Source organism: Schistocerca piceifrons, chromosome 3 (genome assembly GCF_021461385.2).
Source record: "Schistocerca piceifrons isolate TAMUIC-IGC-003096 chromosome 3, iqSchPice1.1, whole genome shotgun sequence".
NCBI lineage: Eukaryota > Metazoa > Arthropoda > Insecta > Orthoptera > Acrididae > Schistocerca > Schistocerca piceifrons.
The window spans coordinates 455,342,894-455,487,072 of NC_060140.1; positions in this window are offsets into that span (position 1 = coordinate 455,342,894).

Genomic DNA, 144,179 nt, shown 5'->3' on the forward strand with positions numbered 1-144,179 from the left:
GAAATCCTTGGGAACTGAAGAAATATTGAATATAATTGATTAAAGGAGAAAACATAAAAATGCAGTAAACGAAGTAGGCAAAAAGGGATTCAAACGTCTCAAAAATGTGATTGACAGGAAGCGCAAAATGGCTAAGCAGGGATGGCTAGAGGACAAATGTAAGGATGTAGAGGCATATATCACTAGGGGTAAGATGGATACTGCCTACAGAAGAATCAAAGAGACCTTTGGAGAAAAGACAACAACTTGTATGAATATCAAGACCCCAGAGGTAAACCCAGTTCTAAGCAAAGAAAGGAGAGCATACAGGTGGAAGGAGTAAATAGAGCAGGGCTTCACAACATACGTGCTCGCAGAGCAAGCTGTGAGCAGCAAGGCGTGAGCACGGAGCAGCGCGAGCACACTACCCTCACTACCGGACCAGAGCGGAGAGTGGGGAGAGTCAATGTAAATCCGCGGCCACCTGCAGGGATATCACTCACGAATTATTACTGCGACAAATGAAACAAATAAAGGAGAATGTACACGTGCCACATAATTTTATTAGCTTAGTGTATGCCTCTACATTCGTATTAATTTGTGAACTGTTACACAATAAAAGGTGCCACTGAAATGTGGGACTCTCGGTTATCTTGTACTTTTTGCCCTTTACAATTGCGTCTATGTTCGGAGTAATTGTTCTTGTGCATTGTAGGCGATGCGTGCAGTTTAAATTTCGATCAGACAATGCGTTTCTCAGGCGCGTCTTGTTACATTTCATTGCAGAGGACAGTTGTTCACAAACATACGTGGAACCGAACATTGATATTATTGTAGCCGCCAGTTTGTGCAAAAGAGGAAATCTATCCTCAGGGAAGTGTCTGTAGAATCCAAAATGTTTTTCTTGTTCTGAAATTTGTCCCTGTATTCTCTGTCACACTGCAGGTCAATTATTTCTAGTTGCAGCTCAGGACGAATCTCTTCTATATTCGCTGAATATGGAGAGGAGAACCGATCAAAATCACTGTCTAGTGCTGTCAGATCTTGAAAGCGTTGATCACTTTCTTCCTTAAGGGCAACTAAACTATTTGAATAACGTTCACAGTCTTTGTGAACATCATGGTAATTTAGGAAAATGAGCTAGATTTCCTGTTTCCAGCTGACTCACCCAAAAATCAATTTCATGTTAAAAGCTCGTATTAGATCTATGAAATGAGTAATTAGCAGATCATTACCTTGTAGTGAAATGTTCAACGCATTCAGATGGCTAGTTAAATCTGCTAAGAACGCGAGATCAAATTTCCATGAAGGCTCTTTGAATTCAGGAACACACATGTTATTTATTTCCATGAACATATGTATCTCATCTAATAGGCAAAAAAATCAATTTAATAATTCGCCACAACTATGCCAGCGGACCTCGCTGCAATAAGGCAGGCTACCATACTGGCTTTCTACATCCTCAAGAAAGCTTTTAAATTGCCTGTGTTGTAGCCCATTCTTCCTTATATAATTGGATGTACGAACAACAACAATCTTCACATTTTTTAGACTGGTACTCTTTGCGCATACGTTTTCCTGGTGGATCGCGCAGTGAACGCCCCTTATTTCATTCGGCACGGTCAGTTTTTGCATTTTCTCCTTCAACAGCGCAACTAAACCTGATTTTTTCCCTGTCATCGCTGGTGCACCGTCTGTAGACTCTGAAACTAAAGAATTTCACGACAATCCTATATTTTCAACACTTTCTTCAACACTACATAAAATATCACCTCCGGTTGTAGTGTTCTTCATGGCTACTACATCGAGGAGCCTCACCTGAAGATCTCTACTAAAACCTCTAATAAATGTGGCAAGCTACGCTGTTCCATTGGTATCAACACTTTCGTCCAGAGCTAGAGAATACGCCATAAAATCTTTATAGAGATTTGCAAGCTGGCTCTGGAAGTCGTTTGCCATGTCCTGTATGCGACGTGTAATGGTCATGTTAGATAATGGCACAATCCGAAACTGTTCAACTTGAGATGGACACAAATGTTCCGCTGCAACTAAAAAACATCGCCATCAGTGAAGGGCTGCAGGGATTTTGCAAAAAGGAAAGCAATTTTGTAACTCACCCTGAGAGTTGCCTCAGTTGATTTTTCTTCGTCGTCCAGATCTTCGAATAGCTTCTTTTTAAGTTTAATAACTTCCTGTGCACGTTCTGGTCCATCACATTTTCCACTTCAGTAGTCTTTCGCGTGGTACGACATATTATGTCGCTGCAAATTAAATTTCCTAAAAGAATTCAGCGTTTAGTGACATACTAAACATTTAGCAACACCAACTTCTTCTCTAAACAGATACAATTCCTCCCAATGGGGTTGAACTGCGAAAGCATGGTTGGGGTTACACAACGGCGACTTGACATGATTCTTAAGCAGCGAAGTGACTGTTAGAGCTGATCGTAGTATTTTAAACGTTACACAGTCGGCGCGAATTCAATAGGCACTTTGCGGCCCTATTCCCCTCCCTCCCCTCCCTCCCTACTCTGGGTCCTTGCACCTGCTCGCGAGCACGTGCCTGAGCAGACGCGAGTACTCGCGCTCAAAACCCGCTAGTTGTTAAGCCCTGATATAGAGGGTCTATGCAAGGGCGATGTACTTGAGGACAATATTATGGAAATGGAAGAGCTTGTAGATGAAGATGAAATAGGAGATATCATACTGCGTGAAGAGTCTGACAGAACACTGAAAGATCTAAGTCGAAGAAAAGGCCCCAAAAGTGTTCCATTGGAACTACTGATAAACTAGGGAGAGCCTGCCCTGACAAAACTCTACCATCTGGTGAGGGAGATATATGAGACAGGCGAAATATCCTCAGACCTCAAGATGAATATACACTACTGGCCATTAATATTCCTACACCAAGAAGAAATGCAGATGATAATCGGGTATTCATTGGACAAATATATTATACTAGAACTGACAAGTGATTGCGTTTTCACGCAACTTGGGGGCATAGATCCTGAGACATCAGTACCCAAAACAACCACCTCTGGCCATAATAACGGAGTTGATACGCCTGGGCATTGAGTCAAACAGAGCTTGGATGGCATGTACAGGTACAGCTGCCCATGCAGCTTCAACACGATACCACAGTTCATCAAGAGTAGTGAGTGGCGTATTGTGACGAACCAGTTGCTTGACCATCATTGATCAAATGTTTTCAATTGGTGAGAGATCTGGAGAATGTGCTGGCCAGGGCAGCAGTCGAACATTTTCTGTATCCAGAAAGGCCTGTACAGGACCTGCAACATGCGGTCGTGCATTATCCTGCTGCAATGTAGGATTTCGCAGGGATCGAAGGAAGGGTAGGGCCAAGGGTCGTAACACATCTGAAATGTAACGTCCACTGTTCAAAGTGCCGTCAATGCGAACAAGAGGTGACCGAGACTTGTAACCAGTGGCACCCTATATCATCACGCCGAGTAATACGCCAGTATCGCGAGGACGAATAATGCTTCCAATGAGCGTTCACCCCGATGTCGCCAAACACGAATGCGTCCATCATGATGCTGTAAACAGAACCTGGATTCTTCCGAAAAAATGAAGTTCTGCCATTCGTGCACCCAGGTTCGTCGTTGAGTACACCATCGCAGGCGCTCATATCTGTGTTGCTGCGTCAAGGGTAACTGCAGCCATTGTCTCCGAGCTGATAGTCTATGCTGCTGCAAACGTCGTCGAACCGTCCGTGCAGATGGTTGTTGTCTTGCAAACGTCTCCATCTGTTGGCTCAGGGATCGAGACGTGGCTGCGCGATCCGTTAAAGCCATGCGGATAAGATGCGTGTCATCTCGACTACTAGTGATACAAGGCAGTTGGGATCTAGCACTGCGTCCCATACTACCTTCCTGAATCCACCGATCCCATATTCTGCTAACAGTCATTGGATATCGACCAACGCGAGCAGCAATGTCGCTATATGGTAAACCGCAATCGCAATAGGCTACAATGTGACCTTTATCAAAGTCGGAAACGTGATGGTACTCATTTCTCCTCCTTACACGAGGTATCACAACAAGGTTTCACAGGCAACGCCGGTCAACTAATGTTTGTGTATGAGAAATCGGTTGGAAACTTTCCTCATGTCATCACGTTGTAGGTGTCACCACCGGCGCCAACCTTGTGTGAATGCTCTGAAAAGCTAATCAAATGCATATCACAGCATCTTCTTCCTGTCGTTTAAATTTCGCGTCCGTAGCAATTTTAATGGGCAGTAGTGTAATAATCCCAATGTCAAAGAAAGCAGGTGTTGACAGATGTGAAAATTACCGAACTATCAGTTTAATAAGTCACGGCTGAAAATACTAATACGAATTCTTTACAGACGAATGGAAAAACTGGTAGAAGTCGACGTCGGGGAAGATCAGTCTGGATTCCGTAGAAATGTTGGAACACGTGAGGCAATACTGACCTTACGACTTATCTTAGAAGGTAGATTAAGGAAAGGCAAACCTACGTTTCTAGCATTTGTAGACTTAGAGAAACCATTTGACAATGTTGACTGGAATACTCTCTTTCAAATTCTGAAGGTGGCAGGCGTCAAATACAGGTAGCGAAAGGCTATTTAAAATTTGAACAGAAACCAGACGGCAGCTATAAGAGTCGAGGGGCATGAAAGGGAAGCAGTGGTTAGGTAGGGAGTGAGACAGGGTTGTAGCCTATCCCCGATGTTATTCAATCTGTGTATTGAGCAAGCAGTAAAGGAAACAAAAGAAAAAATCGGAGTAGGAATTACAATCCATGGAGAAGAAATAAAACTTTGAGGTTCGCCGATGACATTGTAAGTCTATCAATGACAGAAAATGACTTGGAAGAGCTGTTGAACGGAATGCACAGTGTCTTGAAAGGAGGCTATAAGATGAACATCAAGAAAAGCAAAACGAGGGTAATGGAATGTAGTCGAATTATATCGGGTTATCCTGAGGGAATTAGATTCAAAAATGAGACACTTGAAGTAGTAAATGAATTTTGCTATTTTGGGAGCAAAATAACTGATGATGGTGGAAGTACAGAGGATATAAAATATAGACTGGCAATGGCAAGTTAAGCATTTCTGAAGAAGAGAATTTTGTTAACATCGAGTATAGATTTAAATGTCAGGAAGTCGTTTCTGAAAGTATTTGTGTGGAGTGTTGCCAAGTATGGTAGTGAAACATGGAAGATAAATAGTTTAGACAAGAAGAGAATAGAAGCTTTCGAAATGTGGTGCTACAGAAGAAGCTTAAGATTAAATGGGTAGACCACATAACTAATGAGGAGGTATTGAACAGAATTGGGGAAAAGAGAGATTTGTGGCTCAACTTGACTACAGGTAGGACATGTTCTGAGGCGTGGAGGGTAAATATCGTAGAGGGGGACCAAGAGATGAATAGACTAAGCAGATTCAGAAGGATGTAGGTTGCAGTAGGTACTCGGAAATAAAGAAGCTTGCACAGGATAGAGCAGCATGGAGAGATGCATGAAACCAATCTCTGGACTGAAGACTACAACGACAACAAACATCTCTTCAAGTTCGGGATCGACACTATCCTGGTCAGTGGATTGCTCAAGGAGGAATTTATGAGTGATCTGATGCCTCCCGAATTTTTCCTTTGGGGATCGCTAAATATTACATTTATATACCAAAATGTCCTGCAAACATGTGGCAGCGAATTATCACTGAAAAGGCAAACATTAGCGATTGGACACTTGGAGGCGTAGGACAGTCTTTCAGAAATAGGACAGCAATGTGTACTACAGCGGACGGGCAACGTTTCGAGCATTAGCTTCAGTAAAACGTGAAAATTAGTGAGAGGCAAGGGGACATATTTAAGACTAGAATTCCTATTGTAAGAGGCAAGAAGCCTTACCTAAAACGAGCATCCCGGCAGTGGGAGGCAAAAGGACTCACTCTGAAAAAGCACCTAGATGGGAACTATACACTACTACGTACTCGCCGTTGATCCTGGGTAACGCTAAACGTATTTGTTACTACACTGACAAAAAACTAACGACATGTTCCACCCGCTTTCCACTACGGCGCCATCTGTGAAGGCAATTGCGTCAAAAACGTGGGAACCGTAATGTTTGCTATAAAACACAGGCGTGGCGTTGCAGTCTGTAGGAATATCGCCCTTGTACCTTCTTGGGGTCCTAATGTGTTGGGTAATTTGCTCACATACTGCCATGTTTCGACGGATTGTAACCAATTTTGATTTGAGTCGTTGTAATGCCATCTATTAGGCAAACATAAAACATTTTCGTACAAAATTTACGTACATTTTCCACAAAATCCGAATTCTTAGTGAAAATTGGGACGTCCCTATTGAAGATGTCAAAGATGATTCACCTCACACCCTCCTTCCAAGTGTATGGCAGGGGGTCGAGTGTAGTGGCACTGGATGTCCTCCTTCGACATGAACAACTCACGTTCCAATCCTTTTTGTAATCCGATGTGTGGTTTTTCATATAATTCCCAAAACAGTTTTAACCGCCCCACACTGTATAAAAGGAAATTTTTTGGCTGACTGGCTCATCATCTCCCACTCCAAAGTACTAAGGACAGGAACTTGAAATTTGGAGAGGAAGCTAATTTTATAGGCGTTGATTCTATACTGTAGCCATCGTTTAAGAAGGGATTCTTCGAAGATACGCCCTTATGGGGATAAAATAAAGGATGAAAGATTTTTTGAAGGTATGTCGCTATTAAGGTGATTTTGAAACTATGACTATGAAAATTGGTATTTGGTTTTGTCAGTGAGAAATAAGGAAATGTGCTTCCCGCATTATTGAAAATTTGACCCATATGGGGTTGAAACAGTGGGTGAAAGGCTTTTTTAAATAAATTCTTATTAAAGATCTATTAAGGCTTTTTTAAAGCCATATCTACGAAAATTTGCATTGATTCCTCGGCTGGAAATAAAAAATAAAAAAAATACGTGTTACAGTGTTTGTGTAAAGTGAACTCCTAGGGGATTAAATAGAAAATGAAGTTTTTTTATAAAATAATTCATTATAAAAGGAGTTTTAGAATCAAATCTATGAAAATTTGAAATTGGCTCCTCAGTTGAAATAAATATTAGGTGTGTCAGTATATTTGGAAATTCAAATCCTAAGGAGGTAAAATAGGAGATGACGGTTTCATAAAAAGATTTCATTATGAAAATTTGTATCTGCCTTCTCGGTTACAAACTTAAAAAAAGAAAAATAATATTTTGAATGTTTTTAGATGGGGAAACGGGGGAGGAAAACTATGAAATTATTTCGTTATATTAAAATATTTTTAAAGTTAAATAAATGAAAATTTGTATTTGACCTCTAAAGAAACATGTGTGAGAGGACCAAAGTTTCTCTAGAAATATCACCACAGAAACTTAAAAGGCAGGATTAACAAAGACCTCCGACTCCAGCTACCAGAATCGATTTTGGTCAGAAGTACATTCTGAGAAAGTGATGCTTCTGTGGACTTAATTAGAATGAAAAGTTTAGAAGATGTTGCAGTTTGTGAACGACATAAATATACGATTAAAGAAAAACAAAAATGTTTGCAGATCATACAACTTTACGGGTCAAGCACCTGGCACTAAGCTACTCTTTAATATTTCGCACAATTGAAGGTTAATGCAACTGAGTATGATGATTGTATGATACTAAACTGCTTGGGAAATTACAGTGTGTATTTTACTAAAGTTGCTGTCATTAACGTGAATCTATTTTTCAATGTCTTGCACTATATATTTAATTTAATTTATTATTATTTCATTTCCAACCACATATGAATGTTTTGAGGCTTCATTATTTCACTTTTTTAAATTAATTAAGTTACTCTTACGATGTTGGAAGCTGTAGAGAGTTTACTAATTTTTATTGGTTTTTAATTGCCATCAAAGATATATTTCTGAGATTCTGATACCTCCGGCTGTAGATTGACAGCTGTTGTAGTGAATCGTTATGCTGCCTTCTCACAAAACTGAGATAGCAGCGAAAATTGCGGTGCGTCCAGTTCGTGCATACTAACTCGACTACTCTGAATGTGGATACAATAAAGACACGACTCTAAGCAATTGTTCAATGCACATTAAACGTTTTGAATAGGCAATGGAAAACTTCAGGATTTGTTTGAATGAGTTACTGTAGTAAAAACAATAAAGATTTATCTTCTAACAGTAAGTACCTGCAGTATTCTCAGGCAAAATACACGTTTATTTAGCATGAACACTTTTAGCACAGACAGTGTATACGGTGCCTTTACAGGTAATAAAGACAATTGTATTTTGTCTGCCGGTTAGGTAACTCGACGTCATAGTCAGTCATTCATGTACGCAGGTCTTTCATTTGCCACTGCCTGTCTGCGTGACGCAATCAATGTATGGCTTCCACTTTGCTGGCAAAATTTTATTTGTGATTACACTTGTCGTTATAGCCTTCATTTACTTTCTCGTCCAAAGTTATCATTCAGAGTCCTAATAGCTACCCAAAATTCTACCAGTTCGAAATAGCTGACGTCCGCCATTAAAAATATTATTGATATTTCTTCTCTTCTCTCTTGGAATTCTTCATCAGAAGAATTACTCCGATCTTTCCTCCGTCTTTCAATCGGCTTCTCTTCTTTCTTGATATTCCTCCACAGTCTTTGAATAATTTACATCGTAATAGTCCAACGAAAATGTCCATCTGTGCATTCTACCACCACATCAATACACAAAAAACACTCTTTGTTATACTCACAGCTTGTCCATAAAACATTACTTCTGCATCTTCCCATTGCAATATTGCTTCAGCACTCTCCTCGGTACTTCACATTCAAAACCATGTCTCAAAATATTCCTGTTTCTGCTCGTTACATAAATCGTTCAGCTCTAACATACTTCCACGTTCCCACTCTCCTCTTCTGCCTCGATTGCCGTATGGAGATAACTGGCATAATATTTCATTACATACATTCAGTATGTTTTCATTACGCTTAGCTGCAAAATAGGAATACGTTTAAAAATAAAGTTTCACACTGTCGGTTATATTCATTGCCAGTTTTATGTTCGTATTAACTAAAATCGGTAAGTAAATTATACTGTAAAAAAAACAGACAATTTGCAAAACAGATTGAAATTATATAAGACCAAACTCTCCGTCACATATCGTCTGCTGACCCTATGATGGTCCGAAGAGTAGTGGCCTGCAAGATAGTGGTGTATCCGTATGTGCTGCACCTCCACAAATTTCCAAACAAAGGCGTCTACCAACAGGACATCCAAGTCGAGGGAGTAACTGGGCACAACTGCACACACGAATCACTCGACGCCGTCTCTATATGCGCCGACGACGTACTGGGTAACGGCGGAGTACCCGCCGCCTCGTCATCGTACAACGCAGATATCGACGGCGACGGCGATACATCATTTTTGCTGTTCGTAATGATAATTCCAGCTTGGGTCGTGGGCACCAACTACGCGCAATCTTCTATCAAATGCACTATCAGCTGTATCATAAGAATTCGATACACGTATGATAGGTCCATTAAACTTCATCATATGATGTGACTCAAATTTCTCATTAATAGCGAATCACTGCACGAGAATACCGGTCACTGATCAATGAACTTCCAAAGCAGTTCTGCTGATGCCGATCGCGGTCCTGTCTCAAAGCTACACTTCGGCTAGTTACGCAGGGTATGAAAAACTGTTAAGTATGCAGATTAGGGGAAGGGGTGCGGGGCGAATTAAAGCTGTGAGTGTCGTTTTTGATTTGTGATGGATAGCTCGATCAGTACAATATTTTCCCTGGAAATTCTTAGGTCTCATGTTCGAGTCCTAGTCCGATACACAGTTTTACTCTGCCAGGATGTTTCAGATCAGTACACACACTGCTACTAAATGCAGATTCATTCTATAGATTCTGTTACTGTTTAGAAAATAGTTTTTGAAGTGCAGGCTTGATGTAGAAACCAATTAATGCACTTATTTAATGTGCCAGTAAGATGATTTAAGGACGGAGGAAACTTATCTTTAAGTTAGTGTCCGCCCTTAAATTCTCTCAATATATACACAGCTGTATTGGAGAGGATTGTCTAAATAACTCTGTACAATCACTCCAATGTGAAACTATTCTCCTTTGCCATACTAGACTGTAAAATGTCATGGGACAAAACTGGATTAATGCTGTATGTGAGGGGAGTACAAATGATCTTCTCGAGTGCAAGCAGACATCTAAGGGTACATGTTGCAGATGAAAAGACCTGGTGTTCAGGCTATATACCGTAACAGAGAGATGAGAAGAAATTTTACAATGTAGCTACCAAGGAGAATTTTTTAACTCCATGTTGCTATCAGGTCGTTCGATTAAGGAAATACGCCAATTTGACAGAGAAAAAGAAGAAGGTAAGTTGTGGAGACAAAGTATGTTCAGTGCTGCATCAAAGGTGAGAAGAATTCAGAAAGTTTTATTATTTGGTATTGGTGGAAGAATAAATTTTGAATGCTTGTCACTCTAAACGGTAACGTGAGCGAAGATAGGAATTCATGATTTATACTTCTAGACATCGACTATTGATAGAACATGCTGTAGATGAATTTGTAATGACTATTTCAAATCTCTTCCTCTCATTTTGACGCAAACTGAAGCTCACATTAACGAGAACTTTCTCTCGGTCAGACGCAAACCGAAGAACACATCAATGAGATACTATTGATTATTTTCCCGGTACCAGTACAACAAGCAAAATTACTATGTCTAATTACGTGTTTGACGAAAATGAAATCTGTAGTTTTTCACACAGCTTATTTTCCTCATGAGGCTTTGGTCAGACATTTTTATATGTATGTAAAGATTCAAAGCCCTATGCTTCCTACGGATGTCGTAAAAACAACATCCCAGTATTAAAGAATTCTTGGAACTTACCATCATTCAAAAGAGCATCGTCTCAGTATCTTTTTCTCGATGATAACGACGTCTTCTTAGAGGAACTTAAGAATCTGTTTACTGACTAGGGGATTACTGATAATGCATTTCTTGGCAATGTCTTTCAATAATAATTGTGTCAAAATGGAATGAAAGTAGATAAAAATGTCGAACGACTTGTTTCGTTGTTGCATGTCTTACGTTGTTACTTATAAAAACTTGACATGTCATGGAAGTGTAAACATACTGTTCACGAAATCTAAAGATCCTCATTTCTCTTTCAGACAGTGGAACTAACCGTACGTGACGATGTCTTTTTCTTTCCCTCAGTCTTTTTTGCATGAACAATGTGTGGACATCGATACACATGATCATAAAACTGAAGCCTCAAGTCGATACTAGCAGAGAAGGACGTACTGAAAGAGTTATTGCACCGTGCTTTCCACCAGGCTCGCCATAACAAGGAATCCTTTTAGCAAGGCCTCCTTCACATGAGCTATGCCAACACAGGTGAGACGCAGTGCGGCGATATAATATTTCCATACATAGTGCTTGGTCGGCGAAGTGGCGTGTTTCTCCTCAAAGACGTAGGCAGAGTATCCTCTGAGTTCATGTTGAGTGAGGGAACGCCGTCCATTCCAGATACGAGTAAGCTGAGAACGTGATATACACTCTTCCCTATACTACCATGCCATAAACTGTAGTGGATAACTGTTGTTTATCTGCCACGGATGCTAAAGCGGTTATTCAAAATTTTCTGTTGCTGGAATATTTGCCTCTTATACGTATTGGAAGTCTGTGGCAACAACAGGCTTTCTTGTATGACAAGTAACGTATGGTCTCCGATAAACGAAAACATAATGCACTGGCGTTTCATTGAAATAATTTATAAATATTAGACCAGTACTCTCACAGGGTTTCATCTTGTCTATTTGTCAACAATAAAAGCAAATTCCTGGTATGAATAATTCATGAATAAAACCGTCTAGATCGCTAAATGAAGTGTCTTCATTTATTGTGACGTTTGAATTTATTCCATCATGAAATATATTCAGTTAAGATGAAAGGAACAGAAAGGAGAGTTTTTTTCTATATAACAACAAGCTCCTAAAGTTTTAAGAGTTAAAAAATGTTTTAAAAGGGCCACTCAGCAGATTCTCTCAACTTACGAAAAAAGGTTCGGTGTCTGTATTAAACTCTATATCTAATCGAGGAATAAACTAAAAACATCTTTAGAAATTATGAAAATATGTTATACCCACTAGCCGACACGTGGAGTTAGTGCGTGGGACTTAGTGTTCGAATTTTACTTTTTCTTGTTCTTCTATTTTCTCCCTTTTTTTATAATTATAAAAAGACAGACGCACTTTAATTTACAAATACGCGCAATCAAATTAAAAACATGACAAAAATTAGTAAAGCTGCATGTTGTATAACAGACGCCTGTAGCTATTTTCTGTTCATTTCATGTCAGTTGCAAATGTCAGATGACTAAACGATGTAATAAATAAAGACATTTTATTTAGAGATCTACTCGGTTATATTCATAAAATAGTACTTAGCGTAGTGCGACCATCTACACACTCTGATAAAACATATCCACACACCTTCTACTAGACTTATCAGCCAAATTCTGACCACTTATCTAATAGCCGTTATGTCCACCTTTGGCACGGATAACAACGGCGACACGTCATCGCATGGAAGCAATGAACCTTGGTGGTTCACTAGAGGGAGTTGGCACCACATCTACACACTCGGGTTACCTAATTCTCGTAAATTCCTAGGAGGGGGACAATGAGCTCTGACGCCATGTTCAATCACGTCCCAGATGTGTTCGATAGGGTTCAGATCTGGCAAGTTTGTGGGGGAGGGGGGGCTGCACATAAACCGAAACATTCTAACATTCTCCCTGTGTTTCTCGAACCAGGCCAATGCATACCTGGTCTTGTGACACGGTGCATTGTCTTGTTGAAAAATGCCACTGCCATTGGGAAACATGATAGTCATGGACGGGTTACGCGGTCTGCAACCAGTATATGATACTTTTTGACAGACAAGATGTTTTGTCCAAACTCCACTAGACTCATGATTATACACGTGAATGTTCCACAGAGCATAATGGATCCGCCACCAGCTTGTCTCCGCCCCACAGTAGAAGTATCAAGGAACTGCTCCCCTGGATGACGACGGATTCGCACCCTCCTTTCGATGTGGTGAAAAAGGTATTAGGATTCATCAGACGATACAAAGCTCTGCAACTGCTTCAGTGTCCAGTTCCGATGGTGACGTGTCCATTTCAGCCGTAGCTGTCGATGGCGTGATGTTAACACTGGCGCATGCATAAGTCGTCGGCTGCAGAGCCCGATCGTTAGGAGTGATCAGTGCAACGTGTGTTCAGACACAGTTGTAGTCTGCCCAGCATTAAAGTCTGAAGTTAGTTCCGCCACAGTTCGCCGCCTGTCTGTTTTATCGCTCTACCCCCCTGCGACTTCCGACATCTGTAGTGAGGGGTGGCCGCCTAACCCTACGACGTCTGAACGTGGTTTCACCTTGGTTTCGGCACGTGCTGAAGACACCCACTACAACACTAGTCGAACATCCGATAAGTCGTGCAGTTTCCGGAAGCTCGTTCCGGGTCTCTGTGCCATCACAATCTTCCCTCAGTCAAACTCAGATAAATCGTGGACATTTCCCATTCTATACACAGATAGCACACTCACTGATACTACATGCACCGTGCTTGTGTCTAACTAGCAGTCATTCCTTTCCACGTGACGCTGCTTTCTCCTGGACGGGTTTATGTCAGTAGTAGGTCGGTGGTCATAATTTCCTGGCTGATCAGTGTATATATGTATTAGAACCAGCTCACCGAAAAGTGTAACTTGCAGCTGTTTTTACATTCACCTGATCCTGCTACTCTCTACTCAGTTGTAGAATTTAGGTACACATTCTTGCACAGTAGGAGGCGAAGCATACTACACACATAGGGTTAACCATGTACTAACGACCTATACCTGCTATGCATGAGTAGCAGTAAGTATCCATGGCTGGGTGGACTTGTCTAGCGTGGACTTGTCTAGCGCGGACTTGTCTAGCGTGGACTTCTCTAGCGTGGACTTGTCTAGCGTGGACTTGTCTAGCGTGGACTTGTCTAGCGTGGACTTGTCTAGCGTGGACTTGTCTAGCATAGACTTGTCTAGCGTAGAGGAAAATTTGTTTATCGGCCACTGTATAGAGTTATGATTAAAATTGCGGCAATGAAGTCAAGTACCAGTCCCATATTTTCCGTACTAATTTTTCCCGCATTTCTCAACGCAATGTCAGAAGCAAACACTCTCTGCCACATCACTTTTCTATGAGGAACTGCCTGCCACAAACAATTTGTATGAAGCCCCCTCTGACACGCAACGTGAGTACAAATTATTCTTGACCACAGTACGTTGATATGGACAAATTTTGTCACAAAGCATCGTTACCAGAGCAACTTCTGTCACGTAGGAATGGTAAGAAGCTCTCTTCGCAACGTAACATAGTTGAAGGGCAACCTCCGCCAGGAAATATAAACACAGAAAAAAAAGTTTTGGATCACCCCGGAACTCCTGAAGATAGACGTTGACTGTGGATATTGTACTACAGACACAGTCCCTCTGACTGTTCAGAAATGTCACTTAACACGCCCCGCTTTTACGAGTAGTACGTGACCATATAGAATCGCTGCTGCTTTCCGGAGGCAGGCCGTCACTCTATTTACCTCTTATCAATTTTCCGTTTATTCGGCATTTTTAACAAAGAAGCCGTTCTAGACAGTTTCCATAGGCCGAAGTTGCTTCATAATTAGACGTCTCATGATGACTCCTCCCTGTCTCCGGAAGGTGCTCACGGGCAACTTAAGTATGGTCACTAGCCAAAACCGATCATTACTGTACTAAAAATCTTTGAATGGTTTTGGTTGCCTGATGTTTTTTTCTCAATTAAACGGAAATTGAGGAAGGTACTCTTACAAAAACGAGCAAAAATTGCATACTCGAGAAGAGCTTATCAGCCACGAGTCACAGGTGAAGATAAATCATTTCTGCTTGAAAATGGTGCACCAAATTTACATTTTACTAGCCTGCAGAGTGCTAAAAAGAATAACAAGAGTGTCACCTGATTCTTCTCTTACTGAATAAATATATTAAAAGCGGTAGGGCGAATGATTTACGATTGTTTTCTCAATAAGGTGGTATATCTAGGTAAATCAGATTATGAAAATTACCAGTCCAGCACTACTCTACGTCATTTCCAGCATGAGGAAACATTTCTGACACTCTATGATAATCATTTCCATGATGCGACGGAAATGTGCTATTGGTGTTCCTCTATCTCTGTAGATCATCCGAATGAAAGTTATGCTTTCTGTCAACTGTTAGAAGCACCAGCAAACGTCATAATGACGGGAATATAATTATTAACTTTCTTTAATATATAAGTAGTGGAAAAAACATTCAGCAGAGCTCTCAATATGTAAGTAAATGTCTATTACATGGATAAGACATTACTGAACAGCCTTGGCCACAAAAAAACTTACTTGAAGATGCTTACATTTTTTACTCCTCGTAAAAGTTCACAGACGTGCACAATTATCATCTAAAGCACTTCCAACAGACATTTTATTACTATGTCTTCACAGATTATGATTATGTACTGATCCCTTTTGTGTTACCAGCTGACTCATATGAAATTTTAATAAACCTATAGACCATTATTTTACAAATGAGAGCTCTTAAATACTTCTGTAGTCTTTTCCCTACTAGACAAAGTGGCCGATTATTTGCCTCTAAGGTTGAAAGCATTACATCATCTGATAGTAATTCGCATGTAACCTGTTGGAAACCTACTGGAGGAGGGTTATTGGACTCTGGAACAAGGAAGGAAGGAAGGAAGATAATGTTTAACTTCCCATCGACATAGAACTCATTAGGAACGGAATGGTGCCAAGGATGGACCAGCAAATCGGCCATTCTATTGAAAAGGAACCATCTCAGCATATACCTGGAGCAATTTAGGGAAATCACGGAAAACCTAAACGAGATAGACGGACATGGGTTTGAACCGTCGTCCTCCCGAATGCAAGGCCAGTGTGTGAACAGCTGCACGAGCTCCAGCGGTTATTGAGCTCTGACTGCGCTTCAGCTTCTGAGCCTATCCTGTCATCGATGCGTTATTATTATATTTCTCAAGAACTGAAATTTATGTTTGATATTGTCGACAGGTCGTCTGAATTACAGGAACCAAACCTCCCAGATATGTTAAGTACTGTGTTATTCGAATGGTCTATGAAAGAAACCATAATCATGGAAGAAAATTAAATTACCAATCCGTTATGGATATTTGTTATATAATTAACGCTGTGTAATGTACACATGTTGTGAATTAATGGATAGTATTATGATAGATATGCATGGAATATAATCGTAGCATTTCGTAGGAGGAACACCAATCTGTAACTAAACAACAGACTAAATCTAGATGTTAGCTTCTGAAGATGTACCCTTTACCGTCTTCTAGAGGACACGTCTGTAAGCAATTCATTCTGTGCGAGTCATAAACTCGTGTCGGAGCCTCGTTTACTGGCAATAAAACCAAGCAATTTGTGGAAGTCAACGTTTGTGGCTGTAATTTACTTTTTGGCAGTTGTTCCTCCTATATTGTATGTATCTGTATGAAATGTATGATTAATAAATCAATTACATGTGTGAATCCACCAGATCTGTTATGTAATGAATATTCCTACTGATAAATAACATATATTTCTTCCATTATAAGGGTCTAGGTGCGAATCCACTCAAATAATAAAAATTTAAACACACTTGGGGGAGTTAATTAAACAAATGAAAAAATGTTCCAATCACTTCACAAAAAAGCGAATAAGGTCCTCTTGAAAAGACTCTGACAGAAACGCTGGGAACCTGCTGTCTAAACTTTTATTTCTCCTTTTTCGCCAAAAATTTTTGCATGCAAACATACTTGCACTCATATAACACACAACATTCTAAATCGTTTTACCAGTCCTCTTTGCAGTTAATCCTTCATGATCAACGTTACCCTCTCACTGCCAGTGTCTCCGTTTTTCTCTACTGATTTACAGTGGGCTAAATCCCACTGCCACTCTCCCTCACTTACTCTTTCTCCTATTGTCTCCCTTTCCCACTGCCGCTGTCTTCACCACACCACGGAAACTCAAATATTCTGGGATGGGGGATGGGACGATGTCCCTTTTATTTTTCTTTTATACCCTCGTGTTTAAATTTCGGACCAGAATGCGCCCTGCCGCGCGGGATTAGCCGTACAGTCTGGGGCGCTGCAGTCATGGATTGTGCGGCTGGTCCTGGGGGAGGTTCGAGTCCTCCCTCGGGCATGGATGTGTGTGTTTGTCCTTTGGATAATTTAGTTTCCATTCCTATTATTTTCATTCACCTCTCTTCCTCTTTCACTGCGACTTTTTCTCTTCCCCAATCACTGTCTCTCTTTCTCCCCAAGTGGCACTGCCACGTACCTCTTCCACCGTCACTGTCTCTCTATGAGGTAGCCTTTTCCCCACTTTTTTGTTACAGTCGTTTCAAGAGGAACATACTGGCCTTTTCGAGCCACGCATATAAAACGCGTTCTATAGGTCGGTCAAGTTTGGTACTTTATTTATATACTTAGACACATTTACATAATCTGACGTATATAGAAACAAGAAAGTATACGTAATATAAGGTTAAAACAAATCGTATGCATCACATTTTTTTCTGGATACTTTTCTCATCGATTCCAATTCATCAAAAACACCCACCTAGTGATTTGTATCTTAAAAGAGTAACAATGTTATTAGAAATATTTTACTTAATTTGCAGTCTTTCGAGTTTTACATAGTTATTGGAAGGTATTTTAAGCTATTTACAGGCATGTTAAGACACCTTTTAGCCAATTTCTGACACTGAAATTGCATTTGAGCATAACAGTAAAGACGTGAAGTGCTCATTACACAGTGACAGAGCATTGTGAAGTACTGGTGAAAAACATGCCAATCAAAAAAGTGGCCTAGTGACCTCATAATCCTTGTGACGATCCTAGAAATCCTTCCATGTGTTCCCGACGGAAGTTAAAACTGCTCTTACGCCTCGGACCGGACATTACATCTGTACTTTACCTGTATAAGTACGGTGGATTTCCTCCGCTGGATTTCGGCAACGTGCAATGATACCGAAAAAAAGATGCAACATTCCCAAGAACGACATATTAAGAATATATGGTAAAACTTTGGGCGCTTTGTCATAAATAGAAGTTATAGAAATCACTATCTCCACAAGTAACACTTTTGGTACCCTAAAATCACGCTTTTCTGGGTTTATCTTGATAACGGATACAGATTTTCTGAATCGGGGATGAATGTCTAGAGAAATATTTGAACCATTTGCTGTTAGTTTTTTAAATAATTGTGGTCTACGCTGCAAAAACGGCTAAAAACTTTTTGCCATTTCCTTCATTAGTACAGTCTTTTCAAATCTCTGGATTTCGGTAAACAATAATAATGTCGAAAAGAATTTCGAAGATACTCGAGAACATCATCTTAAGAACATATCATAAACATTTCGACGATCTACCATGAATAGAAATTATAAAAGAGGCCGTCTCAACAAAATCATGGTTTTTCGAAGTTTTGTGAGAAACCGCCCACGAACAAGTAGGGCTTTTTCAAGCCGCCTATAGTCCATCGTAGACCATACCAGTACATAACGCAAAATAGCCGACCGCTTTTGGTCAGTCTGTCTGTGCTGGAAGGAAGTGTACAATGTTTGAATTTTGACTCTGTGCAGTAGGATAGCTACATTATGCCAGTTCTTGCGATACCTGTACGAGGCCGAGGACTATCCAGAACACTTGATCACTTATCTCTGTGAAACAGAACCCGAGATATGACACCCTGATAAATATCATTTTAGGGCGCGGCTTTTTTGGGACAGACCGGTAACGTTCACTTTCATGCACGCACTGATATACACTCATGTAAGACCGTCCGTTTGATGAGTAGTCGACTGGATTTGAATCTGAACGTGGTATCAAGAGGAATACGACTTGAAAAGTCAGAAACGTTAGTATTATAAATGATTTTTTATTTTTATTTTTTTCGTAAATAATACCGAAGGATCTGAAAAATAAATTCATATTATTTGTTGAAGCAATAGTCTTTCTAAATACATTAATTTCTTGAAGTAAAAAAATATTGTTTATTTCGTTATATTGTCAACGATAATTTGTGTCAACTTGATGAATTACCATAAGAAGTCTGCTACCTTACTTGTAGAAGTGAAGCAGTGGGTAACTAAATTTCAATTTCAATTACCGTAACAAGTCCCCTACTTTACTTTGAGAAGTGAAGCAGTGGGCAACTGAATTGAAATGTAACCGTTCACCACCTGAATCTGATTCACGAAAGTGACATCCAGAATTTGTAACCACCGATGAAACCGTATACAAAATGGTACTGGACGACAGATGACTAAAAAAAGTTTAACTGCCGACGATGCGGAGAAATCTAGTTCAAAGTTTACGATACATTCTCCGCGAAAAATCAACTGAGAGAAATATTTGTGGTATTATTTGGATCTGAGGAGAGTTTTAATTCAATGCACCAAATTTTACAGTTATCTAAGCCGTTGCGCAATAAGTCACAACTACCTTCAAGTAAACTGCTTCATCAGTCAGTCGTCTCAAATCTGTGGCGAATCGAATTGTGATAAATAGTTCACGTATTGTGAGCACCATAAAGATCATTTGAGAAGTAATTTAAATTCCATTATGATTTATTACATTCAATTGAAGATTCTTTGAATCTATTATAAAGGTGTGTACTTTTACTTACAGTCGACAACTCCGTACAGTCTAAGACCGAATCATTCTGGCTTCTGATTACTACTTACTGACTGCACATTAACTGTGCACTGCGCTTTTAAACTTTTGAGTAGCCAATGGTTGAAATCAGGTTCGATTGTAATTCTATTTATAAATTATTATTGGAATGTTTACTTCTTAAAAATTATGTTATATCTCTTTCAAATATTTCGCTGTTCTTTGCATGCCACATTCTACCAATAAAAATGTAGAGAAATGGTTACGAGATTGAATTTACGTTGAAATGTTCAACAACAATTTCATTTCTTTCACTTTGTGCTCGGAACGTCGTATACTGAGGCTGGAATTTATGGAATTCATCTGAATACGTTTGTGCAATGGAAGCCAAATAGTTTTCCGATAACCTCGCATAGAGATACACATTGAAACTACATTGAAACACTTTTTCCCTGTTTGAGGTAACGGACGAGTTGCGGCGCCCTGGAAATATTCTAACTTCAGAGTGGGCGGCCACCGCTCCGGCCGCTGGGCAAGCCGCAGCTCGTTAGCAACCGCGTGATGCCGCACAACGGCCGGACCACGTGGTCCATCGGTCGTGTGGCTGGAAATTCCATAGTGACTGTGTCGGTGAAGGAGACACGCCGGGGGTGCCAAAGATGGCGGACTATGTGAAACTTTAATGGCAGACATTTCACAGTTCGTACAGAAATTAATAGTAGCCAGCTGAATCATGATACCTCAAAAAGAAACGTGTACTTCACTATTATTTGCACGACTATTTTGATGGTGTAATCAGATTTTCAATATCCTTATTAGATTAAAGTTTATTATCTGACAATAAATTATACAAATAACACCCAGTAACGAATTTCCGAAATACAAACGCTTCATCCGATCTTGTCGATCGCCATGTCTTTAGAAAACTACTTGTGTAAACCTAAATTGGTATGAATTACAGACATGTAACGTAAATAGCACGTTCGATATTGGAGGTCAAACTGGCCGATTACTATCGATCGCGTCAGGCCATAAGTACTCCACAGTTACACGAAAAAACTGTGACAGCATGCTTATAAATATATTTATTCATCTATTTCTCTGTTTATATCCGATATGTACTATTCATGAAGAAATTGGTTAAATATTTATTGTGTCCCCCCATGAACCATGGACCTTGCCGTTGGTGGGGAGGCTTGCGTGCCTCAGCGATACAGATAGCCGTACCGTAGGTGCAACCACAACGGAGGGGTATCTGTTGAGAGGCCAGACAAACGTGTGGTTCCTGAAGAGGGGCAGCAGCCTTTTCAGTAGTTGCAAGGGCAACAGTCTGGATGATTGACTGATCTGGCCTTGTAACAATAACCAAAACGGCCTTGCTGTGCTGGTACTGCGAACGGCTGAAAGCAAGGGGAAACTACAGCCGTAATTTTTCCCGAGGGCATGCAGCTTTACTGTATGATTACATGATGATGGCGTCCTCTTGGGTAAAATATTCCGGAGGTAAAATAGTCCCCCATTCGGATCTCCGGGCGGGGACTACTCAAGAGGATGTCGTTATCAGGAGAAAGAAAACTGGCGTTCTACGGATCGGAGCGTGGAATGTCAGATCCCGTAATCCGGCAGGTAGGTTAGAAAATTTAAAAAGGGAAATGGATAGGTTGAAGTTAGATATAGTGGGAATTAGTGAAGTTCGGTGGCAGGAGGAACAAGACTTCTGGTCAGGTGACTACAGGGTTATAAACACAAAATCAAATAGGGGTAATGCAGGAGTAGGTTTAATAATGAATAGGAAAATAGGAATGCGGGTAAGCTACTACAAACAGCATAGTGAACGCATTATTGTGGCCAAGATAGATACGAAGCCCACACCTACTACAGTAGTACAAGTTTATATGCCAACTAGCTCTGCAGATGACGAAGAAATTGAAGAAATGTATGATGAAATAAAAGAAATTATTCAGATTGTGAAGGGAGACGAAAATTTAATAGTCATGGGTGACTGGAATTCGAGTGTAGGAAAAGGAGGAGAAGGAAACATAGTAGGTGAATATGGATTGGGGGACAGAAATGAAAGAGGAAGCCGCCTGGTAGAATTTTGCACAGAGCACAACATAATCATAACTAACACTTGGTTTAAGAATCATGAAAGAAGGTTGTATACATGGAAGAACCCTCGAGATACTAAAAGGTATCAGATAGATTATATAATGGTAAGACAGAGATTTAGGAACCAGGTTTAAAATTGTAAGACATTTCCAGGGGCAGATGTGGACTCTGACCACAATCTATTGGTTATGACCTGTAGATTAAAACTAAAGAAACTGCAAAAAGGTGGGAATTTAAGGAGATGGGACCTGGATAAAATAAAAGAACCAGAGGTTGTACACAGATTTAGGGAGAGCATAAGGGAACAATTGACTGGAATGGGGGAAATAAATACAGTAGAAGAAGAATGGGTAGCTTTGAGGGATGAAGTAGTGAAGGCAGCAGAGGATCGAGTAGGTAAAAAGACGAGGGCTAGTAGAAATCCTTGGGTAACAGAAGAAATATTGAATTTAATTGATGAAAGGAGAAAATATAAAAATGCAGTAAGTGAAACAGGCAAAAAGGAATACAAACGTCTCAAAAATGAGATCGACAGGAAGTGCAAAATGGCTAAGCAGCGATGGCTAGAGGACAAATGTAAGGATGTTGAGGCCTATCTCACTAGGGATAAGATAGATACCGCCTACAGGAAAATTAAAGAGACCTTTGGAGATAAGAGAACGACTTGTATGAATATCAGGAACTCAGATGGAAACCCAGTTCTAAGCAAAGAAAGGAAAGCAGAAAGGTGGAAGGAGTATATAGAGGGTCTATACAAGGGTGATGTACTTGAGGACAATATTATGGAAATGGAAGAGGATGTAGATGAAGATGAAATGGGAGATACGATACTGCGTGAAGAGTTTGACAGAGCACTGAAAGACCTGAGTCGAAACAAGGCCCCCGGAGTAGACAATATTCCATTGGAACTACTGACGGCCGTGGGAGAGCCAGTCCTGACAAAACTCTACCATCTGGTGAGCAAGATGTATGAAACAGGCGAAATACCCTCAGACTTCAAGCAGAATATAATAATTCCAATCCCAAAGAAAGCAGGTGTTGACAGATGTGAAAATTACCGAACTATCAGCTTAATAAGTCACAGCTGCAAAATACTAACACGAATTCTTTACAGACGAATGGAAAAACTAGTAGAAGCCAACCTCGGGGAAGATCAGTTTGGATTCCGTAGAAACACTGGAACACGTGAGGCAATACTGACCTTACGACCTATCTTAGAAGAAAGATTAAGAAAAGGCAAACCTACGTTTCTAGCATTTGTAGACTTAGAGAAAGCTTTTGAGAATGTTGGCTGGAATACTCTCTTTCAAATTCTAAAGGTGGCAGGGGTAAAATACAGGGAGCGAAAGGCTATTTACAATTTGTACAGAAACCAGATAGCAGTTATAAAAGTCGAGGGACATGAAAGGGAAGCAGTGGTTGGGAAGGGAGTAAGACAGGGTTGTAGCCTCTCCCCGATGTTGTTCAATCTGTATATTGAGCAAGCAGTAAAGGAAACAAAAGAAAAATTCGGAGTAGGTATTAAAATTCATGGAGAAGAAATAAAAACTTTGAGGTTCGCCGATGACATTGTAATTCTGTCAGAGACAGCAAAGGACTTGGAAGAGCAGTTGAATGGACTGGACAGTGTCTTGAAAGGAGGATATAAGATGAACATCAACAAAAGCAAAACAAGGGTAATGGAATGTAGTCTAATTAAGTCGGGTAATGCTGAGGGAATTAGATTAGGAAATGAGGCACTTAAAGTAGTAAAGGAGTTTTGCTATTTGGGGAGCAAAATAACTGATGATGGTCGAAGTAGAGAGGATATAAAATGTAGACTGGCAATGGCAAGGAAAGCGTTTCTGAAGAAGAGAAATTTGTTAACATCCAGTATTGATTTAAGTGTGAGGAAGTCATTTCTGAAAGTATTCGTATGGAGTGTAGCCATGTATGGAAGTGAAACATGGACGATAAATAGTTTGGACAAGAAGAGAATAGTAGCTTTCGAAATGTGGTGCTACAGAAGAATGCAGAAGATTAGATGGGTAGATCACATAACTAATGAGGAAGTATTGAATAGGATTGGGGAGAAGAGAAGTTTGTGGCAGAACTTGACCAGAAGAAGGGATCGGTTGGTAGGACATGTTCTGAGGCATCAAGGGATCACCAATTTAGTATTGGAGGGCAGCGTTGAGGGTAAAAATCGTAGAGGGAGACCAAGAGATGAATACACTAAGCAGATTCAGAAGGATGTAGGTTGCAGTAGGTACTGGGAGATGAAAAAGCTTGCACAGGATAGAGTAGCATGGAGAGCTGCATCAAACCAGTCTCAGGACTGAAGACCACAACAACAACAACATTTATTGTGTTCATAAAGTGCAGGGACATTAGGCTACTGGCCTACCTTTTGCACTATTCCTTTGATATATCTTTATTTAATTTGTTTATGTATCTAATAATGTGTGTTAAAGCGTGTTTATGGTCCAACTGTAGGAATATTTATTTAATTTCAAGTATTTATATATAACTCCAGTATTTCGCATGTGCTTAAATATGTATGTGGGTGCGTTGGCGCGAGCGCTCTAGCCAATCACAGCGCTTGTGAATGGGGAGACTGGATAGAAGCATGGTTTCTGGAGAGGACACGAGCTAGTTTGGAACGGTGCGGCGCGAGGGACAGTCTCCCAGGACACGAAAAGTGCTGGATGCAAGAGTCGCGAGAGGCACTTCGAGTGTGGTGGCGGCAGATAGAAAAACTTCAAAGTGCCGACTTGTGCACTTGTGATATTTCCGTGGTTTTCACAGTGAAGACGTAGTATGTGTTCAGAAGTGAATATCTTGCGAGCTATGTTGTTGTTCATGACTAATTACGTGCTGTAGGAATCTATTGTTCCCTGTTATTCAACTTATATTTTATTTAATTGCTGGACCATCGACATCAGTAAGTGTTTTGCAGAAATATTCCGCATTCTCAAAAGTACTTCTGCTATCGAACTCATCATTTAGAGTAGATAAGATAGTACTTGCAGATTTTATTTAATTACAATCTTTCATTGATAAATTTATATGTTCCATTCACAATTCGCAACTGCCGAGTGATAGAAACCTTCGACCATTCGATTCATGTATGTATTCTTATCGTATACTCTAGACTCAACAGTATTTCGCCTGTAATGTGGCAACTACGTGTCCCCGCCGTACACAACGAAAACAGCCAAAACTTTTAATATCGCAACTCTGAGTCGGGGGGTACGTAGTTGAGGGCCTCCTCATTTCATTCTCATTATTATTTGAAAGCCCGTACCTGGAACCAGCGCTGTTTGTGTGCTGTAATATGCGATGCCACCATCCGAATGTACTGTAATCTTTTAAGACCATGTGGCATCGGACGTCTGGAAAGCGGCTATCGCGTGTAATAAGCCTGAATAGCTTTGCTATGTAGTTCAGACTACTACACGGAATTACGGAATAAATATTGGCGATGGCGTACAAGAAATCGAATGTTAAATGAATTCTGATTTTCATTAACAAAAATAACCTCTTTGAAGTGACTGAAGAGAATGCGCTAAGTGGTGTACGTTAACCACGTCTAGCAGGCGAACAACATTTACGTAATACTATGATAAACACTTGAACTTGCTGTAAGTTAGTTTGATCTACACCAACTGTCAGTAATGATTTTAATGTTACTGAATTTGCATTGTACTGAAGGTACAATGAGTACTGTGGTGGCAATAAATTCTTTAATTGAATAATCAATGTATACTATAGAACTGATGGTTACTAGAGATGTTTAAAACATTACTTTAGAATCATTTTGTTCAAATGAAACTGAATGAGTTTTTACGTTGATAATGTACTGAAAAGCCACCACATCGAGTTGAACTGTAATTAATGTGGCACAGTACCTGGCGTCTTCTGTCAGTTGTATGATTCGGCGTTTGTTGGAAATTTTCGGCGTTAACTCCGATTATATCCTCTTGTTGCATTAATACGCCGATACTCACGTAATATAGCCTTTTTATTGGTATTGCTGCACACACAGTGATGGATTTGGGATAATAATGAATTATTTTCTGTAAATAATTGACGACACTCGTGGAATGCATTTTAAATCACTAACTTATTATTTCGCTCAGACTTTACACTGTAGAGAACTTGACTTGATAAATATATAAACTGATTCACTAAGTATAAATGTACTTGTTATGGCGGCGGTATAAAATGCACTCTTCATAAAAACACTGTCGTACGATAACTACTAGTTCGTTGCTTGTGCTGGCGTGAGCTCATCAATGGATCTCATATGGTAGTAAGATCATATTGCAACATTAGCTGCAGACACTAGTCACTTCATACCTTGTTGCTGGTCGCTGCAGTCCGTCGTAAATTACGCAGACTTCCACACGGCGTGCCATGTACTTTTTGAGCGGGAACAGCCACCATGTCGCTCACAAGCCGTCTCCGTCGAAATGTTGCATCCTGCAAGCCTTATTGTCCATTTGACTTGCTGACACACCATAAACCCAGTTCGTGTTTGTTGTAAGCTCACTTTTAACTGCCTATAATCAACGTTACCGTACCGTACTTAACCCGTCACTTTCGCACCACGTAATCTCGGTTCTGCATCTGAACAGTTCCAGAACACATCTCTCTGTACTGCCAAATTCACGCGCCAACCTGCATTGTCGACGTTCTCGGGGATTTCCCTCACATTTAAACATTAATTTACACTATGCCAAGTTCTTTATTTACAAATGCACATACCACACCATTACCATATTCAATTACAGTAATATATTAATATATATTAAACTAATATCAAATTAATAAATTTCACTAGACGTAATAATATTATCCTAGTTTAATGCTTCTTTATTTCGTTATCTGAGTGCAGCACTATTCAGATACTGTCTTACTCGTTGCGCTATTTCATTTGACTGCCGCCAGGCAGAAGCAGCTGTGCTTTTGTTTGTGCAACTATCCGACAGATGGCATGAGCGTTCACTTATTCAACTGCTGTGCCTTGGCTATGCTTCGTTGTGGCATTACAAATATAACTAGGGCCTATAACCTACGTTTGTTGTTACATTCAGTTCTTCTATTGCCTTTTTCATAGTGGTTGTAATCAAACAATGATGTGTTAGTAAAAAATATTAATCTGGAGACCAGGCCGTCAGCAATAATATTAATTTTCCAAAAATAGGAACTCCTGTGTAGTCTGAGGTATCTGAGTGTACTCTTCTTTTAAGTTAACGATCCGTGAAGTTGAAAGAAACCACTCAGAAAAGTGTAGAAGCCATAAATAACCGAATCTGCATCTCTCGCACCACCCCAGCACTGATCTCAAGTAATACGAAAATATACAGGACGTTTAATTGTAGTTGGGCCGATGGACATAACATCATTGCCTCTCCAAGTATGAGTCTTATCAGGGAAACAGTGCACTATCCCGGTCAGCAGACAAAATAAACATTTAGTACCTCCAATCCCTTCGACCCGCTCTAATGATCGCTTGGATGGTGACTGTCTCTTTTTGAACTTCTCGTGAAACTAATATTCTTCTTATTTCTCCACATTATCTTACATGTACAAGCTCATACACTCAACTAACGAAGAGTCCTCAGCTGAGACCATTCAAATCTTAACAAGTATTTCCCCATATTTTTAACAATTAATGTATTTAATGCAGTCCTTGAGTTGAAAAATTTTAACTGCAGTAAAAGGACGGCTTTTTAAATATGAAATATAACACGTTATTTTGCTCGAGTATTTTAATAAAATGATAGAATTTGTGAAAATCGAATTAGGAAATGGGTATAGTTTTTTCTCATTGAGCTTTGGACCAATTATCATTACTGATTGTAATGGACATTCTTCCTACACCATCTCATATGCATTTGGAAAGCAATGATTTCAAAATAAAATTGAGTCCTGACGTTTTTACCATTTACGAGCCGTAGTAAACGAATACCATCGTCAGTTCCGTGTGATCTGTATCTGAAAGAAGCGAGAGCAGCAGATTCACATTTCGGAGAGATTTACCAGATCGTACTTAATATGTGCTTCCTCAAAATGATAACAAGTCACTGTTACAGTTCTCACAAATAATCTCAGGGACGTGCTCTCCCTATAGCAGAATTAAATCAATGACTGAAAGCGAACTGTATTCGGGGCATTGCTTTAAACTGTTGAAGTTACAGTTCCAGCTAGCTATTCATAAACAAATATTACAAAAATTATAAATCATGTACGTTTCCTTCTAATTGAAATATAATTATAACCAGTTTTTAACATATTTAATCATGATGTTGTTTCTTGTTGTGGTCTTCAGTCCAGAGACTGGTTTGATGCAGCTCTCCATGCTACTTTATCCTGTGCAAGCTTCTTCATCTCCCAGTACCTACTGGAACCTACATCCTACTGAATCTGTTTAGTGTATTCAGCTATTGGTCTCCCTCTACGACTTTTACCCTCCACGCTGCCCTCCAGTACTAAATTGGTGATCCCTTGATGTCTCACGATATGCCGTAGCAACTGATCCCCTCTTCTAGTCAAGTTTTGACACAAATTTCTCTTCTCTACAATTCTATTCAATACCTCCACATTAGCTATGTGATCTACCCATCTAATCTTCAGCATTCTTCTGTAACACCACATTTCGAAAGCTTCTATTCTCTTCTTGTCTAAACTATTTATCGTCCATGTTTCACTCCCATACATGGCTACATTCCATACAAATACATTCAGAAACGACTTCCTGACACGTAAATCTATACTCGATGTTAACAAATTTCTCTTCTTCAGAAACGCTTTCCTTGCCATTGCCAGTCTACATTTTATATCTTCTCTACTTCGACCATCATCCATGATACTCCTTATACACATATTAAACATAATTTTTCTGGTTGTAATTGCAGTTGATTGAGAAGTTAGTAATTGTAGCCAACATGTCGTTTTCTATTGTAAGGGATCCCTTAGTCAGAAATACAGCTGAAAGTTTCGTGTTAAACTGCACTATCATTTTTGCACACAGGTTTTGATTTTCTTTAAATGAAGATATAGATATTGTGACAATCAGTGATCTACTTACATTTGTCTTGTAAACGCTTTTAGTTACCTGTAATGTGTCCCATGGGTCTTCTGTCACTTTAAGACGTTTGTGATTCTATGGACCATGAGATCAAGTGCACTGGTTTTCGTTGGGTGGCCTGCGGAGTATAAATGTAAATGTAGATGTAGAACTACAATGTCAACTCGTCAATACGATGCATCTGGACCATGGAGGCCTCAACTCATCTCTTAGGTAACTGTGACCAACTGCCGTACATCATCATAAAATAGTATTTTCGTCGCTCTCCCTCAGAAACAAATTTTGTTTCTTCATTTTGTATGACTTCCGTGATAGCTTTCAGTGAGGTCGACTTCAGCGATTTTGCTGTGGTTGCTTATGGACAATTCTTACATCCTTTCAGTGGTGTGATACAAATGAGATACCTCTTTTGCAATGATTCCTGGTGCAGAAATTCTAATGAATTGCGACGTGACTTAGTATTCAGGCGTGTGGCATCACAAACTTTTTTCGTAATACTGAAGCTGATTACGGTATAAGGTCGTGCTCATTCCATCCGTAGCACTACTCACACAATTTCATCATGCTCTACTGCATTAAGATTAGTTTCTTGCTTTACTGGGAGGCACATACAGAACACAGTCTCAGGGTTTTTACTAAATCCTCGATTCATCCTACGTTTACTGAGAATCGATGTGATTTGGATTTAAAAAGTCTGATCAATTTTAGAAGAATATAGTTACAATATTTAGTATTCCTACAAATTACTTTGTCTTGCTACGCCATTCCCTGTTGTAAGTAATACAGATTAACGCTAAATGTCTTACTTTGCCAACTCCTGTTGCTAAGGTCTCTCTTGGCCCCATCAGTGTTAAATCTTTGTGAAAATGATCTAATCATTCCAACATACATAGCTCTTTAGCTTCGTTAATTGTTAATACCCTGCCCTATGGATGAGTAATTATAGGTGCATAAAGATAAGGTAAAGCTGTACCGGATTGTTGATTGCTGTGATAGAGTATGCAGTGTGTATTTTTAGGTAATGACAATAGATTTTCTTAACCAAATTATAGCAATGCTTCACTCCATTTTGAATAGTATGTGCAGCTTTTGTCTTTGAGGTACTTTGTGATTGTGTTGACTTGACGATGTACTCCAATGATAAATTTTTTCGAGTTTAAATCTGGTTATTACTGCAGTCACGAGGAAATATCCTCATTGCACTACGTTTGACTACGAACTGGAAGTTTCTACGTTATATAACTTTCGAAGGACTTTATGAGTGATTACATACTGTTATGTAATCAAGTACATATCTATAGAAGTTTCGTTTACCGTTGCGCAAATTTATGTAAATGTGTGTGGGTGGGTGTCTTTGACAAAATTCTTGAACTGGGTGTGGTTCAAAAATGGCTCTGAGCACTATGGGGCTCAACTGCTGAGGTCATTAGTCCCCTAGAGCTTAGAACTAGTTAAACCTAACTAACCTAAGGACATCACAAACATCCATGCCCGAGGCAGTATTCGAACCTGCGACCGTAGCGGTCTTGCGGTTCCAGACTGCAGCGCCTTTAACCGCAGGGCCACTTCGGCCGGCCTGGGTGTGGTCTAGTTGCGTTTTCGATCTAATAGTGCGTCATCAACAGTCACATAGTAAACATATCATTTACACATTTGGTGGTCTCGTTGCCGCCACACACCGTTGGGTGGCTTGCGGAGTATAAATGTAAATGTAGATGTAGAACTACAATGTCAACTCGTCAATACGATGCATCTGGACCATGGAGGCCTCAACTCATCTCTTAGGTAACTGTGACCAACTGCCGTACATCATCATAAAATAGTATTTTCGTCGCTCTCCCTCAGAAAAAAGTTATGTTTCTTCATTTTGTATGACTTCCGTGATAGCTTTGACTGACCGAGCGTTGTGTCTTGGTCCCGTAATAATTTTATCATATACAAGCACTTTTGCTGTTTATGTGCCTTTTCATTTTGTTCTTTACTATAAACTTCATTGCTAATTTTTTGTGCCTCTTTATGAAACTACAGACACAGTTCAGATCTAAGGTATCCAGATACCTACTAGTGCACATTAATTTGAGGTGTTCAGGTCGGGACTCAGGCCGGGCTATGCTATTTCAGGAAATTTAAGTGACCGCAAACCATTGCTTCACAAAAGCTGCTTTACCATAGGGCTCATTGTCATGCCAATACAGCCATCTTCTCAGAATTGTTCCTTACCGTACACAATACATAATTCTGTAAAATGTGTGCATGTCATAAGACATTTGGCGTTTTCTTAAGCACAAGGGGGAGACCAAAACGTAATAACGAATAAAGTGCCAATACCGTAATACCACCTTCTCCATAGATCTTTGTTACCAATACACATGGTGGCAGGCAACGTTCTCCAGGTATTCGGCAAACACAGACCCTTCCATCGGATTTCCACATGATACAGAATGACTAATCACTCCCAGACACTTGGTTTCAGTGTCTACCCTCTGCTGGCGTCGCTGTGTAGACCGCCTCAAAGCGTCGCGCAGCATGGACTGCAGGAGTGTGTGGCGCATGAGGAGCTAGCTGCTCAACCATCGTAAGCAGTTCTTTTTAACCCCTTATACACAGTCGATGTGCTAGCTGGACTACTGGTTGCACTCTGGAATACACGTGTTATTCCTTTTGCTGTTTCCATGCGATTTTTTACTGCCACCTTCAGCAACGGTCGAAGGACCGTACCTGTCAATAAAGGGGACCTGCCTGGCCTTAGTTTGGCGGTGACTGTTTCTTCGCGTTTCCCTCTCTCAATCCTACCACCAACAGTCGAGCAACCGTAGAAGAGTTGAAATGTCCCTGATGGATTTGTTACTAAGGTGACATCCAATGACTAGGTCACTGAGCTCTCCCACCCACTGTGCTGTTACTGCTCCTCTACTGAAAACGCAGTACTTCTGCCTTCTTTTATAATGGCGTGCCCAGCACATCTATTCCTCAATTTCAAAGTACCTTGGGATTACCCGATAATTTTAATCAGGATGTGTATTTAACTGAGTCTGCAGTCAACATTTCAGCACAGCAGTGCAACACGCTTATGTCATTAACCTATCATCACACCTGCTCTGTTCCACTACACGAAGAAAAGGATGCATCACACCTGTAGTAAGAAATGAATTCGACGTTTTAGGCACGGTGAGGGCAGAGAGTAAGGTATAGGGCGCTCGTTTGCATGCCATACTGTTTTAGAGATCTCATCACCAACTGAAAACCAGTTGTTCAGGACTCTCAGTCAAGTAACATGTGATCGTGTCATGAAATTAGGCACTGGTTCGGAATCCGTGAGCCTCTGAGCGTACCCACACGCTTGATAAATAAAAGGCCAGAAGACGTCATCCGTTGTATTCCAGGCTGCCAGTAAGTTTAGGCAACAGTGTTAGCTGACCCTACACCAGTCAGTACGTTGGTGCACATGAACTCGGTATTGTCAATGCCAAGTAATGTGCTGCAGCATTAAGGCAATGAACTTGCTTTCGGGAGGATGGGGGCTGCCTCTTAAACTGCTGAAACTCGACATATATCTAATTGAGCATGCTACACGTTCGACAGTGGTATCCTGTATTGAAATTACTGGAAACGGTACCAACAACGCCTTGTGGCTGCCTGCCAATAGCGGACCGATCCTACGACGGCGATCTGTACGACGAGTTTTCAGCTTAATTATACTCACCAGGTACTGCGCGCTGCGTTCCACACTCCTCCACATCAAAAACGCCTGGAATGGGCACGCAAATCGAAACTGGAACATCCCTTTTTATGAGGTAGGGACGATAAATCAGTTGACCAGAGGTAATCTCAGGAAAATCAAGGGTAGGGTTCGTACACAGACTACAAAGGGACAATGAAAACTCATCAGGTGAGATAATATACGCATAGGTGGTGCAAATCTTATTACGAAAGCCGGACTATCAGTTAATACTTGACGTATAGTCTATGTCGAGGTCATTATGGAGAAACTCTAAGCCAGACGGTCAAGATAATGAAGGCAATAGCTTATAGTCTTCTCAAAGAGAAAACGTTAGGGAAACTACAGAAAACGTCTACTTCATAGAAAGTCCTTAATTATATTTCTCTTGTGCCATACTGCGTGGTTCAATTTTCGATATCATTATATTTGAGGTGCAGGGAACGGCGGGAGTGGAAAGTGGATGGGAGTTATATCGGCGTAAAGTCTTAATCAAATGTTAATCGATTTTATTAACCACTTTAAAGCAATATAATAACTCTTAGATCCTGTAGCCGAGAGGGGAGAAATCAGTAATAGCGATCAATTTATCAAGAGGCCCTTGATACCTAGAATAATAAAATAACTATAAAACTCTTGCTCCCTGGAATAATCAGCTCTTCAAAAGGGGCACGGATAAATATATAAAAAGAAGGAAACACTAACCTAATACACAACACCAAATATCAGTACTAAGCACCTCTGAGATAAAAATTTTATAAAAATACGGAAAGAGTTATCATACGTAAATAACAACACACTTTCCAGTAGGAGAACACTAGGATGTCTAATCATTAAATGCGCACAACCAAACCCGAAACTTCGATCTAACACTAGGAAGACAACACAAATGGACGCAATAAATAATGTGACAATTTTCATAAATACACTGCATCAAGAAAAATAAAGCATACAACAGCAATAATCAGTAAAATTCTGTCTAGAATACATTTCAATGAAACCCAGTTACGTTCTACAACTCCAGGTCGATTACGTACAATATGTTCGATGGGATTCATGTCAGGTGATCTGGGTGGCCAAAAAGTTACCTAGAATTGTCCAAAATATTCAAAAGCCTCTGAGCACTATGGGACTTAACATCTGAGGTCATCAGTCCCCTGTAACTTAGAATTACTTAAACCCAGCTAACTTAAGGACATCACACACATCCATGCTCGAGGCAGGATTCGAACCTGCGACCGTAGCAGTAAAACGTTTCCGGACTGAAGCGCCTAGAACCGCTCGGCCACCGCGGCCGGCTCCAAAATATTCTTCAGATCAATCACGAACAACTGTGGCCCGATGATATGGCATCATTGTTTCGGAACAAGAATATTAATGGCTGCAAACGGCCTACACCTACCAAAGCATGACCAATTCTAGTCCATGTTCGGTTCAGTTGGACATCAGGACACATTCCATTCCATTGCGGAGCCACCACAAGCTTGCTCAACGCCTTTTTGACAACTTGGGTACCTGGCTACGTGGGGTCTGCGTCACACTCGAACCCAACCATCCGCTCTTACTAATTGAAATCAGGACTCATGTAACCAGGCCACGGGTTTTCAGTCGTGTAAGGCACAACCAATACTGTGACGAGCACGGAGAGGCGTACAGGAGATGTCGTCCTGTTGTCAAAGGCACTCGCGTCGGTAATCTGCTGCCATAGCCCATCAAAGCCTCATTTCGCAGCACTGTCCAAACGGATACGTTTGACGTACATCGCAAATTGCTTCCTGTAGTAAGTTCGCGCATTGTTGCTTGTCTGTTAGCACTGGAAACCCTACGCAAACGCCACTGTTCTCAGTCGTTATGTGAAGGCAGTCTGCCAGTGTGTTGTCCGAGTGAGAGGTAAAACCTGAAAATAGGAAATTTGGTACTCTCGGCATACTCTTGATACTGCTGAACACAGAATTTTAAATTCCCTAACGACTTCCGAAATGGAATGTCCCATGCTTCTAACTCCAACAACCGTTCCGCGTTCAAAGTCTGTTAATTCTCGTCGTGCGGCCATAAAGAGTTCGTAAACTTTTCGCATTACCCACCTGAGTATGAATGACACCTCGGCCAAAACACTGCCCTTTGATGCCTTGTGTATGCGATACTACCCCCATTGGTGTATGTACAGTCATGCTCAAAAGTATCCGAACGACCTGAATTGCATTTTGCCTGATTCTTATGCACCCCACTTATCGCAGCTGTCTAGCAGGTCCTCTAATCGCTCCTTGGTACAGTCGTTTGACTATTGAAAATGGTCACCACTAGTCAACACTGCTCTGTATGGCAATAACTCAAGATGTAAAGTAATACAACGATACTACAAATATCAGGGAACGCCGAATCACAGATAAGACTGTCCTTAACGCTTGTAAGCTCAGATTTATTACAATAAATGACATACCTGAAATCTTACCACTCTCATTCTACGTCAGACAAGTAATGCACGTAGTAAGTTCGTCGTATTCATGATTTCCTCTTCAAATTAATATACCGTACTTATTATTTACAACAAAATGACATTAAAAACTTTAGTTATTCACGAGCAGCTAGTTGAGAATATGTATTAACTTCAAATGACACGACGAACCGTCTCGTTCTGTATATGGATTCAAACCCAGGTCATGCAGACTAAGCAAAGATTTCGTGGCTAACGGAAACTAACAGTCATTCCTGATTAGACATAGAGTGATATACCTCGATTTTAGACAGTATCAATTAGCAAATACCAACTTTAAATTACACAACGCAAACATTTTTAACGGACGCGAATTCCTACCCAGCACCTATTGTCCCTGTTAATGAACTACGAGAGATGTTAAATACTGTTTCTTAACAAGTAACTTACTTGAAATGAAGTGAGGTAAACGATTGTGTTGGACAGAGATTCGAACCCAGACCCTAATAAGATAGATATCGAAGCACAATCAACTGTGACATATCGCATTTTCTCGGCAGTAGCTAGATGTTTTAACTGAAATGACGAGACGAAACATCAATTTCTTCCTTCCCAGGACTCCAACCTGGCACCTATCGCTATTATATTCTAGAGAAAACGAACGTTAAATATGAGTTTGTTGCACCAGCAGCCACATGTGAGCAACAAGTTTGAACTAGAAATAATATGACGAAGAGTACAGTGCTGACTGGGATTAGAGCTCCACACATATCGTTGTTGACTACACATAAAGAGACATTAGCTACCGAATTTTTCTCCATCAGCAGCTCGGAATAACATCTTGAACTTACAGTGATCTCGCAAATAGTTCAGTGTCTCATTGGGAGTCAAAAACGTCAATATCGTTAGTGTTGACAACGAACGAAAGTACATTAAACACCGAAATTATTATCCACCAGCAGATAGGTGTTCTCATGGTATAGCTTGATAATACATAATGAAATCTTTAGTCCCGGGACAGGATTCGAACCCGTTCACGCGCAATATGTGGAGATGTTGAGGTATCTGCAGTTTTGAACAAACAACAAATTGTAGCCGAGCTGTATTGTCATGAAGGGAACAAATTGCGCGTTAAGGGCGGTCTGAGTTGCATTCCCAGTTCAGAACCAATTTTATCGACATACAGAAGCTCAGATAAAAGATGGAATAAGTGTTCTGTGAGCCTACATAGCTTTTGTTTCGTTACTAGAATAAATAACTAGTAAAAGAAAGGTTACTGGTGATAAGGTTTCAACATGTCGCCACTCCAGACTTCATTGTGGCTCAACGTAACGTCTTCATGGTAGAGAATGAATATCATTTTTAAAGTGAATTTCAGACCACAAAGCCATTATATCTTCTTCAATTGCTGTAGCCAGAAGAGAATGGAATGTGTCTCTCCCTATCTAAAATCACTGACCGCAGTTGGAATCGAACCCAGACCATAGACATATTAACCTATCATCAGCCCAACAGACCATCAAATCCTCTCCTCATTGGCTCATTTTTCTATCATAACGCCGTTGTGCCACACTGGCTGACAGTTCTGAGACAGAGGCTCCCTGTATCAATTTGCAGCATGTTCAGTAAATGCATTTACGTGGTGGACCGAATCACCATGAACTAGATGCCTCGGCTACCCAGTGCATACATTCAACTTTATTTTGTAAGCACCGAAATTAAAAACACGTAGCTGCCACTTACACAGAACTGTCAACAGTGTAGGATGCAGAAATTTAAATAGGAAGTGTTCCTTTGCACTTGAGCTACATTATTGCGCTATCTGTTTGTTGAAAACGTCGTGCAGTGCAAAAGAAACGGTATATCTGTTTGTTTCTCATAAGTATTGACCTGGCCATATCCATTGTCCCAGAGCACTGTGGAATTCAGAAGATCTGGAGGACTTCTTCTTGACTTCTGGAGCTTTTGTAGCTACGTGTCAGCTAGTAGCGTGATGCCAAGTATCGCGCGCGGTAGATAAGATGTCTCGAGTTCGAGGATATTCACTATTATATTTTTTAAAACGCAATTCTGCTGTCTGCTAAAGTTAATAATCTAATGGAACTTGTAACATAATTCTCTTCACTTCCCAACCCAAAACAGTCGCATGTGGGAAAAGGGCTAATTTCTGAGACATTTTGCTCTGTTCAGGTTTAATAGACAACCAGGCAGCAGACGCATCTCGAAACTTTTGTGTTATCTATGGGGAGAGCGCATCGTGCAAAATACGTCGGGAAAGTATTTTCTACATTATCTGTCGTCCCGTAGTGGCATTTTATTCTTCTTCAAACCTTGTTTGACAGTTTAACTCAGATCAAGTTTTATACTTGCATGTAATCAATAAACTGCGTGTGCATTTTCAGACTGTTATAGATAACAACAGAGAATTAGCATACATAGTTGATGATTAATTTCTCTCTCATGTTTACTATTGTTTTAACAACATTAAGGGAAACCATACTAAAATTGTGAACTGTATTATAAAAAATGAAATAAAACTACGCATAATAACCTTACGACAAAAGTCTGTTTTAATAAAACTGAGTATCTGTACACAAGCGTGCTTCTATAGTCACTAATTAGTAAAATACTACTCACTTAGATTTTGATTGGGTCTGTGTTTAATTGGTATGCTGTGTCATACTCAAGATGTATGCAAATGTGGCATTTCATAAATAAACTTATGTATTCCTAGAAATCCTAAATTTACTTGTCAGCAGCGGATAGAGGTGTTACCTGTTGTGCAGCATTGTACGTGTTGCAGCATTGGACTATGAGCCGAAAGTATTTTCTTGCGATTTCCTCTTCGATGTTTGATCTGACAGCTTGTGGTTCTTTCACAGAAGGGATGAAAACGTTACTCTCAGTGAGACTGGAACTGCGAACCATAACAGTCGCTTTTCCACAGGTCAGCACGTTACCACAGAGCTGGCGGAGAAGTATGTGTCTTAGATTCCTCTTACGATTCCTGACTAGAACTCGTAAACCACTATTTGAAGGATGAGATTAGTTACGATTTCCACGTGCAACGACTTTCCTGGGCTGAAAACCGTAAATTTACAATCTTTTGTTACACCTCAAGCAATAACAACTCAGATTATTCAATGGAAATGACAGTTAAATTAACTGGACTTCGAGGCTTAAATCCGCGCACACCAGGAAGTAACTCGTCGATCACAGAGTTGCCAAGCATAGATTGCCTTGTTACCAAATCTCAGTTACAATACCAGGAGGAAGAAGAACCGATGTGATCCTATAGCGGGCTGGAAGTGACCATAACTGGCGTCTCCAAGTCGCGGCTGCTACGACCTGGAATACGTAATGCGTCTGACTGGTATTTCTGTAACTAGATTTATGGACTGGAGCGTAGTTACTAATAATACACAGAACCGACTGCAAACTAAGCATCAAAATCAGTAACTCTCGTAGTTGTTTCTATATTTCTTTCGTAAGTGTACTTAAAACTAAGCAACCCATTCACAGACGTTTTCGTGCATCGCCGACAGTCGAGCACAACAAACAAATAAAAATCAAAAAGAATGTGTGTATGTGTGTGTGTGTGTGTGTGTGTGTGTGTGACAGAGAGAGAGAGAGAGAGAGAGAGAGAGAGATAAAAATCAAAAAGAATGAGAGAGAGAGAGAGAAAGAGAGAGAGAGAGTAAAAAATTGTAAAGAAATTGAATCATGGTATGTAAAGAAATCATTCATTAACATGACACATTCCACATCATTACGAAATATCGTATTAATCTAATGTAATCTAATCTAATCATATTATATTGATGACTAGTCATGAAGAATCAGGTTTTTCCGAAGTTTTTGCCAATACCAGTAATCAAATCTATACATGAAATAAAAGACGACAATTTTTGTAATAAACCGGGACTTCTGTTAAGACCCTTTCGTCTCTGTTAATTAACCATGAAAGTTGTCTGATATACCTCTATTCTGAAGTAATAAAGTGTGCATGCATTTAAAGATGACGTGCATGGTGTGAAGTTCTGTGACAGACATACGAAACCCAACACGGGTCTTTCCCTGTCTACGGAATCCTTTTCATGTTAATATCAAACAATAGCAATTATTTGTAGATTACATTAAAACTAAAGTAATTGATGAACACGTTACATAATAACAAAAACGCGCTGCCTTTCTTCATTTACTTGCGCCTAGAAATGGCTATCGAGTACTGCCAAGCCAAAAGGCTAGAGATTATACTGCCTTCCGATATACGTCGCTGTCAGTTCTTGCACATTATTTGGTCGACATGACTTGTGTCAAGTTTTGTACGACAGACAATCTTTTAGAAAATCAATAGTTTTCCTGTGCAATAAACAGAATGATTTACATTCTAAGCCATCCAAGTTCAAAATTTTCGCAATTTAAACTTCGCTTCTATAATGTAGGAAGTATTTTACAGTTGCAAAACTCGCATCCGACTCACTGACCTTGCACTTAGTCGCTGACCATAAATTCTAGCTCAGAGTGACACCAGGTTAAGTAACCTAATGTAGCGAAGATTGTTTCCCAGGGCTCTTTCTCACCGGAAAATATGCAATTCACTCATTGGGCTCCATAAGTACACTGTAACAGTAACTTCTGTGTGTATGCAATGCATACGGATTAGAATTTAGTGGTGCTCTGTCTTCCACTTCAGCCGGCCGCGCTGGCAGAGCGAATCTAGGCGCTTCAGTCCGGAACCGCGCGACTGCTTCGGTCGCAGGTTCGAATCCTGCTTCGGGCATGGATGTGTGTGATGTCCTTAGGTTAGTTAGGTTTAAGTAGTTCTAAGTTATAGGGGACTGATGACCTCAGGTGTTAAGTCCCATAGGGCTCAGAGCCATTTGAACCATTTAGCCATTTCTTCCACTTCTGTATACAATATGCCTGATCCAAACGGACCCTTTATCTTTACAGGCCCTGGAAAGTGCAACATCATACTGACAACAGTAATGTGCTTATACTGACAACCTGACTATTCGTTTTACCTGATTTTGTAATCATTTAAATAAAACAACATGACCTTCCAGTGGGAGACGTTTCGTCCCTCGTTTCCTTCTGTGAAATTTGTCAGTAAGCTTTTTGCCTTCCAGCCAGCGAAATGTGGCAGAGTACGGCCGGTAAACGATTCACAAACCACGATTTAGTGCCGTTAAGACGATTTCTTTAAACATTGTCGTAGCTGAAGGAATTTTGTTTCGTCTTAAATCGTCTCAAGCAGCAATGTTTACAGACATCTCAAATAGGAAAACGCTCATTATCCAGATAGGAAGGTTGTAAAACAAATTTCATACAGTTTGTGTCAGGTTGATTTTTCATCTGATTGCACTGCATAAGTATTTTGTCTATGAGGTACCACAAGTAGTATTCCTGTAGCTGTGGGAATCATTGGTTGAAAACGAGTTTAACACCAATGGGTACAGTACTGCTAAATATTCAAAATGATTATCAACCTAAGTCTGGGTTCATCCGCAAACTGACGCGAACTTATAATATTGAAGCTAGACTGTGTATCCTTGTCTTCCTTGAGTTGGCATTGGAAGGCGTTTACACACACGTATACAATACTATGAATACGTCGAACGCTACACTTAACGTTGCACTCATTAACTACTTTTGTTTTTTAATTCATCTGGGTCTTCAGCGTGCAATATGTGTTGTAGATACAGCCTTAGAGTAGAAAGTTTACCGTCGAGTCGTTCACGTAAGGTGGGCAATACAGTCATGCTCGTCTCAGAATCGGATGTTCGGCAATATCCTCGATCTGGCAACATTGTGGACTGCGGCACTTCCCAGAGGAAGTCTTGACTTCAGTCTTAGTAGTTTATTCTTGACTGCGACTGCAGAATTGAGGTAAAACGCGAGACTAGCTAATACGACGTCTGGTAACCAAAACCACACGTCGACAAAGTTTTTATCGCCCCTTTCCTCTGAATGCTGAAGGTATGAGTGTAATTCAAGCTAATCTACTGTAGATTTCGCTTTCCTTCACACTGGTAATAACAGTTTGGTCCAACAATGTTTTAGCGAAAGATTTCTTTGCCGACCATCTGCCTCTGAAAACCGCATGCGTCTGAGTTCTCTGGGACCCGTTTACTGCCTACCGGCGGGGGCTCAGTCACTGCATTGTATCGCCTTCTGCCGACAACGTCTGCTCCACTCCGCACTCTCGTCCATGTAAAATGCTGTAATGTTGTTGAGTGGTGACCCATAAAATCTGTCTACGATTTGAATTTCACTCTTGACAGCAAAAGAGGCACAAAAACGTTTTTATTTGATGATTATTTTGTTACGCTAGAATGCAATACATCAACGTGGCACAGAATTAATTTCATTGTTTCTGATCCAGTGCACTACAGTTAAAGCATCACATTCTGTTCTTTTTCCTTTCATGGGAGCTTCCTCAAATAATTTATTATTGTCATGGATTCATATGTGTTAGTCAAGGCACAGAGAGTAAACGCAGTGTAATGTGTTTGATTTCTTTCTTTGATTCTCTATGGTAAAGGGATGCAAAACATTGTGTCGATACCTATCAGAACCTGCTCTATAGCTACTCAGGCAAACTGCTTGTTTTGAGGTCTATATCTTAATTAATGGAGAAGTGAACGCTGCTCACAAGTGATATTTAAAATATTCAATTGGATTTAAGGCGACAAAATTGCCCATATTTGAGGCTACCCAGAGAAAAAGTAAGTTGCTAGAGCCGCTGTTAGCAAATGTCTGCAGGTATTTCCTAATTGCTACTGTGGAAATTTAGCATAGAGGGCCTGTAGTAATCAAGAGGTTCATTTTCTTCATACTTATCACCCTGGCATGTGAGTCTTAAGTAAAGAACAATATTAAAATTCGAATCGCTGATGGTCGATTCGAATTTTCTCAGAGACGCTGGTAATGCGAAGCAGCTTGGCAGCCAGAAAGCCAAGATCTATGACCATTAACACAACTTACTGAGTCGAGCTACCAAGAGGATTTGATGTGTAAAGGCTTTTTTCCGATACAGAATTTTTTCTTGAAATTCGCAGCTCGATAAAATAGCTCGCATACGCTGGTCCTTACCAAGGTTAGAACTGACGTCTGATTGAGCCATTGCGACACGAGACACGGGCGGTACCACTGGGCTACGGATACACTGCTGCCCGTACGCCACTCTCATCACGGTATTTGTCGCTCAGCCTCATAACGCATCGTGAAAGATAATAAAAGTTGTCACTTACGTAAAGAATAGCATTTCTTTAGGCAAAAAATTAAATTTTGTGTCTCAGTGTCTTAGTTTACATTAGGATAATATAGCACGAGTCTTTCAAACTGAAAGGGAATATCAAGTGAATCTAGCGAGTCCATTCAGTACCATACGTGGAAGTGATTGCACTGTCACAGTGTTGCCTACTGTCTGTGACGATGTTGCCAATTCTCAGCTCTGCTAGGAACAGCTCTGTAGCGATATACGAGGAGAATCCCGTGCTCATGTCATATGAGGATATGTAGAGGAGGCGCGAGATTTTGTTAATATGGAGCGTTTTCTCCTACCAGTTGTGTCAAACATTCAGGTGTATAATCTTCCACCACGATTACAGTTTCCTACAAAATATATACGAATAAAACACTTACCTTGTTACTTTGTGACAAAAGATTATTTCAGTACAATAAAAAGTCTTTGGAAATCACTTATGCCCACCTGTCACAAAAGTAAGATAACAAACACTTTGCACCTCGAAATCGATTGCACCTATGTGCAGTCTTGTGACGTTTAAATAAATCGTCTTAACGGCTCTAAATCGTGGTTTGTGAAACATTTACCGGCCGTACTCTGCCGCATTTCACTGGTTGGAAGGCAAAAAGCTTACTGACAAATTTTACAGAAGGAAAAGTGGGACAAAATGTCTACCACTGGAAGGTCATGTTGTTTTATTTAAATGATTACAAAATCAGGTAAAACGAACAGTCAGGTTCTCAGTATAAGCACATTACTGTTGTCAGTATGATGTTGCACTGCCCAGGGCCTGTAATGATAAAGGGCCCGTTCAGGTCAGGCATATTGTATACAGAACTGGAAGAGAGAGCACCACTAAGTTCTAATCCGTATGCATTGCATACACACAGAAATTACTGTTACAGTGTACTTATGGAGCCCAATGAGTGAATTGCGTATTTTCCGGTGAGAAACAGCCCTGGCAAACAATCTTCGCTACATTAGGTTACTTAATCTGGTGTCACTCTGAGCTAGAATTTATGGTCAGCGACTAAGTACAAGGTCAGTGAGTCGGATGAGAGTTTTGCAACTGCAAAATACTTCCTACATTATAGAAGCGAATATTAAATTTGAACTAAAATTGCGAAAATTTTGAACTTGGATGGCTTAGAATGTAAATCTTTCTGGTTATTGCAATGGAAAACAATTGATTTTCTAAAACATTGTCTGTCATACACAACTTGAAACAGGTCATGTCGACCAAATCATATGGAAGAACTGACAGCGACGTATATCGGAAGGCAGGAAGATCTGTTGCCTTTCGGTTTGGCAGTACTCGATAGCCATTTCTAGGCGCAAGTAAATGAAGAAAGGCAGCGCGTCTTTGTTATCAAGTAACGTGTTCATCAATTACTTTAATTTTAATGTAATCTACGAGTAATTACTTATCTTTGATAATAACATGAAATGGATTCCGTAGACAGGGAAAGAACCTGTTCTTGGGAAATTATTTCTATAGTGACCTAAAGGCATCAAATGCTCTTCAAGGATGTTCCAGCAGCGGTATGAAGAAAATGATAGTAATAATTACGGTAATAATCGAATTATCCGGTAACTTCACATTTCCCAGTAGATTTTCTCGAACTAAGAAATTTGCTATATTTGTGAACATTTCAAAATGGCTTCACATCGACCCTATGATGCCTAGAAGTGTCTTTACATCCTGCTGACATAAGAACAGCATAATCTCCGCGTCAGAAGCTTGCTTCTACTTAACCATTTAATAGACTCGCGTTTTTTCCACCGTGACTAATTTTGTAAGCTAAGCACATCATCTGTTACAGCACTTTCCTGGGTCTGGGAAATGTGGCCACAATGGTCTGGCGGAACGAACTATCATAGGTGCAAAGCGTGGATTCAGGCCTTGACTTTTAAGAGGCACAAACAGATTTAATTTACCCTTGGTAACATCAAGCGAAAGACGTTATAATCCAGAATCCGCAACAAACATCACGTTCCTTCATTACCAACTGACGAGAGCCGGTTTACGTTGGGAAAACACATAGCGGAAGTCATGGTAAACAGAAATACAGTCGCCAGTAAACTTACTTACATTAGAAAATTTTATTTTATTTGATGAACCGATAACCATTTAAAGGAACTTTACTTGTACTTGACTGAACTAGAGACGTTGAAAAATTTGGTGCTGAACTGTGATTCGAATTCGTATCTCCTCTTTCGAGGATCTGAATCTCTCGGAACAGCATACTTAAACTATTTCGTTCCTTTTCTCAAGACTGCAATCTTCTCCAGGTCTCCTCTAAAGGTAAGTATGTGGGTCCAAATCCTGATCCAGTACAAAAGTATTCATAATTTCATTTCAAGCCCTATCACGTGCACACCGGCCTGTTAGTGATAATTAATATACATTTTTAATGTCTGTTCATGCGTTGCTAACAATCGAAATAGGTGTCATTATTTCTGGTCAAACACGCACACATCTTACTATTGGTGAATAAGCAACTGATACTTAAGCTATATTCATGGATGCACTGTAGGCACAAAAGTTTGTATCCTTATTTTAGATTCAAACACCTAGCAGCTGGTAAGAAAAACCGATACGAAACATTTGATTTTACTTAGTTAACAATCCGATTACGTGTTGGGTTCGTATCTCCGTCACAGAACTTCACATCATGCACTTTATCTTTAAATGCATACACACTTTGTTACTTCAGATTAGAGGTATATCAGACATCTTTCGAGGTTAGTTACCAGGGACAAATGGTCTTGATAGAAGTCCCGGTTTATTACAAAAACTGTCGTCTTTTTTTTTTTTCAAGATTAGATTTGGTTACTGGTATTAGCAAAAATTTTGGTAATTCATGACTCATCATGGCTAGTCATCAATATGATATGATTAGATTACATTACATTGGACTAATTCTTGTTTCATACATCATGAATACGATATTTCGTAATGTTGTGGTACGTGTCATGTTAGTGAATGATTTCTTTAAATACCATAATTCAATTTTTTACAATTTTTTACTCTCTCTCTGTCACACACGCACACACACACACACACACACACACACACACACACACACACACACACACACACACACACACACAACACACATTCTTTTTGTTTTATTTGTTTGTTGTGCTCGACTAACGGCTAGGCAAGAAAACGTCTGTGAATGAGTTGCTTAGTTTTAAGTACACTTACGAAAGAAATATAGAAACAACTATGAGAGTTACTGATTTATGATGCTTAGTTTGTAGTCGGTTCTGAGTATTATTAGTAACTACGCTCCAGTCCATAAATTTAGTTACAGAAATACCAGTCAGACGCATTACGTATTCCAGGCCGTAGCAGCCGCGACTTGGAGACGCCGTTATGGTCACTTCCAGCCCACTATAGGATCACATCGGTTCTTCTTCCTCCTGGTATTGTAACTGAGATTTGGTAACAAGGCAATCTATGTTTGGAAACTCTGTGATCGACGAGTTACTTCCTGGTGTGCGCGGATTTAAGCCTCGAAGTTCAGTTAATTTAACTGTCATTTCCATTGAATAATCTGAGTTGTTATTGCTTGAGGTGTAACAAAAGATTGTAAATTTACTGTTTTCAGCCCAGGAAAGTCGTTGCACGTGGAAATCGTAACTAATCTCGTCCTTCAAATAGCGGTTTACGAGTTCTAGTCAGGAATCGTAAGAGGAATCTAAGACACATGCTTCTCCACCTGCTCTGTGGTATCGTGCTGACCTGTGGAAAAGCGACTGTTATGGTTCGCAGTTCCAGTCTCACTGAGAGTAACGTTTTCATCCCTTCTGTGAAAGACCTACAAGCTGTCAGATCAAACATCGATAAGGAAATCGCAAGAAAATACTTTCGGCTCATAGTCCAATGCTGAAACACATACAATGCTGCACAACAGGTAACACCTCTATCCGCTGCTGACAAGTAAATTTAGGATTTATACGAATACATAAGTTTATTTATGAAATGCCACATTTGCATACATCTTGAGTATGACACAGCATACCAATTCAACACAGACCCAATCAAAACCTAAGTGAGTAGTATTTTACCAATTAGTGACTATAAAAGGCACGCTTATGTACAGATACTCAGTTTTATTAAAACAGACTTTTGTCGTAAGGTTATTATGCGTAGTTTTATTTCACTTCTTATAATACAGTTCACAATTTTAGTATGGTTTCCCTTAATGTTGTTAAAACAATAGTAAACATGAGAGAGAAATTAATCATCAACTATATATGTGAATTCTCTGATGTCATCTATAACAGTCTGAAAATGCACATGTGGTTTATTGATTACATGCATGTATAAAACTTGTTCTGAGTTAAAGCTGTCAAACAAGGTTTGAAGAAGAATAAAATGCCACTACGGGACGACAGCTGATGTAGAAAATACTTTCCCGACGTATTTTGCACGATGCGCACTCCCCATAGATAACACAAATGTTTCGAGATGCGTCTGCTGCCTGGTTGTCTATTAAACCTGAACAGAGCAAAATGTCTCAGAAGTTTGCCGTTTTCCCACATGCGACTGTTTTGGGTTGGGACGCTAAGTGAATTATGTTACAAGTTTCATTAGATTATTAACTTTAGCAGACCGCAGAATTGCGTTTTAAAAAATATAATAGTGAATATACTCGAACTCGAGACATCTTATCTAACGCGCGCGATACTTGGCATCACGCTACAAGCTGACACGTAGCTATAACAGCTCCAGAAGTCAAGAACAAGTCCTCCAGATCTTCTGAATTCCACAGTGCTCTGGGACAATGCATATGGCCAGGTCAATACTTATGAGAAACAAACAATTATACCTTTCCTTTTGCACTGTACGACGTTTTCAACAAACAGATAGCGCAATAGTGTAGCTCAAGTGCAAAGGAACACTTCCTATTTAAATTTCTGCATCCTACGCTGTTGACAGTTCTGTGTAAGTGGCAGTTACGTGATTTTATTTCGCTGATTACAAAATAAAGTTGAATGTATGCACTGGGTAGCCGAGGCATCTACTCCATGGTGATTCGGTCAACCAAGTAAATGAATTTAAGGAACATGCTGCAAATTGATACAGGGAGCCTCTGTCTCAGAACTGTCAGCCAGTGTGGCACAACGGCGTTATGATAGAAAAATGAGCCAATGACAAGAGGATTTGGTGGTCTGTTGGGCTGATGATAGGTTAATATGTCTATGGTCTGGGTTCGATTCCAACTTTGGTCAGTGATTTTAGATAGGGAGAGACACATTCCATTCTCTTCTGGCTACACCAACTGAAAAAGATATAATGGCTTTGTGGTCTGAAATTCACTTTAAAAATGATATTCATTCTCTACCATGAAGACGTTACATTGAGCCACAATAAAGTCTGGAGTGGCGACATGTTGAAACCTTATCACCAGTAACCTTTCTTTTACTAGTTATTTACTTCTAGTAACGAAACAAAAGCTATGTAGGCTCACAGAACACTTATTCCATCTTTTATCTGAGCTTCTGTATGTCAATAAAATTGGTTCTGAACTGGGAATGCAACTCAGACAGCCCTTAACGCGCAATTTGTTCCCTTCATGACAATACAGCTCGGCTACATTTTGTTGTTTGTTCAAAACTGCAGATTCCCCAACATCTCCACATACTGCGCGTGAATGGGTTCGAATCCTGTCCCGGCACTAAAGATTTCATTATGTATTGTCAAGCTATACCATGAGAACACCTATATGCTGGTGGATAATAATTTCGATGTTTAATGTATTTTCATTCGTTGTCAACACTAACGATATTGACGTTTTTGACTCCCAATGAGACACAGAACTATTTGCGAGATCACTGTAAGTTCAAGATGTTATTCCGAGCTGCTGATGGAGAAAAATTCGGTAGCTGACGTCTGTTTGTGTGTAGTCAACAACGATATGTGTGGAGCTCTAATCCCAGTCAGCACTGAACTCTTCGTCATATAATTTCTAGTTCAAACAGGCTCACATGTGGCTGCTGGTGCAACAAACTCATATTTAACGTTCGTTTTCTCTAGAATGTAAGAGTGATAGCCGGCCGAAGTGGCCGTGCGGTTGAAGGCGCTGCAGTCTGGAACCGCAAGACCACTACGGTCGCAGGTTCGAATCCTGCCTCGGGCATGGATGTTTGTGATGTCCTTAGGTTAGTTAGGTTTAACTAGTTCTAAGTTCTAGGGGACTAATGACCTCAGCAGTTGAGTCCTATAGTGCTCAGAGCCATTTGAACCATTTTTTTTGTAACAGTGATAGGTGCTGGGTTGGAGTCCTGGGAAGGAAAAAATTAATGTTTCGTCTCGTCATTTCAGTTAAAACATCTAGCTACTGCCGAGAAAATGCGATATGTCACAGTTGTTTGTGCTTGGATATCTATCTTATTTATTAGGGTCTGGTTTCGAATCTCTGTCCAACAGGAAAGGTTTACCTCATGTCATTTCAAGTAAGTTACTTGTTAAGAAGCAATATTTAACATCTCTCGTAGTTCGTTAACAGGGAGAATAGGTGCTGGGTAGGAATTCGCGTCCGTTAAAAATGTTTGCGTTATGTAATTTAAAGTTGGTATTTGCTAATTGATACTGTCTAAAATCGAGGTATATCACTCTCTGTATGTCTAATCAGCCACGAAATATTAGCTTAGTCTGCATGATCTGGGTTTGAATCCATATGCAGAACGAGACGGTTCGTCGTGTCATTTGAAGTTAATACACATTCTCAACTAGCTGCTCGTGAATAACTAAAATTTTTAATGTCATTTTGTTGTAAATAATAAGTACGGTATGTTAATTTGAAGAGGAAATCATGAATACGACGAACTTACTACGTGCATTACCTGTCTGACGTAGAATGAGAGTGGGAAGATTTCAGATATGTCATTTATTGTAATAACTGATCTTACAAGCCTTAAGGACAGTCTTATCTGTGATACGGCGTTCCCTGATATTTGTAGTATCGTTGTATTACTTAACATCTTGAGTTATTGCGATACAGAGCAGTGTTTACTAGTGGTGACTTGTTGGAACCATTTTCAATAGTCAAACGACTGTACCAAGGAGCGATTAGAGGACCTGCTAGACAGTTGCGTTATGTGGGTTGCATGCGAATCAGGCGAAATGCAATTCAGGTCGTTCGGATTCTTTTGAGCATGACTGTATATGTCGCTATCCCATGTCTTTTGTCTCTAGAGTGTATAGGGAACCGGGCTGACAACAGCAGTTCCTGGGCCGTAAAATATCTGCCATCGCGCCATTCATGGCCTCAACGAAGCACGGAAAGTTTGTCAGCTGCTGCCCACAGCGATCCGACGCTGGTAGCGAGTGAAGTTGCTGCTTCCGTTCAGTGTGAGAGACTACAGTCTGCTCTGACAGGACGCTATTTCTCGCCTCGCCTTGGCGCTGGTCTTTGTTACTGTGCCATCTAGTACAGCATGAACGCATGTGCAGCGCGGAAACGACTGCTATGCAGAGCGGGAATTCAAGTGTGAAATTGTTAACTATTCACGGTACACATTTAAGGAGCATAATTTACTTTTGAGATATGGGTAGTTTGCAGATTTTCATCGCCCCACGTAAATTATTTTGTGTAATTAGTCCGGTCATTCCTCTCTTCTACTAAAAATCTTCGATTACTTTTCTGGAAAATTTTGATGGCAAGTGTAGGTGACTGTACGGTTACTTACCTGTATATAATCAGAGGACTCCAGAAGATCACAACAATATCGAATCAACTTATTCTTCAAATAAGAGGGAAATGACTTTAAGTAGTCAAACAGAAATATTTATTTCCTAGTGCTAAGTAGCCAATTCATCTACAAACGTTTTATCCGTCATACGTAATGATGACCTTAGTGTGACACAAGTTTTGCTGCTGCTGCATAGTCTGTGGCTTTCGGTGCCTATGTTTAAAAAGAAACTTTTATTTTGTTTTTAGGCTATCGGACCAAGCAAGTAACTGGAAATTGGTCACTAAGCTCATATTTGAAATTTATTCCGTTGATATCGCTCTTCGCAATGTGATATTTAACGGAGACTACATTAATCATTAAATGTTGGAGACCAAGTGATTTTTATTATATTTTCAGTTTTGGACGCCCTGTCATGCACCGAAAGCTACTTCCATTTTAGCAGGAGCGCATATATCCACGTCATTAAGGGATGCTCACGAAATTATCATAAACATCCCTTATAATCCAATGATCTGTTCTGTCATCTCGGCTCCAGACAGTCACGTACCAGCCAAAGTCTACCACACAGCTAAACAATTGTACAAAATACGACAGCAATCTCTGTTCGTAGCTTTTGGGTCTTGTCAAAACGGGCGGAAGTGCGTACGAAAGTTCAGGGCACTCTCTTGCCCTTAGGGCGGAAAACTGCCCGTAAAAGTTGGAAGAAACAAGAATGATCAACGGAATGAGAGTGTGGAAGGCAATGGAAACCACGGCACTAAGGACACAACGTGTACCTACAAGGCTGTGTCCTGTAATTGAAAAAGTGTAATGATGATCTCTCCTTTGGCAAAAATTTCTATTTTTATCTCCGGCAGAGAACTGACAAGGGGGGGGGGGGGGGGGGTACTCTCAGAAGAAGATTGAACAACCAACGAGAAGACAACGTTCTACAAATCGGAGCGTGGAATGTCAAAAGTTTGAACTTGCCAGGGAAGCTAAAAAGGTAAATAGGCTCAATCTAATTATGGTGGGTGGCAAATGGAAAGAGGACAAGGATGATTTCTGCTCATATGGAAGTAGGGTAACATCAACAGAAGCAGAAATTGAAGTGACAGCAGTAGGACACGTTATGAAAAGGAAGACAGGACAGAGGTTGAGTTACTGAGAACAGTTCAGTGATACGGTTGTTCTCATCAGAATCAACAGGAACCCGACACCAACAACAATAGTCCAGGTACACATTCCGACTCTTCAAACACAAGGTGAATAGATAGAAAACATATATGAGGATACTTAACATGAAATTCAGTACATAAAGGGAAATTAAAATCTAATAGTCATTAGGGATTAGAAAGAGTTACGTGAGCATATAGGCTTGGTAGTAGGAATGAGAGGGAAGAAAGACTAATTGAGTTCTACAATAAATTTTATGTATACAGACTGAAGCGGCGAGTGTAAATTTGTACCAACGTCCGGTTGCAACCAGGGTCTCCTGCTCTCTAGTGTGGCGTCGGCTCGGTGGTGATGGTTGTCCCAGTCTGGTTGACTTGGAACAGCGTCCGTCGATCGCGATGACTCCGTTCTGGAACTGTTAAAAACAAACTCCTCGCTTGGTTGATTAGTTTCAGATACCATCTCCCTTAGACTGATATCAGCGTATCGGTGGAGCAGCAGCCGGGATGTGTAAGCAGCCCTTGTTCAAATTGGAGGCACTGGTGTTCGAAGTCAGTCTTTCTTCTTTTTTTCAAACCCACAGCGACTGCACCACTCGATACTGCAAAAACTCCCTTGATCTGAAACACTTAACCAAATATGCTTCGCGTGTCCGCGACAGACTGATAAGCTTACGCGAACTTGATAACTGTAGTTCTTGTGCCCGGTTTGCGAGTGTTCAAACGCTGATAATAGGGTATCCTGAATTATAAAATCCTTCACTCAAGCCGATGCCACATCATAGATTTGCGAGGATGACGATTTATTAATTAATATAGCGTCGTCAAGGTGTCGCTACGGTGTTAATTCGACAACTAATACGACGTGATTCCAGAGATAAATTACTCTTCTGACAACGTACAGAAAGCGTCGTATTTCGGTGTAAGCTTGCTGTTCACTGTTAATAAAATCACTAAATCACCTTTAACTTCTGCTTTCTCTCAAGAAATTGTTAATTTCACAATTACACATTATATTTCCTTTAACTGACGTAGCCGACACGAAGCATTTCGGTCATATTGGAGTTTATTGAACTTCGTAATTATTTAAACCTGCACTGAAAACACACCGCTCTGACATTCAGGTTCTTGAATCCATTTGCATCAGCGATTCTGACATTGACTACAGCCTCCGACAACACGGCGTAACTAAGTTCTTCGTGATCGCGTGTAGCTGTTTCCTACTCAAGGCTAATAATAGAGTTTACATCGGTGGTTGGTATATTGCTGTGTCCTTTGATGTTCGTGACAATCACAGATCACGAAGGCTAAGTCCCAGCGTTAATCAGGTATCACACATTTACTTTTCTTTCAGATATAATAACTGCTCCGTTGTCTGGCTAAACCGTAAATCTTATTTTACTTCAGTTCGAAATTCTGACTAGTACGTGAAGTCGATACTGGAAAACTTTAAAACTTCAGATCGGTTTGAAACAATCTAATAGCGTTCGATAGGCACGCTACTATTGTGACGTCTACAAGATAAACTGAATTAACATCCCCATTGCACTGTTACAGTGTAGTCGCAGCGAATTTACAGCTCAATGCGGCTACAACTCTCTTCTTGGATAATGTTATCTCTGATCTATCTATGGTCTGGGCTTTAACGTTCGTAAAGAACATATTTTGAATTATTTACTTCAAGTTTCAGGCTTCATACCATCTGACAAGTTTTCATGTAGTCCCTTCTTTATAATAAAAGTTTTTAGTTACATAGTATTCCTATTAGTCAAACATGCAATAGTGTTAATTTTGTTGTCAGTAGCTCCCGACAATGTCAGGATAACTAATTTTGCTATTTCTTTTGCTACCAAAACCCCTTTCATTAGGGGTTTCATATTTGAGGTGTTACACTAAGCAGGCACGTTAGCCACTTAGCCGCCTTGGGACAGAGGTTCACACAACTGCACGGATTATCGTGGTGCGCCTCCCTCGTCGATCCAAATTCCTCCTTACAAATGGACAGAATTGCCGGGGTTCTCCATGTTCTGGAATAGCACCTCAGCATCGAACGTAAATGGGAGTCCACCCTGCAATCCGGGTGCAGGTACATGAAATGACACAATTTCAGAAACTTTACTGTACTCATACAGATATGATTTTCCGTATATAGACTGAGGCGGCGAGTGAAAATTTGTACCGAGGTGAGGTATCGAACCCAGGTCTCCTGAGTACTAGACAGGTGCATGAGCCACTAAGCCACCTTGGCACAGGAGTTTACACTGCCGCCTCAGTCTACTTTCATTCCCCCTTACACACTAACCCAATTGCCAAAGGTGCTCATGTTCTGAAATAACACCTCAACATCGAAGGTAAATGGGGGATCCAGGATGAAACCGAGGTACAGGTACTTATACAAATGAAATGACACAATTTCGTGTGTAAGGGGGAATTTAAATTAGACTTGGGTTTTATTATTTGGATGCTGGAGGGAGGCATGCCAGGGTAATCCATACCGTTGTAAGAACTGCTGTGCCATGGGGATGACGCACCGGTCTACTGAGCAGGAGACCCAGATTCCATTTCCGGCATTGGTGCTAATTTTTACTCGACGCTTCAATCTGTATACATAAAATCATAGCTGGTGTGGTTGTGAATGTGTAAAATAGGTTTGATCTGTTTTCACAGTTGGAAACCGCTGAGCCACGAACAGAAGTAACAGTAGAGAGGACACAACAAACTTCAAAAAGTGTTTGAAAAGTAAGAAGTCAGAAAAAGCTGTGAACACGAAGAAATTTTTGTTATTAGATAGTTCACGTGGTAGATGTGTTGGCCAACTGTTGCACGATCATGAACTAGGGTCAGGGTAACACAGAACAAGGTTTTTTAAACCTAGTGCAAGTCTAGGCAGGAGATAGAGTATGTAGGTTCACTTTGCAAAGACTTCACAAAGGAAGACACAGTGGTAACAGTGTGTGGGGCGGACAACAGCATAGATAGGAACCGTAATTATTCAGTTGAGAGCGACCTGGTAAAGATAGCTTCAGCAACAAGACATACTGGTCTTGGGTTTGTGTCTGTTCTGAGCCACCATGACAGGCCTCATTTAAACTCATCTGTTAGGAGAGTTAATTTACAGGTGAAACAGCTGCTCGGATCAGGTATGGGGTATCGTATCAGTGTGGTTCCTGTTGACTATCAGCAGGTGGGACTATACTAGGCATGGCCTTCCCCTTAAGAGGAAAGGGAAGGAAAAACTGTCTGGGCTAATAGCAAATAAGGGGAGGCACTTTTACAAATGTTAAAGTACCGTTGGTTACAAGTGGATGAACAGCTGTTTTTTTGGTTAGGGAGGGCAGAAATAAAAAATGTTCAGAGACAGGCTGAAAACGACATTACAATGATAAAACAGGCAGCCAGAAACCAAATTTTAATGTTCACAGTTCATGCAAATAGCCTCTGATTCCAACTACAGATACTCAAAAATAGGCAGAAATATTAGGTTCATCCAGTTGTAATTCAGTCAGTGCACAAAAGCAGTTATCGTTATTGCATCAGAATATACGATGGATAAGGTGTCGAAGAATTAGAGTTGAGCAAACAAGTTGATATAATCTGCCTCTTTGAATAGCATGTGACCACTGGAGTAGATAGGTTAAATGTTACAGGATTCAAGTTAACTTCTTACTTCAGTAGAGAAAATATGAAGAAAAGAAGAGTTCCCACATTTGTCAGAAACTGTTTAGGTTTCAAGAATACTGATATTAATAAATTTAGCTCAGAACAGCACTTAGAAGCTTGTGCAACAGAAGTATTTCATAATAAGTCCTTTATAATAGTAGGTATATATACATCACCTTCAGGAAACTTTAACCTCTTCATAAAAAATTTGGAAGCTCTGCTGTCCAATCTCATGGCAAAAAACATGGAAATAATTGTTGCTGGTGATATTAATGTGGATTTGTTGAAAACCTCCGTCAGTGAACAATTACTGCAGTCATTAACACTACCATTCAATTTAGTTCCTGTTGTGAACTTTGCTACTAGGATAAGTAAATGCTCAGAGACTGCCATTGGTAAGATCTTTGTAGACAAATCTATGGAAAAAAGTCGTATTACAAAATCAACAGTAAATGGGCTCTCTGATTATGACATGCAGCATCTTGTGTTAAATGTTGAAACTTATCAGGATAAAAAAGTCTATGAAATCTGAGTACAGGAGGGTAATAAATAAGTCAAAATGGATAAGTTCAGGAAATTGCTTAAAGACATGAACTGGATAGATGTTAACAATACTTTTGACTCAAATGGAAAATATAAAGCGTTCATTAATAAAGTTACTTCCACTTTTGGAACGTGTTTTCCCCTAAAGGTAATTCAAAAATCACATAGAAGTCAAAAACTAAACGGTGGATTACACAAGGAGTAGAAGTATCATGTGGGACAGGAAGGAGACTGTATGGACAGTGCGATCAAAAAGTCAGTATTAATTTGAAAAGTTAATAAACCACGGAATAATGTAAAAATTGACACACATGCTTGGAATGACATGGGGTTTTATTAGAACAAAAAAAAACCATATTGCTAGACTCGTGAAAGATCTCTTGCTCCCATCGTTTGGTGATGATCGTGTGCTCAGCTGCCACTTTCGTCATGCTTGGTCTCCCAGGTCCCTAGACCTCAGTCTGTACGATTATTGACTTTGGGGTTACCTCAAGTCGCAAGTGTATCGTGATTGACTGACAAACCTAGGGATGCTGAAAGACAACATCTGACGCCAATGCCTCACTATAACTCTGGGCATGCTTTACAGTGCTGTTCACAACATTATTCCTCGACTACAGCTATTGTTGAGGAATGATAGTGGACATATTGACCATTTCCTGTAAAGAACATCATCTTTGCTTTGTCTTACTTTGTTATGCTAATTATTGCTATTCTGTTCAAATGAAGCGCCATCTGTTGGACATTTTTTGACCGTTTGTATTTTTTTGGTTCTAATAAAACCCCATGTCATTCCAAGCATGTGTGTCAATTGGTACCTCTCTATCTACATTATTCCTTGATTTATTCAGTTTTCAAATTTATACTGACTTATCACCTGGTAATATATAGAAACAGCTCTGACGTTAGAATTGTAATGCATTACAAAGAACACAGAAAAATACTGAGGCAAGTAATCCAGAAATCGAAGTAGCTTTATTATGAGAAAAAGAGAATTACTTCAGGCAAAAAAATAAAATCTGTATTGTATATAGTGAAGTCAGAGACAGGTTGGGCCAAAAAGGAAGAGGACCAGATAGTTCTAAAAATAAATGACTTTGGTAACACTTGGATGTAGTGTTGCAAACCTTTTAAACAATTACTTAAGTTCTGTTACTGATCGCTTGGGTTTATCAGGTTTGGTAAACAGTGCAATGGATTATCTTAGACCAGTCTTTAAAAATAACTTCTGTAAACTGGAAATGACACTCATGTCTTCCAAAGAAGTAACATCCATCATAAAATCCTTAAAATATAAGTATTCCATTGGGTATGATAACATATCAATGAAGTTAATCAAAGAGTGCTCATGTGAGTTGAGTTCTGTCTTAAGTTATTTGTGTAATCAATCTCTTATCAGTGGAACATTTCCAGACCGGCTGAAATTTGCTGAAGTTAAGCCTCTTTACAACAATTGGGATAAAGAGATACCATCAAACTATAGACCATTTTCACTTTTGCTGCCATTCTCAAAAATATTTCGGAAAGGTTGTGTTCAAGCATCTCCTCAAGCATCTGACTGCAAATAATATATTGTTCAAGTTACAGTTAGGATTTCTTAAGGGCTCTGATATACAGAAAGCTATTTATACTTACAGTGAGAATGTACTTAATTCATTAGATAATAAATTAGAGGCCACTGGCATTTTCTGTGACCTGTCAAAAGCCTTTGACTGTGTCAACCACAACATTCTCTTAAGCAAATTAGAATCTTATGTTGTCACCGGCAATGATGCAAGATGGTTTGAGTCTTATCTATCCCACAGGAAACAAAGGGTGTTGTTGCAAAATACCTGTGCAGTAAGGAATCAGTCTTCATCTGACTGGGAAATTAATTACATATGGTGTTCCTCAAGGTTCCATCTTGGATCCATTGTTTTTTCTTGTGTAGGTTAATGACCTCTCATCTGTTATATTACCAGATGATGAGTTTGATTTGTTTGCAGATGATACAGACATTGCAATAAGAGGCAATTTATGGCAATTCAAAGTTAAAGGGAACTTGTTTATGGACTATTTATTTAGTATAGAATCTATGTCTTACTACTTCATGACCATGTGTATTTGATTTTCTTTTATGTTTATGTAAAGTTTGATGGTTCACAGTCACTAATTGTTTCGTCGAAATCGGATGGAAGTTGCACACGGCGAAATATTTTCTGTGCACCTTATTCTCCTGGTAAATACATGATAAACGGTTCAAATGGCTCTGAGCACTATGGGACTTAACTGCAGTGGTCATCAATCCCCTAGAACTTAGAACTACTTAAACCTAACTAACCTAAGGACATCACATCCATGCCCGAGGCAGGATTTCAACCGGCGACCGTAGCAAATACATGATAAACTTTGGTCAATCAGGAAATTCTTGTTGAGCTATCCAAGGACATTTATATTTTCAATAGTCATTTACCCTCCTCTCCAAAACAACTTCTGACTGATCAGACGATTCAACAAGAAACAGCCTCACACAGTCGGCGTAAAATTCCTGACCAATAAAGGTATTCAAAACCACTACAGTGAATATTTATGTCTATTAGCCTAAAATACAATATATATCATTATGTGCTTTTCTCTGCAAATATATTTCCACTGCCGATTTTAGCTGTATGTTAATGTACAAAAGTAAACTTATTGTTGTACTGTTCACTGTTAATAAGGTCACTCAGTCACCTTTAGCTGCGGCCTTCTATCAAGAAAATAATTATTTAACAGTTACACAATAAAGTTAAATTAAATGATGTAGACGACACGAAGTATTAAAGTTATAACCCGAGTTTATTGGACTTCTGAATTATTTAACCACCGTACTACAAAGCACACCGATCTGTCATTCAAGAAACTGAAGCTACGATTTACATCAGCAATTCTGACACTGACTACAGCTTCCGACAATACAGCGTACCTGTGGATTCTTCATCATTGCGTGTATATGTTTCCTACTCAAGTCTATTTGTAGAGTTTATGTCGGCGTTTGGTATATTGCTGGGTCCTTCAATGTTTGTCACGATCGCTGATCACGACGACTATGTCCCAGAATTGATTAAGTATCAGACGAGTTACTTTTCCTCCACGAATAACATCTGTTCCATTGTCTGGCTAAACGGTAAATATTTTATCACTTGTCTTCAGAAATTTGACTAATACAGTACGTCCAGACGATACTTGAAAAACTTTAAAATTCCACATCAGTCTGAAACAATCTAGTCTCGGTCAATAAGCATGCTTCTATCACGACGTCTACACGAGAGCGAATTAACATCTCCATTTAAGTTGTTCATTGTAGTGGCAGCAAACATACAGCTCGATGCGGCTACAACTCTTTTCTTGGATAAATATTATCTTTGATCACTTTATTTCATCTGGATTTTAATCTTCGTATAGCATATATTTTAAATTCTTTATTTAGAGTTTCATGCTTCCTAGATTAAGTGATCTTCTGATTGTCTTTCCTTTAGTTCCTTCCGTGGAATAGATGTTGTTAGTTTCCTAGTATTTCTGTTGTCAAACTTTCAATAGTGTTAATATTTCGTTGCCAGTAGCTACCGCCAAGGACAGGATAACTAGTTTTCATTTCTTTTGCTGTCAAAAGGATGCCACTAGGGGATCCATATTTGTTGTGCTAAAGCAACTCTCCAGAAGAAAAAAAAACCGTTTTCCCACAAAGTGCATGAACGAAACCGCCTTCACCCCATCTTGAGCCAATCACAGGGCTCTAGAGGAACTAAATCTCCGCTCCCACACGATAGCACAAACTCATGTCTTACCAGGGCAAGAGTAACGAAACCTGCATCTCTGGAAAAAAAATAAACAGCCAATTACGGGCTTTTTTTAAGTTTTCGCAGAGGGGGAAGATGATTTTTCTCTAAAGTCATCTCGATTCCCACCTTAACAAGTGAACAGATACAATGTTAGAGATCTTTATCCAAACCGTCTGTGCCTTGGAGCTTGTTAGTCCCAGCTATGAGGTGTAATAAAGATTCTGTCACTAAATGTTTCTGAGACGCAGGATTTTTCTTATACAACTGAGACAGCCGGGTGAAGTGGCACACTGGCCTATTTGCACTTTAGATGAATACACAAACTTCTGAATTTTTACTACGTGTGGCTCTGCACACAATGCCCACTTTGTTACTCCACTGTGTAGACGCGTTCCTTCAGACCGTCTCCCCAGCCCAGGCATTCTGCTGGCGCCACACTAGTAGATAGCGTGCCATTGTTTTGCAGGAGACCTGTCTCGACAGGGGGCTGCCCTGTCTGCCCTGTACTGCCGTGGACCGGTCTGGCAAAATTTACTAAGGGATGGGCTCGCCGCAATTGCTTTCAACTCCCAACACGCAGTGTTTAGGAGCTAAGAGCCAAAAAAAATACCTAACGATTTTAGCGCCCTGCCAGGCTCCAATAGCGTCTGCTCAGGCCGTTAACTTTCTAGAGTCTCACTCAAGGTGCGTCAGGTTGTAACAAAGTCTTGAATAATTTTCCGTATGCAAAAATAGGTGGGAGAGTAACTTGTCCTCTCTTAGCCTTACGTGCAGCCTCCTGGGTAGTCTTTCGCCGCCTGCTACGCTCCAGGGCGACGTGCTGGACGTCCGTTGGGTCCCCATGGCCGGTCCACAACAGTCGCGTCCATTCACTGCAGCCTCAGGCTGTGTAACCTGAGCCATGACAGCCTGAAGCTGAGAGCGAAGTGTCACCAACTCTGCTCTCATCCGCACACAACATCACAGTCCCTGTCCATACTAAAGACCGTGGAAAATCAAACTATGCAGATAAACGGTCTATCGGCACGTGCTGCGCAACTCTATTGCAGACCCTGATGAAAACGCAGGAACTGTGACTAATAAATTAGGTTAATACGCAAAGAATGAAAAACATAACTACCGAAGCACTCAGATGAAACTAAATGACTCGCCCCTGATTACTAACTTGTAATGTGTCACAAAATCGGTTTATTTTCCAACGCAGACGAAAACGCGAGAACTGTTTCTATTCGATATTAAATTAACACGCAGAAACTCAAAAACTAAACTATTAAAACACACAGATGATATTATTAAAATCCCTCCTGGTTAGGAACTCATAAAAGTCACAATATCGATTACTTCCCTGTTGCTACTTGTCTCTCTGGCGGTTACTGCTGCCTGATTGCATGTTAATTCTGTAAATATTAACTGTTCCACTTTATCGCATTGTATTCACCTATTTCGACAATCTCCTGACAAATGATCAGGGTAGTAAGTATTATACTGAAATGTTTTATGTTTTTATGGTATACTTTCTGACTTGTTCCGCACCCACGAGAATCATCTCATTTTTTGGGTTTATGGAACGAAAACTGAATCTAATCTAATCTGACCTTTAAAGTCTGAAAATGTGTCATTTCATTTCTAGAATAAAATTCAGCTAGTAACAGCGAATACTCAATTCATCATTTACGAGAATACAAGGTATACTTGGGAAAGGGCAAGAAATACGGAACAATGTCACGTACATTGCTTTATGATCAGACAGAGATTCCGAAATAAGATGCTAGATTGTAATGCTTACCGAGTAGCCGATGCAGATTTCTATCACATTGTAGTAATGACCAAGATTAGGCTGAAATTCAATAGATTAGTCATGCATAATCAATATGCAAAGATGTGTGATTCCTATATGGAATGAAGAGATACGCTTGAAGTTCTCTGAGGTTACAGGTACTGCGATAGTGAATAACACAGTAGGCAGTCCAGCTAATGAGGAATGTACGTCTCTAAAATGTGCTATCACGGAAGTTGGACAGAAAAACGTAAGTATAAGAAAATAGCGCGGAAACCATGTGTAACAGAAGCAGCACTTCAATTGGTCGACGAATGAAGGAAGTATAAACGTTTTCAGGGAAATGTAGGAAACGAGAGATACTTTGGAATGACATAAATACGAGGTGCAGGGTAGCTAAGGCAAAATGTCTACATGAAAAATGCGAAGAAATCGAAAAAAGACTGATTATCGGAAGGAATAAATCAGCATATAAAAAAGTCCAAAAGCTTTCGGTGAAATTAAAAGCAAGGGTGGTAACATGAAGAGGGTAAGAGGTGATAAGTGCAAGAACTGTCGCACAATCAGCTTAATAGCTCATGCATCCAAGATACTGACAAGAACAGTATACAAAAGAAAATTAAATGACCATCATTTTGCCTTTAGGAAAGATAAAGGCACCAAAGAGACAGTTCTGAGGTAGCGGTTGATAGTGCACGAAAGTCTGAACAAAAATCAACATAGGTTCTTAGGATATCACGAGTGGGAAAGAGCGTTGGACAATGTAAAATCGTGCAACATGTTCAAAATTCTGAGAAACATACGAGTACACTATAGAGGGGTAATACACAAATACAATAACCTAGAGGAAATATTAAGAGGACTAAGAATTAATTGCTCGGATTATAAATGATATAAGACAGGGAATAGTTGTTCGTCCTGGCTGTTGAATGTATACATCCAAGAAATTATAACGGAAGTAAGAGTTCCAGAATGGGATTAAAATTCAGGGAGGGAGAACGGATACGAATGATAAGATTCGCTAATGACTTTGCTGTCACAGTGAAAGTGAAGAAGTATTGCAGGACATGTTGTACGGAATGAAGAGTCTGATAAATGCAGAATATGTATTGAGAATAAATTGAGGAACGGTGAAAGTAATGAGAAGCAGCAGAAATGAAAATATCAAGAAAATTAACATAAAAATTGGTAATCTCGAAGTAAAGAATGTTAAGAAATTTATCCAATGAAGGATGAAGCAAGGAGGGCATAAAAGGCAAACTAGCATAGGAAATTAGGGTTTTTCTGTTAAAGAGAAGTCTAACTGGTATCAGCCATAGGCCTTAATTTGAGGAAGAAATTTTTGAGAATGCACATCTCGAGCACAGCATTGCATGTTTGTGAATTATGGACTATGGGAAAATCGGAACAGAAGAGAATTGAAGAGTTTGAGACATGATGCTACGGAAGTAATTAGGTGGACTGATAAGGGAAAAAGTGAAGAGGTTCCTGGCAGAATCGGCGAGAAAAGAATTACGTGGAAAATACTGTCAAGAAGAAGGGATAGGTTGATATGGATGTGTTAAGACATCAGGGAAAAATCTCTTTGGTACTAGAGGGAGTTGTAGAGAGTAACAATTGTAGTCGGAGACAGATGTCTGAAAACATCCAGCAAGTAGTTGAGGATGTACGCTACAAATGCTGTACTGAGACGATGAGGTTGGCACATGAGGGGAATTCGTGGCGGACCGCATTAAACCAGTAAGAAGACTGATCATTCAAAAAGAAAGTTTTGGATATAGAGCAACAGTTGAAGTAGAAGGATGACCTTCTAAATCAGTAATAAACCCATATTTGCTTCAATGAAAAATGACGCAGCTTTCCCTTACTCAGGGTGACAGAAGTACACCCTAATGGTTTCAAAGAGGAAATGACGCCCAAGTGAGAATAAAGACAACACATTTTCACCTGTAGCTGATTAATCGCATTTCGCTTTACTCAAATAGCCTCCAGTCAACAGGAAGTATTACAGCAATGATTATAGTCTTTGGGGTGGATCGTTTCTTATTGGTACATTCAAATTAAAAACGGGAAAGGCATGTTCAGAGCGTGTGATGTACCCGCTCTTACGTTTCGTACCATTACAAAACGCAATATTTAACGGATCGCATGGACGATTGAAGCTAACTGCAGCATCACAGCAGACTTTAATTAGACAGCCAATTAGATGTACGCCAGGCTGTCGAACCTTGTTAGTTTCACGTATATATGCAAAGACTTTACGGACGCACAACTGGTTAATGAACATACAAACTTTACTTGAGCACATATAGTTGTTAGTGGAACAGTGTATGATCCATGGTGAACTATCAACTCGATCCAGCAGAATGAGGTTAGATCTCAAATACGTCTACGTATGTAGGCAAGCTGTAGACAACCACTCTATGTTTCTTGACTGTTACCGGCTTTCAGACCACCATTCCTTGTTGTAGGTAAGCTGCAAGTAACTATTTCCTTTGTTGTACTCACCAAGAATGATACTTTATGTTTGCTAAATGGTTTTTCGTAGTTATTAAGTAGTGTATGAAGCATAATCTAAAGGAAAGCCGATAGCCACATTTTATTTTATAACCTGTCTTTCAATCAATATTCAAATAATAAATAAACATGTGTAACTGTGGTGATTTTCATGTTTCTTAAGATGGCCTGAGGGACAGAAAACGGTTGTAAAATGAAAGCAATTCACCTAGCAGCTGGGCCCTTGTCTACACCTGGAGGGTAACTTACAGTTTCAGGACGTTGAATTAAAAATAGTCTTTTTACTTTAGGTACGGTCTTACATCCACCTAAAATTAACGATAACATATCAGCGTCACGCTAATGTTTGGAACAGACTCCTGCTTATAACAGATCTGTGTTTCAAGTGTATTTTCTCAGATGGTGTGCATGCCGAGATTGTCAGGTATTGTTATGGAAGTACATTCACGTATAGTTTCGTGTTTTTCTTAGACCTTCATAGACTGTTGGCAAGGTACTACACACGAAGAGGAATTCTTATGCTTTAAACGTTAGAAAGCTGGAAAATGGAGATTCCTCCATGCAAGGTGAAGCAAAATTGTCACATTTGTAGTTCGGAATTAAACTCCAGATTCAACACAACGTTTATCTAGCAAAATGAGAGCGGTAGCATTTTGAAAGCACATGTATGAAAACGAGGAGTTGGCAACACATCGTGCAACGCATCAAAAATGTTCAGAGAAACGTGTATCGTCCGCACTACGCAGGAGCCGTCGTGGCTCGCTTTGTAGACACGACAACATGAGGAGCAGACGATAGTGGACAAATACAGATAGAAAATATGAAATAACGACCAGCAGAAGAAATGTAAGGCGAAGTCAGATCGAGATGACGATTGGGAACAGGGGCCTTTCCTGTTCGGCCCAGATATATTTAAAATACCTTGTTTCCGAAATAGTTTCCCGTGTGGAATCACAAGTGGTTTTGCTGCTGAACTTACATACTCCCTCTTGACGAGTTGGATACCAACACCATCAAATCGCACTGCAGGATCATTTGTTGGAATTTCCTTTTCTTACTGGATTACTGCTGTGAAATTCGTCAAAAAAAATTTAATTTCAGACACTTAAATATGCTATCAAGTAACAAGCGATGTATGAAGGAACTGGTTAGAGGAGAAACTGATGGAGTATACTAAGAAGCTGGAAGAAAGTGAGAGATCATACTAACTTTCAGGGATTTTGCTATCAACTTGTTTTATATTTTCTCTGTAGAATAGTTACCCAAAGTTCAAAGACAAAGTGAAACCTTTTCTTTGTTACCAAGTGAATTTATCACCTCAATGTCTCGTAAATGATTGTAGCTTGTAAACATCTACTTCCTTAATTTCGTTTTCTGGAAGTCTGTTGTTAAATAATATTTATGAAATAAATAAATAAATAAATATGAGATGTTTGATTTTTAAAAAGTAGGCTGTTGGGAAATTAAACCCACGCTCACAATGGAGCTATGGTTCGAATCCAAGTGAGGTTCCTTTTATACTTTGCAGGTGTCAGTTTCCTAGTTCCCGTCGTTTGTAAGCAGGACATCTTCGTGTAACATGGCAATAGCGTGTCACATGGCAGTGAGATACACTACACAGAATTCATGTGTCTACTAAAGCGCGGAGCACAACCATAAATGCCCATATGTCAGCTTCGTGTAGGGCGGCATGGAGTACACAATCGATGAATATGTAAGCAAGCTTTTGGTACTGGGTGCGTCCGACAACGCTGCTGCTCATGCTTATGCTGCACGGCATCCTCAAACGCCCCATCCCAATGTTTTTCGTCGTCTGGAGCAACGCCTTTAGGAAACCGGTATTATTAGTCCACAAGTAATGGACAGATGTTGTCGAAGGACTGAACGTACTACACAAGCAGAGGACGCGATTCTTGACACCATTCACCAGTCTCCTCAGAGAAGTACACGTGACATAGCAAGGCAGTTCCAGATATCTCACAGTGACTGTTGACGGCCGCCGTGGCCGAGTGAGTCTATGTGCTTCAGTCCGGAACCGTGCTGCTGCTGAAACGCTCGCAGGTTCACATTCTACACTCCTGGAAATTGAAATAAGAACACCGTGAATTCATTGTCCCAGGAAGGGGAAACTTTATTGACACATTCCTGGGGTCAGATACATCACATGATCACACTGACAGAACCACAGGCACATGGACACAGGCAACAGAGCATGCACAATGTCGGCACTAGTACAGTGTATATCCACCTTTCGCAGCAATGCAGGCTGCTATTCTCCCATGGAGACGATCGTAGAGATGCTGGATGTAGTCCTGTGGAACGGCTTGCCATGCCATTTCCACCTGGCGCCTCAGTTGGACCAGCGTTCGTGCTGGACGTGCAGACCGCGTGAGACGACGCTTCATCCAGTCCCAAACATGCTCAATGGGGGACAGATCCGGAGATCTTGCTGGCCAGGGTAGTTGACTTACACCTTCTAGAGCACGTTGGGTGGCACGGGATACATGCGGACGTGCATTGTCCTGTTGGAACAGCAAGTTCCCTTGCCGGTCTAGGAATGGTAGAACGATGGGTTCGATGACGGTTTGGATGTACCGTGCACTATTCAGTGTCCCCTCGACGATCACCAGTGGTGTACGGCCAGTGTAGGAGATCGCTCCCCACACCATGATGCCGGGTGTTGGCCCTGTGTGCCTCGGTCGTATGCAGTCCTGATTGTGGCGCTCACCTGCACGGCGCCAAACACGCATACGACCATCATTGGCACCGTGGCAGAAGCGACTCTCATCGCTGAAGACGAAACGTCTCCATTCGTCCCTCCATTCACGCCTGTCGCGACACCACTGGAGGCGGGCTGCACGATGTTGGGGCGTGAGCGGAAGACGGCCTAACGGTGTGCGGGACCGTAGCCCAGCTTCATGGAGACGGTTGCGAATGGTCCTCGCCGATACCCCAGGAGCAACAGTGTCCCTAATTTGCTGGGAAGTGGCGGTGCGGTCCCCTACGGCACTGCGTAGGATCCTACGGTCTTGGCGTGCATCCGTGCATCGCTGCGGTCCGGTCCCAGGTCGACGGGCACGTGCACCTTCCGCCGACCACTGGCGACAACTCGATGTACTATGGAGACCTCACGCCCCACGTGTTGAGCAATTCGGCGGTACGTCCACCCGGCCTCCCGCATACCCACTATACGCCCTCGCTCAAAGTCCGTCAACTGCACATACGGTTCACGTCCACGCTGTCGCGGCATGCTACCAGTGTTAAAGACTGCGATGGAGCTCCGTATGCCACGGCAAACTGGCTGACACTGACGGCGGCGGTGCACAAATGCTGCGCAGCTAGCGCCATTCGACGGCCAACACCGCGGTTCCTGGTGTGTCCGCTGTGCCGTGCGTGTGATCATTGCTTCTACAGCCCTCTCGCAGTGTCCGGAGCAAGTATGGTGGGTCTGACACACCGGTGTCAATGTGTTCTTTTTTCCATTTCCAGGAGTGTACTTCGGATGCTGTGAAGGCATTGCTAATTCCCCATATAAATTTTTTTTTCGTGATTTTGTTTAGATTTCTATTCCTTTTCTTTTGTTCATGTGGACATTTCTAATTGTGATTATGTAAGATTTATGTACATTTTTAAATGTAAAGGTGTAATTGTGAGTATTTCGTTTGCCAATGGATAAATATGTTTCTTGCTTTGTACCTGCGGCAAAGTTTGTAAAGTTCTCTTCTGGAATATTATTAATTGTGAAAAATGCAGTCTATAATATTTATAAAGATTTATTTATTTTATGATAACGATATAACATCTATAGACAGTCGATAGTCGAAAGGTTGTTGTGTAATAGAGGGGATGGTGGATGGTGTGTCTGTGAAGCGCGCGCGGGAAAGTAATACTGTGTTTTATGAAAAGCATACGTAAATGTATGGACAGAGATACTGAACTATCAGATTGTTAATTCTCTTTACCACTGTGGTATATAATGCCATCGCCAGCGAACTTTTAAGAGCAAATGAACCGGACTGTGAAAGTGCCGCTAACAATACTTTGTTGTGGCCGACATGAACAGTGGTTTTTGCTGGTATTGATTTTGGGTGGTGGAACTGTTGTCTATCACATTCTATCAAGCCGTGAAAGTGAAGACTTTAATTAACCGTGCAATATAAATGACTTTCAGTGACGTTGTCGAAGTTTGAAATGCGAGAACAGAGTGGACATTGTTTACAGTGTGCTTCACACACAAGAACAATTCTATGAACTGTGTATTTGTGGCTAAGACTATATGAATGTGACGAACTGTGTAATTATGGACGATAGCGTCACGGACAGTGCATAAAGTCTAAAAACGAGCGATGTCCACGTAATGTGCTTTGAAAGAGAGGACATGTCAACAACGGTCGTATACTGGCGTCTTGTGGTTTGTTAATCACCGCGGGGTTAATGATACAGCTGTGCCGGAACTTTATTTGCGTTTCGACGGAGAAGATTAACCAGCGGGACTGCCTGTATCCTGCTCTCATCATCGTAACCCGCCGACATCGTGCTGCCCAACGCAACGTTTCGTATGCAACAAAAAGTTAAGAGATTTCGCCGAACGCTATCCCCTGACCTAGATACTTTCTTTCTCTATTAAAAGTATAAGAATTACATACTCTATTCAAACAAATTCTTTGTTTAGTTTATGTTTGCTTTCTGCTAACGAAAATAAAATTACAATCAGTGAATTAAAAATTGCCTGGTAGTCATTGTTGGAACACCAGTAAATATAAACTTCTTCCTATCATTAGAACCAATTCTCCTTGCATGTCAAAATTATTGTAGTTATTTTCTGTAGTTTTATGTATTGTTATGAGACTAGATATATGACAGAGACTAATAAGAGTATTTTGTCGCGAAATATGGCGTCATGCAAAAATTACGGCGACCGCCATAATTGCTTGCGTTCTGACCAATAACGCAAAAGCTGCTATTCCCGTATTGCTGCATTTTCTGACGTGAGCGTGAATTATAAATGTCAGCTGTCAAATCACGTAGGGACCGTTTACCCAGTAATACAAGTTTTTGATATTGTATTGCTAAGAGTCGTAGTATTAAGAGACACTGGTTATATTCAAAAGTGGGTAGACGTATGGTGAAACCCCGCCAGTGTTCATGCAATTATGAACAGTATTGTGTGTGATTCACGAAATTTTGTCACTTTTTCTAATTCCTTTCAGATATTGTCTTAGATGACTACACAATTTTGTCGGTTCAGGTTAATTTCAGAGCAGTTTCTCGTGAATATTAGAGTTTTCAGTTCATAAACAAAGTGGGATCGTGACCAATTGAGAAGTATAACAAAGAGTGTGGTTTTCTAACTAGAATTTTGGATGACTTCACAGTTCAGATTTTGATAATTATTTTCCTGTGGGTTGACGTCATCACAGCGCATGTATGTGTGTGGTGTCCTTAGGTTTAAGTAGTTCTAAGTCTAGGGGACTGATGACCCCAGATTTTAAGTCCCATAGTGCTCAGGTTCATTTGAACCATTTGAACTGACTGTTGCTTCCACGATGAAGAACAGCATTCTCATCATTACCAGCGGCCAGAAGACAGCATTCGAAGAATACAGTCTGTGAATGATTTTTGCACCGAGAGGAAGATAACGTACATTTGATAAATAACGTGATACGGGCTGGCTAATTTAGCTTCGCTCGTGATGGAATTTCAGCCTCCACTACAGCCATTAATGGTCGGAACACAACCCACATGTCTCCCGCGTACTAGGCTTTCAGGCATGGTTTGAAACCTATGGGCTGCAATGTTGGAAGGAGTGTTTTTGGGCCGTTACCCTTCGCCGCACGAGTAGCTTGCGCCCCTGCATCGTACGTTTCTTTGAAATACTTTACCCGACGCATTAGAAAACGTTCCACTTGGTGTCCGGCGACAGTTATGGTTTTAGCATGTTGGTGCACAGCCATGTTTTGGAATGAATGTGTGTAACTGTTTAAATGAAGTGTTTCCAGGGAATGGATTGGTCATGGAGGTCCATTGCTCTGGCCTCCAAATTCCCCGGACTGTAATCCTCTAGATTTCTATTAGTGGGGACACTTATAGCGCTCCACCCATGGATCTACATGACCTAGTATCTCGCGTGCAAGCCGCTTCGGCAGTGGTGGATGCAGTTGTGTTGTGTATGGTCCAGAAAAGAATGATCCAGCGGGTTACGAAGTGTTTGCAAATGCAAAGTGTTCGCTTTTAACATCTTCCCTCAAGTTAACGTTCCACGTAAGTGTATGTACCGGCTGTGTGAAGATAAGACTATCCGTCAAACGTAGGGAATGGAGAGAATGGAATTATTGTGCGTAGCAAACGTGCAATCTAGTGAGGATGCCATTTTTTCTTTCAAATCGCATTTCTGTTGAAACTATTGGCGGTATTAGATATAACTAGATACACTTTTGTCTTCAACTGGGATGAGGATGGCGTATCGACCATTAATTGCAGCTTTCTTTTCCTTCATGCTGTGGTTAAGTCATATCGGTGACACAACCAGAAAATGCTCTTGATAAAAGGAAGATAGATTTAATTGCAGATCACATTATCCAAGAGAGCTTAATTCAGCTATTTTGATGTCTGTGAAATGTGTTCGACCGAAGTGCAAATGTTGTTGTTGTTGTGGTCTTCAGTCCTGAGACTGGTTTGATGCAGCTCTCCATGCTACTCTATCCTGTGCAAACTTTTTCATCTCCCAGTACCTACTGCAACCTACATCCTTCTGAATCTGCTTAGTGTATTCATCTCTTGGTCTCCCTCTACGATTTTTACCCTCCACGCTGCCCTCCAATACTAAATTGGTGATCCCTTGATGCCTCAGAACATGTCCTACCAACCGATCCCTTCTTCTGGTCAAGTTGTGCCACAAACTTCTCTTCTCCCCAATTCTGTTCAATACTTCCTCATTAGTTATGTGATCTACCCATCTAATCTTCAGCATTCTTCTGTAGCACCACATTTCGAAAGCTTCTATTCTCTTCTTGTCCAAACTATTTATCGTCCATGTTTCACTTCCATACATGGCTACACTCCATACGAATACTTTCAGAAATGACTTCCTGACACTTAAATCTATACTCGATGTTAACAAATTTCTCTCCTTCAGAAACGCTTTCCTTGCCATTACCAGTCTACATTTTATATCCTCTCTACTTCGACCATCATCAGTTATTTTGCTCCCCAAATAGCAAAACTCCTTTACTACTTTAAGTGCCTCATTTCCTAATCTAATTCCCTCAGCATCACCCGACTTAATTAGACTACATTCCATTATCCTTGTTTTGCTTTTGTTGATGTTCATCTTCTATCCTCCTTTCAAGACACTGTCCATTCCATTCAACTGCTCTTCCAAGTCCTTTGCTGTCTCTGACAGAATTACAATGTCATCGGCGAACCTCAAAGTTTTTATTTCTTCTCCATGAATTTTAATACCTACTCCGAATTTTTCTTTTGTTTCCTTTACTGCTTGCTCAATATACAGATTGAACAACATCGGGGAGAGGCTACAACCCTGTCTTACTCCCTTCCCAACCACTGTTTCCCTTTCATGTCCCTCGACTCTTATAACTGCCATCTGGTTTCTGTACAAATTGTAAATAGCCTTTCGCTCCCTGTATTTTACCCCTGCCACCTTTAGAATTTGAAAGAGAGTAATCCAGTCAACATTGTCAAAAGCTTTCTCTAAGTCTACAAATGCTAGAAACGTAGGTTTGCCTTTCCTTAATCTTTCTTCTAAGATAAGTCGTAAGGTCAGTATTGCCTCACGTGTTCCAGTGTTTCTACGGAATCCAAACTGATCTTCCCCGAGGTTGGCTTCTACTAGTTTTTCCATTCGTCTGTAAAGAATTCGTGTTAGTATTTTGCAGCTGTGACTTATTAAGCTGATAGTTCGGTAATTTTCACATCTGTCAACACCTGCTTTCTTTGGGATTGGAATTATTATATTCTTCTTGAAGTCTGAGGGTATTTCGCCTGTTTCATACATCTTGCTCACCAGATGGTAGAGTTTTGTCAGGACTGGCTCTCCCACGGCCGTCAGTAGTTCCAATGGAATATTGTCTACTCCGGGGGCCTTGTTTCGACTCAGGTCTTTCAGTGCTCTGTCAAACTCTTCACGCAGTATCATATCTCCCATTTCATCTTCATCTACATCCTCTTCCATTTCCATAATATTGTCCTCAAGTACATCGCCCTTGTATAGATCCTCTATATACTCCTTCCACCTTTCTGCTTTCCCTTCTTTGCTTAGAACTGGGTTTCCATCTGAGCTCTTGATATTCATACAAGTCGTTCTCTTATCTCCAAAGGCCTCTTTAATTTTCCTGTAGGCGGTATCTATCTTACCCCTAGTGAGATAGGCCTCTACATCCTTACATTTGTCCTCTAGCCATCCCTGCTTAGCCATTTTGCACTTCCTGTCGATCTCATTTTTGAGACGTTTGTATTCCTTTTTGCCTGTTTCACTTACTGCATTTTTATATTTTCTCCTTTCATCAATTAAATTCGGTATTTCTTTTGTTACCCAAGGATTTCTACTAGCCCTCGTCTTTTTACCTACTTGGTCCTCTGCTGCCTTCACTACTTCATCCCTCAAAGCTACCCATTCTTCTTCTACTGTATTTATTTCCCCCATTCCTGTCAATTGCTCCCTTATGCTCTCCCTGAATCTCTCTACAACCTCTGGTTCTTTTAGTTTATCCAGGTCCCATCTCCTTAAATTCCCACCTTTTTGCAGTTTCTTCAGCTTTAATCTACAGGTCATAACCAATAGATTGTGGTCAGAGTCCACATCTGCCCCTGGAAATGTCTTACAATTTAAAACCTGGTTCCTAAATCTCTGTCTTACCATTATATAATCTATCTGATACCTTTTAGTATCTCCAGGGTTCTTCCATGTATACAACCTTCTTTCATGATTCTTAAACCAAGTGTTAGTTATGATTATGTTGTGTTCTGTGCAAAATTCTACAAGGCGGCTTCCTCTTTCATTTCTGTCCCCCAATCCATATTCACCTACTATGTTTCCTTCTCTCCCTTTTCCTACACTCGAATTCCAGTCACCCATGACTATTAAATTTTCGTCTCCCTTCACAATCTGAATAATTTCTTTTATTTCATCATACATTTCTTCAATTTCTTCGTCATCTGCAGAGCTAGTTGGCATATAAACTTGTACTACTGTAGTAGGTGTGGGCTTCGTATCTATCTTGGCCACAATAATGCGTTCACTATGCTGTTTGTAGTAGCTTACCCGCATTCCTATTTTCCTATTCATTATTAAACCTACTCCTGCATTACCCCTATTTGATTTTGTGTTTATAACCCTGTGGTCACCTGACCAGAAGTCTTGTTCCTCCTGCCACCGAACTTCACTAATTCCCACTATATCTAACTTCAATCTATCCATTTCCCTTTTTAAATTTTCTAACCTACCTGCCCGATTAAGGGATCTGACATTCCACGCTCCGATCCGTAGAACGCCAGTTTTCTTTCTCCTGATAACGACATCCTCTTGAGTAGTCCCCGCCCGGAGATCCGAATGGGGGACTATTTTACCTCCGGAATATTTTACCCAAGAGGACGCCATCATCATGTAATCATACAGTAAAGCTGCATGCCCTCGGGAAAAATTACGGCTGTAGTTTCCCCTTGCTTTCAGCCGTTCGCAGTACCAGCACAGCAAGGCCGTTTTGGTTATTGTTACAAGGCCAGATCAGTCAATCATCCAGACTGTTGCCCTTGCAACTACTGAAAAGGCTGCTGCCCCTCTTCAGGAACCACACGTTTGTCTGGCCTCTCAACAGATACCCCTCCGTTGTGGTTGCACCTACGGTACGGCTATCTGTATCGCTGAGGCACGCAAGCCTCCCCACCAACGGCAAGGTCCATGGTTCATGGGGGGGGAAGTGCAAATAGTACACGTAATTTTTATTAGAAGTTGCAGTTAAAATTTACGCCTTATAACATGCTCAATGTTCTCCCAACTCAAGAGGAGCGTATTTCTAGTGGATGATAGCTATTTATTAAAACTAACTGCGAGAATAAATTTTCAGTCCCATAGCATCTTTCATGGAGAAGTATAATATTTTTAAATTGTATACAAGTTTTGAAGCACAACTTGAAGACTTTATGTACAGCAAACACTTTCATAGAGGATTTTATGGTAAAATTTGAGAAATCCCGTTCATTTTATTTAATTCAGTTTAAAATGTACAGATAGAGAATAAGGAATTTTTCACTGTATTAGTAATTGTACTGGTCTGTTTCGCGACTATTCAACGACAAAGCGTTATGTATGTCTAAAAGGAAAACATTTTCTTAATTGAGAAATATTGTGGTGAATTTTACCAACTGACGGAGAGAATATCTGTAGTTAAGTACTTGCTCCTGTAATAACTGACTTGGCTTCGATGAAATTTGTTACAGTATAAGTGCTGAGGGTCGACAAACAATTTCACACCAGCACGTAACAGCAAACAGTTGCATATTAATGCGAACATACCAGTTAATTTGCTTTATTTAGTACGTTATTTATTACTGAAAAGTGCAGAGTTCGAAAGGAAGAGTGTGTGTGTGGAGTGGTGGGAGGGGGGGGGGGGGGCAGGAAGGTGGGAGGGTGGAGGGGGTTCGCGATCTGGGTGTCTGCGATTGAGGATGTTCAAGGCTGACACAAATTTTTATTTTAAAAACTTTTACCTATTATATTTATTTTCTGTTTTCCAAAAGAGCATCCACAGTTTGATGGATGCGGTGCCCGTTTAGTTGCACGATATCCCTTCAGTGATACATGTGCCAGAGTAAGGATCCATACCTATAGTGCCGGCGCGGCATGGATGGCAGCGATAGCGCGCATTCCATTGACTGCCGAAAGAGTTAATGGCGGGAAAGGTAGAACAATTGCTTTGTAACAGAGAATTAAGTAAGTGACTTGGGGCAAGACACCACTGTTCAATGACATTTACAAAAAAGAAAAAAGCCAAAGAGCTAAGCATTACTTTAGCACTGGCATAAAATTTAACCGGAAAAATTTAACTAGTTCTCATTTATTCATACTTGCGATTAAGCATTCCGTTACGCATTACCGTAAAAGTAAACTGGAAATATATCAATGGAAATCTGGTCATAGTAAATTTTGATCATTTAAAAAAAAAGGACACAATGATGAACAGAAACTAGCATTGGCCATACAGTAATCTCTAATTGCCCAGTTAGTAATCCACGTTAGTACGCATAATAAGCAAACAGTGGCCGCTCTAAGCAACACCCAAGGTCACACAATCTTTTCAACTCACTATAAGTACATTATTAGTACTATTAGTCACTTGTCGCTACGACAGTTGGCTCTTATAAGAACCGATGACTGGTGTTACGGGCACTAGCTGTAACTCAAATCCAAACGCTATGTAATACATGGTTCAGTCACATTAACGTGACCACCGGCTATGTTCGACGTCAACGTGCTATAAGGACTCACATACGGTACGTGGTAGCACTAGCAGTGGAAGGTTTACAAAGTGTGCCGGGGGTCGCGGAAAACATTTCAGTCGCTGTCATAATGCCGAAACGGAGCGATTTGTGTGACATCCAAAAGGGCGTTATCATTGGCTTTCTAGCCGAGAATGGAAGGGTTTCCACAAGCGCTAAATCAGTGAACTGTTCGCGTGCCGCCGAGGTTAAAGCATATCGTGCATGGCAAAATGGCCGTATCCAAAACCGGCGCCTAGGCTGCTATGTTGTACTACGGGCTACAGATGGCAGGGGTGAACGACAGCTTCGGAGATGAGTACGGGCGAATAGATGTGCTACTTTTGAGCAACTCGCTACCCAGATGAGCCAAAGGGCTACCAACCGTGTCTCCTCAACGAACAGCGAATTTTGTTGCTTATGGACCTCCGCAACAGATGGCCATTGGTGTGTACGGCGTGAAATGACTGAATGCCAACACGCTGCAACAATAGTTGGGTGGATCCAGATAAATGGTGGGAGTGTTACGGTCTGGGGTACGGCTTCTTTGCATTCTCTGGGTGATCTCGCGATTCTGGAAGGCATAATGGATCAAAACAGTATGCACCTATCGTTGGGGATCATTTTCAGCCCCATATGCAGGTTGCTTTTCTACACCGGACGGTATGTGCCAGCACGACGATGCAATGTGTCACATAGTTCGCAGTGTACGTGCGTGCTTGGATGAGCACCAGGACGCGTTTACCGTACTTTTCCTGGGCACCAGACTCCTCGGACTTAAAACCAATAGAGAATTTTTGTTGCACCACCTCGATCGGGCTTTTCGCACCACGGATCCTCAACCGTGATACCTAACACAGCTGGCCACGGCACTGGGATCCGTATGGCTTCACATCCCTGTCGCTACGTTTCAGAACCTCACTGGCTCTCTTCCCGCACGTCCGCACTGTAAAATGTGTTATTCAGAGTTACGAATAGACCGTGTAGTAAAGTGTGCCTAAGGCTACTCGATCACCACCAAGTGAACATCATTGTTTACAATGAAATGAACACCCTTAGCTGCTTACAGGCGTTGACATACGTCAACGGGGACAGATGAAAATGTGTGCCACGACAGGGACTCGAACCCGGGACCTCCTGCTTATATGGCAGACGCTCTATCCATCTGAGCCACCGAGGGCACAGAGGATAATGCGACTGCCGGGATTTATCTCTGGCACGCCTCCCGCGAAACTCACATTCTCAACATATTGTCCCGCACTACATTCGTAGTGCCCCCGCCCATTATACTCATTACTCGCGGCGCGTTGCCGATTCCCGTAAGAGTTCGGGCTCTGTTTGCGCATTCGAACAGAAGAAGAAGATGGTCAAGTGGCCGGTGAGCCTTAACTATACAGGGTGTTACAAAAAGGTACGGCCAAACTTTCAGGAAACATTCCTCACACACAAAGAAATAAAATATGTTATGTGGACATGTGTCCGGAAAGGCTTACTTTCCATGTTAGAGCTCATTTTATTACTTCTCTTCAAATCACATTAATCATGGAATGGAAACACACAGCAACAGAACGTGCCAGCGTGACTTCGAACACTTTGTTACAGGAAATGTTCAAAACGTCCTCCGTTAGCGAGGATACATGCATCCACCCTCCGTCGCATGGAATCCCTGATGCGCTGATGCAGCCCTGGAGAGTGGCGTATTGTATCACAGCCGTCCACAATACGAGCACGAAGAGTCTCTACACTTGGTACCGGGGTTGCGTAGACAAGAGCTTTCAAATGCCCCCATAAATGAAAGTCAAGAGGGTTGAGGTCAGGAGAGCGTGGAAGCCATGGAATTGGTCCGCCTCTACCAATCCATCGGTCACCGAATCTGTTGTTGAGAAGCGTACGAACACTTCGACTAAAATGTGCAGGAGCTCCATCGTGCATGAACCACATGTTGTGTCGTACTTGTAAAGGCACATGTTCTAGCAGCACAGGTAGAGTATCCCGTATTATATCATGATAACGTGCTCCATTGAGCGTAGGTGGAAGAACATGGGGCCCAATCAAGACATCACCAACAATGCCTGCCCAAACGTTCACAGAAAATCTGTGTTGATGACGTGATTGCACAATTGCGTGCGGATTCTCGTCAGCCCACACATGTTGATTGTGAAAATTTACAATTTGATCACGTTGGAATAAGGCCTCATCCGTAAAGAGAACATTTGCACTGAAATGAGGATTGACACATTGTTGGATGCACCATTCGCAGAAGCGTACCCGTGGAGGCCAATCAGCTGCTGATAGTGCCTGCACACGCTGTACATGGTACAGAAACAACTGGTTCTCCCGTAGCACTCTCCTTCCAGTGACGTGGTCAACGTTACCTTGTACAGCAGCAACTTCTCTGACGCTGACATTAGGGTTATCGTCAACTGCACGAAGAATTGCCTCGTCCATTGCAGGTGTCCTCGTCGTTCTAGGTCTTCCCCAGTCGCGAGTCATAGGCTGGAATGTTCCGTGCTCCCTAAGACGCAGATCAATTGCTTCGAACGTCTTCCTGTGGGGACGCCTTCGTGCTGGAAATCTGTCTTGATACAAACGTACCGCGCCACGGCTATTGCCCCGTACTAATTCATACATCAAATGGGCATCTTCCAATTCCGCATTTGTAAACATTGCACTGACTGCAAAACCACGTTCGTGATCAACACTAACCTGTTGATGCCACGTGATGCTACGTACTGATGTGCTTGATGCTAGTACTGTAGAGCAATGAGTCGCATGTCAACACAAGCACCGAAGTCAAAATTACCTTCCTTTAATTGGGCCAACTGGCGGTGAATCGAGGTAGTACAGTACATACTGACGAAACTGAGCTCTAACATGGAAATTAAGCGTTTCCGGAGACATGTCCAAATAACATCTTTTCTTTATTTGTGTTTGAGGAATGTTTCCTGAAAGTTTGGCCGTACCTTTTTGTAATACCCTGTATATATACTAAGATGGTATCTGTTCTTTCGGATATGTCCGAAAGAACAGATACCATCTTAGTATATATATTAGTATAAATATCATTGTTGGTGTAGTGCTTTACAAAAGAGACGCAAGGACCACCACTGAGAGAAGTGGACGAGGCCGACATCAGTGGCACGTCATTTGTTTTATAGCACTACAAAGTCAACTAAATAGCTATGGAGACGCTTATTACATGAACATGGACATACATAAACCATTTTCATACAGTGAGCCACACTACAGTCACATATTTAATAGCACTGTAAGTACACGACAGAAATTCTAAGACTACGCATCAATCAAAAACATATCAACCCCCATCACCCCCAAATCACAACGTTAATACACGAAGCCAATGCAAGGAAACATGACGTCGACGCCATGAAACATGCCACGTACGAACAAGTAGAAACAACAAGATAACAGCAAACTAAGCTACAACCGGACAGATATAATACCGTTCAGACACAGCTCTCACTCGGAACGCGTCCACAGATCACGCCATCGAGTGAACATCTAACGAAAAGGGGTACCTCCAGTCTCAGTTTAGAGACTGATTCTGCACGCAGTACACACACGCAACACTATCATCCTCTCGGACACGTGAAGGCTATTTCCTCGTCAGTAAACACCACATGTCTCATGTCACTAACACATTAAATCAACCACATTTCAAACAGAGCGGCACCATTTTAACAAACAGACAACCAAATTATAAGTCGCTATCTATTACGTGGTTGAACTACCAAACACATACGACAAAATTTGTGCCTGATAACCGATAAAATGTCACAGTGGAACCCCTCGCAGTGAAGCTATAACCGATTCCCGAACGTGTGATCACAACAGACTAGGAGCATATATGCCCTTGACATTTACTACAAACCCGGGTCAGACAAGAGCTTCTGAGGTGCCGAACGCAGGAAGAATTCTAACCGTTTGACTACCAACGCAAATCCGACACACGTGTACGTAATCTCTGCTCGCACCGTGGAACCACTCCCCATGAAGCTATCCTTGACCCCCGAATGACTGACACAAAATAGATTTTGAACACATAAAACTTTTACTCTTCCTTCAAAAGCACACCAACAATTGCATGTAAGTTGTCAGCCACCAGCAATAACTATAATCTGGTGCTGAAAGAACCTACCCGAGCACAAACAGCACTTCCATATTTCAAAATAAGTTAATAAATAATTTGAGAACATGTAGAAGAATTCATAATCACTTCCACTTTCAACTGCGTGCTGTACCGCCAATGCATAACTTTCTTTACTAAACAAACACTTAGGACAGCGGGCGTAAACAGACAATAAAAGTCCACCCGAACTCTTCAAACGCTGAAGGGTGAGAAGCACGACTGGAGAACTGAACAAACTCGTAACTGACCGTAGCTACTAAGATGACTGGTTGGTTGGTTTGAGGTATAAAGGAACAAGCTACAGGATCATCGTTCCCTTTTTCCTGACGCAAGCAAGGCTCAAGGTACAAAAACACCCAAAGTAGTTTGAGAAAGGAAAAGGGGAAAAGGAATGGGGAAACACACATAAAAAGAAAACGAATGGAAGGAACAAAAGAAAGAGACCAAAAGGAAAGTAGAAGAAGGTATTAAAACCGTAGAGCTTATGGTCTAGCCTGGCTGATCATAGTAACAAAGTAGGATGAGCCAGTCACTCTGCAACACTTTAAACTCTCCACCCCTAAAGGACAAGGCGAGATGAACACATGTAGGGAAAAGACGACCACCAAGACAAACAAATGCAAAGGAAGTGCGACAAAGTTCAAATGGAGGGAGGGTGGCCGCCTCGAAGAGAAAGCTAAATGGGCACCCTCAGACGATACTATAAAAGCCCCCTTCACTAATAAAACGTAAAACTAAATCTGCTGTTGAAGCATTTTCGCCCAACATCGAAAATATGGTGCTTGGAAGGTTAAAAGTCCTCCACAGAGGAGCTAAAAGTGGGTAGTCCAACAAGATGTGGAAGACAGTCATATTGAGCCACAGTGACACCGAGGTGGGTCCTCGTGATGGAAGAGATAGCCATGTGTTAACCACGTATGGCCAATGCGGAGCTGGCAGAAAACCACAGAGTCCCTGTGAGACGCCTGCATGGACGACTTCCACACATTCGTAGTCTCCTTAATGGCACACAGCTTGTTGTGCGTAGTAAGATTATGCCGTTCCATCTCCCAAAGCTGAAACACTGATCGCAGGTGAGTAACGGGGATGCCGATCTGCCGATCTCCAGAAACGGCTTCCGTGTAGCCTGTTTGGCCAGCCTGTTGGCATGTTCATTTTCTGGGATGCCAATGAGGCCTGGGGTCCACACAAACACCATGGAACGACTGGACCGTTCCAGGATACAGATGGACTCCTGGATGGTTGCTATCAAAGGATGGAGGGGGTAGCACTGGTCGATATCTTGTAGGCTGTTCAGGGAGTCAGGAAAAACGACTCCCCAGGGCACGAATGGATGTGATTAGGAGCACGAGATACATCCACCAGCTCTGCAGTGAAAACAATGCAGCCACTGGGCAAGAGTGCTGTTCAATATGTCCTCCATACGTGAAGCCAACGTGACTATCAGCCATCGAGCCATCGGTGTAAATCACTTCATGTGAAGAGTCAAGAGGAAGTGACTGCAGTGAGCTGCGGGGTTAACTGAGTCCTAAGGACCATGTTATAGGTCCAGGCAAAGTGTACGTGAACGGGCCTCGAGTATAGGTTGTAAAGGCAAGGACTCCAGACAGAAGAGATCAGGCGTGAACCGCAATCGTAAGCCCTCACCTGGGTCCACTATGCTGAAGATGAACTGCCATGGGTGGGAAAAGGAGATGGTAATTCAGATATTCAGGAGAACTACGAATGTGTGAAACGTAACTGGCGAGCAGTTGTGCATGCCTAACCTTAAATGGAAGGACTCCGGCCTCCACCAGGGCACTGATCACAGAAGTCGCCGTAAAAGCTTCCCTTGCCAGTCGAACGCCACAGTGGAGCACTGGGTCGAGTAAACGCAATGCTTAGGGTGCCACCGGACCATAAATCATACTCCCATAGTCAAAGCGGGATTGGATAAGGGCTCTGTACAGCTGCAGCAGCGTAGAGCAATGTGCACCCCAGTTGGTGTTACTCAAGCCAAGGGACTCCTTCCACACCAGAGGAGCCATAGGAGGCTGTTGCTTCTCCAGCTGGGAGGAGGGGACCGATGTCCTCTGCGTTTGGGGGCGGGGGGGAGACTTGCTCCCAAAGTAGGTACTTTGGGAGCAACAGAAGGAGATTTCCCCCTTATCACCAAGGGGGCGGATGTATTCTGGAGGCCCAGAGGGCCCAGTATTCGTGGCACAGAGAGTGGTGCAACTGGTACTTGTGACGGCAGTGGTAATGTAGCTGCAGCATACGTGGACATCAACCATACAGGGTGTAACCATTCAAATTTACGTTTAGCCTCTTGGTAAGTCAACTGGTCCAAGGTCTCGTACTTCACGATTTTCCGATTTCCGCTCCTTTTGGAGTACTGTGCAGTCTGCCGAGCAGGGGGAGAGCTGCTCTCCACAGTTGATACTAGTGGGAGGAGGCACACATGGTTTATCTGGATGCAGTGAACTCCCGCAGTTGGAAGTGCAGCGGGAAGACATGTGCCCGAATGTCTAGCACTCAAAGCACCACATAGGTGGAGGGACGTATAGTTTCACCAGTGGTAAACCATCACCTTCACCTTTTCAGGCAATGAATCACCCTCAAAGGCCAAAATGAAGGCAGCGGTAGCAGCCCTGTTGTCTTTGGGTCCCTTTTAAACGCGCCGGATGAAATGAACACTTCGCCGTTCTAGACTGGCGTGGAAGCCGTCGTCAGACTGAAAGAGGAGGTCGCGATGGAAAATAATTCTCTGGACAGTGTTGAGGCCTTATGGGGAGCGACGGAAACAGGAATATCACCCAGTCGGTCGCAAGCGAGTAACGCCCGGGATTGGGTTGGGGATGCTGTCTGAATCAAGACTGCATTGCTTCTCAGCTTGGACAGCGCTGTCACTTCCCCTAACGTATCCTTAAGATGTTCAACAAAAAATTGAGGCTTCGTAAGTAGAAAGGAGTCCCCATCCATTCCGATACAGACTAAATATCGAGGTAAATATGGATCTCTTCTTTCTGTAGTCCTACGTTCCTCCCATGGTGTAGCGAGGAAGGGAAACGATTTAGGGTCATATCTGTCAGAATTGTACTCGATCTTGCCCTTCTTTGCTGGCGCCGTACAGTCACCAGCAAGAGATGACGTAGTCTGCTTCATTGTGGGTCATCCGCCATGATGCCACCCATTCAGATATAGGGGCTCTCCCCACGGGTGCCAACCAGCCACAGAAAAAGCCACCTTCCATGATGACCGTTGCTGGGAGACCTGATGCCCCAGGAAGACAGGCATCTACTCCTTGGAATACGTGGGGAGTTTACATCTCAGGCATCAGCAGTGCGAACCCTGTGTTGTCAGGGGGCCACCAAATGAGTACCTGCCGGCCCCACCACAACGGACTGGCTACTGTGCTGGATACTGGGCACAGAGAAATCCAATACTGTCGTGGGGGCGAAAGAGGACAGGAGACAAGGGAAGAAGATGACATTCCCCGGAATGTGTCCACCCAAATAGTTGAATTGCAGGTGGAGATGCAAAGCCATGAAAAGAGGTTCAAAAGATCGAATCTAAGGGCACTATGCACCACGTACGGCGTCCTTCCCCAAATGGCTCGCACTTCTGTAAAATTTGGAAAGTGGCAGTTCAAACCATAGGGCCGAAAAGTGTGAGACTCCTTTGAGTAGCCTCTTACGACAGGAAGAGATACCTCGACCCTGTTCTAACCCCAGGATCTGCAGGGGGGGGGGGGGACTAAAAACGACACTAAATGATACACTACTAGTCCACTAAGCTGCCCAGAACGTCATGATATCATATCGGACACATGAATATCTAAATACATCACTGCTGCCTCGGCGACACAACGAGGGAAACTTGAGCAAGACTGCGTGAGGCGGCTAATATTACCATATATAATGAAGGATAAAAAATTGCAACACCAGGAAATGATTAATGCCGGCTAAGAAAGTTTCCAGAATTCATTTGTCTAGGTAACGTTTGAGTGATTTACATTGCAAGATCACAGGTAATGAACGCCAGTGCAAATGATAAATGCTGATACATTAATAACTGGTGTAACCGCCAGGATGTTGAATGCAAGCATGCAAACGTGCTATTACTGAACGTTGCTATTACAGAAATGAATTTATCGTGTGGAATTAACGTCCCCGACGCTTCGTCTGTGTTTGTTGGGTTGCCTGGTATTGGCACAACTTCGACCACTTACGTGTCGACAAAGATCAGATGAAATGATGAGGACAACACAGACACGAAGTCCCCGAATGGAAACGTTTACTTATATAATTTTGAAGCAAAAGCATTGTGACAGTTCTCAAATATCCTGCAGGAATATCAGAAAATTCCGCAAGTGTACTCGTTAAGGGCCACATCCGTTCAACAGAGAAATTTAATATTGCTGGAAGAATGTATTGCGCCAGATTTCTGGTACGTGTTCTGTATGTTTATTGAGCAAATGTTGACGTACGATCCGGTGACCCTAATACCGAAATGGGAGCAACATGCAATTGATACAGACATTCTCGTTTCCGAACGAATCTGTCTTAGTGCTATGCTTTCAATAATGTCCAAAGTTCATGGCCTTGCCGAAATAAAAACAAAAATCAAACAAAAACCAAGCGTTATATGGGGATCACCGCAAGCACAGTCCTGTCTTCCTTACAAATGCTCTACCATACGTTTAACAGAAAGTGGAGAGATTGGAAGGGCTGGTTGATTATGTGGCTATTCTAAACAACTTTTATTTAAAATCAATAAAACGAACACCAGTGAATCTCAGGCCCAGTGCCTTGAAACTGATATTTAGCCAAAGTGCTAAAAACTATATGCAACCGACACAAAAGGCACTATAAACGGAAGCAATTGGAATTGAATGTTTAGACCCAACGACCACTACCCTCTCCCTCCCCCTTATCCTCCCCCCCCCCCCCCACACACACACACCAGAAAAAAGAAAGTTAAATCGAATTTAACTAAGCAGAGAAGTTCCTTATAAACCAACAAGATGTACAGCATGTAGTTCGTCACATGTATCTCAACACATAAGATTTTAATTCATGAGATTTCCTTCAGCTCCCTTTATAAAAAAAGGAACTGTAGGCATCTTCAGGACCCTCTGGGTTGCTGACAGTTGCTTCAGGACCCTTGTTGACGTGCAGTTCAGAAGGAATTCGCCCCAAGTGTTAGCAGATGTGAGGCCGTTGCTCTGTACCAGATCACGGTCGGTCGTCTATGCAATATTCACCGCATCAGCTCGGCGTCAGAAATCGTTCTGTTCGCGAATGCCTCGCTGCCCCACACTGCGAGGTAGTGGTTTGCCCTCTGGCGCCAAGTCGGCTCTCGGCGCGACCGTCGCGAAATCCAAAGTTGCGCAGATGGCAGCCGCAGAACGGTGCCCCGTCCATCATGAGAGCCTTCCACCCCCAAAGCTTCAACATGGAGTAGCAGTTATCTATTTAGCGAAATCAGAAGGCCACCACTTCACAGAAAACTAAGGTTAAAACACATTGCTGTAGGTCTTCCTTTCTTTCCTTGCACCTGTGTCTCCAATTAAAAGTTAAATCGACGATAGCATTTGTAGAGGCCTTAGCTATCGTGTTTTCCTGATGAGAACAAAATGTGATGTACATAAGGAGACAAGCGTAGGGTACTCCCTTCCATAATTAACAAATATTTCTATAGAACTATAGTCTTCCATTCCTTATACATCCCATATTCATTTTGAAATGTACTTCCCGATCGCTAACGTTTAGACAGGATCAAACTCGAACAGTCAATTTCCATGGTTATAAATCAGAGCTTAAAGGGCACGATCTTTTTAGTGGAGGAAGATGCAAACGTTTACCTCAAACGCTACGTAATCGCACATATCCATTCTGATTATTCGATTCCATAAGACGGCAGTCATCCATACAAGGCCATTGCCGTAGTTCAGTTCCGCTTTATATTTGACGGTAGTATCTGTTCCTGAACGACCAGTTTCCGTTGATGACCATGCAGCTCTGCTACAATGAAATTATAATTAAATTGACACCCTAGCTGCAAACAGGCGTTGATATATTTCATTGGGGACATGTTGAAAAAGTGTGCCCCGGTGGGGACTCGAACCCGGGATCTCCTGCTTACTTGGCAGACGCTCTATCCATTTTTTTTTAATGGCAGTCAGGGGGCAGAGTGGGCAGGGGTCGTACTTGGAGGCCTGGTCACGGTGTCCCCGTCTCCAGACAGGATAAATAAGGGAGAGGCAACAGGAAGGAAACGTTGTACATTGTAATTTCTTGCTAGTAAGAATAACATTTTATTTATTCATTTAATTTTAATGTCCCAAGAGAAAAATCGTAAATCACATATAAAAAAGAAGGGAAAGAAATATAGGGCTGAAGTGACATCCTCGTCATTTCACTGGGAGTACATCCTATCCCTCGAAACAACGTAAACCTGGGACTGCCTAGAAAGTTCGCAAAATGCGTTTTATATTTAGAGTAGCGTCGGATGATTTCGTGTTGTTCTAGTAGATAATGCCAATAGTTCATGTCCGATATCAAGGTCCGCGAGAGCACGTAGTGGAGGCCACCCTCCAATCCATCGGATTGCGGAAGTTTTCTGTGAGGGGAAAAATACAGGGTCAGGGAAAAATAAAGCTTCCCTCGTGATCGTTGATTCGCCGGTGCGTCGGAAGAGGGCCATGATGCGTTGCGTCAGCCGCCAAACAACCTTTGCCTCACAGCACTGCAGAGAATGTTCGTCGGTGTCCTGCATGCCATATATAAGGCAGAGCGGGGAATCTACCATGCGAATGTCGTACATTCGTTGGCGGTTGACTGTCTTGCGGTTGATTAATGTATACCACGACGATCGCGCTGCTCTGGTGAGGAGAGGTGTATGGACAGCTCGCCAAATCTGTTGCCAGTTTCGTGTTGGGTATTTCAGTTCGACAACATTGCTGCCATGATGACGCCGCAAGTATCGATATATCTCACAGGTAGTGGGGATTCTTGTAGAAGGTATCTGTAACTGAACATAATTAAAATCAACAAAAAATCGCACGACGTGAGAAAAAGAGGGCGAGATTGTGCCTACCGCCACCGGTGGTTCAAAGAACGTGGGAAGAAGCACATCCAGGATGGCCGACGTGATGGCGTGTAGCCGTTGGTTCCAAGTGCGTAGCGTCGCTCGCAGGTATAGAGCTAGAGCCTTGTTCCGCACATCCGTGAGGTTAAGTCCTCCAGAATGGTGTGGGAGAGCTAAAATCTCGTATTTGATCTTAAACAACATTCCTTGGCTGGCATATTATCCAAAGGCCGCCATTAATGTGTCAGCAATACCATGTGGCATTGGCATTACCTGTGCCAGGTGCGGCAGTCGCGAGGCCAGGTGAACATTAGTGTAGTCCACCCTTTGGAGCAGGTCGTGCGTTCGGAGTGAATTGTTGCGTATGTGCAGTCGGACGTTCTGGAGGAGACGTCGATAGCTCGCCGCCGCTGATATGCATGATCTTGGTTTTATTCATGTTGACCCTGCTTCCCGCAGCTACTCCGTACGTAGTAAGAAGGGTAACCACCTGACTTACTTCGTTCTCCGACCGGACGAGTATCATCAAGTCGTCGGCATATGCACGACACGTGAAGGGGCTCGCACGGAGTCGGACGCCTGTTAGAGTCCGTCGAAGAGTCTGTATCAATGGTTCGAGCGCTATTGTAAATAGTATCATCGACAAGGGACATCCTTGCCTAACTGAGCTGCAAACAGGAATCGTTCCTACCTCCCTGCCATTGACTCTCACCGTCGAAGAAGCGCCGCGGAGGAGGCGCATGAGGAAGGTAATAAAATCCTGTGGTATCGCCATGCGTCGCATGGTCGAGTCAAGGAAATCATGGTTGATCCTGTCAAAGGCACGATCAAAATCCACCGATACGAACGCCGCTCGCATGCGACAAGCTTCCGTCAGGGAGATTACGCCACGGTATTCGCCGAGGACAGAATGTATGTTGCTCCGAACCCATAGACAACCCTGGTCTGGTGGTATTGTCTTGGATATTACAGTCTTGAGCCTTGCCGCCAACATTCGCACAAAGATCTTATAGTCAGTATTGAGCATCGTGAGCGGTCTAAATTGATGGGCGCTGACACTCGCTGTCGATTTCGGTATTGGTATAAGCAGTCCCGCCATGAACTGCGACGGAACGTCCGTGTCAGAGCTCAATAAATTATACATCATTACCAACTGGGACATCATTAAATCCGCAAATGCGCGGTAATATTCAAGTGTCAACCCATCTGGCCCAGGGGATTTATGCACCGCACCCTTCGCGAGTGCGCCCCGGATGTCATCTTCCGTGAGGCGTTCCAATAGCGCCTCTGCATCCGGACCATCCACCTCCGTTTGCATCTGTCGCAAAATTTCTTCTCCTGTCCGATTGTCCGTCGGCGTTCCAGTGAAAAAAAGGAAGCGGTAATGCTCCAGAAACTCAGCAGCAATGTCCTGTTGTAACGTCAAGGGCCGACCATCGTCATCATGGAGGACTGTGATTAGGGATCGGCGATTACGCGCATGTCCCTTGGACACATGATGCATGCCAATACGTTCTCCATCGACGTTGTCCAAGCACCGAGCACGGATCGAAAGTCCCTTCAGTCGACGTCTCGTGATCGATAAAAGCAGGCCTGAATGCGATGAACTTCCGCTTGACGCTCGGGCGATGGGGCCCTGGAGGACAGGTCGCGGAGCACCATGTAGTAATAATCAAGTGTATCTCGGAGCCATTTCGCTCTTTCCTTGCCATACGTTATGAGAGCTCTTCGTATCGCCGGTTTTGCACACTGCAGCCACCATGAAAGAACCGCACGGTGCAGCGGCAGACGGCAAGTGCAAGTCTGTCATGTTTCTTCGATCCGCTGGCGACATTCGAGATCCACCAATAAGGATGAATTAAGTTTCCAGGAACTACGACTCCGCCAGACCAGCTGCCGTGGGAGGGTTAACGTGCATAAATATGCAAGGCGATCCGTAAAAGCTGTGGGCCAACGTTCAGCAGCCAACACGTGATCTCTTAATCCGTCAGAAACATAAATCCGATCCAGCCTGCTCGCCGAATGGCTAGTAAAATATGTGTAGCCCTCTCGCTGCCCGTGGATCTTTTCCCACGTATCCATAAGGGCCATGTCCCGGCAGATCGTGTTCAATGCGTGGCAGGAGCTGAAATTAGGAGTCTGATCCTTCGGTCTGAGTACACAGTTAAAATCCCCCCCCCCCCCTACCAAGATGTGGTCATACCTCCCACGGAATAGAGGGGCAATCTCCTCCGAGTAGAATCGTGCACGCGCCTGTCGATTGTCGGATCCGGAGGGCGCATAGATGTTGACGATACGAATGCCGTTCACGGTCTTAGCCAAACCCCGAGCCGAAGGAAGGTAATCGAGGTCACACATCGGTATCCCTTCCCGGACTAGTATCGCTGTGCCACGTCCTCCAACTGGAGTCGGCGCTAGGTAACTGTTGTATCCATGCACGTCGGGAAAAGCAGCATTTCAGGTTTCCTGAATCAGTAGAATATCAACGTCTGTGGCGTAAATCATGTTACGGAGAAGTTGCATCTTTGCAAGCGAACGTGCGGTGTTAATGTTCACTGTGCCCACCTTATATGCTTGGTTCGTTGTCGTTGTCATGCCCGTATCATGTCGTTGAGAACTCCAAGGGGTTTACTCCACTATTCGTGCTCAGAGGGGTACCCGCCAACGGGCTGCCCTCCTTTGTTATCGTTCTGTGGTGTGCATCCTGTAGGTGAGAGGTCATCATTTGGGGGTGGCAATTCCTGTATGTCTTCGACTGGTTCCGCCCAGTCGCAGTGGTCATCCATTCGAGAAACATCCTCTGATGTATTTCGACGTGGCTGCCGGGACATTGGTGTCCCTGACTCCGTCGTCGGCAGCGCTGGGTCAGTCGGTGTCAATGAAGAGGGACCATCTGAAAGGCAGGACATCCGGTCACCATCTGACTGAATCCTGTCGGCGTCCTCTAAAGGCACGTGTTCTGTGTCAGACAGTTCTTCGGCTAGGATACCTTCCTAGGCTATGCTAGGGGGGGACGTGTCACCCGAACTATGGCGACGCTTTTTGCGACGCTTCGGCGATCGCTGTTTGCGTGCCCTGCCTTCTGCTGCCTCATTGTGTTCGTCGATCGTTCGTTGGTCCGTTGACGGCGCCACTGTCTCGACCTCTACTTCCACGCCGCGTGCTACATGTGAGTTTTCGGAAGGTTCCTCCCTCAACTGGGTGTAGGGACTTTCTCCGAGTCACCTCCGTGCTCCCGTAACTCGGTCTGCTCTTGCATAAACACGTCCTTGTCACGCTCCGAACTTGGCAGCACCTCCCGGCGGGCCACCGACACATACGTCATCGGCAGTTGCGTGGAAACTTCTCGCTGTGACGCTTCTCCATGTGGCAGTTGCACGACACGGCGTTGTACGCACTCCGGGCGGATATGTCCTTCTCCACCACAGCCAGAATAGGTGCGTGGCTGGCCATCATAGATCACTATAGCTCGACATCTGCCAATGTATAAATAAGACGGGATATGTTTAGTAAGGACGATCCGCACCTGTCGCACACCGTTTAGCACAGGATAGGTACTAAAACTTGCCCAGCGTTCAGGCGTATGATTAAGTACCGTTCCATATGGTCGCAGCGATTCAGTAACCATCGATACTGGCACCTCAAACGGCAATTCAAAGATCCGAATGACCCTCACACCCAATCCTGAAGGAGCTACTGTTATATCGCTGATATGGCCATCAGAGTGTCGAAATTTATATCCTCTTTGAGCAGCGGAGAGAGTTCTTTCACACGCAGCTTCATCGGTCATCTTTACGTACATTGTACTGCTTACAATGGACAGGTGTATTCCAGTTATGTCTGCAGCAGGTAAACGAACTTCTTCCCTCAAAAAACGCTCTATTTCGAAAGCTTTGGGTCTGGCAAATTCGTTATCGAACGTAAATTGGAGCGTAGTCTTTCGAAAATTGTGTGTCATGGCGATCGAGTCAGACAACAACACGCGCGAGTGCCGGCGGTGTAAACACTTCGTCGTCCACGCTCGCCCGCGGCCGGGACAGCAGGTCCGTGCCGCGCCACCGCCTGAAGCAGACTGTCCATCTGAGCCACTGAGGGCACAGAGGATAGTGCGCCTGCAGTGACTTATCCCTTTTACGCTCCGCGTGAGACCAACATTCCCTACATGTCCACACCACTACATTCGTAGTGCGCCTAACAGATGTTTGCCCATCTTTATGTCTGGTTGTACTGCTAGAATTATTTCCATGGATGATTTGATAATGGATGAGCCATCTGAAACAAGTCACCAGTGAATAAATAAACTTCCTATGCAATTTGAGACGGTTTCTTTAACATTTATTGTTGAGACAGAGATGTATCTGACCCGTTCAACCCCAGCATGCTGGAGATACAGAATTACTATCATTGCTGATATCAGAGCATAGTTCCTGCCTAATGTTCCATCGTTATACTGAAGAAGAGCTACCCTTCCATGACAGACCCTGTTTCAACCCGTGACTGACAGGTCGGAGCTACATGTGGTCATGTATATTTCTCCTGTCTATTGTTAGCTGGATGATTATTGTCGTCAAAGACTTCAGTAATCACTGGCAATTGATTCTACACTCCTGATTGCTCCGCCGCTGTTTCTGGCTATTATTACAGTGGTTATAGTTGGTTATTGGCATTAACTAGGGCTGTATCTGCATTCGTACCTCTTTTGATTACTTGGGTTGTTGTTGTGATTTTTATTATTATTATAGTAACCGTTGTTCCGTTTTCACCCTGCCGATGCTCATGATAGCTTGTATGATTTTCTCCTGATGTATTACATCATCGATCATTGCGAGTGCGAGCAACAACCAGCTGATTAAACTCCTTGAACAGTCCTAGTCGTAGCATCTTCGTGTCTCAGATTATGGAGTGAAGGATCGACGTAAATTCCTCTAAGTTCGTGTCGGATACATAAATCAAATTCTCTCTAATATCGATAGGCAATTTTGCCTTAAAGATTTACAGAATAGTACGAAATAACACTGGCTGATCCCTGTATCGTGATTTGTTGATGTACTTCTCAATATACTGTTTCAGGCTTTCCTGCAAGAAGTTAAATGGTTCCTGACTGAATACTTCCTCAAAGACGCATTTCTTGTATCCCACTCAGCCAATATTTGGCAGGAAGGATCTTCAAAATTCGTCGCATGCATGCCAGTACTCTGCTGCCTTCTCAGCCAAACGTGTATGGGTACGCTAACAAAACCTATTTCCAGGATATCACACACATGGCGAGACGTCGTGGAAGATGCCATGAAGTGAGTAACTCTTTTATCCGGTGTGGATGTCTGGAACAGCTAACGCTTAGTTAAGTTCTTTTCCATAAGCACTGATGCACACCTCGGCGCAGATACTGCCACGTATTGTGGGTGTCACAATTTTATGACTGGCTCCTTGTACTCACGCGTCTCTAGCTAGACACCGTTTCAGATGCCTACATTTTTGTGGAGTCATGAAAAACATTGTGTGTCACGCACAAGACTCTTAACCTCAGCTAATTCCTTACTGACTAAGTCTATTTGGTAGCAAATGATTTGGCGCCTTCCCCTGAAATGTTTCCGTAGTTGGTCTTTAATTTCCTGCAACTCATATCTTACTGTCCTAACCGAACCATCATATTTATTAGATTAGTCATTAACGGTGACGTATATTCTGTTATTAATTTCCTTTGCCATTTGCTCGTTTACAGTTGTCCAATTCGCAAATTCGGCTGCAAATTTTTATGTCTGCAATTCGATATGTTCGCTAATAGTTTTCTTTGTGACATGCTCAGGTAACTAACGAAAGGTCTCATTCCATGAATTATTAACCCTTAACTCTAGAGGTGACTTTTTTGTAACGTATACCACGAGCTGGGGTCTCTTGGACCCCTATATTTAAACCACAATTTAACACAAAAATCATTTTAAATTTTAAATTTATGCTACACAGCATTTATTTGTACAGTTATTTACGTAATGTTTAAATGTTTCTAGTTTATTAAATTGTATTAAACAAAGCCTGCATCATTTTACTATTTATCACACAAAAGCACATAATTTTGTGTGTGTGTGTTTTTTTTAATAGTATGCATAAATGGACTATTAGAGAACTGAGTTTTAAATTCTGAAAAGTTAAGGAAATAAGTTTCCAAATAAAACTAAATTCCAGGGTTTAAATTTATGCATAAAAATTCCACCCAATAGCAACCAAAGCAAGTCTGTCAAATTGACATTCATTGATGGAAACTACATTTTCCTTATCACCTCTCAAAACACAATTTATTTTAACAGATACTTTAAGTATTTCTTTGAAGAAACAGACAGATCCCCATCACAACTTTCCTGAAGTTCTTCCTCTGATTAGTACTCTTGTTCGACAGCAGAATTAAGATAACTGGCCTATGTAAAATTGTAGTCTTTTTCGTTTATTTCTTGATCTATATCACTGGCAGCTTCCTCCATAGACCGAATAACAATTTCATCATACTTGTACAAGTTAAAACTGACACATTCGTGCGAAACACATTTTGGGCTATACGGTACCGCACCGAAGGAAACAGGTACGTAGCTCACGAGGGGCGGTCTAGGAGACTCCAGCACCCATCAATAACACGTGTCAACAATATACGCAGAGGGCGATAACGCAACAGGCAGCAAAATATCGCAGGTTTGGCAACTTAACGAGGGTCTGGGGAGTATAGAAGCATTCCACCAGAGTCTGAGAGACCACACCTCGTAAGTTAAAGGTTAACTTGTTAAACCTCTCTTACCTCATCAGTCTGTGTTATTACAGCTTCAGATAACTCTACCTGAGCCTTTCTTCGCAGATGTTGGCTTGTAACTGGGAAACTTCCTTTCTTGATGGCAGCTTGTTTTTCAAAGATTTATTACTATGTTGGAGTAGCACCTACATGATGTAGCACAGTGGACGTTGCCCGAATAGCATTTCTATTCTCTGGATTTATTCCATTAATTGCCATTCTTGTTGAGCGCTTACAATAGATGGCTCAACATTTTCAGTGATTTGCTGATCATTGCTCTCATCAGTTACGTCCATGTTCATTTAATTAGCTATCTTTACCATAAAAGACTAAAATGCAATCAAAATTCTCAAAATCACTACAACTAATGAAACAGAAATTAATTATCCTTAAAATTTATTATTTCAAAAATTAAGCTGTCAAATTAATTTAAGAAATAAAAAAAAATAATGTAGCAGCATTTTTGCATGACACAGAACACAAACTCTTCTACCAAAAACCATAAAAAATCTGTTGCAACAATAACAATGAAACGGGCCACAGCTACACGCTGAATTGATTGGAAACTGAACTTTGCTGATGTAAGATAATTCATAGTTATAAGCAAAACATGACTTTCCTATCGTTTGCAGCTCCTCTGACAAAGTTTTCGAAAGCGCGAATTGTCCTTTTGTTATTTTAAACTTTCTTCCTCCACTCATTAACTTCGAAGTGTGAGACTGAACACACAAATTTTGTAGACAACAGGCATACTGTAATATAAATAATATTTTCACAACTTACACTAATCCTCTATTAAGAGTGTCAATGCAAATATTTCTTACAAAACAGAAGTACTGATTATTACTTTCTGCTTATTTGTATACCGGAGTCAGTCTAATATGTTAATGAAATTTTTCCTTGATTTTCTTTATGTGTGCGGCAAAGCTCTGTTATTTTTATGTTTTATTTGTCTCTCTGGTCGGCAGACTATCGCATGGATTGCAGTGTGTGTACAAGTTTGCCAAAGTGACAGTTAGCAATTATTATTCCTTTCACGCAATTTGTAATCGAAATATTCTTCTTTGAAGGCTGTAGGTTCTATTGTACTGACCATCAACTCGCGCAGTTATGACCACAACACGTGTCTTATTTGACAAGGTAAAATAGAATTATGATATTGTGAAATAGAGAAATACTATCAACAAAGTAATACATTAACTGTCATTCTCAATGATACAGTTGAAGTTGGGAGGCTCTTGTAACAATCAGTAAAGTAGTCACATCTTATGTGGTCGTAATTGTGGAAAGCAAGACATGGATTCCTTACAACAAAGCTTCCTTCTTCTTCCAACTGTAAAATCAGAGTGAGTATTCTTGGCCATGTCTTAGGTTACCATGATTACGAAAAGTATGATATGGATTCTTTCTAACAAAGCTTCCTTTCTCAATCCTGTACAAAATCTGAGTATACTTATTTCATGCGTTACCTCATAAGATACAGTGGAGTTGTTGAACTTTGAAATGATAATACATGCACACTCAGTGCCTCTGGCCTTTACCGACATAAAATAGCCACTCTCAAAATGTACATGCAGCGACTAATATTTTTGACGTACTGTGGAGCCGTGTGTGTGTGTTTTTCAATGTTAAAAAGGAATCTCTGTCTATTCACATAAATAATACAGACAACATTTTGAATGCTACAGTGATTGAAATAGGCACATCACAAGTGCTGCTTGAACTGTAAATTGTGTCGTTACTGACTATAGGCATGCAGGCATGCCTTGAGAATTTGCTTTTAAGTTACAGAACAATTCACACAACAGTGAAACCATGTGTGTTTTCTACTCCAAATCTTTATGTATTTCGGTGTATAAACGGAATTTTCTTTGCAACCAGAGTGTTGGAGTTATACTTGTGCGTTACGATAAACATCTCATGTACGCTTTGTAGTTCAAATCCTTATTAATTCTGATAATTAACATTATTTCAGACCTATGAGCGTATTCTTATTATATCGAACTTACCTCTCTGCGTGCAAACAAGTTCCATCACTGACTTTTACAATGTTATGTTGTGTTTCCATTCCGTATTTCACGTATGACGAAGTTTAACTCGTATATTAAGAAAATATGTAGTTGAAGCGGCGCAATACATTAAACATCTTGTCATAAGACACATTTCTTCGTGCAATTTGTTATCCTCAATGTTAGAAAGTGTGATGTTGTATAGAACGTCCTTGTGACATAACCACAGAAGGTAAAAGATCAAAAATCAGTTGAAAATCCATATTCTCCAGTAGATTATGACAACTCTACATTTGAACTGTAGAAGAAGATGTATTATTTTCCTGCCCTCTAGAGTTGTGCTTGCTGAGATGAAGTATTGCCGAAAAACTTCTGAAGTCATTAGGTAAAGTTATGTATTTTGATACATATTACTGACAATTTAGACATTCAAACAGCATTGTCACACTTAATTTGAGAGTCGACGGTCATGTTTTCGTGTCAGTGGAAGTTACACATTCACTGAACTCTTCCAGTAAGTCACAATTATTGAACAGTAATTCAGACTGCCTATATATTTGTATCAACTATTTCTGCTCGCATACCATTTTAACCAACATGTGTTTTGTACAGTTTAGTGGTTAGTCAGGTTCCTGTATTTGCATAGATCAGCCGTGACTAATGCGGGGTGTCAGTTGTTAACATGAAAATATAACACTGCTTTACGAGTGAGTTAATGTATTAAAAGCTTAAATTAAGCATGTAAGCGAGGGAAAGCTTAGAAAAGATCTGATATTTTGTTTAAAGTTAGGTCGAAGTCGCCACTTGCTCTCCCTATCAAATACTGGATGAGTACAGCTTATGAAAATTGCGCTCTGTTTTAAGAAAATGCTAGTTTATAACGATATATCTCCTGGACTAGTTTCGTACAATTTCATAATTTGGCATCTGCATTCAGAGATATATGTAGATACTGTTAACAAAAAGTGTTGTGCATAGAGTTAGTACTAAAGAAGTAATAAAAATAAAACTTGATGCCTAGTGGGGAAGTTTTTCTATATGAACAGCGGAAACGTAGTGAATGATAAACTTAGTTCTTTTCATTATTTTGTGGGGATCGTTAGCGATAAAATGTTTTGTAAAGGTTTGAAATAATGTGTAAACTCTCAGTTCCCTCATTCACAAATAATAGGTGAATGTAGTAGGGGTAATCGTAATCAGTGAGTTAAAGTGCCTCAAGACATATACACAATTTCTAACTGTAATATTCGTCCAGTTGCGTTAAGCCTTAAACGTACATTCTACGTTTTAATGGACACGCATAGGCAGGGTTTTAAATTTTTTCATTAGGGCAATAATTACATTAATTACGGGAAACTATTTTTTCTTTGCCCCTGTCAACTGACAGGAGACCTGCAATTTGGGTGCGCCATGTATCAGAAACCGTGAAGCGAAATATCTTTTTAATATATTTTCTATCATATGTACTTCCTACCTTACAGAAAAAAAGGATGCGGAAATAACACTGGGGCACTTACTTTGAGAGTGCACAGTCTTGTTTTATGCATCAATTTTGACGTATATTTCAGACATAAAAATAGCATAGTAAAATTTGATATATTTATTTTGTGTGTTTGTGTGTGTGTGTGTGTGTGTGTGTGTGTGTGTGTGTGTGTGTGTGTGTGTGTGTGTGTGTATGTGTGTGTGTGTGTGTGTGTGTGTGCGTGTGTGTGTGTGTGTGTGTGTGTACTGACTTATAGGATGTGGAAATATTTAATTTGGTGGCTCCAATATGCCCGCCTCCAAGTGTGATACAGCTCATTCCTAGTGCTGATTAAACTGTAAATTCTATCACTAGTGTCAAGTTACAATATCCTCATTTATTTATGATAAATAATCGTTCTGAACATGTCGCAAAATTCTCAACATTCGGATGGATTTGAATGCATCGTTGTAACTCATGCAAACTACAATTTTGTTTTGTTGTGGGTCCACAACCTCCAGAAATTTTATGAAGGACAACCTGGCTCGTTGCAGACTGTAACACTCTTTATTAATTGTGTGATTGACTGATTTTTATATTTATCACACTGTCAATAACCTACAGTAAAAACATACCAAAGTAGACAACATTATGGTGTAAATAATTTGTAATGTTTTACAGGGTGATAGAGTTTAGAGTCCGATGGAAATACCCAGATCATCCAATTTTATTTAGAGGCGACTTTAACCTATCGAGTATACACTGGGACGTCTATGGGTATTCACACAGTCTTCCGAAGCTCTTTTGAACATATTTTCCGGAAACAGTCTTAATTGGCTAATTCGGCCGCCCACATGACATGGAAATTTTTATATCTTGTAGCTACAAACAGAACTGATCTACTCGACAGCGTCAGGATAGACAAGGATTAGTGACTATGACGTCATCATAGCAACTTTGGTTACTTAAGTCAATAAATCAATCAAGAAGTCTAGAAGATTGTTTTTGCTAGAAAGAACACACAGTTGTTAGCATACCACTTAGACGATGAACTGACACCATTTAGTTCCAGTACGATGGACATAGGAGAATTACCATCAAAGTTTAAATTGATTGTAAATACACTCTGTAGAATTACGTGCCGAGTAAGTGGATTAATGACGGAAAATACCCATCACGGTTCAACAATGAAATCTGAGAAACGCTGAGAAAGCACAGAGTGTTGCACTCTCGTTTCAAAAGAGAAGGATCGGCTCATGACGGGTAAAAGTCGATTCAAATTCGTGTGTCTGTAAAAATATGGATGCGCGAAACTTACAACTACCACCGTCATATATTAGCAACAGGCTTGCCACGAACCCGAGAACATCCTGATGCTACGCAAAATCATTGAGTGTAAGACTTGTATCCAATCACTCGTTGGCCAATTTGGTGTGGCTGTAGAAGACAGAAAATAGGAGCCGAACTTTAAAATTTCACATTTAAGGAAACATTGCCGCAGGAGCATCGCATAAACAAACCGTGATTCGACTATCGCACAGATTCCCGTAGGGAGGACGTAGTAATACGCATCACTGGCGTAGAGAAACAACTGAAGGAGTTGCAGGCAGGTAAGTCGCAGGCCCTGATGGAGTCCCAATTAGGTTTTGCAAAGAGTGTTTTGTAGCACTGACTCGTTACTTAGCTTGCATTTATTGCGAATCTCCCACCCAGCGCGAAGTCCGAAGCGGCTGAGAAAGAGCGCAGATGACTCCTGTATATAAGAAGGGTAAAAGTCGGGAACCGAAAAATTGCAGGCCAATGTCCTTAACATCGGTTTGCTGCAAAATTCTGGAACATACGCTGAGACGACAAAATCCGTGGAATACCTTTTAATATCGTTTCGGATCTCCTTTTGCCCGGCATTGTGCAGCAACTTGACGTGGAATGGACTAAAGAAGTCGATGGAAGTCCCCTGCAGAAATATTGAGCCATGCTGCCTCTACAGCCGTCCATAACTCCGAAAGTTTTGCCGTGCAGGATTTGTGCAGGAATTGACCTCTCGAAGATATCCCATAAATGTCGGAAGGGATTCTTGTCCGGCGATCTGTGTGGCCATTTAATTCGCTAGAATTGTCCAGAATGTTCTTCAGACCAATTGCTGACGTGAAGTCCATGAATGGTTGCAAAGATCTCCAAGTATACGGACATAACAATTTTCAGTCATTGATAAGTTGAGCTGGACCAGAGAACCCAGTCCATACCGTGTGAACACAGCCGACACCATTATGGAGCCTCCACCCGCTTGCACAGTGCCGAGTTGCCAGCTTGGGTCTGCATCACACTCGAAACCTACCATAAACTCTTACCAGCAGAAATCTGCACTCATCTGACCAGGCCACAGTTTTACAGACGTCTGTGGTTCAACTGACAAGGTCACGGGTCCAAAAGAAGCTCTACATATGATGTGCTGTTAGCAAAGGCACTCTCGTCGGTCGTCTGCTGTCACAGCCCATTAACACAAATTTCGCTGCACTTTCCTAACGGACACTTTGATTGTAAGCCACACATTGATTTCTGATATTATTTCACGGTGGTCTGCAAGCACTTATAACTCTACGCAAACGCGCTGCTCTCGGAGATTAAGTGAAGGCCGTTGGCCACTGCGTTGTCTGTGGTGAGAGGTAGTGGCTGAAATATGGTTTCCTCGGCCACTCTATTGCCACAGTGCATATCATAATGTTGATTTCCCTACCGATTTTCGAATTAGAATGTTTCATGAGTCTAGCTGCAGCTACCATTCCTCGTTCAAAAACTATTAATTCCCGTCGTAGGGCGATAATCGTTTCGGAAACTTTTCACATGAATCACCTGTGTGTAAATAACAGCTCCGCCAATGCGCTGCCCTTTTGTCCTTTGTGCACGCCATACTACCCCCATTTATATATGTGCATATGGCTGTCCCAAGACTTTTTCCACCTCAGGGCGTTCTTAAGTCGGAAACAATAAATATCCTTGAGAGGGAAAATCTTCTGTCCATAAATCAGCACGGTTTCAGAAAGCATCTCTCGTCCAAAACTCACATTTCCATTTCCTCACATTCTCTCGTGCGAATTGTGGATGAAGTCCAACAGGCAGGTACCATATTCCTAAATTTTCGTAAAGCATTTGACACGCTGCTACACGGTCGATTGTTAACGATGGTACAGGAATACAGACTAGGTTACTACGCAAGTGAGTGGCTTGACGACCTCTTCAATAATAGAACCCAGTATGTTGACCTCGATGGCGAGTGTTCATCAGAGACAAAGATATCGTTAGTAGTGCCCCAAGGACGTATGATAAGTCCGCTGTTATTTTCTATGTACGTAAATGATCTGGCCGACAGAGTAAGCAGCAGTCTGCGGCTGTTTGCTGATGATGGTACAAGATGGCTTAGGTGAAATTTCTAGATGGTGTTGTGAATGTCAACTAACTATAAATGAGAGAAATTTAAATTAACGCAGGTAATTAGGAAAAACAAAGCCATACTGTTCGAATAGAGCGTTAGGAGTGTGCTGCTTGACACAGTCACGTCAGTTAAATGTCTAAGTGTAACGTGTTAAAGCAATATTAAATGTAATGATCATGTAAATATTTAGTACGGAAGGCGAATGGTCAGCTTCAATTTATTGGAGGGAATTTTAGAAAAGTGTAGTGCGTCTGCAAAAGGAGACCGCAACGGGCACAAGTGCTACCAACTTTTGATTACTATTCGTGTATTTGAGATCTGCACCAGGTCAGATTAGAAGACAAGAAGTATTTCTGAGGTGTGCTGCTAGATTTGTTACTGGTTGGTTCGAACAACACACAAGCGTTACGGAAATGCTTCGAAAAGTGAAATGGGAATCACTGGAGGGAAGGCAATTTTCCTTTCGAAGAATAATATTCTGAAACTTAAAAGAACTGATATTTGAGGTTCACTATAGAACGATTCAACTACCGTCAAAATGAATTGTACAAAAGGACCACGAAGATTATATTAGACAGATACAGAGGCATTTAGACAGTCCTTTTTCCCCGCTCTATTTACGAGTGAAACAGGAAAAAATATAACTAGTAATGCTACAGGGAACCGTCTGCCACGCACCATACGGTGACTTGCGGAATATGTATGTAGATGTGGATGACAATCGTGTTACAAACATGGCATAAGCCTTTTCTTCTGTTACACTGGATAAGCATCATTTGATGTATCATGTTGTTATTGTTCTGGTCTTCAGTCCTGAGACGGATTTGATGCAGCTCTCCATGCTACTCTACCCTGTGCGAGCCTCTTCATGTCCCAGTACTTACCACCACCTACATCCTTCTGAATCTGCTTAGTGTATTCATCTCTTGGTCTCCCTCTACGATTTTTACCCTTCATGCTGCCCTCCAATACTAAATTGGTGATCCTTTGATGCCTCAGAACATGTTCTACCAACCGATCCCTTCTTCTAGTCAAGTTGTGCCACAAACTTCTCTTCTCCCCAATCCTATTCAATAATTCCTCATTAGTTATGTGATCTACCCATCTAATCTTCAGCATTCTTCTGTAGCACCACACTTCAAAAGCTTCTATTCCCTTCTTGTCCGAGCTATTTATCGTCCATGTTTCACTTCCATACATGGCTACACTCCACACTAATACTTTCAGAAATGACTTCCTGACACTTAAATCTATACTCGATGTTAACAAATTTGGATGTATAATATCAAATACGATATATAAATCAAATGACGATTCCGCATATTAAGCTAACAGCCAATTTCCGTTACGTTTTCCCCATTATGTCAAACCATTCTTTCAGTTTTACATTCAAAACACATGTCTACAATATCATAATGTTTAAATAGTACAGATCCAATTACAATAATCCGAGTGGTAGAAGGGGACGACTGTCAACTTAACCCATGTGACTCAAGCTATCTAGAGCATTATTATACATCTATAGTAACACATCATCAATGATATAAAAGAATATGACACTCGATACATAACTGTGTAGAAAAAATACAGTTTTGTCCTAAGTGTGGGAGCTATTATTTTTACACATATGCATAGTAAATAAGAGCGAAGTGTCAGTTAAAAATAAAATGTACCTATAAAAGTAAGGGGGTCAGAGAAGGAGGAAGGATGTCTGTTGCCATAGAAACATACATCGTTGCCACCCCTCATCCTCATCTGTTCAGCTATTTTTATATTTGAATTTCTGTGGCAAGTGATATACTGCCCAAATTACAAGTTGACGCCTTGCTTACTCAACAAGTAGAGTGTGATATTTACGCCATTGGTCTCGTATATGACGAGTTATGCCTCTTGCTTTTCAGTGACCGATATTTTCTACTTGTTATTTTCACTATACGAGTACCAATGTAGTTATAGCAACAGATGACACGTTTTTTGTCCTTAAATGTGTTAGTGTTGGGTTTTCATTTTCCAATTATGCATATGTTACACTCCTGGAAATGGAAAAAAGAACACATTGACACCGGTGTGTCAGACCCACCATACTTGCTCCGGACACTGCGAGAGGGCTGTACAAGCAATGATCACACGCACGGCACAGCGGACACACCAGGAACCGCGGTGTTGGCCGTCGAATGGCGCTAGCTGCGCAGCATTTGTGCACCGCCGCCGTCAGTGTCAGCCAGTTTGCCGTGGCATACGGAGCTCCATCGCAGTCTTTAACACTGGTAGCATGCCGCGACAGCGTGGACGTGAACCGTATGTGCAGTTGACGGACTTTGAGCGAGGGCGTATAGTGGGCATGCGGGAGGCCGGGTGGACGTACCGCCGAATTGCTCAACACGTGGGGCGTGAGGTCTCCACAGTACATCGATGTTGTCGCCAGTGGTCGGCGGAAGGTGCACGTGCCCGTCGACCTGGGACCGGACCGCAGCGACGCACGGATGCACGCCAAGACCGTAGGATCCTACGCAGTGCCGTAGGGGACCGCACCGCCACTTCCCAGCAAATTAGGGACACTGTTGCTCCTGGGGTATCGGCGAGGACCATTCGCAACCGTCTCCATGAAGCTGGGCTACGGTCCCACACACCGTTAGGCCGTCTTCCGCTCACGCCCCAACATCGTGCAGCCCGCCTCCAGTGGTGTCGCGACAGGCGTGAATGGAGGGACGAATGGAGACGTGTCGTCTTCAGCGATGAGAGTCGCTTCTGCCTTGGTGCCAATGATGGTCGTATGCGTGTTTGGCGCCGTGCAGGTGAGCGCCACAATCAGGACTGCATACGACCGAGGCACACAGGGCCAACACCCGGCATCATGATGTGGGGAGCGATCTCCTACACTGGCCGTACACCACTGGTGATCGTCGAGGGGACACTGGATAGTGCACGGTACATCCAAACCGTCATCGAACCCATCGTTCTACCATTCCTAGACCGGCAAGGGAACTTGCTGTTCCAACAGGACAATGCACGTCCGCATGTATCCCGTGCCACCCAACGTGCTCTAGAAGGTGTAAGTCAACTACCCTGGCCAGCAAGATCGCCGGATCTGTCCCCCATTGAGCATGTTTGGGACTGGATGAAGCGTCGTCTCACGCGGTCTGCACGTCCAGCACGAACGCTGGTCCAACTGAGGCGCCAGGTGGAAATGGCATGGCAAGCCGTTCCACAGGACTACATCCAGCATCTCTACGATCGTCTCCATGGGAGAATAGCAGCCTGCGTTGCTGCGAAAGGTGGATATACACTGTACTAGTGCCGACATTGTGCATGCTCTGTTGCCTGTGTCTATGTGCCTGTGGTTCTGTCAGTGTGATCATGTGATGTATCTGACCCCAGGAATGTGTCAATAAAGTTTCCCCTTCCTGGGACAATGAATTCACAGTGTTCTTATTTCAATTTCCAGGAGTGTACTTACATATTTCTTAGTGAAATGGGCAAGAGCAGAGTGCATGGAAAGTAGTAGGACCAATCCGTCAAATAATCATCATTGATACAACGAAAAATATTTTATTTAAATAAAACGCTGTCTTGGACCACTGAGAAAATAACTATAGAATTATAAATGGCAGCAGACCAATTAATATCCCTCTACAATTGCTAGAATGTACCAGGTCACATAACTAGACATGTCGTTGTATGCGATCTGACCAGATAGCACAATCTCTCCTACGTCTAGAAAATATAAATAAAACACATATAACAAAAACACAATAACCAGTTCAAAAGAGCAGCTCTTTCAAGTTTCACAAATTACATATTACATTGCCCACAGCCAGAGATATACTTAAAATAAAATATCAAGACGCTAATAATTTAAACTCCACCGATAAGAACAAGAACAAGGTAAAACAATAATGCCTATATCTGACAACCAACTACGTTAACTCTTGAGTAGTTAAGCAACAACAAGAAGTCCTGGTGAACCTGGTACAGGCGACATCAGCTAGGTTGAAACTTTCGCTAGAGAGCCTAGTCAAATAGAACTCACCAGAAGTAGAGCAACAACTAAGATGAGTTACAAGTTGAAATCAAAGAACCAGACGCACTTACTAGGCAAGATCACACCATCTGTTCCATGCAAAACTGTTCTACCGATGTACCCCAGTGTACAAACAAGTAAATGAGCACTTTTAAAGTTGAGACAAAAATGTTTAATACCGACTTGGGATTACAAGAACAAAGCAACGGGTGGGAGTCATTTAATATGAAACCGTATACAATCCATTCTCTTCAAGTCTGTCCTGAAACAGTAACAATCATCAAGTAGAAACCTTCTGCAACTCAGTAGGAGCAAAATCCTGGAAAAAACACTGAGCAGATAAGAATGTATGTTAAAATGAATTCTGCAGCACAAGCTCACAGCAGTGGCCAATGTTATGAAACTTGTTCGCCATGTTTAGTTCTTTCGGTTGAACAGCGGCTATCTTAGGTGGCTACTGGTACAAAAGTCTTTGGTCGCAGAATACCTCCCGGCAATTCCTTTATACAGTTTACAGCTGTCCACCTGACTCCTGTCTGCATGCTCGTGCAGGACCCTACTCCGACATTCTGCAACAGACCATGCACCCCTCTGGAGCCACCCACTCAGCTCATCCGCTTTCTTGCGAGCCAGAATCTTGCCTCTTGACCATCCTTGTGAGTCAGGTGCTTCTGTAAACAGCTTGGAAATCGCCGCGATCTCTCTCTGTAGTACCACACGTGAAGCTGTTACTTAGTAACAATCGAAGAACATAATCATGCACAATATCGATAGGAGCTGACATGATTCACATATGAATGTCCACCATCATTAATCTGTATTACTGATCCTTGTTGTTACTGTATAAAAAGCTGATTTAAATTATACTCCATTCACTTGAAATAAATTACATCCGTATCTTCACCTTTTACACGGACAACACGTCACACACTTCATGCTTACGCACCTTCCACCACTCTCCTTTCCCCGCTCCTGAAACTTCTGTAAGTAAATGTACAGACAATTTTGTAACTGACGCTCTGCCCTTATTCACTGCAAACATATATTAAAATAATAGTTCCATACTTAGAATAAAGTGGTATTTAGGCTGTTACGATCATACCTGTCATATATATATATATATATATATATATATATATATATATATATATATATATATAACACGCCGTGTATGAATAATTAAAATGAACTTACGTCTGTATTGGATATGGCATTCCTTCTAAATCACTGACTATATAGTACTATTGAGAGGTGGCACGCCACTCTCTCACTTTAACATCATTGTCAGTGAGATTAATATTAATATTTTAGGTCATGACCTCGGTGTTCCCAGTACTACATTTGTTACATGTGGATTATGACTTTTTTACATGAGGAAATTGTGGGCAAAATGGTCTTATAAGTGCATGTGTAACCTGTACAGAAGTGGTACCCAAGAGGCTGTATCGGAGGCAACAGAGGAGAGGGAGAGAGAGAGAAAGAGAGAGAGAGAGAGAGAGAGAGAGAGAGAGAGAGAGAGAGAGAGAGAGATGTATGGGGACCATAAATTCCGATTGCAGCGACCAAGCTGTGTGAGTGAATTTGGTAAGCAGCACTCTGGATGGTACCTGCTGAGGGACTTCTGGCTGTACCACACTCCTTCGCCCGGTTAGGGCGAGACAGGAGGGCGCCGGTTTTCAGGTAAAGACAGACAGTTGGCAGAAAGTGGGTCGAGAAAGCGTTTATGCAAAGAGTGGGATGGTCATAAAACTCCATGGAATCTCATGTTACAAGCTGAGACGGTTTGGTCAGAGCAGCTGGTGCACGTGTTTAGTTGAGGCAAGACTATAGCTCCCTGACGCCAGGGAGTCTCCAGGTTCTCCTAGCAAGCGGCAAAGGAACATATATGTCATGGGCACGACTGTCTGGGAAGCTTAACAGCCTTATTTCAAAAACTGGAAATGGTCGGCCTGGAAAGATTGGATCTCTCTCTAAATGAGGGACTATGGTCCCAGCCGGGTAGATATATTTCCTCCAAAAACATGGCCATGCTTACCATGAGAACGAAGCCTCCTTCGTCTAAAGCCTTCCTTTTTTCAGCCAAGAGAGATTTTGAGTCACTGATTGGTTCCTCTCACGATATGCAAAGTGGAAGCTTCTCCCACAGCGTGGGAACCCCGGTGCTGGGTCTGAATAAGCTACGAGGCCAATAGAAGAGTCAGAAGGGGAGATTCAATGACTAGAGCATAGTTCGAGTGGTTTGTATTACGTGGGAGCGGTTTCGGTTTGCTAATTCGGCTCCTGTACCGAAGCTTGGTGGAAAGTTGGTGTGATTCTTTGCCTTCTTCGCCTCCTGGTCCACCACTGGTGGAGAACTTCAGGTTATTCTTAGTGGTTGAGACTTGGGGTCTGTATCTTGGGCTGGACCAAGAACCACTGGGAATCTACAACTGTGCCGACAGTGGAGCTGCGCATAATCTTGGACATATGTCATCGTATGTCATGAGGGCGAACTAGTTCGTCCTGCGTCGGTCGTCTGATGTTTGACAATCTTCGGAGTCAAACTGGTTTGGTCAGACCAGCGAATGGGTGCACCTTACAATGAAATCTGCCGGTATTTCAGGGCTCTGATAGGGAAGTTTCCCGTGTTCTGATAATCAGAACGCCAAACCACATAGCTTCTAAATATTCGTGGACACGTCAGAACAATACAGCAGCTGCTCCTCGCCAACAGCTAGCAGTTTTCTGCTGCCACCAGAGTCAAGGTGAAAGGGTAAAATACTGCTGCACCAGTGTAGGGTGATATTCATAGCTCCCTGTTCTCAGGTGAACCATAGTTACTGGTATACTTGGTCATAGTTGATTCCCTTTGTATATAGTTGGGCCTCACAGTGGATTCACGTAAACAAAGTCAGATTACGTCGTAAAAGGGATTAATTGAGTGGAGGATTTGTATTACTTTCACCCCAATGTATGCTTTGCCAGTCAAACACCGTCCCTATTTGACTTTGTATTTGTCATTTTTGTGTAATATTTATCAGCTCGTTTTTGTTATAAAAGCATTAATAAAACTTGTCATTAAAGTGTCAAAATTAAATATATCATATTTCTCATTCATACTCCTGCAACAATTTAGTGTTTTTATTTTTGTTGTTGTGGTAACTGGGTACACCAGTAATTTGAGATTCAATCCTATTAAAGTATTTAATATGATTACTAATATGAATTCTGAAAGTAACCCCAGGCATAGACAACAAAAGTGCCATGAGTAAATTCACAAATTTCAGATACAAATATTAATGTTGTAGCTGACAATTTGAAGGTTACTGACAAGATATATATTTATGATTAAAGCAAACGACAGCTTGCACTATATAAATCTACTAATGATCTAGACGTCATGAGTCACATTATGTTGGTAGTCGTGCCCTTCTACCACGCAGTTGTACAACTCGAACATCCAGGCACATATACATTTTACTGCGACATCATATACAACTATTAACCCTGCTCAGAGGAGATAGAGCCACCTTCTCTATCATCCACTTGAGTAATTCTTGCCTGGTGCATCCACGCTTCGAGGGTGGACATCCTCCAAGTCAGCAGGCTGGTGTGACAGGGTGGCTAAGTTCAGGCAGGGACCCATCTTCAAGGGGTGTAACACGGAACCTACGCGCAGTTTTACGAGCGAAAACCTTAATGGCACTTTCAGTGGAGAAGGAGACATTCGTCAAGGCAGAAATGGCAGATGACTCAACCCATCCTACCTGGGAATGAATAGAGGAGGACATGACTGCTTTGTGGAGAAGAAGGATCTTCAGAGAATAAAGGAGTACACTCTGAAAGAAAATCATCTGTGTTAGGTCTAGCAAGTCAGCAGCTAAGTAAATATACAACTATACTGCTTTCAAAGCTAAACCAAGCCTCGGATGGAAGAATGAATTAAACACAAGACGTGACAGTTTTTCTAGTACAGCTCAAACTAATATTAGGAACTAGTAGATCTTATGGAAAGATGTAAGCTCAGAATTTTGGGATTGAGTGAGATAAAGCTGTGGGAAGAGATCACTGAGAAATAGATATGTACTGTACAGGAGCGGTAACAATAGTGAATCAGATATTGAGTTGCCCTCGCCCTCGATGAAGATGCTGACATACAGACGCTAAATACTTGAGTGATAGGGTCATCCAGATGAGACTAAGGGCAGTAATACACAGCGTACCATTTTGCAAACATTTGCAACTTTGGCAGGATTTGCCACAGAGAGAAAGAGCATTTCCTCATTGAACTTACAGAGGAAGACACCAACATAACGGGCGATTTGAATGCTCAGGTTGGTAAAGAAGGACTAGGATGTGAAAAAATCATCGGTCCTCCTAGTTGTGGGAACAGAAAACCTGAAGGAGAAAGCCTAATTGATTTCTGTCTGTGAAACAACTTAACCATACAGCATACGTGGTATCAGAAGAGGGAAAGTCATAAAATGACGAGATACAGCCGGGATGGCAAGCTGAAGACAGTAATAGACTTCATCATCACAGATAGAAAACCTGGTCAGTATGTTACAGATGTTAAAGTCACACCCAGTGGGTGCCAAGATAGCGACCACAGGCTATCAACTACCGACCTCAAAGATGGTCAAGTGCTAAAATTTTAGCAAAGAAGAATGCTTCATATTAAGACTCGACAGCTGAAGAAGACGGAAAAGAAAAACTATAAAGCTCGAATAACAGCCAAATAACCCAAAACTGAGAAAGGGCGGGTAGATAAAAGTTGGACTTTCTTCAAAGATACTCTTGTTAAAGAAACTACAGACATCTGCAGAGAAACGAGTGCCACACCAAAACAGAGGGAAGACACTTGGTGGAAGGATCGAGTGAAGACATCAATAAAAGATAGGGATCTACTGAAAAGTAAATTACACTATGTAAAACAGACAGCAGATGATAGACGAAACGAATTAGCAATTGAATATCTAGTACAGGAATACCGGAGAATGAAACTAGTGGCAGAAAGAATGATCCAGAAAGAAAAGGAAAAAGTGCTCGGAGGCCTTTAGTACAAGGATAGAGGAAGACTGTCACGGGAGTAACACATTTTTATACAAAGTACTAAAGAGTAAACAAAATAAATATGTAAATATCCTTGCGCTGGGAACAGACGACGGTAACTTAATATGAACAGAATCAGGGAGGAAATGACAAAGTACTTCAACATCCTGCTAAATGGAGACGAGGACAACACAACCAGCTACGACTGAAGAGTACTTATGGAAGTCCAAACCAACGGACATCCAATAAACATGGCTTGAGGTAGAAACAGCATTAAAGAGCATAGAGAATGGAAAGTCGACTGGCTTTGACGAGCTCACTTCAGACATGACTAAGGCAGCTGGAATATTAGGCTTAAATTTTCTATACAGAGTGTTATCAGTAATTTGGTAAGAAAACAAAATCCCAGAAGACTGGAGCAAACGAGTCCTCATCCCTCTTTTTGAAAAGGGCAATCGACGAAAATGTGCAAATTGCAGAGGCATCACGCTGCTATCGCACATCCTGAAGCTGTTAGAAAAAATTGTAGAAATGAGATTTAGAAAGATAGTAGAGCTTTTGCTTGATGAAGAACAATATGGATTCTTGAAAGACCGAGGTACTACGGATCTTATTTTTGAAGTAAGAACGCTAACAGAAAATTATTAGGACTATGAAAGAAATATTTTGATTGTATTTGTGGACACAGAAAAAGCGTATGACTTGTTCCTCAAAGCAAGATATGGCAAGTTAGGAAGACAAAAGGATGCCAAAGTACCTAATTGGTAAAGTCAAACTGCTATACCAAAAGTGTAACAGCTGTGTCCAAGTGGACAACGGACGATCAGAATTGTTTGAAACAGAGGTGTCCAACAAGGAAGTGCACCATCACCACTCCCGTTTGTAATAGTAATAAACAAGATCATAAAATCTATCAAGACAATAGACAGCGAACAAAATTCTCTGATTTTTTTGATGATTTGATAGTATGAAGAGAGACAGATGCTGAAACACAATGGAAACGTAATGACGGGAACAACACATTCAAAAAATTTTGACTATAATAAGTAAAGGAGCCAAAGTAAAATCCGTTTCCAATTTCAAGAACATATTAAGGTTGATCTCGAAAGACAAGACTATTAAGCTGGAAGTATTCAGCATGACACAGAGAGCATCCAGTTTGTACAGTCGAATCAGGAATCTTCTCTGGGACGATAAAATACCACTAAAAGCTAAAGCGACCATGTACCACACTTATTTCGTGCCAGTTCTTACATATGTTTCAGAAACATGTACCCTAGTAAACAAAGACCTCAGCAGAAATGAAATTCATTAGAACTTTGAATGAAACAACTAGAAAAGACAAAATCAGAAAAGAGGTGAAAAGAAAAGTAGCTGATCTTGAAGTTCCTGTGATCAGTGTCATAAAGAAATGTAGCTTTCAGTGGTATGGGCAGATAATAATAATGAACAGCTAAAGACCTGCCGGAAAGTATTTCAACCTTAACCTCGTAGGAAGAAGACCAGACAAGACCAAGAAAACGCTAGATAGAGACTGTAAGACTAAATGTGGGGGACAAAGGACAGACATGGGAGGTTGTTCTAGAACGGAAGATGTATGAAGACACAAGGAGATAGCGAGCGCTTGTACGCCACATATGGGAAACTGAAATTGGAAAACAATGATGATGATTTTGATGATGATGATCCACTTCAAACTTACACAGATTGAACATTACGATAATGTAGGTAGCTGTTTTCAATGTAGAATTTACTAAATGTCTTGAGACCACGGCAAGATTATAATATACATAGACGTATTACCCTGAATGTACTAGTATCTGTCCCTTCTGTTACTTTGTACGTCATATTGTACCTTGATTATAGACGTCTGGGTGTCATAATTTGAGTCATCCATTTCTTATTCTAGAACGTATGATCTTTTACGTTTTCTGGCGTGCAAGCAAAGATTGTTGTGCACTTTGACATGTCGTGGTCGATAGATGGCGACGCTGTCTGATGTATGTCTTTGGCAACGTTATGAAGCAGCTGATTCTAGCTCTCAATTTGTATAGTGTATGGTTACAGCTAACGCTTATTATCGTGTGTTCATATAATGTAAGGAATGAGTTTTCTTCCACGTATAATGTGCATGGACTATGTCAAATATGACTTCATATGAGGAACAGCTATTTTATTTATATGCTTTATCAAATGTGATAATTCATATGATAAATAACCACATGTAAGTGGAGGCAACAGTTTATGCCATGTTTGTAACGCGATTGTTATCATATATTGTACTAATCGGCCTATAACTTGAAGTTTTTTCTCATTAGTTTATTGTGAAAAACTTACAAAAAATTTACGAGTCGAAGTGTTGGTCATCTCTGCACAATACTTTCTTCCATGCTTTGGGTCGCATAAGAGTCCAGTAGCGGAAGAACTGCTCTGCTTTTGAGAAGATCCATGAATCGATACAGTTTGAGACTTGTTCGTATGGCTGGAAGTGGTGGTCAACCAAGCCGCGTGAAACTAGTCAAAAAAGGTTAGAGAATTTGGAGGGTGGGGTCGAACTTACCATTTCAAAGTTTCCAAGTATATTTCGACGTTCTGCGACATCGGGCCGATCATTGTCATGTTGAAAAATCACCTTATCATCTCTATCGCTGTATTGTGGCCGTTTGTCTTCCAGCTCTCGATTAAAACGCATTAGTAGCTTTTGATAAAGATATCCTGCAATTGTGTGCTTCGGTTTCAGTGGCTTCGAATACCTTCTCTCTTCCACCACCGTGACTTGTCTTCGAAGTCACAATCACCTCCTCGAAATGTTGAATTCAATCTCTGTAAATTCTTTCATTAACAGGTGCCTCCCCACAGGTCTTACCCATCATTTTATGAGCTTCAACCACACATTTTTCCATCTTAAAGTAGAAAATTTAAACTTACCGCAAAAGATGAGAATGCGACTCATAAATTGGCATATTCAATAGATTATAACTTTTCTGATGCTATTACAAATCGATCTATATTTTGATCGTTCTCTGTTTACAGATGCCTAAGCTCATAGTATGACACGATCTACCTCTTGCGCTACTTCTATCTATTGCTAAACGACGGAAACAAAGTTATAGACCTAATGTTTCATAGATCAAGTACTTACGCCTGAATGTTTTTCATGTTGGTGTGTTTTTATTTCATGTGGTCGAAAATGAGAGAAACGTCGAAGTTAGCTGATCTCACATTTAATAAAGAATTTCACAGCCTATTACGGACCGTGTTTTCCGTTACACGAGTAAGCTAGTACCACCATCTCGAAATTTTAAAAATTTGCTTTCTTAATGTTTTTTAATTCTTTTATTCCTGCAAACACAACATTCTCATTTACGGAATCTTACGTTTTCTAATTTCTCCCAACCATAGTCTTGCATGTTTCTTTCTTCCAGTTCCATCTTGGCGTTTTGAATTTCAAACAAGTGCTGACCAAGACTCCACGAATGCAGCACCGTGACTGCAGTGCCATATAGCAGACGCCGCTTACACTGTGGCCCAGAATGCTTATAGCCATTCTGCTTTTGCCTGTCGACATTTCGTCGTTCTTTTTTGAAAAGAGAGTGTAACAATCTCCGTTGTCTCAGCATTTCTGAATTTTGTTAGGAAATAATTGCCTGTATTTTCCATCCTTAATCCACTTACACGGCACACACTTCTCTAGCGCACGATTTACAATCAGTTTAATCTTTTAAATTATCCTTATACGCCCAGCAAACTGAAACTAAATGCCCGACTGATTGACTAATTAGAATGTTAACAACTACTATTTCAACTTAAAAACTCCCCTAGCTTTTCGATGAATTAACTTCTGTAAGTCTGATGGCTGTGACGACGTCTTGAAAATATTTCAATTACGTGTTACTCCATTGCATTTAACTTGTCAGTCCATCATGGTCCAAGCCATAAGTCGAGGTAAAATCGTGTGTCCAATATATCGTCTCTAGGTAACGCAATATCAGCGAAAACTTGCAGAAAATGAAAGGCCGTGATCAATGTTTTATAGCATTTCTATATGGCCTTCGTTCCGCGAGATATTCATCTGCTTAGTAGCGAGGAAGTGTGACTGATGTTCGAGACTGATAACGGGCCTACAGTTTCTTGGCAGTCTTTCAGAATGTTATCTGAAACGGAGTTAATTAAAGATAGAATTGATACAGGATACATCTTGTAGGTAGAAATTAGCACAACATTTTTTTCATAATGGTACGTTTTCTTCCTCGTGTAATATTCTAAAGACAGAAAGAAAAAATCGTCACACCTTAACGATCTGTGATATTTTCGCGAAATAACGTTATCCCATGCACTAGCTCCATGCTGTGTTCATTCCATCAGTTATCGTAACAGACGGTATTTTGTGAGCGTTTTTCGGGAAGTTTACTTTTCTCCGAGCACAGCAGGTGATGAATATTGTTTTTAAACCACTCAGTATTATTACTTTCCAAACACAAACAAAAAAGGCTGAAAAAAAGGGATTGGTATCAGGTAAACATTCGCACATAGCTATACGATAACATGACGCCGTACATCTCTGTAGAATAATAGGTTTTCCATAAGAGCCTGTCGCTACGACGTGAAACTCGGTTGAAAAATGAATTAATTTACTCTTTCACGCTGAAGCTTTTAAAATTATTCTGCGACGATAGAAGAATTTTCCATTTGGGAACCAAGCATCACTACGTATTTCACATTGTGAATGAGAAACTATTTAAGCCTTTCCCCGTACTCTGAAAAGTAAATATCGGAGGGAGGGAGAATGGAGTAACAGAATAATGAGGACGAGAAGCTCCTGCTTATTTTTTATATATTGGAGAGAGGGAAGCATTACGGATGACTGCTCACACAGAAGTGACATCAAATATGCTCTTTGCATTTGTAACAGTATACATTTAACGTATATTTGCTTGCTGCCTCGAAGAAAATAAATTGCTTTGACGTTTTCACTGAAATATCTCTGTACAGCCAGCGAAGGAAAAATACTGTCGGCCAATTATTTGCTGAAAATTTCAACTCATCACGTTTTTAAAACGATACCAGTGGGTGACATTTACGGCCTTCACCGAAACATACTATTTCTGGTCTACATGCTAGCTAAACAAAATGTACCATTTCAGCGGTACAGCCACTACGCTTACAAATACAAACTCGATAACATTGTATAGCACAATGGACAGAATGTTAGTATAATTCATATTTTGTGAAAATAGTGTTGATTGTAAATTTGACAATCTATTTTGCCAAATGTATCTCTTCTAATAGCTAATTCGTTCTGTAGTTTTATTTTGATTCAATAATTAGTGTGATGAACTTGTTAGTAAAATTAGTAAATGCAGATTCAAATAGCTGAGAAAGATGCAGCTGTAAAACGGCGGATGAAATGAGAGCTAAAAAATCATATGCTCCGTAATGTGATATATTTTGTACAGAGCACAGTTAAAAAGTAAGATTAGGAGAATCCGACATTACGTGTCAAGAAAAATTAATTGTATGGGCATGTGTAAGCAGTTGCGACGTGCCAACTGTAGAGCAGAAAAATTATTTCCTCAACTAACGGTAGTATGCATGTATGGCTATGCCTAAATGAAAAATATATTTAACTGTTTATCTGTGTTGTAAGCTGTTGTTTACTCATAACTTGATAGTGGTGAAGGCAGAGAAGTTATAAGTGGCTAAAATTGTACTAAGAATTTTGGCATACTGAAATGCTGAAAATCTAAAAATAACTCATCATGTTTGCGAGCGAACTAGATGAAATGGCGTTTCGGGTTGTGTGATTTGTTTTGCTAATATTTACAAGTGAGTCGAACATTTTTACTTATTGTTATTTGTTGCAACGAGGACGCCACAACACTGCATTTGTGTTTTGGAAAAATTAAATTCTAGAACTCAATTTTCTTTACTTTAACTAGAAAATTAATTTTTCCGGTAATGGAATCAATGGCTGACTAGCATTTAGTGTAGGCAACATCACAGCAGAGCAAACACGTTACATTTTCGTACATGCACTGTGTGTTTAATAAACGATGTATGACTTACGCTGCACTAAGAACGTATCATTAAATGTATGTAAATAAGTACATCCTGTACTGAGCCTTAATTTACTAATTTCTGAAAAACTATTCTAATCCATATACGAGTAAAAGGTATTTACTTACCTTATCAGTACGATTCATATGTGAGGTGAAAGACGTCATAGAGGATACAGTATTCAAATGTTCTTGTTTGCTGGGTCCTTGTGAGGGACATTTGCGGTAAGACCTTCATTGGCCTCTACTTTTTTTTTTTTTTAAAAAAAAAGGAAACATTAACTTTGATGGGAAGTACGAGATTTATGTGGAGTGGGGTTACCGCTAGTAGTTGTGCAGACGTGGCACTCTATATTAGTATAAGTATTTTCTTTACGATGCAAAGACCCATTTAAGATGATAGAAAACACAATTATAAAACAAGAGGTTCCTTGAGACGCAAAAAATTTCAAAAAGACATAAATAACTCAAAATATCTTCCTGAAATACTTTCAATAAGGCACTTCAGGCTCACCCCTCGCGTGTAACCTAAGGAACGGCTTAATTCATGATAGTATTCGTTCACCGGTCCTGAGATATTATCGCAGTGTGGGTCATGTCTCTTTCTATTCATAGGGACCCTTACGTAACCTCGTTACGGGGCGTATCTTATTCAGCTCGGTTTTGTAGTTCAGAATTCCGCTACAGTCTTCCCAGAAATCGCACACACACACACACACACACACATATATATATATATATATATATATATATATATATATATATATATTATTTAGAGACATGCTAATTCCGCTCTAGCGGTCGATTGTTACCACAGAATAGTTTATTTCTGTTACTGTGCCTAGCAAATATTATCATTAATACGAATTTCAGCACGGAGGTAATAACGGAATGTATATGACGTTATAGACTTGAAGTCAGAATTGACGGGGTCTGTCGCCATCTTAAATGTCCAAAACCATTAGTAGACTAGACTACTGTTTACGATTCCTTCTTGTTTAATGTTTCTGTCGTGCGCACACACCAACTGTTTTAAGTACTAATGCCGGCTGCTATGACCGAGCGGTTCTAGTCGCTTCAGTCCGGAACCACGCGGCTGCTACGGTCGTAGGTTCGAATCCTGCCTCGGGCATGGCTGTGTGTGATGTCCTTATGTTAGTTAGGTTTAAGTAGTTCTAAGTCTAGGGGACTGAGGATCTCAGAAGTTAAGTCCCATAACGCTTAGAGCCATTTGAACCATTTTTAGACATTAAAAATTATAGTGCACACACGAATAACCAAGACTCAGGATAGCTGTTTCGGACGTTTTCCTATTACTGAATGCGTATATGCTCTAATAATACGACACATTTGGTCTCGTTAATCTGTTTTTACCGACATATTTCGAGTAACCAAGAGGAGAAGAAAGTGATGTGAAAAACATGCTTTCGTAATCCATTTAGGTCCATTATCAACGTATATATAGACTGAACACAGGTTCATGCATTGACAACGCATGACCCTGTGTTCAGTTTATGCCGCCTTTAGAATCTGAAGATGGTCATTGTATGGTCGAAACCGGTTGTGACTGTGTCATAAACTTGTGATTGAGTCTATAAATAAACAAAAATAAAATTTACTCAGGGAAGAGTGAAGGTATTCCATGAACGATCCTCCGGCCTCAGTCCCTGCAAAATATTTAAAACACTATCCTGTTCCGTATCTCCCATGTGTAAAGCGGCGACAACACACTCGACCAACGTCTTCCCAACAACAATTTTCACGCTTCATTTGATACCACATGTTGGGTGACAACTTTAGTTTTATTATACAACTACTACAGTTACTCAAAGTGCCCTGGCTGTGAGGTATTTGGGAAAACACAGCGCTCAGCAATCCTCGAATCAAGGGATATAATAAACAAAGTGTAAAGGAACGTTAAATTTGTAAGGTGTTTGTATGGAGCTCAAAACGAAAAGTCAAAGACAGCATCTTCTCAACCTGGGCCATCTGATCGATAGATAGCTCGGAAACACCCTGAAACGAATGCATGTTTGCATTAACTCGTAACTCCCTCACTTGGCCGAGCAATTGATTAATGTATCTTCTTGATCCTACTAAGCTGAAGAGGCTAAAAATGGGATAGATTGTCCCACTGAAAGGGATGGGCCTGAAAGATATCTGTTTACGAAGAGATCGAATGCCCTTGTGAAACTGAATACTGCGATGCAATTTCTCCAAATTGGGTGAGCAAGTGGAAGTATCTTGTCAACGATGTCATAGGAAACATGAACAGGAATGCCCCACGATGCGCTTAACGTTACTGCCAATTCCGCAACGCCGAACTCAACAGGCTGTTGCCGTTACTTGATCTCCTACTGAAGATATTTTCATTTTAAATAGGCCTGTCCAAGACAACCTCTGTGCTCCATCCCTCTGTGTTGTTTTCCCGTAAAAAATACAGTAAAATTTAGAAAAAAAATATTGATTAAGAAAATTAAAGATCAAACAGTTAATGATGCTGAAAAGGTAAGACAAACTCTCCCCCCTTACACAGTAGGAAATGACCACGCTCTGCTACAAATTAAGTTCCAGAAAGGCACGTTGTAGGGATTCATGGAATGTCTAGGCCACATTTTACGACATTGTCCATTATCTGCCAACAGATTCATGTTTTTTAAACATTTTTTAATGCAACAATAGTAAAGCACAGTGGAATAATCATTTAGAACTCAAAAGTTCTTAAAATGATGAGTGGAATGCTTTGAATTCAAAGCAGCACAATGGTTTAATAATTTTAACAACGATAGTAAAGTGATCCCAGGTTAACACAGTGGTTTTCAATTACAGATACAAGATTTAGTACAGTCCTTCAAGAGACTTGACAAATTCAAAGCAAGATTTTTAAAAGCCAAATGTAACTAAGACTTAGCACAGATTTAGTAATGGATAAAACATTGAAACAAATTTGAATATCCAAGGTAAAAGAGTGGTTTTAAACAACAATCAAAATGTAAGACACTCCTTTGAGGCAGCTGACAAAATAAAGCAACACAATGGCCAAAAAATGGCCAGGCTGTTTACGGAAAACTTGATACAGGAACTGCGTGCCACCAAAAGAGATCCAAGTCAATGACAAAAATACATAAACTCTGGAAAGATTTAGGCTGACGAGAACCAGTGAAGAAAAAACTTAACAAGCAGCATTCACCACACTATAGAGCTCCTACACACAAGGTAACGGCAGCAGCCAGTTCCAAATGCCGACCAGTAATATCGTGTGGCAGGAGCGCTCACCCTTGTCAGGTGGGGCCAACTGCATTCCTAGACTGCGAGAACAAAAGCTGACCTATCAGGCAACGGCAAGAAAATTGTAAAATAAGCGTCTTGCGGCAAGGATGAGCCTAGAGACACCAACAGGTCAATTAGTACGATAAAAAACTTCCAGCAAACAGTTGCCTGGACAAGCAGTGTAGAGTAAGGTGCAACAACAGACGTCGAACGGCGATTAAGAGACTAAATTAAGAATTTCAAGAAAAATACAATTTAAAGACTGGTGAGAACCAAGAATAAGTGCGTTGATATAACCAAACTACAAACATAGCTTAAGTAGATTTTAAATAAGTTTGTAACTCTTCCCTTTCGGGTTGAAATCCTGGTTCTACAAATAATATAAAGGTCAGATACCAGTACACGACGGCCTACAGACCCTATCAAGCTCCAGTAATCAGGTAAGAAATGTCGTCGTACAAAGCCCAAGGGTGCTAACACAGAAAATTTCACAGATCTCTCGGAGTGCACCCGGTATACTAAAGGATCTGGCCAGATCAATACCTAAGACATAATTAAAAGATCACTTTAATTATAAATGTTCATGACAGTACCAGAGGCACCCGCGACCGTCACCGCATTCGCGCCGTTTGCACAGATGGTGACAGTGGCAATATTAGGCATCATTTGGCAAGGACTATTAGAATCAAACAATAAAAAGGTTTCAGCACAATCGTCACACCCGTGGATCACAGCTGAGACACTTTTCAGGAAAGCAACACACGGTGCGCAGTCAACACCAAGGTGGGCATGCTCAAACAGTTTATATAAGAGATACTGGCTATACTAACGGCAGATCTGAACTTCCCGGAAAGTGCAAATTCACAAGTCAAGGCAGAATCACATAAGGCAGGACAGTAACAACAGAGCACGCCAACGCCGACAAACTAGATCACACAGCACGGCTCCACAACAGGAAAGAGGCGTCCTTTCAGTACACTGAAATCAGCTAATCATAATCAAAGTCGTTCCCATGGCACGGTTCCCTCGGAGAGACTCAGTCAAGACACTGCTACCTGCGCCTGAGAAAACACATTTACTGTAACCGACTTCCTTCCTTGCGCCTCGTTTCGAACTGGAAGACACTGCGCAAAAGCAGCGCCCGGCGACCAGTGGGACAACCAACCAGAGATTCGAGCTACTGCCTACAATCGATGCGAGCCTGCGTGGCTCATGTGGTTTCCAAAGTACAAGAGACTATACCATGCTTTAAGATACACCAATTGTTAGTTAATTTCAGGTTCCATGTATCATTTGCACGGTAAATAGTAATACTGTGGAAGGAACCATTTCATAATAACTTCAGTTTTTGCGTAATTATGCTTTCATGCTGAATATTCATTAATTTTCTTTTTATTCCTTAATTAAAGACAGAGGGATGTTAGTCAGTAAATCTTAGAAATCACCATTTACACATTACAGTAATTTATACGCTTTTGCAGCATAGAAAGAGTTGTCACAGAGAAAAATTTCAATTTATTTTGAAATTCTGCTTTACTGTCTGTCAGGTATTTTATACCATTGCGTAAGTGATCAAAACTTTTGGTTACAGCATTGTGAACCCTCGTTTATTCTACAGACATTCTTAACGTGGAGTAATGAAAGTCAATTTCTTTCTGGTATTGTGATTATGTACTTAATGAGGTGCTGAAGTGCAACGGATTATTTACAAGTAACTTCATTAAGGAATAACTTACACACGGAGCAGTAGGCAGACGCAACGAAAACAGTATTCACTTAAGTTATCGGCCAAAGCCTTCTTCAGAAAGGACGTGAAGCACACATACGCATTCATACGATCGTACACACAAAACTCACACACACATGACTGCTGTCTCTCGCTATTCTAGCAAGAATCTTTTTTAAAAAGGGAGATATGTCTACAATCAATAATTATCGACCGGAGTAATTTAGGACATGATATGGTGCACCAGCAGTCAACGTCTTGTGTTGTGCAGGGACGAGTCGATTGGCACAGCGTTGCTCGAATGTTGGGGTGTTTGCGGTTTGGAGGGCAACGGAAAATACAGGAAAAAGTGAAAGTAAACAACCCAACAACAGTTCACGTATGGAGAAGAAAATAATGCTTTGATGGCTCCACTTACGAAAAAAATGTGGTTCTTCAAAGCTTTAGATTAAGATCAGATCGATTAGTATACCCGTAAACAACGCAAGATGGAAGTCTTGATGAAATAACTCATTGTAAAAGCACCAGATGTTATTCAGTAGCCGGCCGCAGTGGACGAGCGGTTCTAAGCGCCTCAGTCCAGAACCGAGCGACTGCAAGCGTCACAGGTTCGAATCCTGCCTCGGGCATGGATGTCTGTGTTGTTCTTAGGTTAGTTAGGTTTAAGTAGTTCTAAGTTCTATGGGACTGATGACCTCAGATGTTAAGTCCCATAGTGATCAGAGCGATTTGAACCATTTTTGTTATTTAGGATACGACCACAAAGGTCGATAGATATTCCAAACGGTCGACATTGGGCATGGGCACATCGGAGTGACACAATTGTGAAGTATCACCGCAGTGAACCACGGAGGTGTAAATTCGGTGATCCCAATGTTTTGCGCTATGTAAGATGACGAACGTCGGCTTCAAGCATGTATCACTCTGAGTCTACTTGTACACAGTAGAACAGGAATACTACCATTAACTGAAAAGAACGATAATTTTGCTTCTTGCTCTCCGATGAAGCCGGTTCTCACCTTCTTTTTCTATGCAGTGTGTGTGACTGGAGGAAACAGCACCGTTTACAACTGGTTGTTGTCCTTACACTAGACCGCCCCTGTCAGTGTGCATGCCAACTCGGTGAGGGTCTTTGACTTGGCTTTTTGCAGAACTGCTTTCCTTGGTGTCTCTCTAGGAACCCCCAGTCTTCCACTACAAGCAAATGCCGAGCCTCCAGCTTCGGTCGCCGCCGCAGCTCCCACTCCTCACACTTTGACCTCAGACTCAGCGCTTGCTTCTCGGAGATGTGTTCGCCCTACATCCATCAGTCCATCTGGCTGCCCGCCGCCGTCCACTCCGCTCTTCAGCACTGCTACGATTGCGCTCCCCTCGGTCTCATGTCTCACATTTACCACGCTCTGGTGATACCAATTATAAGAAAATAATCGCTGACGCTTTAGAATGTAGTTGTGCTGTTTGACACAGAACTGATGTGTAACAAATTGCTTAGTTCACTCATATTGAGTTGTAAGGATGGAATATGTAACAATTATTTAAAATACGGTGAATTTCTTAGTCAAGATCACTCGTAATCAACGTTTAATGTTGATTACCGCTTTGGACTGTATGCACTGTAATAGCAAAACCGAGTTTACAAAATATCTCGATGAGCGGTTATTATAAGTCTCACTTAATACACTACTGGCAATTAAAATTGCTACACCAAGAAGAAATGCAGATGATAAACGGGTATTCATTGGACAAATATATTATACTACAACTGAATGTGATTACATTTTCATGCAATTTGGGTGCGTAGATCCTGAAAAATCAGTACCCAGAACAACCAACTATGGCCGTAATAACGGCCTTGATACGCCTGGGCATTGAGTCAAACAGAGCTTGGATGGTGTGTACAGGTACAGCTGCCCATGGAGCTTCAACACGATGCCACACTTCATCAAGCGTGGTGACTGGCGTATTGTGACGAGCCAGTTGCTCGGCCACCATTGACCAGACGTTTTCAATTGGTGAGAGATCTGGAGTATGTGCAGGCCAGGGCAGCAGTCGAACATTTTCTGTATCCAGAAAGGCATGCAATATGCGGTAGTGCATTATCCTGCTGAAATGTAGGGTTTCGCAGCAATCTAATGAAGGGTAGAGTCACGGGTCGTAACACATCTGACATGTGACGTCCGTTGTTCCAAGTGCCGTCACTGCGAACAAGAGGTGACCGAGACGGGTAACTAATGGCAACCCATACCATCACGCCCGGTGATACGCCAGTATGGTGATGACGAGTACACGCTTCCAATGTGCGTTCACCGTGATTTCGCCAAACACGGATTAGACCATCATGATGCTGTAAACAGAACCTGAATTCATCCTAAAAAAATGACGTTTTGCCATTAGTGCACCCAGGTTCGTCGTTGAGTATACCATCGCAGGCGCTCTTGTCTGTGATGCAGTGTCAAGTGTAACCGCAGTCATGGTCTCCGAGCTGATAGTCCATGCTGCTGCAAACGTAGTCGAACTGTTCGTGCAGATGGTTGTTGTCTTGAAAACGTACCCGTATGTTGACTCAGGGATCGAGACGTGGCTGCACGATCCGTTACAGCCATGTGGATAAGATGCCTGTCATCTCGACTGCTAGTGACACGAGGCCGTTGGGATCCAGCACGGCGTTCCGTATTACCCTCCTGAACCCACCGATTCCATTTCTTGCTAATAGTCATTGGATCTCGACCAACGCGAGCAGCAATGTTGCCATACTATAAACCGCAATCGCAATAGGCTACAATCCGACCTTTATCAAAGTCGGAAACGTGACGGTACGCATTTCTCCTCCTTACATGAGGCATCTCAACAACGTTTCACCAGGCAACACCGGTCAACTGCTGTTTGTGTATGAGAAATCGGTTGGAAACTTTCCTCATGTTAGCACGTTGTAGGTGTCGCCACCGACGCCAACCTTGTGGGAATGCTCTAAAAAGCTAATCATTTGCATATCACAGCATCTTCTTCCTGTCGGTTAAATTTCGTGTCTGTAGCACGTCGTCCTCGTGGTGTAGCAGTATTAATGCCCAGTAGCTATACGAATATTCTTCGTAAAAAATTGTCAGATATGTGAGGGACGAAATGAAAGATTCATCGACAAGGTTAAAGCCACAATATACAGAGTAGTTTACCATACATTACCGTCCACTCAATGCAGCTAGGGCACAGCTAAAATGGCAAGTGGTGGCCGGTAGTGGTCTGAAAACTGACAACTGGCACTGACTGGTGTCCCTATTGTATCCATTTACTTCTTTCGTAAACTATTTATATATTTTAACTACATCATGATTCCTGATACGTATTGTCGAAAGAGTCCTAAACACTTTTTTTAAAATTATCGTAAAACAGTTCTTAAAAATGAAATTTTAGTCTTATTACATTCACTTTCACGAGTGCACCTATGTGTAAGCTGCTTTACAGTTTGATCCAATTTATTTTTTAACATGGTTTCAGTGCAAGAGAATTAAGGGGTTCACTGATCGGTAGCTTTACAAGAAACGACACACAATAATAAAATGCTTTACTGATTGGGAGGAGTCACAGACGTACACAGACTGAAAGTGAAGGTAGAAGAGGTTTTAAAAAGTATTTTGACTAGAGCATACTTTGATGTGTGATAAATTTTTCCAAGGAAAATTACAAACACTATTACATCAAGTCAACAGTAGGAACAGCAGTTAAGTTGAAAAGTCCTATCTCCCAGACCCAAACAGCTATCAGAATTAGGTTGAAGATACACCTACCTTTGCCAACAGTATAGTCAGTCTTAGTGCCATTTGTTTTTAAAGGTCGAAAAATTTAGCTACTAGAAATAGGCTTGCACTATGATATGTCTAACAATTGTCGGACGCAGGATGTAAAAGAAATTATAGCTGAGACCAAAATCGAAAAAAGTATGATCATAGCAACGACAGTAAAAAAGAATTGTGATGAACTTAACAGCGCAACCCGACCACATAACGAAATAAGTGTCATAACCTTATTAATAAAAAATTACATGACAACCAAGCTGTTATAATCAAAATTTATAAAAATAATACAATCGTTGGACAGAAGAAAGGAAGAGACTTCATGGGGAGAAAATGAGGGAATAATGGAAAAATAGGAAACAACAACAAAGGAAGAAGAGGAACTGAAGTTGTTAATGTGATCTTAGTTGGTCAATAAGCTTGTAAAAAAAAATACAATCTTTGTAATAGATATGAGGATCACACTTAGAAAACTGAAAATTATGTTCTGAAGAAACAAAAAATTATTGCCATTCCTAAAGACCCAAAGGTAAGTCGCACAATTATTTATTATTAATTTAATAGATATGAGGATCACACATAGAAAACTGAAAATTATGTTCTGAAAAAAATATTATTGCCATTCCTAAAGACCCAACGGGTAAGTCACACAATTACTTTGCATTCAAAAACAATATTTAGTGTCAGGAAGTAGGTTTAGCTATGTGGAACTGCCCAGCTCGCTCAATGACTGACATTTCTGTGATCAATTTACAAAATAAATTCTTTAATACTAATAAAAACTGTAACGATGAAACAGTATATTAACGAAGATACGTAGACGATGTGGTTTCCCTCATCAGTGGTGACGAAAAGGGTGTGTTTAATTACCAAACAGCCATATAAGAACAATGTATGAATCCTTAGAAACGGAAAGAGATGTGAGATCAACCTAGAACTTACTACTGCAAAAGTAAATGGGAAACATTAATGTAAGCTTCTTCCGTAAACCAACGTATACAGACTCGGTCATTAAAGCAGACTGACATCATCCTCGACCATACAAAATCGCATATCTCAACTCTACGATGTTAAAACAGATCGCCGAAGATAACGGTTACAGCGACCAACTTCCTGCTGCAAAATGAAATGAAGAAGAAACTGAGGTCCAGTAACAATAGTAAGGTTCTCAAAGCCAAGACTAAACACGTGCCTATGGTGTAGTATGGTGTAGAGATGGAATGTTTCAGACAAAATCGAAAGCCTGTTCCGTAAATGTAATTTGTCAATAGCCTTCCAAACTAATAATACGTTAAGTTTTACATTACGACATAGAATCGGAGATAATAATGATAAATACAAGAAATCTGGTGTGTGCAAACTTGAATGTGCCCCTACGTAAAGTGTTTAACATAGGGCCAACCGGTCGACCGTTCTTCGTTAGATACAGAGAACACACCGCCAAGGATAATGAGATCATCTACAAGGACCAGGGCGTACCATTACTCGCATTAATCATAATATGAAAATGTCGCACAATACCCCTGAAGTTAAAAAATTAGATATTATAGACTACTTACACATATACAATCACAAGAAACGATATAAAGTTTGATAAAGTTGACCTGGGGGGAGGGGACCATACAGCGAGGTTACCGGTCCATCGGATTACGGAAGGATGAGGAAGGAAGCCAGCCGTGTCTATTTAAAGGAATCGTCCCGGCTTTTGCCTGAAGCGATTTAGGGAAATTACGGAAAACCTAAATCAGGACGGCCGGACGCGGGTTTGAACCGTCGTCCTCCCGAATGCGGCTTCAGTGTGCTAACCACAGCGCCACCTCGCTCGGTACGATATAAAGAAAATGTACTTAATGACCACGTAGCTTTCCCTGACAATAACTTTTTTCAAAATATCTCACGATGTCCTATGAATTACTTTCCATAGCGAAACCTCCTTCCTCGTGAGAGAAATCATTTTTAGCTTTTAACATATAGCTAACTGCAGTAATCTTGTGAACTAATATTTCTTCGAGAACACAACGTAGACCACGCCCTGCAACGTCGCGCAGTGCATTTCATAGTTTATTATCGTTTTTGTCATTTATATACTAACGGTATGCAGGATCAATATGCCCTATGCTAAAGTAGAATAGCACACGTACATTCAGCATGTATTTCCAAATACAACTAGTTAGAAGCCTCAGCTATGTACGAGGCCTGTTCAGAAAGTAAGCTCCGATTGATTGCCAAATTGAAACCACAGTGAACATCAGAAATGTTTTACTTGTAACAATTAGCTACACCTTTCAGCTACTTCTCTACGTAGTCGCCGTTCTGACTTAGACTTTTGTCATAGCGTTGTACCAACTTTTCAATAGCCTCATCATAGAAGGCAGCCGCCAGTGCTTTCCGCCAATTCTCCACGCTGGCCTACACCTCGTTCTCTGTGTCAAAATGTTGTCTTCAAAGACAGCGGTTCATGTGACCAGAGATGAAACTCAGAGGGAGACAATTACGGACTGTATTGTGGGTAATCTCACATTTCCATTTGAAAACGATGCAGGAGCATCTTCATTGCCCCTGCAGAATGCGGCTGAGAATTGTCTTGAAGAAGAAACAGCACGACAGTTATGTAATGTTAGCTGCATAGCTTCAGGCGAAATTTCTCACCAGGCCCTCGTACTTGGCGGCAGACACATCTGTGCAAAGCTTTATCGGATTTTCATAGTCGTTTCCATTTCGCGACCGATCGGAGCTTACTTTCTGAACGCCCCTCGTATATGGTCGTATTTCCGACGCACTGTATTCTTTCTAATACGGTGGAACGCAGTATGGCGAGCATAATTCTTTCCAGAGCCTTACTCGTAATGTCAAACACTCGTTAAGCAAAACAAATTATGCAATATAAATTAATGTAAAATATGGTAATGCGTTCCATGCAGAAAAAGTACTAACAGTTTTATCTTATTCATGCCACTTGTTAAAAAGAAAATTATGTATATACACTATTAAGTACTTTATTATTCACGATGCATACTAATTCCTTTATACTAGGAAGCTATTTATAGTCATTTGTTTCTACCGTCGCTTCAACACCTGGCGAAAATGTGACTGAATTGTCGTTAAATAAATTTGTAGCGCGCGTAGCCACTGCCTTATTGGGGTGGTGATTTTCAATGTGCGATGCAACTCATTTGCATGCTTTCAGTATTTCTCTTACTGAGCCACAAGATTGCTGCTTTGCTGTTACCGCCTCCTCCTCCTCCTCCTCCCCCTCCTCCTCCTCCTCTGAAGAGCTCCTCTCCACGACTTCCTGCTGAGAAACACACTGCAACCACATAAGCTCTTCGGTGGTCATTTCTTGGCTGTGATCTTCCACAGTCTCATAGATATCATTGTTATTCACTTCTAGTCCCACACTCTAGTCCAAAGACACAATTCGCTGACTGGAGGCTCCACAGGTACTGAATCAAATGCCTCAGAGTCACACTCGACAACGCACTCCGGACAAAGCATCTTCCAAGCAGTAGTGAGAGTTCTCTTGGTAACGCCTTGCCATGCCTGTTCGACCATCTTATCACAGGCAACGATGTTGAAGTGATATTTCAAAAACTCTCTGGGTGTGAGATTGGTAGCTTTAGTCAACTCAAAGCAATGATCGAAGAGTGTTTTTGTGTAGTGGTTCTAAAAGTTAGAAATAGTCTGCTGGTCCATAGGCTGGAGTGACAGAGTGGTGTTGGCAGGCAGAAATTGGATCTTGATGAACTGAATTTCTTTAAGGAGGTGGTCTTGTAGGACTGGAGAATTGACTGGAGCGTAGTCCGTAACAAGAAGACACGAAGTTACAGATTCATTTCAAGCAAATATTTTTTCACAGAACCACCAAATACCTTATTGATCCAATCACAAAGAAGATCCCAAGTAACCCAAGTCTTGGTCCTCCAAACCACATTTAAGCTGCTTTTCTGGACTTCTTGAAGGCTCGTGGAGTTTCTGAATGGTAAACGAGCAGCTGTTTAATTTTCAAAACACCGCTTGCATTGGCACAAAATGCAGTGTGAGACGGTCTTTCACTAGCTTGTGAGCGGGCAGTGCCTTCTCCTCTACTGTTATAAAGGTACGCTCCGGTATCTTTTTCCAGAAAAGACCAGTTCCGTCACAATGAAAAACATGTTGCGGCGTATAACCCTCAGAATCTACGAGCGTCTTGAAGTTGCTGGAGAATTTCTCTGCTGCCTTTGTGTCGGAGCTGGCTGCTTGGCCATGCTTCACAATGCTGTGGATGCCGGTTCCTCTGTTAAACTTCTCGAACTACCCACGGCTTCCGTTAAACCCTTCTTCAGCCGCTGATGATCTTGGCGTCTTCTTTACGAGGTCGGCGAAAATTATTCTCGCCTTCTCACAAATGATGTTCTCGTTAATAATGTCGCCATACTACTGCATTTCATTTATCCATATTAGAAGCAACATTTTGAAATCGTCCACAATACGATACTGTTGACACTCCCTTTGAAATATCTGTCCCCTTAATCTTATCCTCGTTCTTGAAGATAGTGCAAATAGTTGTAGACCGATTGTATGTGCGTCCTAAATCAGCAACGTTCACATCACGTTCGAGTATATAAATTATTGTACGTTTCATTTCTAAGATCATTTTCTTCCTCTTATGACGTTTTCTTACGCCTTTATCTTCGGGGACATTTCTGCGAAGGTTTTTAAATTTTGTACACAAAAAAACACAAGGTGATGACAGGTTTAGAAAAATGTGTTACCACAAGCTGCACTAAGACAGTAGGAGAAAGAGCCTAAGCCCAGTCTTCAGTACGTAGTAAATATATCGTTCACATGCCGCTGCTGTGTTCACATCATTGAACGATTCGCCCGCCGCGCGCAAACGGCTGGTGATGTCACTCTAAATCGTCGTCACTCGCTATGCGAAAAATCGGTCGTCAAGTCTGTCATTTTTTTCAATTTGTTTTGTTCGTTATGCGAATTGCGGTGATGGGAGGTGCTCATTAAGCGAGGTTCCACTGTATGTCATATTTCTATAATAAGCAGTTCAATATTGTGGCATGAACCACAATTGGTTAGCAAATTTATGGATGAGACAGATTTTGCGTAATCCTATTGCAACCTTTGACTTTTGTCCACACTTATCTCATTCCACAGGTTAGTTCATTGGATGCTTATTTCAGCGATCTCATACGATTAACTAGTTTGCATACCTACCTCAGTTGGATTTCTTGTTTACAGTAGTTTGGCACCACCCACTCTTACTACTGGTACACTTCGAGTCACGCTGTTGTTACTCCACTCTATTCATATTTTACAGTAAATACCTACTACTGTATACGGTAGCTAGCTCATGTCTGAAATAAGTTATGTTTCATTACAGTAAATACCTACTACTGTATACAGTAGCTAGCTCATGTCTGAAATAAGTTATGTGTAACTGCCAGCTGCGTATGCCTATTACACGTAGTTGGAATCAGAGGACCACCCACGTTGTTATCAGTGACCAAGCACGTATTTTATGGCCTTTTACAAGCGTCTAGCATAGTATATTAATATAAGAGATATGGTTTGCATTTGTTCACTAGATAACATGATACTACATTTTGTGGTGGGAGCTGTCTAACCCAAAATGATAGCTTCTTTCCAGCTGATCTGAGAGGGACTGTAACGTCCCCTTAGAAAAATTACTCAGCTGGTAAGCCCCTTACATTATTTGATTTTCAAACAGCTGAGCAGAACTGAACGTACTCAGACATTCCGCATTTCGCTCTTTACCTATTCTGATCGACACTAAAATGACACACAATATTCTTAGCGCAACGCAATCTGACTTTCAAAAATCCCTACCAAAAATGGCCTTGACTAACATTAAACTATACCTTTCACAAATCACTTACCTCACAAAAATCTTCGTTACTCAAGCTATTGCAATACAGCGAGCGCCATTGCTGCCAGCTAAATAAAAGATTCAAACTACTGAAGGCACTAACTACTGATAGGCATAGTTAGCAAATGAAAGATTTTGATAAAGTACAACCAATGTATTTACCATAATAGTGTTCGAAAGTCATAATATATGTATATATGTATCAGTTCATGACATCCAGTCTTACAAATTTACTGTCCCTGTCCAGATCATCCACTCTCAAAACTCCACCATCTCACTCCCCACATCCACCACTGCTGGCGGCTCACCTCCAACTGCGCAACGCTATGCGCTGTTAACAGCCAACTGCCCAACACTGCAATAGCGAATATTACAACAATGCCAACCAACCACAGACTGCACATAGCACAGCCAGTGATTTTCATACAGAGCGGTATTTGGCGTTACCAATATAAAAACCTAAACAGCCTACCTACAGTACCTGTGCAGTTCAGTGACATGTTCCCACGGCTAGTGTTTTCAGGTCATTTGTTGACCGATGAAGATAACGTGTCCTAATATGGTGCGGTGGTACCCTTACGTATGTACACTGCACACCCAGGAAGTGGCTACACGGGTAGCGGACTGATTGATATTTTTAGGTAACAGGATCACGGGAAACTAGCAAAGAGCGCTACTCTATACGGACGAATGACAAACACAGTAAAGTAGACGAAGAAACAACCAGTATTTTATTTGTAAAATGTCGTAGCTTTGTTGGAAAAGAATTAGAGCTCCAAGCGCTAGTAGAAGGCATTGATGCTGAAATCATTATAGGTACAGAAAGCTGGCTAAAGCCTGAAATAAGTTCAGCTGAAATTATTACAAAGGACTTAACCGTGTTCGGAAAGGATGTATTAGATACAGTTCGTGGTGGTGTCTTTGTTCTCGTCAGAAGTAGTTTATCCTGTAGTGAAATTGAAGTGGATGGTTCCTGTGAGTTAGTGTGGGAAAAGATTGTACTTGACAACCAGAATAAATTAATAATTGGTTCATTTTATACCTACCCTGCCTCCCCCACTCCCCCCCCTCCCCAAATGGCTCTGAGCGCTATGGGACTTAACTTCTGAGGTCATCTGTCCCCTAGAACTTAGAAGTAATTAAACCTAACTAACCTAAGGACATCACACACATCCATGCTCGAGGTAGGATTCGAACCTGCAACCGTAGCGGTTGCGTGGTTCCAGACTGTAGCGCCTAGAACAGCTCGCCCACTCCGGCCTGCCACTTTCTCTTCAGTGTGTTAAAATATTCTATTGGTGCCCACCTACATACGGAGTAATGAGCATCATAATAAAGTAAAACAGAGCTTGTACAGAAAAATTTAAGTTTCGTTTTTCCCGCGTATTGTTCTAGATTGGAACGGTAGCGAAATAGCTTGAAGCTGGTTTGATGAACGCTGTGGCCAGGCACTTGACTTCAATTGCAGAGTAATCATATAGGTGTAGAGGTAAACCTTAGGCGACACAACCATTCACACTCAACATTTTTCGGACGTTGCGTTATCTTCTGTACCTACAAATGATGTTGGAAATTCGAGCAATGAAGATAAATACCTAATCATCCTAAGGACTGAAGAAAGTGATATAATCCTTAAGTTCCAGATACTGGCTGCTTTACAATTACCTTTTTACGCCATTCATATGACGCACATGAGGGATGAACGGTCTAAATCCCAGGCCCATTTATATTAAATGTTTCACACTTCACATACATTCCGCATTCATCACTTCATTTGCCCAGGCAACACATGAGATTAAATTAATATTAACAATCAGGTAAAGTAGCAGTAGCAGCTTAGAACTGAAACTATTACGTTAATTATAGTTGTTTTCACAAGAAAAACTTTTATACCGATACCGTAAAATCAAAAATATCGTTAAAGTTGTTACGGCCAGAAGTCAACGCCGGCACGACAGAAAAGAGAAGGCTGTGAGATGCTGTCAACCAACCACATGCTGACCGATCTCTCTCCAGGACACAACGCGACAGTAGCAGCCCCTAGGTGAAGACGACAGAAGCGCCTCGCCCGACTGGTGGCTGCTTCAACGTTAGCCACTTCATTAGCCGACGCTTCATAGCCTTCATTAGCAATGCCAATGTAGCACGGTAGGAGATCAGCAGTCACTGAGTTCAGTTGACAGACTTTCGCTAGTAGCCGGTCCCTTGGACCAGAAGGGTTCCTTGTGTTTGTCTATTCAGTAGAAGACTGATCATTTTATATGTCGCCCTTTGGTTGCGAAACATCTGCGTAATCGCACTTGTGGATGACCATGTATAAAGGACTACAAGAATTCTCTGATCAATGATAAAAATTTGTATTTGGTTTATTGAAATAAAATTCATCAATACTAGTTGTTTGATTTTTTTGTCTAGCGAACCGAGCATGCAGGATTCCTAGACACAACAACATAGCAACGAGATGTACGAATAACGTGGCGCCGACGCTATAGGAACAATAACGTAACGACAACCTGTTAACGCTTCGAACCCAGAGCCACACATTGTACCTGTTTTGTTTTGTCGTGGGCTTTTCTGTCTTGCTGGCACCTTAATTCTACCTTGTCTTTTCTTTACAGGGGTGTGTTTACATATTTTAACAGTGTCTCTTATAGTGTTTTTTCTAATCAGTGTTTTGAGGTGGCTGTTGCAGAAATTTTCTTTGCTTGTCTGCTCGTTTTTATTGCTTGCGTTGTCTGTTTATTGCATTTGTCCGTTCCAAAATGATCAACCCACCTGTCCCACTCAGATGCCTCAGCTGCAAGCGATACATGCAACACAGAAAACACAGATGTTCCAGTTTCAGACGCAGCAGACTGCAAGCCTCCTAAACACGGTACAGCAGTTACTAGCGAATCAAGCAACAAACGCAGCACGACATGTAACAACTGCAGCTCTTAGTGCCATACCGACTTTTCGCCAGTTTAACGAAAAATAAGAGGAATCACTCGGGTGGTTGCAACAGTATGAAGCCCACATCATTGCTCAGAAGGTTTCAGATACTGTTAAAGTACATTACTTTTTGTCAGCGATAGGAAGTGCAGCCTTTCGCCCCAATCGGAAACTGTTCCTTATGCGACTCCGAGTGGACTTTCGTATGATCAGGATGAAGGTTTTCTAGCTATTATGACCAACAAGTGAATGCGGTGGCAGTTAGGTACCAATTCTTTCATTGTAAGAAAACATCAGAACAAACTTATCGCGAGTGGGTAACAGATTTGCAGTGTATGACGAGGAAATACAAATTCAGATGTGCTTGTGGTGCTTTATATTCAGATGTTATGGTGCGTGATGCGGTCGTGCACAATTTAACTTATGTCAAACTTAGAGAACAGATTTTGAAACCGACAGACATATCAATTCATCACTTCGTGCAAATTCTAGATCAGCATGATTCAAATGCCGTAGCGGCCGGTAAATTTGAGCAGCCACCAATCTGTCGGGTTGAGTCGTCCACTGCTCACTGAAATGTTACTTTCTGAATAATTAATAGAATATGCCCCAATCCTTACATTAAGGCTAAAATACATTAAGAATAAATTTTCCCAGTATAAATAAAATGTTCAAATGTGCATTCCTAAGGGAACAAACTGCTTAGGTTATCGGTAGCTAGACTTACACACTACTTAAACTGACTTATGCCAAGAACACCACACACACTCATGCCCGAGGGAGGACTCGAACCTCCGGCGGGAGTGACCGCGCACTCCGTGACATGACGCCTAAAGCCTCGCGGCCACTCCGCGCGGCCAGTGTAAATAAATCGTAAAGTAAGGACAAAAGGTCACGACTTAATCTAAGGAATGTATTTTTTGCTGTTCCGATAAAGAATGTTCCAGAGAAATGTTTGTATATCGAAACTGTAAAGCAACTTGAAGGAAGTCGCCATAATTTGTTATTGGAGTACATAAAAGCAGGAGCTGTAAGCTCTCTCCCTCTCTCTCTCTCTCTCTCTCTCGATTGTTTTCGATGGCTATGTCACAAAATGAAACTGTCGCTCTCGCATCTGTAATCTGTTGACTAAATAATTACGCTAATTTAATTAAGAACCTACTTTTCTCTTCCATTAAGGCCAATCTCAATTTATTATGCAGCATTTTAGAAATTTTCCAGGCTGCAGCGAAGGAGAGTTGCCCTAACTTTTATTTCAGCGTCCCTGAGATGTCTTTTACCGATTTTTGTATCAGTATCCGTGCAAGATAATTATGCAAACTGCATAATTTTGAGATCGGTCACTGGCCTCTAAAAAATGCTGTTGGTCAACGTTCTCATCTGTCTGATGGGAATCTGATGTTGTATGGCGGAATATCATTTCATTAAAAATTTTCTGTCCACCATTTACCATTTCAGAAGCCTTGTCACCAGCAAGTGATAAATACAATAACACATTTGTTTTAATAGCAGAAATATTACATTACGACCAGCCCAGTAGGAAGCAGCAGCACGCACGCATCAAGCTGCGTAAACAGTTCTCACAACAGGTGGCCACATCAGTGAATGGAACTAAGTCATGCCCTCGGTGCTATTCACAGCACAAACGCCAAGATTGTCCATCCACACAACACAGTGTTACGCTTGTGGCAAAAAAGGTCACGTACAATCCGTATGTTTGCAACGGAATAAACATAAGAATTCCGCCCACTCACAAAAATCTAGTCACAATGCCTATGCAATGAATGCAATGTATTCAAAGCCTCCTGCAGGCATTAGCAAAACTAGCAAGCAAACAGTTTCTTCAGTGCTACACCAGCTCAACAAACTTTTTGTTCCTTTGCATCATAGTGGCAAATAGCAAACGTCTTAAATTTCAGCTGCACAAGGGTGTCTCTCTCTATTTGATGTGACATTCACTGTGCTACGATCACACCATTGTGTGAACATATTTGGCCTTGATTCGTCTGAATTGTTTGCCTTTCAAATTCATGACAAGGTATTGCCAGTGATTGCAACCAGTGCAAGACAGTGTAGCTAGCTTGCTGAAAAAATTCCCTGAATTCTTTTCTGAAGGTTTAGGCAAAGCTAACAATGTTTTTCTCATGTTACTATGAAAGAAAACGCTCAGCCGAAATTTTGCCAGTCCAGAACTGATCCCATTGCATTACGGGGCAATGTGGCTGCTGAACTTAAAGTATTACAAGATAGCGGAGCTATTGCGCCCACACAAGCTAGTCAGTGGACTGGTTTTGCTACCCAAAGATTCAGGTCGTCCCTCCGTTGACTTCAAGTCTACAGTCAACCCACAAACTGTGATTGATGCTTATCCATTGCCACACCCAGAGGATCTCATGGACAGATTAGACGCTGGTCGTTACTTTTCAAAAATTTATTTGCGCGACTCACATCTTGAAATACCACTAGATGAAGAATCTCAAAAAGTGTATGTTGTGAATACTCATTTGGGATTGTTTAAATATTTGCCTTTGCCTTTTTGCAGTGCTGCCGTACAGGTCGTACACCTCAAGAACACACTGCAAATTTGCGTGCTTTGTTTCTTGTTTTACCAGATGCAGGAATAAAGTGTAGAGTAGGCAAGTGTGATTTTTTCAAGCCTGAGTTGCAGTATTTTGGTTATGTCATAAACAGTCAAGGTGTACATCCTCTTCAGCCACATTTTTTAGCCATACGTGATCTGCCAGTTCCTTGCAATGTCACAGAATTGTAGTCAGTCTTAGGGAAAATGAACTATTATATTCGGTTCATACTGAATGCTGCACAAATTGTAGTTCTGTTGCATCGCTTGCGTCGCAAGAACGTCCCCTTTGTTAGGACAGATGAGTGCCAGAATGCTTTTCAACAAATTAAAGATGCATTGCTCAGTGATCGATGCTTGGTACACTTTGATGCTGACAAATCAGCTGTGTTGCAATTGGTGCTTCCTCTTACGGACTTGGTACAGTGCTTTCGCACAGATTTGGTGATAAATACATGCCTACTGCTTTCGCATCAAAAGTGTTGTCCGAAGTTCAGTGTAACTATTCACAAGTAGAATAAGAGGCAATGGATGTTGTGTATTCCACCACTGTTTGTATGGCAGAAAATTCTACTTAGTAACGGATCACAAACCACTGTAGTCCTTGTCTCATCTGAGGAAGACGGTTCCTGTACGGACTGACCAAAAATTGCAAAAATGGCCTATGTTGGTGTCTCAGTTCCAGTATGAGATTGTGTATCGCCCTACAGGTCAACATGGCAATGCGGAAGCATTTCCACGTCTTCCGATTGGTCCTAACAAAGACTTTGACGTTTCTGCTGCATCGTGTTGTCATATCAGTGCTCACAACTCTGAATTGCTTCAATCCTTCCCTCTGAACTATAGGAAAATTGCACAGGCCACGGAAGCTGATTCAGATTTGAACATTTGATTAAAATACATTCGCACATCTTGACCACGCTCATTGCATAGCCCAAAGAACCCTGTAGTGCACCGATACTTTGCACGTCAGCAATCGATATACAGCAAGGTGTGATTCGTGTTCAAAATGACAGTGGACAGTCATGTGTGTTGACCCCTTAAGTTTTGCCAAAAGGACACTGGAGAATTTTTTGTACGAAACAGTTAGCGCATCGACACTACGTGGCAGGGTATGGACACCCAACTAGAACAAATGACGTCACAGTGTCCCGCATGTGCGGAATATGTCCGCTCCACCACAAAAAATCTCTGCTTGGCCTAAGTCGCAATCACCATGGCAACGTGTGCACGTTGACTTGCGGGTCCTTCTTAGAACACTCTCTGGTTGATTGTGGTTGACTAGTATTGCAAGTCTCCTTTTGCTGTGCCAGTGAACTCGACAACATCACGTAGCACAGTTTAGGCGTGGTCCTCAATTTTTTGCCTCGAAAACTTTCCTGAAGTCGTTGTGTCAGACTACGGCCCTCAGTTTACATCAGATGAGTTTGAAACAGTCTGTAAATGCAATGGAATACAGCATGTAACTAGCACAGCGTTCAATCCACAGTGAAACAGCGAATCGGGACGTTTTGTCACAACATTCAAGTATCAGATGACCAAACGTCGCACCGCACACAACAGGGATCAAGCATTAAAAGTTTCTCGCCTGCTATCGGTCGCATCCACGAGATGGACCGTCGCCGGCGGAACTGCTTCACGGCCGCCGCCATCGGAGACTGCTCCATCTGCTCCACCATTCTCAGCATTCGGCGCCGAAGGAAGACCACAGGTATCACTTCGCGCCGCATGATATTGTGTTTTTTGTGGTTTTTAGCGGCGGCAGACGGTGGGCGCGAGGCGAGATCCTTCGTCGACTTGGCACATGCATATGTGTCATTTCAGGCCCCGACGGATTGCAGCGCCGACATCACAATGAAACTAACCATTGTCATGTGCACAGTGATTCTTCTGTATCTCTTCCCCCAGATTCACGTGGATCCCAAGGATAGCCCGGCCGCGGCAGCCGCCAGAGGGTGTCGTTACGACACCGCGTGACGACCCTATGGAGACGGAGCATTCGCCTCCACTGCCTCCTCTCGTCCTACCGTAACGGCCAACTCCTCCTACATTTTGGTATGGATCACAGAGGTTGGTTGGATTGATTTCGGGGGAAGAGACCAAACTGCGAGGTCATCAGTCTCATCAAATTAGGGAAGGATGGAGAAGTAAGACGGCCGTGCCCTTTCAAAGGAACCACCCCGGCATTTGCCTGAAGCGATTTAGGGAAATCACGGAAAACCTAAATCAGGATGGCCGGACGCGGGACTGAACCGTCGTCCTCCCGAATGCGAATCCATGGACCTCAGGGGGTTGATGCATATCCTTCTGAGCGTTTTCTGGGTGACGCTTCCACCAGAGCGAAGTAGGGGTGGTGGGGTATGACCAGATGTCTGTCTCCTGCAGCCAAAGATTCCTGTCCATCAGAGCGTCCCCTCTCCCCTCCTCCCCGTTATCGTGCTCCATATATGACGACGATCCGTCGCTTTCGGGGGGGGGGGGGAGGGGGGGGAATGTTATGGCGTAAAGCTAGCGCCGGCACGCCAATCGGGAATGACAGGGAAGAGAAGGCTCTGATAAGAGATCAGCCAATCGCATGCTGACCGACCTCCCTCCAGGACGACAACGTGACAGCAGTGGTCCCTAGGTAAGACGACATAAGCGCCGCGCCCGACAGGTGGCAGCACCACTTCGATAGCAACTTCAACATTAGCACTTCATTAGCCGACATATCATACGAGAGGCGTTTGAAAAGCGCGTACAAAGTCCAAGTGATGGCACCACCGGCGTATATGGAGATCATGTTTAGTTAGTAGCTTCTTTGGAAGGAACGCACACCAAGTTTCAGCCATATTGATCCATTTCTTTGTGTTTGGCATTCGTGTGAATCAAGGAAGTTGAATGATTGTCAAAAAATGGACGAAAAAGAATTTCGTGTGGTGATTAAACATTACTTTATGAAAGGCAAAAGGCCTCAGATTACTAAAGAAAAGCTTGATAAACATTACGGTGGCTCTGCACCTTCGATTAGAACAGTTTATAAATGATTCCAAAATTTTCAGAGAGGTCATATGGGCACAAGTCATTCTGAACGTTCTGGACGCCCTGTGAAGGTTACGACTCCAGAAATCATTGATAAATCCATGATATGGTGATGGATGACAGAAGAGTTAAGGTGCGTGAGGTTGCTAGTGCTGTGGGCATCTCGAATGGACCGGTACATAATATTTTGCATAAACATTTGGACATGAGAAAGCTGTCCGCAAGATGGGTTCCGCGATTGTTCACGCTTGACCAAAAACGGAATCGTGTGAAGTGCTGCAAGGATGGATTGCAGCTGTTCAGAAGAACCCGCAGGACTTTAAGCGTCGTTTCTTCACTGTAGATGAAACATGGATACATTACTATACTCCTGAGACCAAACAACAATCCAAACAATGGGTTACCAGGGGAGAATCTGCACCAAAATAGGCGAAGACCATTCCTTCGGCCGGAAAGTTTATGACGACTGTCTTTTGAGATTAGCAAGGGATAATCCTCATCAACTATCTGGAAAAGGGTAAAACTATCACAGGTGAATATTATTCATCGTTATTGGACCGTTTGAAAATCGAGTTGCAAGAAAAACGCCGGCGATTGGACCACAAAAAGTCCTTTTCCATCACTACAATGCACCAGCACAAACCTCAGCAGTTGGGTCGCAAAATTAATGGAAATAGGATTCCAACTCGTTTCATATCCCCCCCTGTTCTCCACACTTGGCTCCTTCCGATTACTGTTTGTTCCCCAATTTGAAGAAATGACTGGCGGAACGAGGAGGTGATTGCAGCAACTAATAGCTATTTTCAGACTAGGACAATTCCTATTATTCGGAAGGGATCAACGAGTTAGAACGTAGTTGGATGAAGTGTATATGCCTAAAAGGAGACTATGTCGAAAAATAAATAATGTTTACCCCAAACACATAAGTAATTTTTAGTTTTGCACGGACTTTTCAAACGCCCCTCATAGCCTTCATTAACAATGTCTACGTCGCTCAAAGATCAGCTGTCACTGCAGTTCAGTTGACAGACTTTTTTCACAAGCGGAGATATTGTTGCGAATAAAACAGTGACCCATATATAGAATAAATTTCTTTTAAATTACGTCTACGACCACAAACGTTTTGTTCCCAGATTACCGGTTTCGGTCTATAATGACCATCTCCAGATCTGTGTTTTATAGAAACAATGTCCTAATGTACTGCAGCTGTAGTGGAATTGTCAAATGAAATTATGTGATAAGCATGGTTAATCATTTTGTTAGTGCGTTCAGTCACAATTTTGTTGCTTATCTTCCTAAACTGGTGTCGTTTTCGACCCACAGCCCTACTCGCACAGACAGAAAAGTAACTGTAAACACATGATGATAGCAGCATGTTGCCGAAATGCGTCGTGCTATGAAAATATTACTAACAAGTGACTGTTGCAGTACATATTATTTCATAAAAATGTTACAACATGGCCGCAATCTTCACCAAAAACAGAATCGTCTGAAGTGCTGCGAGGATGGTTTGCAGCTGTTCAGGAAGAATTCGCAGGACTTAATAAAGCGGCGTTTCTTCACTGTAGATGAAACGTGGGTACATTACTATACTCCTGAAACCAAACAACAATCTAAGCAATCGGTTACCACGGGATAATCTGCACCATCAAAGTTTATCCATATAACATGCTGCCTGTGAGTGGACATGTGGCCGCTTCTTCAGCAAGGTCCGAGCAGGCACAATGGGGGAGGGGTTTATTAGTTACTGGGAGCTCCAACGTTAGGCGGGTGATGGAGCCCTTTAGGGAAATAGCGGAAAGGTCGGGGAAGAAGGCCAGTGTTCACTCTGTCTGCTTGCCGGGGGGTCTCATCCGAGATGTGGAGGAGGCCCTGCCGGCGACGATAGAGAGCACTGGGTACAGCCGACTGCAAATTGTTGCTCATGTCGGCACCAATGACTCCTGCCGTCTGGGTTCAGAGGTCATCCTCAGTTCGTACAGGTGGTTGGCGGAATTGGTGAAAGCGGAAAGCCTCGCTCGCGGGGTGGAATCAGAGCTAACTATTTTTAGTATCGTTCCCAGAACCGATCGCGGTCCTCTGGTTTGTAGTCGAGTGAAAGGCTTAAACCAGAGGCTCAGACGATTCTGCGGGGATCTGGGGTGCAAATTTCTCGACCTCCGCTATGGGGTGGAGAAATGTAGGGTCCCCCTGAATAGGTCAGGCGTGCACTACACGCCGGAAGCGGCTACAAGGGTAGCGGAGTACGTGTGGAGTGCACATGTGGGTTTTTTAGGTTAGAGAATTCCCTCCCTAGGCCCGACAAGAAGCCTCCTGAGATGCGGCAAGGTAGGAGTAGGCAAAATGCAACAGGGAATAACAATACTAATGTGCTAATAGTAAACTGCAGGAGCGTCTATAGAAAGGTCCCAGAACTGCTCTCATTAATAACCGGTCACAACGCCCATATAGTACTAGGGACAGAAAGTTGGCTGAAACCAGACGTAAACAGGAATGAAATCCTAAACTCAGATTGGAATGTATACCGCAGAGACAGGCTGGTGAAGGGGGAGGCGTGTTTATAGCGATAAGAAGTGCAATAGTATCGAAGGAAATTGACGGAGATCCGAAATTTGAAATGATTTGGGTGAAGGTCACGGTTAAAGCAGGCTCAGACATGGTAATTGGATGTCTCTATAGGCCCCCTGGCTCAGCAGCTGTTGTGGCTGAGCACCTGAAGGATAATTTGGATAATACTTCGAGTAGATTTCCCCACCATGTTATAGTTCTCGGTGGAGATTTTAATTTGCAGGATATAGACTGGGAGACTCAAACGTTCATAACGGGTGGCAGGGACAAAGAATCCAGTGAAATTTTTTAAAGTGCTTTACCTGAAAACTACCTTGAGCAGTTAAACAGAGAACCGACTCGTGGCAAAGTTGTTAGACTTTCTGGTGACAAACAGACCCGAACTATTTGAAACAGACAACGCACAACAGGGAATCAGCGATCATAAAGCGGTTACTGCATCGATGATTTCAGCCGTAAATAGAAATATTAAAAAAGGTAGGAAGATTTTTCTGTTTAGCAAAAGTGACAAAAAGCAGATTACAGAGTATCTGACGGCTCAACACAAAAGTTTTGTCTCAAGTACAAATAGTGTTGAGGATCAGTGGACAAAGTTCAAAACCATCGTACAATTTGCGTTAGATGGGTATGTGCCAAGCAAGATCGTAAGAGATGGAAAAGACTCACCGTGGTACAACAACCGAGTTAGAAAACTGCTGCGGAAGCAAAGAGAACTTCACAGCAAACATAAACATAGCCAAAGCCTTGCAGACAAACAAAAATTACGCGAAGCGAAATGAAGTATGAGGAGTGCTATGCGAGGGGCGTACAATGGATTCGAAAGTAAGGTTCTATGTACTGACTTGGCAGAAAATCCTAAGAAATTTTGCTCTTATGTCAAAGCGGTAGGTGGATCAAAACAAAATGTCCAGACACTCTGTGACCAAAATGGTACTGAAACAGAGGATGACAGACTAAAGGCCGAAATACTAAATGTCTTTTTCCAAAGCTGTTTCACGGAGGAAGAATGCACTGTAGTTCCTTCTCTACATTGTCGCACAGATAATAAAATGGGAGATATCGAAATAGACGACAGAGGGATAGATAAACAATTAAAATCGCTCAAAAGAGGAAAGGCCGCTGGACCTGATGGGATACCAGCTCGATTTTACACAGAGTACGCGAAGGAACTTGCCCCCCTTCTTGCAGCAGTGTACCGTAGGTCTCTAGAAGAGCGTAGCGTTCCAAAGGATTGGAAAAGGGCACTGGTCATCCCCGTTTTCAAGAAGGGACATCGAACAGATGTGCAGAACTATAGACCTATATCTCTAACGTCTATCAGTTGTAGAATTTTGGAACACGTATTATGTTCGAGTATAATGACTTTTCTGGAGACTAGAAATCTACTCTGTAGGAATCAGCATGGATTTCGAAAAATACGATCCTGTGAAATCCAGCTCGCGGTATTAGTCCACGAGACTCAGAGGGCCATAGACACGGGTTCCCAGATAGATGCCGTGTTTCTTGACTTCGTTGGATGCAGTTCCCCACAGTCGTTTAATGAACAAAGTAAGAGCATATGGACTATCAGACCAATTGTGTGATTGGATTGAAGAGTTCCTAGGTAACAGAACGCAGCTTGTCATTCTCAATGGAGAGAAGTCTTCCGAAGTAAGAGTGATTTCAGGTGTGCCGCAGGGGAGTGTCATAGGACCGTTGCTATTTACAATATACATAAATGACCTTGTGGATGACATCGGAAGTTCACTGAGGCTTTTTGCAGATGATGCTGTGGTGTATCTAGAGGTTTTAACAATGGAAAATTGTACTGAAATGCAGGAGGATCTGCAGCGAATTGACGCATGGTGTCGGGAATGGCAATTGAATCTCAATGTAGACAAGTGTAATGTGCTGCGAATACGTAGGAAGATAGATCCCTTATCATTTAGCTACAAAATAGCAGGTCAGCAACTGGAAGCAGTTAATTCCATGAATTATCTGGGAGTACGCATTAGGAGTGATTTAAAATGGAATGATCATATAAAGTTGATCAACGGTAAAGCAGATGCCAGACTGAGATTCATTGGAAGATTCCTAAGGAAATGCAATCCGAAAACAAAAAAAGTAGGTTTCAGTGCGATTGTTCGCCCACTGCTTGAGTGCTGCTCAGCGGTGTGGGATCCGTACCAGATAGGATTGATAGAAGAGATAGAGAAGATCCAACGGAGAGCAGCGCGCTTCGTTACAGGACCATTTAGTACTCGCGAAAGCGTTACGAAGATGATAGATAAACTCCAGTGGAAGACTCTGCAGGAGAGACGCTCAGTAGCTCGGTACGGGTTTTTGTTAAAGTTTCGAGAACATACCTTCACCGAAGAGTCAAGCAGTATATTGCTCCCTCCTACGTATATCTCGCGAAGAGACCATGAGGATAAAATCAAAGAGATTAGAGCCCACACAGAAGCATACCGACAATCTTTCTTTCCACGAACAATACGAGACTGGAATAGTAGGGAGAACCGATAGAGGTACCGTCAGGCGGCTTGCGGAGTATGGATGTAGATGTAGATGTAGAATTAAAGCAAAAGAGACAAGTGCGAATGTCAAAACTAGTTTTGAAGTTTAGTGACGACATCACTCGTCTAAGGCGAGGAATCTGTAATGTGACGTATCACTTTGAAGGAGTGAAGCTTTGCACAAACGCTTTTCTAAGAGTCGAATAATGATTGCCGCTATAAAAAGTTTATTTTCCTATTGTATCAGATTACCTACCGTTTGGATGTATATTTATTTATGCGCATATCTCATTTGATGGATGGACGCAGCATGTGCAACCCTGGACGACGATAAACAACGTTCCACGCTCGCGCTACCTGCTGGTCGGTAGGTTTAATCCGTGTTGTCGGGTCCTGCCTTGGAGATGTGCGAACCACACAGTAAGAGGGGAGGTGACAATAACTATGACATCAAGGACACCGCAGAAACTTATTATAGAAATATACTCAATTGAAATCTTTTAAATAAGACAAACCGATTTGGACTGCTACTTCATATCAATATATTGTGATGTTATGCACGAAAAAGTACTTTGTAATTTCATAATCATTTTAAACAAGAGTACCATGTTGGTGAAAAGTACAGTATATATTTCAGCAGACGGATGTTGGATATGAACTCTTCATTTACAGTAGTAGCTGGAGCACTTCGAAACAAGAAGTATGATTTGCTGAAATAAGAAGCTGATCTAGATTAAATAACAAGAAATCTTAGCAACAGATCAGACTTTATTTTGTAACATTGTATCACAGTAAGAAACAGTGAAACATCGCTGTAGCTTAGTCGAAAATCTGAAGGAGAAGATTACAGATATGGAAGATTGATCTTTGCTGGCGAACAACTGAGGGATGAGAGGAGTCTT